Here is a 144,179-nt window from a genome sequence, read left to right on the forward strand (position 1 = left end):
GGGTTTATTCTAGACAGCCACAAAGCAGAAAAAAGAAAGGTGTAGAAGGTTGGACGGATTGTTTTAGTGGAGGTAGGATGGCAGAAGGCATGTGGAGCATAACACAGCCATTGATCATTTTAACAAAAACCTGTTTGTGTCAAACTCAATATGATGCAGAAGAAATCTAATCCCAACATTAAAAATTACTCCAATTACAAAATTCAAAGGCTCATTTGTGTGTTACTGTTTGAATAGACCTGGTATAAATAGAATTTAAGCAGGAAACAACTTAGGAGTGAGATACTGAAACCACCAAAGCAGTTAAAAAAATGCAAGCTACAATAGCTGGCCCATAGAAAGGCTTAAGCAAGATTCTAAGAAAATTACTATGCACTCATTTGTGAGGACCAAAGTATATTTATTCATTTTAATTCATCAGAATAACAATGCAGTGATTATAATTTGAAGACTACTACATTTATGGAAGATATTTTCCTAAAGACAACACTTTCCCAATCCAGACTGGCATCTTGAGGTTTTCATAATATTATACAATATATCCATTGAATAGTTTAGAAGTTGTGCGATAAAGTGACTTTACTTCTGAGCTGGGATAAGATCATCGATAGCCTGACGCTTTTCAAGGCGTTTCTCCATTTCAATTAGCAGCTTCACACCATCGACTACCATTTGAACCAATTCGACCTCAGAGAAACCCAAACGATCAGCATTGGAAATATCAAAAATACCACCAACTGCAGCAGTATCAACACCACCTAACAATGAGAAAGCAATAAATATCACTAAGTTAGAGTTGTAATGAAATACTAAAATCCAATTGACCCAAAAAGACAAAGCAGTTTCCCTTTCAAGTAAATTTAAAGTCATTAAGATACATTGTCTGTTTTAGGATGTGAATATTCCAGACAGGCAGGCAACAAAAAGTGGGATTTAATTAACAATTGCAATAAAAAAAAGTTTTAAATTACACCAAGTTCCTTTTAAAAGATAAATTGCACAGGCAAATTGCAAAAGCAACACATCCACAAAAGCCTTTCAACAGTTTTTTTGAAACTGATCCATAAAATAAACAAGCTTAGCTGTGTCATGGAAAAATAGAATGTAGAAAGGAAATGAAAAAGACTAAAAAAAAACTTTTACTTCAGTATTTTTCCAATATTGTAATGTAGTCTGAAGTGAATCATGCTTTAATCTTGGGACAGTGCTTAAAATTACAAAATAAAAATAGCAACTACATACACTAGATCTGCGGGGGGGGGGGGGAAAGAATGTCAAATCAAGTGATAATCCAAAGACTGGTTTAAGTTTATTCACAGAATCCAAATTAGGCCCAATAGATAAACCTGATCTCTCTCAAAAGGATGACACGAACAACCAACGTACAAGTAGTTTCCAACACCAATGCAGAAAATAATGGTCTTTCTTTGTAAAATTGGCTTTGTTCTAAACTACTGTCAATCCCATCTCAAAGGTATGAGCTTTGATTCTTCATATATTTGTTCTTTTCCTTGAGCATTTTATTTGTAGATCCCCCCCACCCCCATCTGTTTGCTAGCAAGCTAGGCAATTGTTTAAGACATTAAAGTGCTTTTGAAAGCAGTAAATCTAAGCTGCATTGTAGGGATGGACTTCATCCTCTCCCACCAGAAGTGTTAAAGGCATATGCATACAATTCAGCAGCTAGCTTTTCTAGCATCTACCAGCTTTTCTGACATCAGAAAGGTGTTGGGTAGTTTGTCTGCTCAAGGGCCTATTAAAGCCTTCAAAATGCCTCAGATGATCACACAGGATTCATCCCATCACCTACATTTTGCCTGTCAAGAAAGACCACTGCCATGTGGTGGCCCAGCAGGTGAGCAGAATGTATATTCTTTCGGTTCCCCAGAGGCACTCTCCTTCTAGAAGGGGACTTTTGCCCCATTAATGTCCTTAACCCTCTGTCTGGCCTCTTGAACCCAGCTCTCAATCCCAAGTAATGGGTAACTCGTGGTCAGAGCAGTGACCACTGCTCTCAGCTGACAGTGCTGGCACAGATGCCTGGTAGCTTGCAAATCAGACTTCCTCCAAAAGGAAGGGCTAGTCTCACGTGCCTGGATAGACTCGGTTCCAAACCTTTAGTCAGGACAACCATGGAGAACATAACAGGAAAAACAGCAACCTAAACCTCATGCATTCTGTCTTACTTTGTAAAGTTCAGCTTCTTTTATATGTACTTTAAAGATGGATACAGAACCCCATCCTGGACTTGCCATTTAATAAAAGAAAAAATTTGAGTTCTCATCACTTATCTTAACCAGCTTCCATAAAAGAGGTGGAGGCACCTCAATTCTTAAATAATCAGGTGGCAATCTGAATTCTAGGAATGAGTGACTGTTATATCCACTTTATCTGAAATGGTTCTCTGGTTTGTGCTTGAAGGATCAATCACTAATTATGCAGACCAAAAATTTACAAGAGTGCTCAATTCATACTTTGACAGTCTCAAAGTGTTCTGCAACAATTGCAGAATCTTGAAAAATAATTGTTTTCACCATTTTGCCAAATGCATGTTGTAGATTCAGTTGCCAATAAATTTAGAATCCATATTTGGCTAAAAAATTAATTTAGAAATGAATGGATGGTCAAGGATAGCCAGTATGATTCATTATTAATTTTGTGTCAAAGAGAAGATGCATGAAACACATGTATATGACTGCCAGTATGTTGCACAAGTGGCCTTTTCAGAAGGGCACCAGGAGGCAGCTTCCAGTTAGATTGGATGCTAACATTGAAGATGGCATCCTCATACCTAATTTTCCAAGTCTCACAAACTAATTTAGAAGAAGTTTATTCCACCACATCTTGTTGTTTCAAGATTAAAAAAAGGAGGTACTGGACTTGATTTCAGGCACAGGTATTGGTCACTGTTTAAAACATGTCAGAGACGCAGGATGTACTTGAACATCTATATGAGCTTCCAGCCAGAATGCAGGAAATGAGATCACAGATGCCAATATTCCAGAAAACAAAATTATTAATCTGCAGCATAGCTGGAGGGCAAAGTGAAGAGCAAGCTACAGCAGAAGGCTGATGGATTTTGCACAAAGTACTTGAGGTCTCAAGAAGCCTGCCAAATGGAATTGGGACAATGTCACGGAGCAAGGAGGAATCCAGAACCAACTTGGCACAGGACATTTTAAAAAGCTTGGAACCTGTCTGTTCCAGTCTTGGAGCAGTGGCCAACTCCATCAGCACATTTGTGAATTCCAATATAACTTTTCATTTATAGCCAACATCACAACTGCATTCCCATCACATTATAGCTACCTGGAATCTCTTGCTCTACTGCCTGCAATTAGGATGCATTGAAAAGATTTGCAGGTTGATGTTCAACTGGTTTGATTATGTCATGAATACATGTTCCTTGGCTATTAGGTCCTGGAGCAGATCTTGAACCCATGGCATCTAATTCAGATTAACTTGATTCAAGTCTGATCTTGCATGATAACAAAGTTGTGGCTAATATTGTTCAAAAAGGCTTGCAGGATCTTAACTGTAGAGCTAGTTGCTTCCTAAGATGGTAAGGATACTGCTCTGGACAAGTTACAGTGGACCATGACTCAAAAGCTAGTTGTCTTCTTGAAGGCATCTTTCATCTTCATACCACCACACGGTTGATGCCCATCCAAGATGGTGCACCTCTCAGGGCTTTCAGAGAGAGTTACTTGGTAATCTTTCAAGTTCATCTAGGAGTGTATATTTCTCATGGACTGTTAGCAGCCTTCCAAAATCCAAGATAAAGCCACTGAACATTGCTTAGATAATAATAGAGGAAGGTCACCAAAAAGAAATGTTGTAATGACTAGTGACAAACATAGGCAAGATGTCAGAATGTTGTTAAATGGAGATTAAGGATTACTGGTATCGAATTGAAGATTTCGTGGACAGCCTAACCATTTAAAAAAAAAAGGGGCTGGCTATATTCTAGCATCTCCAACAACCCATTTTTAGTGTGCTAATAGCAGTGTCCTTGTGTCACTGGGGTTTTGTACAGCATGCAAACCACCAGCAGTCTTGACATGCACCACAGAAATCCCCTCGAGTGGAGGTTTCAGCACTGAAAGCATTACTTCAGCATGTCAATGCTCTAATCTGATTAGATCTTATTTCCTAATTTTATGTATTGTGCATGTAAATGTTGATTGTGGCTGATTGTCAATGTGCACATTGACAGCAGTTTGCCTTCATTATAGCTACCCTATCTCATTATAGTGGCTTAATGATAGCTGGAACAGCAGACTAGAAACACAATGAATGCTTGCCAGGAAACCAGGAAGTGCTGATGAACAACAAATTGGAGAAACTCCACAGGTCAGTGACACAGACACATCAGTGAACCAGTAAATATTGCAAATAACACTAGCATGGTAGAGTCAGAATCATAGAATTTGTTGCCACACAGTCTCCTTCACAACTGTTGGTAAATGTAAAGGAGTTTACAGCTTTCCTGGAGTTTCTTAGCCACAAGAAATTCTAAAGCAAAACTTCTACCAATATGATTGATTGTAAGAGTTACTTGTTTGAAGAAGAAATTCTATTGTGCCAAATTCTTACATTTGGTCAGTTCACCTTGGATTATCTGTCTAGCACTTTATTGCTAGAATGTACTGTATAATATTCAGGGCTTTGCAACAATGTACTTTCTAGGCAAGATCAACCTACCTGTACCACGTTTCTGCAGTCGCAGCTTTTTCAGAATTTCACCAAAGTTTTCATTTTTGCTGAGATTAGGAAGCTTCACATGGACGCCAGCACGGAGACCTGTTCCCAGGTTAGAGGGGCATGTCAGGATGTAGCCAAGGTGCTCATTCCACATAAATGCACGACTATTGTTTTTGAAGACATTTTCGATCTAGAATTTTGAAAAGACAAAAATGTATTCAAAAAAAAAAACCACCACAGGCTTTTGGCTTTTACCAACCCAATGGTACAGATCTGTACCTTTGTTAGCCCTGTACAGAAACGGGTGAAGACTTCTTTCATATTTCCACCTTTCTGCATGGAAATGACTCGAAGATGATCTTCTTCATTTACCCAAACTAAGAAAGTCTTATTGTCATTGTGCCTAAAAAAAGAGAAAACTGATTAATTTGTAACCAATCAGTAATTTTCAATTTATTAAAGTCAGTGCTAGTGTATACAGTCACAACTAAATATTGTGCATTCGACAAAAACTCAATTAAAATAATTACATTTGACTTGTCACATTCATGTGAGCTCCAGGCTAGTCCCATTTATCTGTCCTTTCCCTGTAGCCCTGCTAATTTCACTTCACAATTGTCCAATTTCCTCTAGAAAGCCACAATTAAATTTCTACCCACCATCTCCATAGTGTATTTCAGATCCTAGCCACTTGCAGCTTAAAGACAAAACAAAAACTCATGTCTGGCTCTTATGTCAATCAGGTTAAAAACTGACACTAGTTTTCAACCCTTCAGCCAATTGAATCATTTCTGCCCATCTACTGACCAACCTCCATAATTTTGAATACTGCAATTCAAGTTGCCTTTCAGCATGCTCATCTAATGAAAGCATCCACAGCTTCTCCAATTTAATTGTGCAACTGATATTGCTCATTCCAGAATCTCAAATATTTCCAGTTCCCTCTCCAATGCACTTATGTCCTTCAGGTAGTGATGAGTGATGTCACTGGACAAATAATCTGGAATCCCTGAGTAATGCCTAGGGACATGGATTCAAACTGCACCAGGATAGTTGGAAGAGATTTAATTGTCACATTAAAAAAAACACATAGGGAATGAAAGCTACTCACAACAATGACCACAAAACTACTTAATTGCTGTAAAAACCCATCTGGTTCTCAAATATATCTTAGAGGGAAGGAAATCTGCATCATTATCTAGTCTTGCCTAGCTACACATGACCCAGAACCACAATGCAGTTGCTTTGGATACTCTTGAAGGGATATTGATGGACAAGAAATGCTGATCTCATCAGCCATGCTCACATCCCACAACTTGTGTATACCTAAACGTGTACACAAATATTCCAATGAGACCAAACCAGTGTTTTTTTTAGATACACATTTGTCATAATTTCCTTACTTTTGCAAGCAAAGGAACTGGCTTTAAATTGTGGATTTATATTTACTCCCTTAGAGTGCACTTCTCTGGTCTTCTAGCACTTGCTCATATTCAGGCAATGTTGGAAGATTACAGCCAACACTTAAAGAAAAGTAAGAATGGAAGTTCTGCATGTGTTGGTTTGGATCTCAAGTCCTGGTGTCTTATCAGGCAGAAGTTGGTTTGTCCAATCTATTGTTAGCAGAAGTTATATATTTGTTTTAAAGAATCAAACCAATATATTCTGTAACAAATTCAAAGACACCACCTTCTTTGAGAGTGTTATGTTGCATTGCGTGAAGACAGTCTGCACTTGTGTTTGCAACATCGGTTGGGGGGAGGGAAGAAGAGGAAGGCAAGCAGTAGCACCTGCTAGTATTCAAAATTTGTAAAATGCCTAAACTCACTTTTACACAATCCACCATAAACACTTGCAAGGTTATTATATAGGAACTGGTATTGGTTTAATTACCAATACAAAGTTCTTTCCAACTAAACTACGGAAATAAATTAAACCATGTTGGTGACCAAAAGGAGGAAACAGACTACATTGCGGAAACACCGACTTCTGCATAATAAACCTAACAATGAGTAATGGCTATACAGTGCATGTACATGCAAGCCAATTGAAAAGTAAGCTTCTAAAATAAAAGTCCAAACAGCAACCCCTTCCAGACCATCTTTGCAGAAAGCTGAACTTTCTCCCAAACTGTCCTCCACTTCAATATGGCTTGTATAACTTTCTAACTGCACAGTTATTTGCTAGTAGAGACAGAAAAACTACTAGCTGCTGGTTAATTTTAAAAAAAAAAGCACTTTAGGCTAACTTTACTTCGGAAATTGATAAACCCACCCTGCATTCAGTACATTAACTATTAATACAGTGCTTCAGCAACCAGCATTCAAAAGAGATGAAATAGTTTCAAATAAGCAAGCATTTCATTAGTTCTCGATTCCCACCAAGAACTGACCAGATGCCTCTGCCATCAGGCCAATCACGTGCCATCCCAGAAGCCAACAGCAGTGGAGACACAGGCTTGTCAAACAGGAAGTGGTCATCAATTAGATTCTGCTGCTCCTGGTCAGTCATGTTCTTCAGGGCGTAGTATTTTCCAGTAAACTCACCATCCAGACTTCCCAAAGCTAGTGAATAAATTATTATTATTATTATTATTATTATTAATAATAATAAAAAAATTACTTAAATTAGACTAGAGAATTTCCAAATTTAACAGTTTGGCTTGATTACATTGTTAAGTCAAAACCTCAAATGAGAAAAAGGAAAATTAAGCAAAATATCAAGGTTATTTAAGACATGGCAAATAAAAGATTAAATGACTGCCATTAACTCTTATTCAGAAGACTAAATATTGGGCTTGGAGAGGCTACATTTTAATCAAATGAAAACATGTGCAGCTGTCAATTAAACAAACACAGATTACAGGGACCAAATGATGCAAATTTTGAAAGCTTGGGCAAGCAGGTTTCCCCTAAAGTTCATTAATTTGGGCAGAATTGGTCTTGAGTCATGAGAGATGTTTCAGTAAAAACCTGATGATAGTCAACAGCAGGGATACCTCCAGAGACTGCAGGGCAACAGAAAGGTTGCTTTACTCTCAAAAGTGAAATCTAATGTATCTAGGCCCATGGTTCTTAATCTTTGGTCTCCTTGGGGACTCCTGCACAGACCTTTCAAGAATTCTACAATAGAGGATCAACACACAGGTGTATGATTGTATAGGATGCCATGTTTGAGGATAAGCAAGCCAGCAAAGGCTTGCTTTGTTCTCCATGCTCACTATAGTATACTTCCCAGTTATTCACTACCGTCCCCTTACACTTTTACTGTTCTGCTGTTCCTAGGCTGAAGTCCTCTCAGGATCTTGCTGTGGATAAAGTGACTCTGCAATGAAAAGTGAGCATTTTTTTCACTCCAATGTAATGTAGTTGCCCTTTTTCCTTAAAAGTGAAGGCATTGTATCCAAGGGGGTTCACAAGTTTATAATATTTAATTTAGAGGAGAGTCTGAGTACTTCCAGTTAGTTGTACAGCGCAGAAACAGGCCCTTTAGTCCAAATCATCATGCTGACTAAATACCCTAAAATCAATCTAGTCCCATTTGCAAACATTTGGCCCATATCCCCCTAAACCTTTTCTATTCATATACCCATCCAGATGTCTTAAATGCTGTAATTGTACTAGCCTCCACCAATCCTTCTGGCAGCTCATTCCATACATGTACCAACTTCAGAAAAAGTTGCCAACAAATCAGTTTAAAATTTTTCTCCTCTCACCTTAAACCTATGCTCTCTCGTTCTGGACTTCCCTATGCTGGCAGGGGAAAAAAAAAAAAGGAGACCTTGGCTATTCACCCTATCCATAGCTCTTTATTTTCTAAGCCTCCAAGGTCACCCATCAACCTCTGATGCTCCAGGGGAAATAGACCCAACCTATTCAGTCTCTCTTTTTGCTCAAATCATCCAGCCCTGGCTTTTCAGGTTTAACAGCATCTTTCCTATAGCAGGGAGACTAGAATTGAATGCAGAATTCCAAAAGTGGCCTATCCAATGACTGTACAGTCACAATATGATTTCCCAACTTCTATACTCAATGCACTGACCTATAAAGGCAGTATACCAAATGCTTTTTTTTCATTACTGTGTCAACCTGCAACTCCACTTTCAAGGAACTATGAACCTGCACCCAGTGGTCTGTTTGGTGACACTTCCCAGGGTTCGATCATTAATCCTGCATTGATTTGTCTTATCAAAAATGCAACATCTCACATTTGTCCAAATTAAACTCCATCTGCCACTTCTTGGCACAATAGCGCATCTGACCAAGGTCCCATTCTGCTGAAATAACCTTCTTCACTGTCCACTACATCACCCATTTGGGGTCACCCACAAACTTACTAACCATTCCTCCTATATTCATAGGAAAAAAGCAGTTGTCCCAACATTGCCACAAGGATCAAAATCACTGATCATAGGCCTCCAATCTGACCAGCTCTCTACCACCACCCTCTGTCTACTACCATCAAGCCAATTTTGTCCAAATGACTAGCTCTCACTGGATTCCATGTGATCTAACTTTGATGACCAGTCTACCATGCAGAACTTGAAGGTCTTGCTGAAGTCCAGAAAAAGCCTCCAGTCTTTCAACATCTCACCCATGGCTATTGATAAAAAAATCTCTCAGCAAGGGGGCCAGCAATCTCTTCACTTGCTTCCCACAAAGTTCTAGAAGTGTGTCCTGGAGATTTATCCATCTTTATGCACTAAGACGACAAGCATCTCCTCGACTGTAATAAGGATACTTAAGATATCACTATAAAATTTCTCCAAGTTCTCTAGCTTCCTTATCCACAGTAAGTATTGACAAAATACTCATTTAGTATCTTATCCATCTCCAGTAGTTCTACACAGATGGTCTTGATTATCTTCAAGGTGCCCTATTTTCTCTCTACTCTTTTGCCCTTAATGTATTTGTAGAAAATTGCTGGATTGTCCTTAACCCAATTTGTCAAAAAAGAATCTAGCAACTACAGAAAAAAAGTTAGAAAATCACTGATCTGAATTTTTGACAATTGCAGAATCTTTCAATGCAACTCAGTTGTTTCAATAACTTGCTTAAAATTAATGGAGAGAAAGTCACACTTACGGAGATGACCCCCAAGGTGAGCCACATTTATATCACCTGACAAAAGCAGCCATGCCCAATATTGATAAGCATAGTTTCCCAAGCTTTGCCAGGTTCTGCGATGGCCAGAATTGAAAGAAAGCAATGCTAGGAAGCCCCACTTTATCCTAAATGTCAGTGTTGATGATGATTGAGCTTCAGGTAGGTGTAGTTCCCACCCACACAGGTTATCTGCAGCCTGATGTGCTGTATGTGTGTACTCCAGCCTAATTATAAGCCACTCCAGGATAGTATGTGAAGGGTAGTGTAAACAGTTCAGGCTGTATGTTTCCATTTTTAAACAAAATTGCAAACCTGCCACTTAATTAAATTACCGTCACTCTTGCTGAAAGAAATTGTCTCAATGCTGGTGTTGAGAACTAGAAGGAATCCACATCCCTCTTTAGCATATGAGCAGCGATTTGAAAAAAATGGAAGAGCTGGAAACAAACTGAGGATACCAGCTTGCTAACCTTCATTTGTAGCAAGAGGTTACCTCACCTGAATATAAAAGGGTACAATGTAATTTTTCCTCAATTCGTCAGTTCTATTTTGAATAATTCAGTCAAAGTTGAAGCCAAAAAGAGATTCCTGCAATTATGCAAGTCATAAAATAATTTCATCAAAAAAAAGCAATTTTAAGAAATTGCAGAAGACTGATAAAACATTCCTTTTTTCATTTTCTGAGCTATGTCGTGGGATTATAGTGTAAAGTAAATATTCAGGGCTTTTCAGATTTCATTTAAACTTTGTAGGCTATAAACTGAAACACATGATTCCTAGAGCTTTGGCAATAAGTCAGTTACATTATTGCTTTCAGGGAGTGTCAGCAGCACCAAGAACTTGTTATTCACCCATTCATGCTATATTTGTACTTCAGCCCATGACCTTTATATTACTCACTTGTACCAGATAGGAGGAAATAATTATCTGGTGACAGCTCAAATTTTACTGGGTTTTCAAGCAATTGAAGTAGACACATTTAAACATCTTTCTTTATAGGAAAGAATGACTTTTTTTTACATATAGAGGAATATTCTCCTCTTTTGGTTTTAAGGCACACAGTTAACATTACATTCATATACATTAATTCTTGGAATGAAACAGCCAATGTGTTTAAAATCCACATTGTTTGAAACAAGAGGTCACAAGCACAGAGTACACAGTCATTCTCTTCCATAAATGGATAAGTATGTGGGTTACAGTTTCAGATGTAGTATTTACAGTTAAGTGGAGCATTAGATTTGCCAGAAGCTGCTCTTAGCTTGAAAAAAAAAGTGTTTAAGGAAGTATACTGAAAAAGGAGAGATTATTCCAGTTCCCATTTCATGCAAGACTCATGTTCTGACTGAATTCAACTAGTAGGAGCTTTAACTTTTGGGCAGAAGGTAATGTAGAATTTTTGAAAAAAAAACACACCAGCATTGGAACTTGAAAACAATAGAGAAACACCAGGGTAGGGGCAAATGAATATTAAAAGACAATAAAGATAATTTAAAAACTAGAGTAAATTTAATTATAGACTGTACTATCAAATAATTGAGCTCAATGCTGGTTTTAGATGATATTTGTGAAGTATAACATTTTCCAATGCCTTTGATGGTTCAGATTAAATATTAAAGATAAAATTAAGCAATTCAGTGACATCATCCATTTGACTTTACCTTCCTCTGAGAGTTTCTCAATAGCACGACGCTCCCCTCTACTGCAGTGAGGGGGAAGGCAGAAGCCACATATACTGCGACCTGTGCGGACTCTGCTGCTCAGCACATAATTGGAATCTAGGTCATCACCACCCTTAAAACAAACACAATCATATTTATTTCTTCCTTTGTGGGTTGTTAATCTATTAAAAATGGAATAATAGATGCAAGTGACCTCAATATTAACCAGACTTAATTACAATCCACCAAAAAGGGAATGCAATGCCAGCTTGGCTAGGCTTTTTGCTCACTTTCCAACTTATAACCTTATTTGGCAGCAGTTATATTGAATCATGTAGAAAAGCAATACAATTTCACATCTAGCATTAAAATTGGCAAGTAGCCAAATGGGCTTAAGTATTCCTAAAAACAGCAGTATGACAGAATACAAACTCACTTGCAATGTCAGTTCATTCAATAAATAACTCCAAGTAAGTAGATCAAGTTTAAAAACTAAATTGCTCAAGGCGTTCAGATGAAAAGGTGCAATACATAAATACCTTTAACTGGATACTGTCTGTAATCTCAGTTAAATATAAAAAAAAAAGTGGTGAAAATGACCAAATAAAATCAAAGTTTAATTTCCACACAGAGCAATAGGAGGAGGCAGAAAAAGGGTTTTCCTTGAATATAAAGTTTGCAAAAAACAACAATCCTAATTTGATTATTGTCCTACAATGCATTGATGTACATCTCATTTTATGCATGAATACTTCTTTGCATTCTCCTTCAGTAGAAACAGGCTGACACCAATGCAGCAGAGGGAATGCTGCATTGTTAGAGCTGTCCTCTTTCAGAAAAGAAAGACATTCAACTTTCTAAGCCTTTCTGTTATCACATTGAAACAAAGACCCCTGGACCCTCTTGTGAAAGGAGAGAGAGAGAAAATTGTCCCTTGTATTTGAGTGGGTTAAAAAAAAACACTCTGATCATAGTCATGCTGCCATTGGCAAACTCTTGCCACGTGCAAATTGGCTGTTTTATTTCTACACTACAGGATGTCAAGTGTACCTAGTTTGCTATAAACGAACATTTCTGGTATGGTCGGCGGTCATGTATGGTACGATATCAAGACAAGTATTTTTAGTTCCATTTAATACTAGCTAATCACAGCTAGTGTTGAGCTGTAGTATTGTTGGACATTTTATCAAAATCTTTGTAACTTGTACTACTCAAGTGTATTAAATGAAAATGTCAAAAGAAAAAGGAAAACATTTTATATTGAATGGGAAGTACATGCTGGCTGGTTAAGAAGTTAGCAAAGGCATTGCTGTTGAGAATGCACCAGTTAGGTGACTGACAGTTAACTGCCAAGTTTTTTTTAAAAAATTGGTCAAAGCAATACTCCAAGAATGGTATCAGAATGGGTGTAAGCTATTTCACTAAGTTGAAACAGGCAGTGTATATACATTCTCCATGGCAGCAGTTCTACTAATCATCCACAGAATACTCTAATGGTCTCACTTGACTATAGAAAATGCTGAAAAAGGTGAACAAATGAATTCAAGAGGGCAATTTAAATGTTTAATTTCCGTGTAAAACAATGGCGGAGATAGAGAAAGTTTTCCTTTAAAATAATTTTTTTTTGCAATGAACACTTTTACATTGGTATTCTTTCACATGGGGTTGGACCGAAGGGTCTGATTCCATGCTGTACATCTCTATGACGGTATGTCCTGATGAGCATAATAAAAAGATTCAACAAAAATACCTCTCAGTAATACTATCATTTGTTAAAACTAGCATAGGGAGATCACAAGTCAAGCCTTGCCAGTCCCATTAAAGGCATCATAGCAAGTTACAAAAATTCCTCCAGGCAGCGATTCTCGATGTTAAAAAAGTAGCATCAAAACTGAAATCAATAGATTCTTCACAAGGTTGCACAACATTAAAATAATGTTAGCAAATGCTCTGACAATCATTTAGCCTAGTAGAAGTATCTATGTAATGCCAGTTAAAATCCTTCCAGGTCAGAAAGTGTATAGTAGCAATTTTACATTCATTTACTCTTAAAATGTTAAAAACAATCCATTGTATTACTTGCACAGGTGCTCAACCCACAGGAGATTCAAGGTGGCAGTTCACCACAACCTTAAGGAGCAACTAGGGATGAACAATAAATGCTGGCCAGCTAACGACATCCACATCCCACAAATGAATTTTTAAAAATTCAATTAGGAAGAGATCCCTCACCTTGAGATTCTCATGGTTAAGATCAGTTTTATGCTTATCAGTAGGTTTGTAGCCACCGTGACGATCCCGAATGACTGGATCAAAGAGGTCCTTAAAAACCACATACGATTCTTCATCACCAGCTACACAACCTACTGTCATAATAAATGGGTGACCTGTACAGAAAAAAAGCACTTTAATGAATTTTAAAAGTAATCTGTAGCATCAGAAATATGTTGCTTTTAGCTTTTCTGATTGAGAACAACTTTTTCCAATCTTAGAACTGGATTGCAATACTGACCATCAAGTCTTCCAAAATACTTGCTTACTTCAATTGAGGTATACACGTTGATATAGAAACCATCGAGACGGTCGTGCAATATACAAGGATTGGTCTTACGTTCCTTGACAATAGCGAATTTATAAGCAGACAAGAAAAAAAAAATCACTCAAGACTAGAGTGGTGCTGGAAAAGCACAGCAGGTCACGCAGCATCCGCCAAAAATGATCACCCGGGCCACTAAGACAATCGAGTGGAACTCGATTAGTGAAGGAACTGGCCACTCATTCAGCCGATTGAAAAGTTTTACCGGGGTAATCAATCTCTGTAAATCATCGAGAGTAAAGCCAATGGGATTGGACTTGAGTTTCAATGTCCAGCATTTTGGCCATGTGGTTGTTGCGTTTGCTCAGATCAGAGCATTCTTCTGGGTATAATCTCTTCATCTTGAACGCGGTCATTTAGAGGTGCAGGGGGAAAATCACAACTACATTGAAATGAAAGCATAAGACGGATCATATCCCGGGTACCATCTACTATCTCTTCACAGAAGGTCGCTGCCGCGCAGGTATAATCCAATTCAATAATGCTTAACAACCTAGAGGCTAAAAATCAGAAGCATACTTTAAATAGTGTTTCGATTTTAAATTAATGATCCAAATCAATTATGTAATGGGTCGTCAGGGCAGGCTTTAAACACAACCAATATAAGGTCGGGGTTAGTATACATTTCCCAATTAATTTCTTAATGTTTTTTTGTAGAGCAACGCTTCTGTACGGAGGAAAGCAGATGGCTCACAGTACGGGTTTACCTGGGTTGTCAATCCCAGTCTGAATGACATCGTCAAGGGTAAATCCGCTGGAGGTTTGCTTATCTCTCAGCTTGCTATACATCTCCAGGGTCAGGACTTTAGCCATGTGGTTGTTATGTTGGCTCAAATCCGGGAATTCTTCTTTCCCGGAATATTTCATCTTCAGAAGGTTGTGACTATTGCTGAATGGCATGGTAACCACTTTACTGCGAACACAAACAAGAGTTTTAGAAATCACATTTTAAAAGACGGACTTTGAATAGTTTTGGTCCCAGCACTTCAAATATAATGGAGTCCCATTTGCGGCTATTAAAAAAACACGCTATTCAGCTAGAAAGCTGCTTTATAAACCGTTAATTCGAGAACAAGTTAACCGAAATTTGTATAGTGCTTGAAACAAATGATGTTAGTAAACTTCTGGACGATAACAGCAAAGTCTCTAGCATCTTTCAGACACTTTTCTTTCATTTCTAGGTCTCGGTCTCCGAAAATAATTTACGATTTCGTGATTTTATTTATTTGAAAAAAATAGATTTTTGACATTGAGCTTTTAATACTTTTGCCCTTCCGACATTGTGGATTAGTGAACAATAATCTCTTGATTATTTCAGAATTCTTCCGTATTGCTGAAGACACTATTGGATTCTCAAATAACCTTCCGATTACGTAAATTCCTCGTCCTTCATGACCCTTTCCCGTTGTATTCTATGTAAATTTGAGGACAACTCAAGTACAGCAGCTATCTACGTGTTAAAATCCAGATGTTACAGATTAAAACCAATGGATTAGCACAAATACCGTTCTTGATCCTTTCAGGCTTGCTGGATTCTCTCTTAGATGCACAAAAATTAAATTTGAATGAAGTTTCCAATATTAAAAGCATTTTACTTCCTAGGAAACTTTCATCAAGATAGAGACAATCCATGAACTCTAATAAAATTCCTTCAATCCTGCTTTATCAGTCAGTCAATGCTCAGGAGAACGCTCGGAGCCAAATTGCATCCGAGTGAATTATTTTAGAGGTAGGGAACGAGGAGTATAAATGTACAACTACAGTTGACTGTTTCGTTTCATTTCAAAATTATTTTAATTCACCTTTTCGAATGCTTTGCAATTTATTATATTTGCACTGATGCATCTTGCTAGAGTTTGCATTGAGAGTAAATACATAATAGCTTTGAAGCAAAAGATTGCAAATTATAGGATAGCGTTTAAACTGTTTTTTTTTAAATAACCTTACCTGAATGATGAGGATTTTTTTTGTTTTAAGAAACCAGTTTAATTCTCAGCCTGCTCTTCCCTCCTCAGCCTATCTCCACGCTACCCTGATTGGTGTCCAAGCGTTCCACACGTCCCCATTGGATTATATAGCGCGGCGAGAGTGCACTGCTATTGGCTGCTACTTTTAACCCCATTCACACCACGAACTGTCAATCAAAGTGGAACCGATTACGTCATCATCACTGGCCCAAGGGCATGTCGTGTGACATCATCAGTGTGCGGTCGGAGTCCACTTGTGGTGTGGGGGTTGGTGAGTTTCTCCTTTTTTTGTTATCACGTGTGTTCGTATAAGTTCTTGAAGAAAGAAGCGTTAAAGGTAAAACCTGTAACGGTTTGCCGAAGCATTCATTAAGATTGCTGGCGTTCAGAGGTTATGTGTGTGCTCCTGCGTAGGACGTTCCTACTAATGCAGGTGGTTTTGCGAGTGTGTTATTACCAACACTCGGTTTGCCCCACACTACCTTAGGTTTGTTTTACACACTGAATTTCAATTTAGCTTAGGTCTGGGCACCTATGAGGCGGCTTCTGGGCCACCATCATCAGAATTGTATTCAATAACAATATGTAAATTCATTGCCGTGTACATCTCTCAGCCTACCATGTCACCAAACCAGAGAATTGATCAGCTGAGAACATATGCCGCAGCACCATATATTCCTTAGAATGAGTTGGTGTCACACTCATCACAGGCATGTACCCTAAATAGCATATGTGATGGACAGAACAAAGTATTCTGCAATCAGTGGATCAGGTCAAAACTCTGCAGTCCTGCTATGTTTAGTCATATACAGTATAGCAGAAGAAAATTAAACCAATCAGTAAAGGAGACTGTGTGAAAGTCACTATCCTCATTGATTGGAGCCTGCATGTCGGTGCAAATGAAACTTAAAGCATTTCAACTATCTTTAGCCAGTAGAGTGAAGAGGATGGTGCATCTCAGTCTTTCCTGAGGTCCCAAACATCACATACTAAACTTTTTTTTTAGGGAAGACAATTTATTATCCTTACCCTGACTGACCTGTGGCTCAACATTTCAACTCCCCCTCCCACTCCACCAAGGACATGCAGGTCCTTGGACTCCTCCATCGCCAGACCATAGCAACATGATGGCTGGAGGAAGAGTGCCTCATCTTCCGCCTCGGAACCCTCCAACCACAAGGGATGAACTCAGACTTTTCCAGTTTCCTCATCCTCCACCCCACCCCACCTTGTCTCAGTCCCAACCCTTGAACTCAGCACCACCTTCCTAACCTGCAATCTTCTTCTTGCCCACCCCATCACCCCCACCTTATCACCCTCACCTTAACCTCCTTACACCTATTGCATTTCCAATGCCCCTCCTCCCTACCTTTTATCTTAGCCTGCTTGGCACACTTTCCTCATTGCTGAAGAAGGGCTCATGCCCGAAACGTCGATTCTCTGGCTCTTTGGATGCTGCCTGACCTGCTGTGCTTTTCCAGCAACACATTTTCAGCTCTGATCTCCAACATCTGCAGTCCTCACTTTCTCCAGGCTTACATGTGACCCACAGCAATGTGGCTGACTCCTAACTGTCCTCTGTGGAGGCCTAAAAAGTGACTCAATTCAAGGAAAATTGATGAGTAACAAATCCTGATCTTGCCAATGATGCCCACACTCTTATGAAATTAAAAAAAATGCCAGTTTTAATCTATTACAGACCACTGCATGTGATATAATGGCTAAAGATTATGAATAAAACTATAAGCATTGACAGCAATCTGGTGTTAGTTCTGAAGATGTCATCCAGAATTAGCCATGCCCCTTGCTAAGATGTTTCAGTGAAACTACAACATTGGCATTACCTGCCCTCCAAATCATTCACCATTTTTGTCTTCTCTCCAAAAACCGATCAAATCTAATTTGGCTAATTACCACTCCATCAGTGTATTCTCAATCCAATGTAATGTCAGGAATTGCATCATTGAGTGTGCCTTCAATTGGCACTTAACTCTGTAATAACCAGTCTGTCAGTGGTTTGTTTGAGTTCCACCAAGGTTATGAACCTCTGACCTATTTACAGCTTTGATCTGAACATATTTAATAGAGTGGAAATCAACAAATGAGGTGAGAGTACTGGTCCTGAATCAGAGAGTACTTGTTGGATGTAGATTCAAAGACTAAGTCAATGCAATCTTGGAACATTCTTCGTTGGTTGGAATCAACCAATTAGGAAATTGGTTGTTGTAGTTTGAGGCATTTCATCTGAAATTCAGAACACTAGGAGTTTCTCAGAGTAGTTTCCTAGGCCTGACCATTTTCAATGTTTTTCTTTATCATAGTGTCACAATTAGGGATATTGCCAAATGATTTCACAATAATCATCATTTGCAATTCCTCAGATACTGAAGCAGTCCATACCACCATATTACCAGCTTAGGCTAGTAAATGGCAAGTAATGTTTGTGCCATTCAGGTGTCAGGTAGTTAGTATTTCTAACAAGGCAAGATCTATCCATCTTTCCTTGACATTCAACTATATTACAGTTGTGAAATTCCCTATCATTGATATCCTCAGGTTACATTTACAAGAAACTTAGTTGAACCAGCTATATAAATACTTAAGCTCCAAGATCAGAACAGATGTTAGATGTTTTGCAGTGAGTCATTAAGCTCCAGACTCCCAAATGCATATTCACATTTGTGAGGTGCCTTGGAAGAGTGATAGAATACTCTTCACTTGGGCAAAAGTGAGGACTGCAGATGCTGGAAACCGGAGTTTAGATCAGTGTGGTGCTGGAAAAGCACAGCAGGTCAGGCAGCATCCAAGGAGCAGGAAAATCGACGTTTTGGAAGGACGTTTGCCCGAAATGTCAATTTTCCTGCTTCTCTGATGCTGCCTGACCTGCTGTGCTTTTCCAGCACCATTCTGATCTATACTCTTCACTTGCCTAATGAGGGTAGCTCAAACAATATTCAAGAATCTAAATGCCATTCAAGACAAAGCCCTTGATTGGCACCCCCATCCACCACCTTAAGCATTCCTTCCCTCCATCCCACCACCACAGCATTTTGGCAGCAGTATATCCTGTTTACAAAACACACTGCAACAACCCACAGCTGGTAGAACTAAAGGCTGCAGACCTGTGGATAGCTATTTAACTTTAGTTACATTTGAAGCAGACTGTCCATCAGTTTAGAATTTATTGGTAAACTCTGAATTCAATCTGATATTGTGAATTTATGTGGTGTTCAAAGAAGTTCTGTAGCGTAGAATTCTTTGGTTTAGTGTCAGAAAGTGCCTAGTCAGATGTATTACATGGCCAAGAGCAGAATAATGTACCCTGTGCTTTGGAATCTAAACCACAAAGCCTCCTTGTATTTGCTTTTGAGTAGGAAAGTCATTTTCTTTTGCAATTTAGTGCCAAATTAAGGTAGTTTTGTTTTGAGAAACTGCTTAAGCTCAGTTTGCCTAAGAACCTTGCCAAACAGTGTGGGATTGTTTATCCATTCAGTTGTGAATGGGATTTGATCTTGTAGGTGAATAGTTTAGAAATTCAGGGGATGTATGACCTAGTTCCCAATGACAGATAATTTTTAAAGCATAATCACTTCAGTAATATTGCACTTAAACTTAGATGCCAGTGACTGCAGCATGAGTAACATTGCATATTAGTAACCCTATTTGCACATTTATTGAGAGTTGGAACTAATGAAAGGTTATCTGTGTATATTCTGAGCTGTGATTCTAGTAGCAGTGTTAAGGGGTTTATTGTGCTAACTTGCAATGAGCAACATATAAAGTCCACATGAAACAATTGTTTCTGCTACTGTATTCTTGATACAAGTTTCATTACATCCAATAAATTAAAGTTGGATGCCTTGGCAGTCTAACTTTAACAGAATTAAAGCACTTGAACAACTAACAGAAGGGGAGCTAAGCACATTAGTGCAACAGACAAGGCTGAAGCAACAGCATTTATCCTCAACCAGAAGTAATGAGTGCATGATCCATCTTAACATTCTCCTGAGCTCCCCCATTGATCTAATCTCAATCATCAGCGAAATGGTGAATGAGGTTGTTGATGATATTTTCAAATGGTACTTGCAAACGAATGAACTGCTCACTGATGTTCAGTTTAAGTTCTGTAAAGAACACTGATATCCTGACCTCTTCCCAGCTTTGGTCTAAATATGGACTAAAGAACTGAACTCCAGAGGTGAGGTGAAAATGACTGCCCTTGACATCAAGGCAGCATTTGACCAAATATGGCATCAAAGAGCCCTTGCAAAACTGGAGTCATTGTGTGGGGTGGGGTGAGGTGGGGAAATCCCTCCACTGGAAAGGACAAAGGAAGGAGACTAAGGATTGGAGGTCAGTCATCTTAGCCCAAGTTCTGAATCAGTGGTGCTGGAAGAGCACAGCAATTCAGGCAGCATCTGACGAGCAGCAAAATCGGCGTCTCGGGCAAAAGCCCTTCATCAGGAATAAAGGCAGAGAGCCTGAAGCGTGGGGGAGAGATAAGCTAGAGGAGGGTGGGGGTGGGGAGAAAGTAGCATAGAGTAGGAAATGACCTGGGAGTTGCAGTGGGAGAGGGACTCCCTGAGATTCTTGTAGAGAGAAGAGGAAAACTTCTTCAAGGCAGGACCCAAGAACATCCCTGCAAAAATTCCTCATGTTAGTTTCCTAGGCTCAGTGACCCTCCTAAGGGTGCAATGCATGCACAATTTTCAATACTATTCATGACTCTTCAGATACTGAAGCAGTCTGTGTTCAAATGCAGAAAGAAGTGGACAATATCTGTGACACTTACTCTCTTCATTATTAACACAATGGCAGCAGTTGTGCATCCACAAGATGCACTGCAGTAACTCGCTAAAGCTCCTCTGACAGCACCTTACAAATTCACAATCTCTACCAATTGAGGGACAAGGGCAGCAGCTGCAATGAAACACCTACACCAACATGATCCCCTGCAAGCCACGTACCATTCTGACTTGGAACTGTTTTGTAATTCCTTCACTATCATTGGGTGAGAATTCTGGAACACCCTTCCTAACAGCACTATCAGTGTACATACACCCCAAGGAATGAAGTGGTTCTAGAGGTCGTTCACCAACACTTTCTCCAGGGCAGTTAGGGATGAGCAATAAACATATTGTGAAACTTCAAAGAGTTAAGAGAAGACTTTTAAGGATTTGAGCTATAGGGAGAGGCTGAACTGGCTGGGGCTGTTTTCCCTGGAGCGTCTGAGGCTGAGAGGTGACGTTATAGAGGTTTATAAAATCATGTGGGTTATGGATGGGATAAATAGACAAAGTCTTTTCCCTGGGGTGGGGGAGTCCACAACTAGACAGCATAGGTTTAACGTGAGAGGGGAAAGATATAAAAGAGACCTAAGGGGCAACCTTTTCATGCAGAGGGTGGTACGTGTATGGAATGAGCTGCCAGAGGAAGTGGTGGAGGCGAGTACAAATTGCAACATTTAAAAGGCATTTGGATGGGTATATGAATAGGAAGAGTTTGGAGAGATATGGACCGGGTGCTGGCAGGTGGGACTCGATTGGGTTGGAATATCTGGTTGGCATGGACGGGTTTGACCGAAGGGTCTGTTTCCATGCTGTACATCTCTATGACACCTTTATCCAGGGTAAATGCTGCCAGAATCATTATGCTGCAAATGTGGGCCTTTGGCCATCGAGTTCATGCCAGTACTCAGTCGAACAATCTAGGTCAGTTACATTTGCACTCTAACCCAGGAGAACTTCAAATGCCCAACTAGTTTTAGTTTATTTTTGAAATCTTGTCTCCACTTCTAAATCCTTTCAACAAGTTTCAATCCATTCTCACACATTGTGTTTTAAAAAAAGCTCACCTCACATCCCCTTCCATTTCTCTTGTTGCTTTAAATCTGTGATCTGCTCCAGTCTTTGTACCATGAGCTGCTGGAGCAGCTTTACTTTGTTTGCCTTATCCTGCTAGACCTGTTGTTTTTGTGTAACACAGTGATTTCTAAAACAGTAGGTCTTAAGACATGGGTATTATTGACAATTCCTACTTACTCTTGGGATAGTGGACTTTGTTCAAGTGTTGTGGTGAAATTGCTCCCATGATATTGATGGATGGGAAGTTCCAGAATTTTGACACCATGGTAATGATATAATGAGATTAGATGCTTAAGTTAGGATAGTGTGTGATTTTGAGGTTATGGTGTTCCCTTGTACCCACCTTCTAGGTATTGGAGTTTGCCAATTTGAAAAGTGATACTGAGGAAGCCTTGATAAGTTGCTGCAGTGTGCCCAGTGAATAATATACTATACATCTGGCATATGCCAATGATGGTGAAGAGAGTATTTAAACTATTGTATGGGGTAATAAAAAGAAGGACTGCTTTTTTTTGGCCAATGTTGTACTCTAGGAGCTGCAGCCATTCAGGCATTAACAATTATGGTTCACATTCTTTGCCTGTACCTTGTAGGCTTAGAGAGACTTCAGGGAGCCAGGAAGCAAATCACTCATCAGAGAATACCCAGCCTCTTGCTAGTGTTCAAGTTACTTCACTTGCATTCAATTAATGTTTTGAGTGTATTTAAACATAGTTGTGAAAAATATTGATCAAGGATAAATAAATAATTGCTTTATTGGTTTCAGGCATTTAAAATTGGAGTTTTATTGGACAGAATGGACACTGACCACTGTCTGAATTACTTCCTAATTAATGTAAGCTTTTTGTAATGTGTTATTAAGCAAAGACCAAGCAATAATAAATGTGAATCTGTTTATGTTATAGCACTCTGAGAAGAAATATTTGTCAAATGAGCCTTAAATAGCAATTACTCTTGATAAGGTTTGTGTGACTTTCAGCTTAGTCTATGTACATTCAAGTTTCTTGAGGTGAAAAATAAATTATCAGTTCAATTGATGCACAGCTGTATTAAAGGTGGGACTGCTAGAAAAATGAGAGGTAACTTCAGGCGGTTTAATGTAGCACAGAAATAACTTTATAATGATCAAACTGGCATTCATTTTGAAACACTGAAGTTGAACGGGTATAAGGAATATCTCCTTTTGTATTACAAGTGTTATGGATCTAAAAATGTTTTCTAATTTATTACATTCCTGATATAAGAAAGTAGTATACACAACTAGCTAGCCTCTAGACAAATTCATGTAATGTGCAAAACATACATTGTATAGTAGGCATGTGGAATATTGATCCCAACAAGATATTTTCTTTCATGCTGAAAGACTGCTGGAACTGTTCCCAGCAACAAAATGCACTGAGGATTTAGAGTTTTAAAAATAGATAACATCACTTACAGTATAACCCATATATTGTAGTTATCAAGTACCCAGCTCAGTTAACCTTGCAACATTGACAAATCTTTACAAGCAGCAAATGTTTTGTTTTGAGTGCGTTTTGTGTACTAAATTATGCTAAGATCAGTTGCTATATATTTATTTGGCATTTATATCAATGCACTTGAGATTACCTTGGCACATTATTATTACAAAAAATGTTTTCAGAATATTCAATTGCAGTGTTATAAAAATGCTTGGTGGTATCACTTTGTATTTTTGTACAATCAACATAAAATCAGTTAGTTTTGTGTAGAGACGCTTATTTCTCAACTTGACATTAGCTTCCCTGTGTGTGTATATTATGATTGAGTTTGTAATTTTAAGGAGTATTTGATAAGATGACCTCAGACTATTATTTAGTCTTGTATCTTTTTAATTTTGAACATGTGTTCAGGAAAGCATCAAACTAGCTGTATAATACTTAGCTTCCAGCAAAAGATAAATATTGTACAGTATAGGCTGGTAATTCACCTAAAGCTGGTATTTCAGTATATGTAAACCAAATGGCCCATTGAATATCTATCAACAGTGCATACACAAATACTACTTTTATCATGCCAGCTTTGATATCAACCCTTCTTAATTGATGAATAACTCAAAAGACTCAATGAGGGGCAATATGTTGAATTTAGATGAACAATTTGTAAAACTAGAGAAGGGGCTATTTATATTTTATCAATTAGTTTCCTGTAATATATTTGTTATTTGGAACATTTTCATAGCTAATAGTTGAGAACTAAGTCTTGTCTGAAGATGTGCTTGAATATTGCTGCACTGCCTAAGGTTAAAAAAGCTGCTAACACAGATCAGCATCCTGCCTTCAATATAAGGCTTTAAGTTAAAGTTCTATCTTGGTGCAAAATTTGTTGAACCTTAAATCTCAGCAATTCCTTACGCTCCATTTCATACTGCAGAGCATTATGGAATACTGATAAATCATATGCTTTTTGGAATCTTATTAGTTGAGAGAGGAGACATGATGGTTGGGAAAATATTTAATCGCAGGAACAATCAAAACTGTCATTTTACATCACAGTCTATCTACTAATGTGTTAATGAATGTTCTGTACACTTAATGCTGGAATAGAACTTATCAAGTTGATTAAAATACGTCAGTCAGCTCTGATTTCCAATTAATCCAAAAATGAATAGAATGTTGTTTGGTGAACATGTTAATAAACTAATCATTATGGCAAAAGTGTCTGTGATGTATCTTTACAAAATATCATTTTTATATTTGTACAAAATGACTGCCTGTCTGAAAAATAAGACACTAACTTACACATTTTTCTTTTCTCATGTTGTTCACTGAATCTGCCTGGAATGATTTCAGTGGATAAATAAAATGCTTTTTTAAAGTCCCATCAATCTGAAAGATCCATTGTTTTTGTCTAAGTAGAGCAATTACTTTATATTATAAAATAGGACGTGCTAGGAAAATTCAAACTATCAGAATCTGTGGAGAGAATTAACATTTTGTGTCTGAAGAGTTCTGAAGAACAGTCTTATCGGACTCAACCCAATACCTCTGTTTCTTTCTCCACACATGCTACCAGACCTGTTAAGTTTTTTTTCAGCGCTTTTTTTTTTGTTTAGATTTCCAGCATCCGCCATATTTTGGTTTTATTCGAGTCCTTTTGATGTGTGGGAGTTTCCCAGAATGAGCATCTGCTTTTCCAGTTTGTACAGTGAGTGGTTGAGTTGTACAGATTACGAAGGCCATAAATTCATGTTCTTATCTGTCCTGAGTTATTTTATGTCAGAGGAAGAAAGATACCATTATTAGGTTTGTTTTATTTTGTTCTAGTTTTGTGAATGAAAGCCAATAATTTCTTGTGATTGCTATCCATGACCTCTTACTGGAAGCATGGTTGGGTCAATGTTGGCACCAATATGACTGAGTTCACTTGTAATAATTCTGCTCTTTATTCTTCCACCACTGCTTCTGCCTCCCAATCCTTGAATAATTGAAAAGCCAGCTAAAATGAAATTTATTTTTAAGACTGTCTTGAGTAAAGCTTTGGAGGTGCCTGGGATCTTGGGAGCTATACCCCAGCAAGGGAGAACAGCACCTTAATTAGAAACAACCCTAAATAGGTCAAGGATATGTGAGAACTTCTGTAATTATGTTTAGCTGCATTATTCAGTGTATCTGCTCGTGACTTACACTTTTTAAAAAAATTTAGAATTGCCAGATTGGTACTTTAAAACGTTTTCCCATATTTTCTGATGAATATTGATGCATAAATTATACAGCTTGATATTTTAGCTCTTTATATTTTAAAAAAAGTAGTTCTTTTATGTATTTCTGTTATCACCCTAACCTCTGACCAAGGATGGGAATGAATTTTCAGATTCTTTTGGATTGGGTTCCACAAAGTTCTTTTTCTTTCTTCATCCATGTAATGCTAATGTTGTTGGTTGACCCGAATTGTTTGCTCATTCCTAATTGTCCTTGACCTTAATGCCTTGCTGGACCATTTCAGAGGGGAGTTCAGAATCAACCTCTGAGGCCACTTGTGTTACATGAGCTAAGTCACATTCAGAAAATGAATTCATAATGTAGGATAGACTCACTATTTGTTGCTAGCTGCCTGTGTGTACAGTGCTCTATGCTTGGCTGCCTAATTCTTTGATCTTATGTCTCAAATCATCAATGAGATATTAATGAAAGGGCAGGACATCAGCTTCAAGTGAAAACACTATAGTGAAACTAAAGTGTTGTCTTTTTGCAGATGTCTTGGTTGCTTTGTTTTGACATGCTTCTGCTCCAGAGACTACTCTCATATACCTACTTTCAGCCCCTACTTGATTTACTGATATTTCTGGAAATAGTTATCAGTAATCCCAGTGCCAGAATACTTATGAATCACTTGTGAATCATTTGCATATTCACAATTAAGTCTTTGAAACCATTTTGAAATCCATTGATTTTAAATATATTTGTGATTTTTTTTAACGTGTTGTGCAACACCTTTATTGTGCCTTTGATATTTTTAAAAAAACCTACCAACTGAGTCACATACCTATCTCTTTTGCTCTCCCTAAGCCCTTGGACCTGTTAGATACTAATTTTACTCACTTCTGTAGCTCCAGCATTGTTGTTTTTTGTGCTCAGGTAAGGGTACAAGAAATACATCAAAACTTGGTGGAGGAAATACAGTACCTCTGACAAAGCAACATTCTGTGTGCACTGATCTGGAATGTCAGTTGCCTTAAGTTTATTGGCTCAAGTTGTGGCATATTTCTTGAGTACGCAGCACAAATTTTAGTTGTAACCATTCTCTCTCCTCACCATCAGAAGGTCAGATCTAAGTCCATTCCAGAGACCTGAGCATATAATATGGGCTGATATTTACAAAAGCACTGAAGGAGTGATGCATTGTTTGAGCTGACCATTTTTGAATGAGACATTAAGCCAAGTTCCTTCTGTCTGCCTGAGATGGATTCAAGAATTTAGGGAATGAATGCATCAGTATTGGTTGACAAAATATTTGAATCCACTGCTACATAGAAAGTTTTGAAAAACATGAGCTAGAATATTTTCGTACAATATTGTGAAGCCAAAGAATATTAGTGAACCATACTGGGTTTTAATGGCAATGAATACAATATTTTGTTATACAATGTTTTGTATGTTAATTCTTTGGTAAATCTGTCTCCAAATTATTTTTGAGATGTATTGTTTGATATTTCGTTACACAGTTAATTAAACATTTCCACTTTTGGATAATTTAATAAATATATATTTGCAAATATTTACTTTCTGCAACTTCTAACCCAACTAAAACCAATTTACCCTATTACAAATATGTTTCATTTTTCTGCTTATACAGTGAGGTTTCCTAACAATCCTTTCTTCGTGTCCAATTCATTCTGGGTGTCACTGGTGCAGGAGAGTAGCATTGTTTCAGCTGTTGTCCATTTACTTTCATCCTTAAGCTGCCTGAGCTTTGGTCTTTGGAGGGTCGGTGTGGACTTGTTGGGCTGAAGGGCCTGTTTCCACACTGTAAGTAATCTAATCTAATCTAAATCTAATCTACTCTGCTAAACTGATGTCTAGTCTTTATCCAACAATTTCGTCTAGTGAGCTGTTTTCATCACGAACCATTAATTTTCTGAACCCAAAAGAAACTGTCATTTGGTCATGGGTCAAATCTATCCAGTGCCTTAACCAAATTGCTCTATCCGTTCTCTATCCAAAAAAAAAGTCAGTGGTTTCTTTGTCTGTGTATCCACTGTGCCTCAAATGTTTTGGTATGGAAAATATTGTGCTGTAAATATTGACAACCTCCCTGGGAAATATGGCCCTCCTAATCTAATACTGGAAATAAATAGACAGCAGAAATAACGTGCTCCTATGTTACTGAAAGGGAAAATGGTAGAGACCATAACATTCTCTGAGACTGCACTGTGTTGGTGTGTAGAACACAGGAAACAGACATTACCTCAGTTTAGAAAACCTTTGACTGATCTTGGTAACTTGTTGTAAAACTGTATCAGTGTTGGGATAACAATTTTAACCAATGTTACACTCTGCCTTTCATATTGTAAATCAGCTCACTACCCCTTTCTGAAGGGTCAATAAATTCTGGCCAAGCCAGTGAGGCTCGTGTCCTATGAATGATTTTATTTTAAGAAAGTATTAATCATTTGACTTAGACTATTTTGGAAGAATTCTGAAAACTAAGCATTCACATTTTTATTTTATAGACTCAGAGTTAAACAGCACAGAAACAGACCTTTAGGTCCCACTCATCAACGCCTACCAGCTATTCGAAAGTGCCATTTGCCAGTATTTGGCCCATATCCCTCTAAACCCTTTCCTATTCACAAAACCATGCAGATGCCTCTTAAACATTGTCCACCACTTCCTCTGGCACCACCTTCTGTGTGAGAAAGTTGTTCTTCAGGTTCTTTTTTAAATCTATTCCCTCTCAACCTTAAACCTATGTGCTGTAGTTTTGGACTGCCCTACCCTGGGAAAAAGACCTTGCCTATTCTCTCTATTTATGCCCCTCATGATTTTATAAACTCCTATAAGGCCATTCTATAATTTCTGTAACCTCAATTTTCTGAGAGTCATCTCTGGGAGAGGTTGGCTAATTGCTAGTTCCATTGATACATTGGTGCCACTGAATAGAACATGCAGTGGCTGCATCAGTCTGTACAACTACCAAAAGACTCACCCTGACAGTGAAAGAGAGTCATCCTTGTCTGCAAGGGACCGCCGATGGTGATGGTGGTGCTAACACCATTTTGTTTCAGATAACCATTATTCATGTATGAGTCGTGCCATCTGGTATTGGAAGGTAATTAACTATGCAAATGAGAGGATTGTAGAATTAGGCATATGAATCCAATTCTCATTATTAAAATTGAATGGCGACCTTTCTTCCGTGTGTTTACTCACTGTCCTATTTTTAAGAATCTATTCCAACATTGATAGATTTGTTAAAACATTAGAGCATTGGTCCTATTCTTCTTTTAAGATTCATTTGTGCAAGTTGTCTGGAACAGGTTTTTTTTTGATTAGATTACTTACAGTGTGGAAACAGGCCCTTTGGCCCAACAAGTCCACACTGACCCGCCAAAGTGCAACCCACCCAGACCAATCCCCCTACATTTACCCCATCACCTAACACTACGGGTAATTTAGCATGGCCAGTTCACCTAACCTGCACATTTTTGGACTGTAGGAGGAAACTGGAACACCCGGAGGAAACCCACGCAGACACGGGGAGAATGTGCAAACTCCACACAGTCAGTCGCCTGAGGCAGGAATTGAATCCGGGTCTCTGGCACTGTGAGGCAGCAGTGCTAACCATTTACTTCCAGAGTACTTAAGTATTATTACACACTATTTGAGGAGATTTTCCATTACTCTTCCTGAAATTCTGACATGGTAAACTGTCTGTCTCGTTTCTAAATAAAGATAATGTGACTTAGATAATTAACAATCTTGCCTTGTCTCTGGATATCATGGTTAAATGGATCAATACTTTGCTTTTACTCTCTCTTTGCTTTTTCCAAATATTTTTGTCTTTTGATTTTTTTCTTTACCCCTCTTTCATACCAGAGGTCCTCACTTAAAGTTGTGGTTGTGTGTCTGAAAATAACAACTTTAAATGAATGAAGCAAAAACTGAAGTTTCTGGAAAGAACTCAGCAGATGTGGCAGCATCCGTGATTAGAAAGCAGAGTTAACATTTCAGGTCCAGTGACCTTCCTTCAGTACTGATTGTAGCTGGGAAACAGTTAGTATATATGTCGAAGATGGGGTTGGGAGAGGGAGGAGAGTAAACGGTAGGGAGATTTGGAATGCAGAGAGAGAGAGAATAGCAGTTGGGCAGTCAAAACAATAGGTAAAGGTCAGCCTAGTATAATCCATGTTTTCTCATTGGGACCTCAGTGGTTGACAATGTGTTGTTTGTGGTAGCAGCACATTTGAAGACAAGGCCTGGTGTTTGGGTTTGAGGTAAGGACATAAGAGAATATGGATTAGTGGTGCTGGAAGAGCACAGCAGTTCAGGCAGCATCCAAGGAGCTCCTCGGATGCTGCCTGAACTGCTGTGCTCTTCCAGCACCACTAATTCAGAATCTGGTTTCCAGAATCTGCAGTCATTGTTTTTACCTCATAAAAGAATATGCTCAGGCCCTAAAATTTATTGAACTTGATTTGAATCCTGAAGGCTGCAAGGTCCCCAAGCTGGAAGAACAACATCTCATTTTCTGCTTTTGCTGAGCTTCACTCGAGTATTGAAGCAAGCCTGAGAAAGAGATTTTGGTCAGGGAACGTGATGGTGTGTTGAAGTGGCTCTGAACAATATCTGTGTCTCAGGGTTGCTGCAGTGCTCCAGTGAAGCTCAGCACAAGCTGGAAGAACAGCATCACATTTTCTGCTTGGGCAATCTTTGGCCTCCGAACTCAATATTGAGCTCAATTTTTTTTTTTTATGGCCTAAGCACCTTCTCCCATGTCCTTATCTAACATGCACACACCAGATATTGTCATCACATGGGCTGCTACCACAAACAACCACTAATTAGTCAGCCACTAATGGTCCCCCTTAGCAGCTATTGATTCTCCCAAGACTGACTTTTAGCCATTTCTTTATCCGACTCTTGTTCTCTGTATTTGGGCTCTATCTCCACATATCGTTTACTCCCCCACCAGCCCCCTCTCGGATAATCTTCAGCAGATAACCTTGGTTATCCAAACAAGATCGCAAGGTTAATTCAACATCTCAATTGAATTAGGAAAATTCTGTTCCTCATCCACTCAATGCATCATTTTGTAAATTTTGAACAGGAATATAGATGCAAGTATGCTTTAATAAATAATTAACTTCAAATATATACTCAAGATGTGACGTTAGGGTTAAGCCTTACAATTTTCATAAAAGGCTGTCCGTTACTCTCTTCCTCCTCGCCACCCCCACAATCTTCAGCAATTTTCATTTGTTTCTGATTTCTAGTACCCATAGGTTTTTGGGGTTTTTTTGCTGAGCTTTATATGAAACATTGATTTTCCCCTAGGAATAAATGATAAACTGAATTCAAGTTCCAGTGGACCTTCCTTAGCAGACAAAAACTAAAACATTAAAGCCACAGCCTATAAATTGAAAACTGTAGTTTAAATAGCTAAATTCAGACATTGACAGATGAAATATGTTTAAAATACATTTTTCTTGTATATTTTTAAATTTAACATGCTACTGTTTTTGCATAATTGCCTGTAGTGAAGCAGTCAAGAGTGGAACAGGCGCACTGGTGACCAGTGATTGTGTGAAGGGCCTATACTTATTGGTTCCTGGCTGCTACTTGGGTCATTGCTTACTCCTGATATCATCCTACCATTATTTGGTGTTCTTTTCCTCTCAGGTTTTATCGGGCTGTGCTGTAGTAAAGAGTGTCCATTCTTCTAAATTTGTATGTAACCTTTAGCTGTGAATTTCTAAATGTCCTACTATAGTGGAATAATAAGAGCAAATATTGAATATATAAAATAACAAATCTGATATTTTTGTTGCTTTTTTCAGAATTTGGCTATCGTTGCATTCCATTCTCAGAAATGAGTTTTGTGGAATATAGAGATGTCATTCAGAATGGTGACACTGCCATTATCTTCCTCGGTCATGACTCAATGTTTGCCATCAAAGTTCAGCAAGGTGGTTCAACACAGACAAAATATGGGGCTATCAAGCACTCTGCTGACCTAATTGGGAAAAAATATGGGTCAAAAGTTACATGTAGCAAAGGAGGGTGGGTGTATATACTGCACCCTACTCCAGAACTCTGGACTGTGACTCTACCTCATCGGACCCAGATTCTGTATTCCACTGATATTTCTATGATCATTATGATGCTCGAATTGAAACCAGGATCGATTGTCTGTGAGTCAGGTAGGTTGTTTCAGTGATGTAAAAATTTGCAATCTTGGATTAGAAGGGATATTCATGCATATTGCAAAGTTATTTATAATTTCAAATTTTCCAAAGCATGTTCGTTCATCTTGGATGTGGAGCTTCAATTGCTCACTTCTTATGTTTAATTTTTGAGCATGACCATTTTCATATCTTCTCAATGAATTACAGTAGAAACTGAATGCTGCATTTCTTGTTTAGGACTATGAAAAGTTTTACAGAAATAACTTATTCATCTTGCATGGCACACTTGCTGGACATAATTATATATTATTATACTCTGAACTCTGCATCTTTAATGGAAATGTTAGAGTTTTTTCTATATGGTTAAATAGTTATTTAAAATCTCGTGGATTTGTAGGGTAAGATCGCTTCCTCCCTCAAACCAGTATCATTTAAATACTATATTTAAAAAAAACCTTCTGACTAGTGTTATGTTGTTGTGGAATATTGCTACTGCAAATGTCACTACTGCCAGGAAGATGGAGTACAAAAGTATAGGATTCTTGCTACAATTATATAGGGCATTAGTGAGATCTTGAATACTGGTCACACCTTTTACTTAAGCAAGGATACACTTGTATTCAAAGCAATTCAAAGAAGGTTGATTCCTTGGATGAAGGGGTTGCCTTGAGGAAAGGCTGAGGAGGTTGGGCCTATTCTTATCAGAGTTTGGACCAATTCTCATTGGAGTTTTGAAGAATGAGAGTGAGACTGGTTTAAATCAATGGCCTCCTATTTAAGATGGATTTGATGATTAACTTCTCATCATAGTATTGTTAATGACAGCAGTGGAGGCTAGGTCATTGAATATATTACAGTTAGACATTTTTTTGACAAGGGAATTGTGGGTTTTTTTTTTAAGGAGACTAGCAGAAAAGTGTAGGTAAGGCCACAAATCAGAGCAGTCATAATCTTATTGAATGGCAGAGCAGGCTGGAAGGGCCAATCAGCTCCTATTTCTTTTATGAATAGTTCTATTTGTTTGCACTCCAAAGGTAATTCACTTTGTTAAGTGCTTTGATGTGTTTTGTTACATAAATGCAAGTGTTTCCTTGGACCCTGCCTTATGGAGTTTATAACCCGTTACGTCTTATGAGACAATTCTGTTTTGCTTCTTTACTTTGTGGTATTAGTTGAGGCTGAACTGGATTTAACTTGTCTTAGTTGGCTGCCCTCAACCTGTCCCTCTTCCTTCCCGCCTACCTATTGCACACTCGGTTACTTCCGCCCCCATCCAGCCCCAGCTCCACCCCCCTCCCATTTATCTCTCCACCCCCTCGACTCGCAGCCCCATTCCTGATGAAGGGCTTTTGCCTGAAATATCGATTCTCCTGCTCCTCAGATGCTGCCTGACCTGCTATGCTTTTCCAGCACCACACTCTCGACTCTAATCTCCAGCATCTGCAGTGCACACTTTCACCTTGTTGCTTTTAATCTTTATTTTTCCATTTCAGTCTCAATTTAATGTGCTTTACTTTATTGAGAATATACTTTGAATACGAGGTTACTTAATTCATGAGGAAATATGTCATCAATTTTAAGATGACCTGAGGTGCTCAGACTTCTGTGTTGCAAGTTCAAAGTTTCATGGCAATCTGAAATGAATAGAGGAAATTTACTTAAAAAAATGAAAAGAAGATTAAAGGAAATGTCAACTTTTAGTCTTCCACAGCTGTCTTGAGCAGTGTTGTCAAATTACCAGAGTAATGTTTTATTCTTGTTTTGGGTGGGATATAATGTCTGATACAGGAGACCAATAGGATAGAAGAAAATAACTTATTGAAAGTAGAGACCAAGTGAATAGGTACTTTAGGTACAGTTGAAGCAATTATGGAAATTACAGGAGAAGGTAGCCAAAGTCCTTGCAAGTATTTACTTATGAACATAAGAGTCTTAAATCAGTAGTGTGTCCAAATTACATTCAATCTTGTTTTTACACTGTACCATACTCAGAGCAATTTTATTTTTCATTTCAGTCTTGTATTGATTACAAAACTGATCTAATAGTTCAATTTTTTTTAAACAAGGAAGACTTGCACAGCGCTTTTTGAAGAATCAGATTTCCCAACGTACTTTATGCCAATGGAGTACCTTTGTTATGTAGTCACTATCAAAAAATAAATTCTCAATACCTAATTTGTGTCTCTAGGACAAGATTGGATGTCTTGAAAAAGAAAGGAGAGTACTTAAATATAGCCTATTAAAATCTATTATAAAAATGGTGATGAGAGCTTGCTGTTATTTGCAAACTGAACAGAAATTTCCAGTGATGGCACCTGCAGAGTCAAACATTAAATTCTTGAAATTGCAGTGAGATACACAGCTTTTCCATGGCACTGTGAAAATGGCATATCATTGTCTGGTTAAATACTTAAAGAAACTTAGTAACATTACATTTATGTACTAGCTATGTTGATACAAGTCAAAAACACCAAAAAGGTTCATTCTCATCCCTTCCACTGACAGTACCTGGTTAATTGCATGATATCACAAAGATGGGCAGAGGGATATGTTGTGTCAAGAAAGGCTTCAGACTTAGGAGAGTGAGCAAAGAAGTGGCAGATCGAATGCACTGTGGAAAAGTATGAGGTTTTGCACTTTGGTGGGAGGAATCGAGGCATATATTATTTTCGCAAAAGGAAGGCTTTGGAAATCTGAAGCACAACGGGACTTGGGAGTCCTAGTTTCTGAAGCTCCGAAAGTTAACAAGCAAGTTCACTTGGCAGTTAGGAAGACAAACACAGTTTTAGCATTCATTTTGAGAGGGCCAGGATACCAGTGCCGTGATGTACTGTTGAGATGTATAAGACTCTGGTCAGATTGCATTTGGAATATTGCGAGCAGTTTTGTGCCCCAAATCTCAGTTGTTGGCCTTAGAGGAGCTTTGTAAGAATGATCCTGGGGATGAAGAGCTTGTCACATGAGGAGCAGTTAAGGAATCTTGGTCTGTATTTGATTAGAGTTTAGAGGATGAGAGGGAACTGATTGAAATTTGCAGAATACTGAGGGACCTGGATAAATTGGACATGGAGAAGATGTTTCCACTAGTAGAAGAGACTAGGCCCCAGGGCACAGCCTCTTTTAGAACTGAAATGAAGAAGAATTTCTTCAAGCAGAGTGTGATAAATATGTGGAACTCATTGTTGCAAAAGACTGTGGAAGCCAAGTCAGTGAGTGAGGCCAAGACCTTGATTAGTAGAGGATCAAGGGCTATGGGGAGAAGGCAAGAGAATGGGGTTGAGAATCTTATCAACCATGACTGAATGACAGAGCAGACTCAAATGGGCTAATGCAGCTCCTGTATCTATGATCTTACGTTTTAATTATTTCTAAACCTCCTCTGTGGCACTGGAATGCAATTTTAATAAGTTTATTGGTGATGCTAAACTTACTCCTTTGTCTCTATGTATGTGTGTAAGTCTTTTTGCTTGCTCGCTCGCTCACTCTGATTGCTTACTGCACCCCCTCCCCTCCATCCAATCTATCTTTCCCATTACTTATTTAGGTTTTCATAGATATTTGAATTCACTATTCCAATGTAAACCTCCCTGGATCAGATGCCAAAGTGCTCACTAGCATTTTGCAATTTTGTTTGTGAAGGCCTGTTCACAAAAATCCCAGATCCCTTTTAGAAGACAATACGTTATTTGGCTAATTGCAACTTACTGTGTTCAAACCTGAGGAGAATCTGTAGGTATGTTAAAGTTGAACAAATGGCTAGTGCTGTTTATTCACCACTCACAACAAAATCTGACCAAATAAGAATGAGCTCTCTAATTGAGTTCCTGGTCCATTTTATTTTACATAAAAAGAAATACACCAAATAAATTTAGATGTGAACAGTATCTAATACTTCACAAAAATAATAATGAAAATAAGACCCTTAAATAAATCTTTCTTCTTCATACATAACTCAAATGATGAAAATCTAGTTGACTTGTTTCCCTCCAGAAAGTTAGCAGAATGTACAATATGTATATTTTTCAAAAGAAAGTTTTGTATTATCACCAGAAATGCAGCGATGTCATTTTGAGCATTGTTTTATCTAATCTAATCTCAAATTCTAATGATCATGAACACTTTTTTTTTGCACATTGAAAAACTTCTTCAAAATTTAATAAATATGATCACTGTTTAACTTTCCTGCTGTGTATAGAGTTTCACTAAGTAGAACTAGAAAGAAAGTTACCCAAAGTAAGAGTTAAACTATTTCTCCTGCATGTGTGTAGGAGCGAAGATCCAAGTTGAGGATATGCAGGAAGCTATTCTTCTTCTAACAATAGTCTGTATGTGCTGCCAGATACCTGATACCTTGTCCAGAAAGAGCTTAAAAAATGTCCTTGAGAGTGAGATATTTGTTGTAGAAGGTCAGACCTTTCTATAGGTAGATTAGTTATTAAAAGAATGCAGCATAAAACTGAGTATTGCCGAAGGGAATTCATGTGACTTGTGCTCTGAACAAGGTGATACAATGCAATAACATTCGTTAAACAACAGTATTCACCTAAATGAAAATAATAGGCTAGATAAATATCCATACCAACTAGACTGACTTTACTTCAATCTCATTTATACATTTTTAAAAAAAATATTGTTCCTTTAGGGAGTGTAAAAGACTAAATTTGTTTTTTTTTCTCCATAATATATTCAAGAAAAGTTCATGGGTCAACCTATTTTTATATGGATGTAAATCTATTAGCCAAATTTAAATATGAGCTCTTATTTACCAATGATAATTTTGATTGAAAGAGTAAATGAGACTGATGAGTCTGTATGAGGTCTCTGCAAGAACAACTGTTAATCCCACTCTGCTAGTCCCAATCTCCTGCCTATTCCCATAGCCGAGTTTTTTATTTCTGTATTGCTGAAAAGTGACATGTTGCTGAAGGTTTTTGTCTTGCACTCCTTCTCAACAAATACTAGAATGCTAAATTTCAAATGTTCACAACAAACGTGAGGTGATGCATTTTGGAAGATCCAATTAATGACTGAACTATACGGTAAATGGAAAAGCCCTGGGAAAAATTGATATAGAGAGAGATCTGAATGTTCAGGTCCATTGTACCCTGAAGGGTACAATGCAAGTCGATAGAGTGGTCAAGAAGACATACAGAATGCTTTCTTTAGATGGGGTATTCAGTACAAGAGTTGGCAGGTCATGTTACAGTTGCATAGAACTTTGGCTCAGCTACATTTGGAATACTGCGTACAGTTCTGGTCACCACATTACCAAAAGGATGCTTTGGAGAGGGTGCAGAGGAGGTTCACCAGGATGTTGCCTGGTATGGAGGGTGCTAGCTATGAAGAGAGGTTAAGTAGATTAGGATTATCATCATTAGAAAGACTGAGGTTGAGAGGAGACCTGATTGAGGCCTACAAAATCATGAGAGAGGTAGTCAAGGTGAATAGCAAGGAGCCTTTTCCCATAGTGGGGGACTCAATTACTAGGGGTCACAGGTTCAAGGTGAGAGGGGAAAAGTTTAAGGGCAATATGCATGGAAAGTTCTTTATGCAGATGGTGGTGGGTGCCTGGAATATGATGCCAACAGAGGTGGTAGAGGCGGGCATGATAGCGTCATTTAAAATGTATCTAGACAGACATATGAATCGGCAGGGAGCAGAGGGATAAAGATCCTTAGAAAATAGGCAACAAGTTCGGATAGAGGATCTGGATCCTCGCAGGCTTGGAGGGCCGAAGGGCCTGTTCCTATGCTGTAAATTTCATTGTTCTTTGTAATTCTTCGACAAAAGGGTGCAGTTTGTTTGCAGGTTAATTCTGGCTGAGGCATTGCAGTGCAGAAAGTGCAGAGAACGGCAAGTTATTTGAGCTCCTGGGTGACTCAAAAGGAGTGCAAAGCTTGAACATACAGCAGGAATGGCCTGTGAATGACTGTTGCCACTTCCAACAAGTGTAAATGAACCACATTACGAACTTGACTGATGATCGAGTTACGTCGGACATTAGTTGTAAGATATGATTTGGTGGGTTTTGCTATGTTAAGTTCTGGGGCAGCTCTACCAATTTTTTTTCACTAACGCAGAGGTCGACACTGCAAGGTCAACCTGGCATGGTGTGTTTTTGTTGTTTGAGATCGATGCCAGGTAGTCAGTCCGGTTTTGTTGTTGTTTAATTTTTCTGTAGCACTTTGATACACCTGAATGGCTTGCTCTTTCAGAGGTTGCTTTAAGAGTTAACTACACTGATATCTCACATAACCCGACTGGTTAAGGAAACAGATTTTCTTCCCTGAAGGAGACAGCTGAGCCAGTCATTTTATGACATTCCAGCAGTTTCTTGTTCACCATTGAAATTAGTTTTATTCCAGATTTATTAATTAATTTGAATTTAAATTCCCTTAACTGACATTGTGAGATTTGAACTTTGTTTTGGAGCATTTTTCTGAGTCTGTGGATTTCAAGTGGACACGATTACTACGTTTTCATTCCGTCTGCATTATTTTGACTTCAAATTGAGAAAATAAATTGAGTTTGTTCTTTCCTGTAGTCTTGAAACCTTGCACAAATTCTGATTACTTTGCATCCTCCTAAAGATGGTACTTCCGTGAATATTTGGGAGAACAGGAATGGTTAGTATTGCTGTCAGCCTTTTATTGTTTTATGAAAAACTCCTGAAAGCTGTGGTCTCAGATGGTGGCTGGGTACTGAAATCTACAACTTGATGAGTCTCTTCACCTGGAAGAGATGGCCCTAGGATTGCCCACAAACAGTTTGAGCTTTACATAGCATTGAGAAAGCATTCTTTCTTTCGTAGGTATTCCAAACCTAGAAAACACTACTGTATAGATAGTTATTAACCGTTTCTTTATAAATGTGGTTATTAACTAAATTATGTTACCAACATTATGGCCAGAACTACGTAAACAGCTTAGCGAACGTGATAGTTGAGGGATTTCCAAACACAGATGAAAATTTTAGTTGGTTTGCTGCTGCTTTTCTACTTCTGTTTCCATGTTGTACAGCTCTATGGCTCCAGTCTTTAAAAAAAATTTGCAACGATGTCAATGTGGCCATATACTTCAGAACATCAGTCATATTGTGTACAAGTGAGGTATGGAATAAATGTGACTTAGTTCTGGATTTTTCAAGGTAAAATCACTGTAACATTAATCCTACACATTTTGAGGCTTTGATTTTACAAAATGGCAGGCCAAGTCATAATGGCATGGTGATACAATTTTTTTAATTACAATAAATTCATACTCCTTCATTGGCTAGGAATTGACAAGCAGTTAAATGATTTAGTATTTGTTTTTTTCTAGGCAGAATATTTTTATAAATAAAATTCTCTTTGCAGGACTGTTCCATGTATTTATTTGTCACATATTTGCTCAAGTACATTTCCTTCACCTTGACACTTGTGTAAATGCATCTGTTCAGAGTTGCATACTTTTAGGTTAAACACTTCTCAAATTTGTTGCCAACATACACCTTGTTATTTTTTTCACCTACAATAGACTTTAGTATTTTACCAGCAACTGACTAGTAACTTAGCAGTAATCGTCTCATTTTGAAGACGTTACATTTGACACTCTCCAGTCCCTTAGCACAGAATTTTGAAAAGTTAAACCTGGCCTCCATGATTTCTTACCCAATTTCTCTTTCAGGCCCCCCTATTTTAAGGATTTACATCTGTAAATCATAACAGTTCAATTAATTGGTTTACCTTTTGGCTGTGTGACTTATTTGTACTATTTCTTTTGAATAGTATTGGGTAATTGTTATAAAGTATTCTAATGAATCTGTCATCCCAAATTGCTATGAGAAAACAGAGACAACTGCTTTATTTGGAATTCTAGAATGGAATCCATTTGACCTGTTGTGTCCGTGCCAAATCCCTGCAAAAATAACTAACTTTTGCACTCCTTCACTTTGTAGAATTATCAAATATTGTATATTTGATTATGTGTTTTTCATCCCAAGCTTGCCTGCGTCATTTCTTGTCTTACAACTAATGTATATATTGAAAACCACTTATTGCATTTTCATTTTTCCTAATTGCTTTTACTTTCTCAGAATTTCTATCTTTCACACACTTCTCTTGACATTCATTTGTATTATTGTGCCTATATGTATTAACTAAGTTTAAGTTCCAAACTTCAAACTCCAAACTTTACATTCATTTTTTATCCTGCTGAATGGTAGTTAATTTGCAGCTTTTCTGTCTGCTTAATCAATTCTATTGTTGATGAATAGTATTATTTCATTTCAGTCTCGGCACGGTCTCTTGCCTTGCTGCTTTTCCTCCCAGTAAAATAAGTTTGTCTTCAACTCTTTAGCTTTTACACTGAAACTGTTGTGCTCAGGAATGTTGACAAAAGTGTACTGATTTCTTTTCTGATGCAGAAAATCTGAAAAGCACTCTAGGTTTGAAGTTAAATGCATTTCGATTTGTTTTCTCAGTTGTCATGGCTTGTCCAAGTTCCAAGTCTGCTTTCAATTTAACCCACTTGGGTTTGGTTTCTGTTCAGCAAAGCTTGATGCTTACCAGTTGTACTATTTACCTCCAGGTGCTGAGTCAATGTTATTCATTAGAACACCACTGGGATTATTTTTGAATTCTACTGAATATTTCCCTAGGCAATAGGCAAAGTTCCAGCTCCTGTTAATCAACAACTGCACTTTTACAGCATAATAATAATTTTATTAATGTGTTTTATTCATTCATGGGGTGAGGGTGTCACTGGCAGGCCAGCATTTATTGCGTAGAGTTCTGGTCGCCACATTACCAGAAGGATGTGGATGCTTTGGAGAGGGTGCAGAGGAGTTTCGCCAGGATATAGCCTGCTATGGAGGGTGCTAACTGTGAAGAGGTTGAGTAGATTAGGATTATTATCATTAGAAAGACTGAGGTTGAGAGGAGACCTGATTGAGGGCTACAAAAATCATGAGAGGTATAGACAGGGTGGATAGCAAGAAGCTTTTTCCCCAGAGTGGGGGATCAATTACAGGTCATAAGTTCAAGGTGGGAGGAGAAAAGTTTAAGGGAAATATGCATGGAAAATTCTTTATGCAGAGGGTGGTGGGTGCCTGGAACAAGTTGCCAGTGGAGATGGTAGAGGTGGGCACTGTAGCGTCATTAAAAAGATGTAAATAGACAGATACATGAATGGGAAAGGAGCAGAGGTATACAGATCCTTGGAAAATAGGAGGCAGGTTTAGATAGAGGATCTGGATCGGTGCAGGCTTGGAGAGCCAAAGGGCCTGTTCTTGTACTGTAATTTTCTTTATTTATCTCTAATTGCCCAGGTAAGAGTCAGCCATATGGCTGTGGATTTGGAGTCACGTAGACCAGATTGGGTGGTGATGGCAGTTTCCCTTCCTGAAGGATATTAATGATCCAGATGGGTTTTTCCATCAATCAGCAGTGGATTCATGATCATCTTTTGACTCTTCATGCCAGATTTTTATTGATTTCAAATTCCACCATCTGCTGTGACATGACTCAAACCTGGGTGCCCGGAATATTACTTGGGTCTCTGGATTAACAGTCCAGCGATATTACGTCTAGGCCATCTCCTCCCCCTAAAATATGAATCACATCAAGTTGGTAATTTTCTTTCCATAAGTCCTGCAATTTGATAGCGATGTAATAAAATTGAGTACTTGCCACAAGCAGGTCAATACTGATGAAAATCTCCCTTTTCTGACTACTGTGTCCAACACTGTTGACTTCATCTTCCCTCAACTTCGATATTTGCATAGGGTGATGATGGACAACTTTATGGTGTGAGAAATGAATCATAAAGGAAAATATGTAAAAATTCAGTACTTAAATCAGGAAGACCAGTTTTGTTATTATTGGTTTCTGTTTAGCACAGTCTTGGTAGGCTGACGGGTCTGTTCCTATGCTGTATTGTTCTTTGTCCTTTATAAAGCTGCACAACGCTTTAATTTCCTTCTCTACCACTATTGCTGCAAAGCTTTTGCCATTTTTCATGTGAAGATCTTTGCTGTGTTAAAGTGGCCTAACAGAAGGTTGCTTTTGTTGTTTGTTGTACTTCCATTACTTCACTCAAAATGTTTTAAAACTGATGCTTCATACTTTTTTAATAGGAGTTAGTATCCAATTGGAAAGTTTGCTAGCTAACCTCTACTGACGAATGATCCACAGTTTACTTCTGGTTTTATTACATGGAAATAGAGAAGTTCCACAAATTGTCTAGTGCAGAGTGCCATCTACTTTTAAGCAGTTCAAGGAACTAAAATACAAAGAGCTACTTTTTCTTCCTTCCTAGGCAAAAGATGTAATGGCTCAGTGAGGCCATATGTTAGCCCTGTGCATTGTGTCTTTAAAACCAAAGAGCTAACTGCAATAATAGGTCATTCACCCCATTGTGTTCAAGCTTGCCCTTTACTAAAGGAATCCATAACTAATGACGCTATCCCACTCTCTCCATAGAATACTGCAGTAATAAGTACCACAAGGTATAATTAATCCTCTTTTCTGTTAAATCTATGGGATGATAGTTCAACTAGTCATTACTTTTCTGCATGTGAAAATATGTCCAACTTATAAAGCTCTGGTACAGAATTTGGTCAGTTTTGAGCATCCACATGAAACAAGAAGTTGAAGTGAAAGGGTTTTCCTGGAGCAAGTAAATACTGAAAGAAGCAGTGATAAAGGTTCTTTGAGTAATGGGCTCTCAAGTAGATCTATTGTTTGACAGAAGTAGGATATAGTCAAAAAGAAAGCAATTATTTTAATTTGTCAGCAGTGCATGTCAAATTCAATTAGTGCAAAATTAAGAAAAATAGATTTTAAAAATCTAAATGTGCTGACAAGTGGATTCTATTTTAATTCAAGACTGCATTGCAGGTATTCAAAAATACCTCAATCATCACGGCTGTTGGTAAATTTCACCACAAGTTAGTCTGACTAGGTGCAGAGATGAAATATGTAAGCGTTTGACGGTTGTCCTTTCTTCAAGCAGCTGCTTAGTTCCATTGCAGAATTTACAGATTTGACAACAAAATCGTTTACACATCCAAGTGCCAAATCAGACTGAATGTCTGCCTGCAGAATAGGTTTTGTTTCACGACATTTGATAACATGGTTAGGAAGGAAAGACTTGTGCTTAAGGTTGGTTGATTATGTAAACATATGTAAGTGAGCATGATGTCAGAGTTTTTTTTTAAGCTTGATCATGTGATCCTACTGGAGATATGCTCAAGTGGTGCTCACAGATGGTGCTTTCAGAAGCAGCTGACTTAATATATGAATATAAACAAGGAGAAGCCCCTTGTGTATTGGATTGAGCTTTTGAGGAGATTTTGAAACAAGGCATGGTTTAGTATAAACTAGATTTTTTTTGATATTCTGTTTAGTATGGTATTTTACAGATGTTGAGTTTGCATGAACTACTTGATGTTTAACTGGCCAGGTTTTATTTTCATGTTCCCCCTAATTAACCCTATGTTATGTCATGGTCTAAAAGGGATATTTTAAAGAGCTAGAGAGATTTACAGAGGGAATTTCAGAGCTCAGGTCTGAACTGTTGATGGCAGACCTACCAATGCAGTGCAGATAAAACCAAGGACACTCGAGAATTAGATTTGGCATGGATCTCTTGGAGTGTTGTGGGAATGGAACACATTAGAGATAGGGTAAGCTAAAGCCACAGATGGGACTAAAATGTAGGCATTGTCTAGAGGCGGAGAAAGTGCAGACTGCAGATGCTTGAGATCAGAGTCAAGAGTGTGGTGCTGGAAAAGCACAGCAGGTCAGGCAGCATCTGAGGAGCAGGAGAATCGATGCTTCAGGCAAGAGCCCATCATCCTGATGAGACATTGACTCATTGTCTGGAGGTGAGCTAATGTAGATCATTAAATAGGAATGATGATGGTGAGTATGACTTGGTACAAGTAAGTTGGATAAATTTTGCCATAGGTACTACCATAACATAGGATCAAAGCATATGATGGAACATGGAACGTTACAGTACAGTACAGGCCCATCGGCCATCAATGTTGCGCCGACCTGTGAGATTAATCAGATGCCCATCTAACCTACACCATTCCATTATTATCCATATGTATGTCCAATGCCCATTTAAACACCCTTAACGTTGGCTTGTCTACTACTGTTGCAGGCAGTACTACTCTCGCCACTACTACTCTCTGAGTAAAGAAATTACCCCTGATATCTGATTTAAATCTATCAACCCAAAATTTAAATCTATGCCCCCTTGCATTAGCCTTCACCATCCAAGAAAAAAAAAGCAGTCACTGTCCACCCTATCTAATTTTCTGATTATCTTAAATATCTCGATCAAGTCACCTCTCAACCTTCTTCTCTCCAACAAAAACAATCTCAGTTCCCTCAGCCTTTCCTCATAAGACCTTGCTTCCATACCAGGCAACATCCTAGTAAGTCATCTCTGAACCCTTTGCAAAGCTTTCATATCCTTCCTATAATGCGGTGACCAGAACTGTACACAATACTCCAGATGTGGCCTTACCAGTGTCTTGTTCAGCTGAAGCATGACCTCATGGCTCCAAAACCCAATCCCCCTACCAATAAATGCATATGCCTTTTTAACAACACTCTCGACCTGGATGGTAACTTTCAGGGATTTATGCACCTGGATACCAAGATTTCTCTATTCATCTACACTGCCAAGAATTTTACCATTAGCCCAGTACTCTGCATTCCTGTTACTTCTCCTGAAGTGAAATGCCTCGCACTTTTCTGCATTAAACTCCATTTTCCACTTCTCAGCCCAGCTCTGCATCTTAGCTATGTCCGTCTGCAACTCACAACATCCTTTGGCACTATCCACAACTCTGCCTACCTTAGTGTCATCCACAAATTTACTAACCAATCCTTCTACACCCACATCCAGATCTTTTATAAAAATGACAAACAGCGGTGGCCCCAAAACAGATCCTTGTGGCACACCACTGGTAACTGAGCTCCAGGATGAACATTTCCCATCAACCACCACCCTCCGTCTTCTTTCAGCTAGCCAATTTCTGATCTAAACCGCTAAATCATCTTCAATCCCAAAACTCTGTATTTTGTGCAATAGCCTACCATACTACTTACTGAAGTCTATATATACCACATCAACCGCTTTACCTTCACCCACCTGTTTTGTCACTTTCTCGAAGAGCTCAATAATGTTTGTGAGGCACAATCTACCCTTCACAAAACTATGTTGACTATCCCTAATCGAATTATTCCTTTCCAGGTGATTATAAATCCTATCTCTTATCTGTTCCAACACCTTACCCACAACCGAAGTAAGGCTCACTGGCCTATAATTACCAGGATTGTCCTGACTCCTCTCCTTAAACACGGGAACATTTGATGTCCTCCAGACATCTGGCACTACTCCTGTCGACAATGATGACGTAAAGATCAAAGCCAAAGGCTCTGCAATCTCTTCCCTGGCTTTCCAGAGAATCTGAGGATAAATCCCATCTGGCCCGGGGTCTTATCTATTTTCAAACCTTCCAAAATTGCTAAAACCACCTCTTTGTCAACCTCAATCCCATCTAATCTTGTAGCCTGTATCTCTGTATTTTCACTAACATTGCCCTTTTCCAATGTGAAAACTGATGAAAAGTATTTGTTAAACGCTTCCCCATGTCCTCAGATTCCACACACAACTTCCCACTACTCTCTTTTATTGGCCCTAATCTTACTCTCATCATTCTTTTATTCCTGATATACCTATAGAAGGCCTTGGGATTTTCCTTGATCTTATCCGCCAACAACTTCTCGTGTTCCCTCCTGGCTCTTCATAGCCCTTTCTTTAGATCTTTTCTGGCTAACTTGTAACTCTCAAGTTCCCTAACTGAGCCTTCGTGCCTCATCCTCACATAAGCCTCCTTCTTTTTCTTGACAAGAGCTTCAATGTCTTCAGTAAACCATGACTCCCTCTTGACCACTTCCTCCCTGCCTGACAGGTACATATTTGTCAAGGACACACAGTAGCTGTTTTTTTTTAGATTAGATTACTTACAGTGTGGAAACAGGCCCTTCGGCCCAACAAGTCCACACCGACCCGCCGAAGCGTATACCATCCAGACCCATACTCCTACATTTACCCCTTCACCTAACACTGCAGACAATTTAGCATGGTCAATTCACCTAACCCGCACATTTTTGGATTGTGGGAGGAAACCGGAGCACCCGGAGGAAACCCACGCAGACACGGGGAGAATGTGCAAACTCCACACAGAGAGTCGCCTGAGGCGGGAATTGAACCCGGGTCTCTGGTGCTGTAAGGCAGCAGTGCTAACCACTGTGCCACCGTGCCGCCCACTGTTCCTTAAATAAGCTCCACATTTCAAATGTGTCCATCCCCTGCAATTTCCTTCCCCATCCTATCCATCCTAAATCTTGCCTAATTGCATCATAGATGCCTTTCCCCCAGTTATACCTCTTTCCCTGCAGTATATACCTATCCCTGCCCATTGCAATTGTAAACGTAACCAAATTGTGATCACTTTAGCCAAAGTGCTCACCTACCTCCAAATCTAATACCTGACTGGGTTCATTCCCCAGTACCAAATCCAATATGGCTTCGCCCCTTGTTGATCCATCTACATACTGTCAGAAAACCCTCCTGTACACATTTAACAAAAACTGACCCATCTAAACTACTTTAACTACAGGATTCCCAGTCAATATTGGGGAAGTTAAAATCCTTCATAACAAGTACCCTGTTACTCTTGCTCCTATCGAGAACCATCTTTGCTATCATTTCCTCTACATCCTTGGAACAATTTGGAAGACTATAGAAAACTCCCAACAGGGTGACCTTTCCTTTCCTGTTTCTAACCTCAGCCCAAACTACCTCAGTGGATGAGTCCTCAAGTGTTATCTCAGTTGCTGTAATACTAGTTTTGATTAATAATGCCCACCCCACCTCTCCAAACCGTACCATCTTCTCTGTTCTTACTGAAACATCGAAATCCCAGAATCTGCAAATGGATCCTCAGTTTCCTGACCCACATGCCGCAAACAGTGAAGATTGGGGACAATATTTCATCACCACTAACACTCAACTAGCCCTCTACTGTATTCACTGTATACCCATGACTGCATCGCCAAATACCAGACTAATGCCAGTTACAAGTTCGCTCATGACCCCACTATAGTTGGTTGAATCTCCAGATGGCCTCAAACCGATACAGGCGGGAGGTGGAAGACCTGGAAAAATGGTGCGCTGAGAACAACCTAGCTCTCAAAGCCAGCAAAACCAAGGAACTCATTATTTACTTTTGGCGGGATGTTACTCATGCCACCCTACATGTTAACAACACAGAGGTGAAATGAATGGGAGTGGTCATCCACAACAAGCTTTCTTGGACTCTTCATGTGGACACACTGGTCACAAAGGCCCAACAATATCTCTTCTTCCTCAGACAGCTGAGGAGATTTGGCATGATGGCGAACCCCTTTGCCAATTTTTATAGGTGCACCATTGAGAGCATTCTGTCTGGATGTGTCGCTACCTGGTATGGCAACTGTATCATTCAAGATCCGAGATGGTTACACAGAGTGGTGAACTTGACCCGGACAATTACAAAGGCCAACTTCCCATCTATAGAATCTATCTACCAGGCCCGCTGTCAAGGAAAGGCTGCCAGCATTCTCAAAGCTCTATCCCACCCTGGCAATGTTTTTCTACAACCTCTACCATCGGGGAGAAGGTACAGAAGCCGGAACACGCACCAGCTGGTTTCATAACAGTTTCTACCCTACTGTTGTTAGAATACTGAATGGACTCACAAACTCTTAACGTTCGTCTGTACCTGTGTTTTTGTTTTTGCCATGTTTTACCTATTATTTATTATCTATGCTACTTAACCCTGTGATCTGCTTGTATTGCTCGCAAGACAAAGCTTTTCACTGTGCCTTGGTACACATGACAATAAATTCAATTCCATTCAAACATTCCTGTCCCTCCTCTAGCCATGTCTCTAAAATGGCCACAACATTGAAATCCCAGGTACCTACCCATGCTGCAAGTTCACCCACCTTATTCCGGATGCTCCTGGCATTGAACTACACACGTTTCAAACCAACATCCTGATTGCTGGTCATTTATTTTTCTGTATCATTCATTTTTCTGCAGGGAGAAAATATGGGTTCTTTTTACGCTATTTACACTAATCCAGAATGCTAGTTGCTTGCAGTATTGCACAGAAATCCGTTTTATTTAAAACATTGTATATTTTTTACAAATTGCGTGTTTTATAATTTAACAGCAACACAAGTGTTTCAGATGCGCTGGAGTTCTAAACATTTTTAAGCTCGTTTGTTTTGAATGCAGTGTATCTGGACTGGTGAGGTAAGTATTATGTTCAGTTTAACTTCAAGAATAGTTGCACAGTTCAAATTACATTCTGAATGGATTATTTTTACTGAAACTTCAAACATCTGCAACAGTCTTGAACTTCATTCATGCACTGATTTCCATTTCAATAGTAGGCTTTGAATCAACGTTGTATTCTTGGCAGTACAGAGAACAAAGGGTCTTAACTTGAGGTTCACAAGATGCAACAAGTGAGCATTAAATGGAATTTCTGAGAGTTGTAACAATACTGGGAAAATGTGTGTTTTGCACCTGCTGCTACTTTATGATTAGTCTCCCAGTTTGAACAGCCTAAGCACAAACCCCCACCCACCCAACCCCTGTCTGCCATGTTCAAACTGCATTTGGTTTTAAATAGGATTGTTTTTGTGGCGTTAGGGCTCCTGATTTCTGATGCTTCATTGATAATAATCCCAAAGTAAATCTGGCAGGCTCACTAATACTGCCAGCCGTAAAGGCCCATTTTTACCGAGTTTCACCATATCTTGTTGTTAAAGGCTTTCCTTTACCCCGTACAGTCATGGTATTTACTACTTTGCCTGAAGAGTATTATCACATTTTTAAAAACTTCATTGCATCCCAAAATAACGCTATGAGAGATTTAAAGGGCAAAGAATGTCCATTAGTCACTAGCTATAGAGGTATTTAAAAGTTAAGCCAAGTACTTTAGAAGAATTGGTGGCTGAGGAGAGATGTCTATGAGCAGAAGAAACTGGAGGTGTAGACAGACAACTGAGAGCAAGTTAATGAACTTAATAAAATAAAAGCAGAATATTTACCAAATATGATGGATAATGTTGGTGTGGCAACATTAAAATATGAATGAGATGGTAAATAGCTAAGACAGTGAAAGCTCCTGTCCAAGTAAAATATTGAGAAGATTGAATAAATGTTAAAAGAGGTAGACAAATGAATCATAGGATTAGAACTAAATTGCTGAAAACCCAGTGAAAATGATAATTTCATACAAAGTAAAGGAGAGTCCGCTATCACATACAGAAACACCTTTCCCAGTCCAATTCTAAGCATCTGTATCCAATATGTTCACTTTTTACTTCTGCTGAGTTCAATATTTATCTGCGAATTTTCCTGTAAATAAACTAGGTTCAATCTGAAGTTATTGACGTTAATGTTCAGATCAGAGTGCTCAGAAAAACAAAAATGCCATTCTTGAAACTTGTTTTGAGTTCAATTAGTTACTGACTAATTTTTGCTACCCACATCTAATTGACTTGCAAAAGCACTGATTTAGGTATGCCCAGTTTAAGATGTTTAAACCCAACAATTGATTCCTTTTATTGATACAGGTGCAACTTATGTACTGAGAAACAGTCTTTCACCATGCCAGACAAGTTGCACATTCAAATATGTTATTAAAATGCAGTAGAGAAGCAGACCCAGAAGCCATTTTATCCATAACATCATGAATTATTTTTATGTACCTAGTCATATTGTTAAGACTTTACCCTACCTGGAATGGGGGATGGGAACATGCCCATGACCTGTCCCTTTCATCACTATCTTTTCCTTTGCATTGCTAGGAGTTCATTTTTCAATTCTGCAAAGTATTTTTGTTGCGTGGTGTAGTTTTCTTTTAGAAATAGGACCATTCTTTTTCATTATGTTGCAGGTACAGGAAGTGGTTCTCTTTCTCATGCTATCATTCGGACCATCGCACCAACAGGACAGCTATACACTGTCGAGTTTCACAAACAACGAGCAGAAAAAGCTGAAGAGGAATTTTGTGATCATAAAATAGATCATTTGGTCACAGTGAAAAACCAAGATGTTTGTAAGGAAGGTTTTGGAGTTGTCAATATTGCAGATGCTGTATTTCTGGACATCCCATCACCTTGGGAAGCTGTAAAATATGCAAAATCTGCTCTGAAAACTGAAGGTAAGAGAACAGGGAATCAAATAATTGTACAAATCTATTACTATTTAACAATTCGAATGCAGTTTTTTCCTTCATTTCCAAAATGTTTGTTTCCACTTCATTTAAATATTTATTTAAAATACATAAACGTAGGTCAGGCACACATTTTAATATTTAATACCATGGGTAACCTATAAATATGTCAATTGAATATCTTTCTCCTGATGGTCAGCTGTTTGTCAAGGAGGTTCCTTGTGGCTAATGAAAAGGATCCAGAAAATTAACCAGGTATTCAAATGGTTTTGCTGATGGGTCCAAAATCCATTCCAGATGTTTTTTCTCCCTCTTGTCCTATAATATTTGTTTTTAATATCAGTTTATAATATTTGTTGTTTCTTGCTCTCATGCACATTCTCCATTTCTTTGAGATGGTGGAGATGGCAATGTCACTGGGCCAGTCATCAGGAGGTTTGTACTGAGTTCACATCCTATCATGGCAATTCAATGAATAGATCATGAGTTCAAATCTAATGTCAGTAATGTCAACCATGAAAATAAAATAAACCATTCTATTCATTCATTACTTTTTAGAGAAGGAAGTCCTGACCCAGTCTGGACTACGTGTGATACCAGGCCCAAAGCAATGAGGTTGATTCTTAACTCCCCTTCTGAAATGGCAAAGCAAGGGTAATCACTTCAAGGCCAAATAGGGACATGCCACAAGTGCTGGCCTTGCCAGCAGCACTTATATCCTGCAGCACTTATAACATTAAGAAGCAGCAGAATGGAACAATTAGACTCTCCAGCAGAGTCTGCTTTGCATGTTCATTGGCATTTTGAGTAGTAAAATAGGTTCTACTGAGTGAGTTTGTTTCAACTTCTGAAAAGTTACTGTGCTTCTGTAGAAGAGTTAAATTCAAAATGGTGTCAGAATACAAATGTGCACTGCCACTGTGTTAAATGGGACAGACTTCAAACAGATCTAGCAGCTCAGAAGTAGATATTCATGAGACACTGGGCTATTACCAACAGTGCAATCGTATTGAACCACAATCTTTAAAAGGAACCCATCAAAATGAACATCAGCAAAATAACTGTAATGAAGAAAGCAATTACATTAATGAGTGACATCCCGCAGAATTCAATGGCCTTCATTAGCCAGGAAATCAAGAAACTTGACATGAACCAGGACAAAGCAGCCCACTTGATTGGCACCACATCCTCAAATTTACTTTTCAACCTTGATATAAAAAGGAATAGTTCTCTCTAGTCTTTATCAACCACTGAATGCAAGCAGTCCATTTGCCTTGATTTGAATAGTTTTTGGTTTGAATGCCCTTGTCCCTTTGTTTTAATACTGTATTTTTTTTTTTAAATCGTGAATACCTTTTGAGTTCCTCCTGGAGGTTGGGAGGGTCAAACAATCATTTTTCTAATATTTGTGGACAATCATTTGGCGGTTTACATGGTATGTCCGGGTAAGTGATTCAGGATGACTTAGTATTTATCAAATTAAGTTTTCCACCTATTCACTGTAAACTTGTAGACTATTTAGATCCTGATTTCAAGTCCTCGGAGTTTTGGGGGATTGGTGGATGTTCAAGGTACTGGTTTCCTACAGTTTTCTTTCAAATCTGAAAAGTGAGGTAAAACTTTTGGTGGCTGAATTCAGTGTGAACTTAGTCTGAATGCCATTTCCTATGTTTCCTTTCTCCTATATATTTTATAATCAACCTGTGCTAGAAATAGTTAAAAGTTATTTGAATCTGGCCTAATCGGTGCTACAATTACTATATACAGTACATCAAAGAAATTGTATCATTTAAAAATAGAATTCTGCATTGGTCGTAAATATCTGCCATTTGATAGAGCCTGTAATTTCCAGAATTGCCAGAACAGATTCTTTGATTATAGTCAGTGGGTTGAAGTACACTTGCTATTTTCAAATGTAATTTAGGGTGATTATAATGCAGTCTTTACTCAAGCAACTGATGACAGCAGGCAAATCTTATCTAAAGTCATTGTTGCTGCTAAATTCTGTTGAGCTGAACAAAATATGATTTTGGAATATTTGCCCTGCAGCAACACTGTTTCCAAAAGGAATAACTATTTTAACTTGCCAAAATGCCAACATTTTGCTACAATTTTCCTGCTTACTGATAATCAAGTTTAGTAAAATTACACTACTTTTGAATAAGTAATCCAAATGGGATATGTGTCTCTAGCTGAGGATTTTGTTTTACTGTCCTATATGATGATCCTTCATCTCATTTAGGATTGACTTTATAAGTAATCTCTCATATCAGTCACCCAAGGAATGACTTTGAACTCAGACAGACAAAACAAAATGTTTATTAAAGGAGATAGAACTTTTGAGAGTATTTCCTCGGATTAGCACCTTTCTTTCTCCATACTACTGCTTTAAAATATAAAATGTTAAATTTATTTAGTAGAAAGCATTAAATAAATATGCATTTCACTTAAAATGTTAACAGCCTGGGCAAAAATGTTATTTTAATTATGTTGTTGGATTGCTATATATAATGTATAACCTACATGGAAAACATAATGAGAAATTGGGCGGCACAGTGGCTCAGTGGTTACAACGCCAGGGTCCCAGGTTCATTTCCAGCTTTGGGCGACTGTGTGGAGTTTGCACATTCTCCCTGTGTCTGCATGGGTTTCCTCTGGGTGCTCCGGTTTCCTCCCACATTCCAAAGATGTGCAGGCCGGGTAAATTGGCCATGCTAAATTGTCCATAGTATTAGATGTATTAGTCAGAGGGGGGTGGGTTACTCTTCGGAGGGTCATTGTGGACTCGTTGGGCTAAAGGGCCTGTTTCCACAGTGTAGGGAATCTAATCTAAATACAAATGCAAAGAGGAATACGGAGTTGCTCAAACAAGATTACAGATTGTTTTTAGGATTTACAGTAAAATCAGTGTGTAGGAGGAGAAATATCCCAAAGGCCACGTTGATTGAGTTCACCAACGATGAATGGATTTCAGTGTATGGTGCTTGAGGTTATCCATTTGGATCTGAATGACAAATAGGAATAATCTCAATGGGGAGAGACTGAGAGTTGTGGAATAGCAAAGGCTCTGGATACCCATGGTACAGATACAAAAAAATAGCAAAAAGGTTATTGCCATCAAAGAGGTTATGATGTAAAGGTGGGTAAATGAGACTTAATTTGCTCACAGACCTTTGGTTTGATCCCAACTGGAGTAATACTTTCAGATTATGTCTAAATATTTTGTATTTTGCATTTTTTTAAGTGGCAATTTTTTTTTGAAAGATTAGATTAGCTTCCCTACAGTATGGAACCAGGCCGTTCGGCCTAACAAGTCCACACTGACCCTCCAATGAGTAACCCACCCAGACCCATTCCCTAAATTTACCCCTGACTAACACACCTAACACTATGGGCAATTCAGCATAGCCAGTTCACCTAACTTGCACATCTTTGGACTGAGAGAGGAAACCGAAGCAGACATGGGGAGAACATGCAAACTCCACACAGACAGTTGTCCAAGGCTGGAATCGAACCCAGGTCCCTGGCGCTGTGAGGCAGCAATACTAACCACTGAGCCACCATGCCAGCCCTCTTGGGCAAGTTTCTGTTTTTGCATTTTAGGAAGGTAAGTTGTCTCATTGTCCTTTTCAGTAGGACTTTGATTCAGCTCACTGTGAAAATAGTATTGACTGTGGGGGTGTAATATGCCAATACATTTTATTTTGGAGTGCAGTATGCCATGCAATCCTAATTGATAGTGAATGGATTTTGAAGTCAATTCTGATCTATTCCACTACTCCTGTTCAGGTCCCATCATATGGCTGTGTTCAAAATATGTGGCAGGGCACCATCAAATTTACAAAACAGTTTGAATTTTTCCAAGATTAATTTGCACTCTTGATTTTTAATTCATTCCACTACCCTAGAGTGTCAGAGGCTAAGGGGACGCTCTGACTGTACATCAGGTTGTCACCTGTACAAGAGGAGAGGACCTTGAGAGTGAGAGGAAGAAAAGAGTTGTGATCGTGGTCATGTAGAATTAAACATAATGATTGTAGTCAGTCAATATGAATTAAAGGTGAAGGTGCTGAAAAGATGAGAATGCAACGGGTGCTTTAAACCTGGTGGAAAGGACAAATGAGAAATAAATGAACGAAAGGAAAAAAAACAACACAAATGCTTTAAAACTAAAATAGAAAGGATTTTTTGTAGCGATGGATATGTGCAATGTTTTAACTTATTCTTTAAATATTTTTAATTCAGGTGGAAGGATCTGTTCTTTCTCTCCCTGTATTGAGCAAGTACAGCGCACCTGCCTAGCAATGACTGAGCAAGGCTTCATGGATATTCATACTTTTGAAATTCTTCTCCGTGTATATGATGTCAGGACTGTGAGTCTGCAGCTCCCTGACCTTGGTGTGGGAGACACAAATAACCAAGACACAGTGGCTGACAAGAACCAATCAAAGGAAGACAGCTGGAGTGATTTACAACCGGGAACTACCCAGTTTAAAAGTGGTGCACCTCTGAGAGAGATGGCAGGTCATACAGGATATTTGACCTTTGCTACAAAATATCTTTCATAAGCATCAAGTAATGCTATTTTGAACATTTTATTTTCTTCCAAAAAAGCTTGAACCTGGAATCCAATTCCACAGGGATTTGCATTTATCAAGAGCTGTTCCAATCAGTATTGGCAAACTCTTAACCTTTTTATTTTGTTTTTGCAAAAACTGTCAGAGAAACAGCAATGAATTGAATGTAAAATCAGAACATGGGCTGTAAATGGTATGAACCAGTGGGCTCTAAACCACTTATAAATTCCACGTGGGCAAGCTGCGCTGGCCTCCTTTCATCTGTCCTTTATTTCTTGATTTTTTTATTTAACTAATTTTCTAATAAACATTTTATAAGCAAGGATATTAAGTGACTTTTCTTTACATACTGGTATGATCTGATACTGGGACTGAAGCCATGTGCACTCATAACATTTAAAATTGAATAGAATTTATTGAAGATTGAATTTGGTGATGGACACATGGTGGTGTTTGTACTAGTCTATAAACAATGTGCAATACTGTAATACCTTTGTGAAAACCCTCAAACTTTCCATTTGTGTTGCAAGACCACATGATAGTGTTTGGAAATATTGACAGCTAGTAAATTCATTTAAGTTTATTCATGGCATATTTGAGTTAAGTGTTGCAAGGCAGTAAAGTTTTCCAGACGAGGATGATGAATTGGTTCATGTAACCAAACATCCATTTCGTAACATGTTTGAATGACTGGAGTTCTGGTCTCATATCCAGAAGACCTTCTGGGTAGCTGGTCTTATTGTGAAAAATATTCCTTGACGCATGAGCAATGTACTGAAAGAAACTAGCTGATCTATCAGGTTTGCCCCATTCACAATATCCCAAAGTACTCTTTATGCAAAAGAATTACCTTCTTAACATAGTAATTGTTATAATACAGAAACATGCCAGACAAATATCCCAAAACCAGTGATAATTTCAATTAACAGGATAATCAGTTGTTAGCTATGATGGAGGATAAATTTTAGCTAGATACCTGGAGAACTCCTTTCTCTTCTCAGGTGCTGACATCCACCTGTGAGTTGACAGGACTTAAGTTTAATCAGAAATGTGGCACTTTCAAAAGTGAAACATTTCATACTAATTTATGATTTTGAGTCTTTGAAGTTGAACTTAAACCTGACTCTAAAGATGGGAGTGCTGTCTCTAAGCCAAAACTGGCTATGTACTTGATACTTAATCCAAAGATTAGAACAATCCAAACAATTTAAAATATTGTAGATTTAAGTTCAATACTTGAGGCTGAAAAAGTTAATCTGCTAAAATCATAATGTAACATTTTAAAGGTGAAATTCCTAAAGCTAAATGCATTTTGTAATCTTTGCCTAATCTTTAATATTTTGGGACTACTTAAAGAAAATTGTATGAAATTTTAAAGGAATACAATATCCTTCAAAACCCAAAGTGCTTCAAGATGCTACATTGTTTCTAAATCACTGTTGTAAATTGGAAATGTAACAGCCAATTTGCACACAGCAAGCTGTAACAAACTGAAGTAAGACAATGACCAGATAATCTTGTTATTTGATGGCTAAATGTTTGCTAGAACAACATAGATAATTTCCCTGAAAATGTTATGGAATTCTTTAGATCCATCCAAATAAACAAATGGTGCCGAAATGTTAAAGGATTATAGGAAAGACAGAACTTCTAAGTGTGCAGCACACACTCACTATTGTGCTGGTGTGTTGGCCTACATTTTGTGCCTGAAAGTGTTAGCAACTAAGCTGTCACTAAAATATTAATGAGAAAATGTCACATTGCTGCCATGGGTCAAATACAGCAATTGTTTCATGAACTTGGGACACTGGGAAATGTTGACCCCTCAAGAAAAATACAGATGTGCCTTGATTATCCGGCCTTCGATTATCCAAATTTCGGATTATCCGGCAAGATCTCAAGGTTCCGATGCTCGGCTAAACTATGTTATCCCAAATTCGATTAATTGAACGAAATATTGAACGAATTGAGGTTCCTCTGTAGATCAATTTTTTTTCAATGTAACTACAGACTGCTGAAAAATACCTCTTTAAAAATTGGAATTTCAATAACTTTAAAGTGCTTATGTTGCCCCAAGATAAACCTAAGTACATTATGTTAATTCGATAATATTCTGAAGCTAAAGGCTTTCATGTAATAATTATCTCACCAATCAAACTGTAAATTAGTGTTTTTGAGAGAAACCATGTTTGATTACCAAATCTGATTGGAGATCCAGTTGAGAAAATAATTGAAGATTGATTTTAAGGTGCTCTGGAAGTTTTGAAAACCAAGCTCAGGTCAGCAAATTAGAGAATACTCAAGATTAATGCTATCTTGGTGCCTAAGCCTTTTTAAAAAAAAAATTGAGAATGAAGATAAGGCATATACAAGACATATCCTCAGGCTGTATCTTGTAGGAATTAACCAATGATAATTGTGCTGAATATCAGATCTACATGGAATGGCTCATGTACCCTAACTGAAAAGACTCCTGCCTGTCTTTATGTTGCTGGCCTTGGTAAGAATGCACGTCTAAGATGTCTATTCGGACAGGAGACCTGCTATATTGTATCTCACCACATGCACCTCCAGCTCAGAGTGGGCAAAAATAAAAACAGTAAATGCTGGAAATACTCAGTAGGTCTGGGATCATTTGTAGCGACAGAAATGTTTTCATAAAATGTAATAGATGCAATGCATTGTAAGCAAATGGAAAGTTTGTAGAAAACAAAATTTTGTGAAGGGGTGATAGACAGAAGAGGTTAACTGACAAAAGCATTGGTGATGCAAAGGCTGTTGCAGAACTCTTCTGATATTTAGTTTATCTTGGCTTTTACTCTAACATGAATTTCTCTCATTGTTCTTCTTTCCATTTATCTCCCTGCTCTACTTCAAACACTTCTTCCTGCTTAAAACCTATTACATTTCTAACTTTATCCAACTCTGATTAAAGGTCATCAACCTTTAATTTAAGACTGAGATAGACAGGTTCTTGATTGTCAAGGGGATCAAAGGTTACGGAGAGAAAGTGGGAGAATGGGGTGGAGAAACCTATCTGGCATTGTTGAATGGCAGATTGTCTTATTTTAGTTTTTATATTTAACTTTTCCATGAATGCTGCCTGACCTACTGTTTTTATTTTGGATTTTCAGCATTTGAAGTATTTTGTTTTTACATCAGTTGAACTACTTGATTGTGGAGCCAGTTTTTAAAAAGCTAGATATATCGATTGGAGTTCCAGACAATTTTATTTTTATTAACTAGACAGTGACAAATAATCCATGAAGTTGTATAATTTGTCTTGCATTCAAAATGGTCATAAAGTCAGTGGAGTGACTGTTCCTTTCCGGCCTAAGGTCAAAACTGATTTGTTTCAATGTTATTTTAATCCGAAGCTGCGAAATGGCACCTCATTGTAACTCAACAGTTGCAGGCAGGGCAGAAAATTGGCCTGCTTTTACGCTGAACTGACCAGCAGTTTGGGAGGTGGGATTTCCAGAAGGTGAGCCAGAGTTATTGGTTCTGTAGGAAAACATAACCTTGCCTTGGACTGACAAAACTGAAGGTTGGATGCTATGTTTTGAGTCATCTTCAGTGTTCCATTTAAGGATTGTCAGCCACATGATTCAATGCCGGGTTTTAAAAAAAAATCTGACAAATCTAAAATTAAGAATCGAGCATGTCTACAGCCCAAGATTCACTGGATAATATTTCTATTTTGAAAAGCACTCCCGGCAGATGAGAGAAACATAATTATACTTAGAAAGTTAAACAAAAGAAAAACGCAAGAGCTGTGGATGCTGGAAATCAGAAACAAAAGCAGGAATTGCTGGAAAAACTCAGCAGGTCTGTCAGCTTCTGTGGAGAGAAAGCAAATTTAATGTTTTGGGTCCAGTGACCCTTTCTCAGGTTAGATTTTAGCAAGGAAAAGTATATATGGTGAAGATAGGGTTGGGCATTGGTGTGGTTTGGGGCAAGTGGTGACGAGGACATAATAGGTGGTGATGAAGACAGAGAAAGAGAAAAATAAAACTAAAACAAGACAATCCGCCATTTAACAATGCCTGGTAGGTTTCTCCATCCCATTCTCCCATGTTCTCTCCGTTACCTTTGATCCCCATGACGATCAAGAACCTATCTATCTCAGTCTTAAATGCACTCTATGACCTGGCCTCCCCAGCCTTCCATGGCAATACATTCCATAGATTCACCACTCTCTGGTTGAAGAGGTTTCCCCTTAGCTCCATTCTACAAGGACTTCCCTTTACTCTAAGGCTGTGCCCTTGAGTCCTAGTCTCTCCTACCAATGGAAACATCTTTCCAACATCCACTCTGTCCAGGAAATTCAATATTCTGTAATTAGATCCCCCCTCATCCTTCTAAACTCCATTGAGTAAAGACCCGGAGTCGTCAAACATTCCTCATATGTTAAGCTTTTCATTCCTGGGACCATTCTTATGAACCTCCTCTGAACACAGTCCAGGGCCAGTACATCCTGACACATGGGGCCCAAAACTGGACACAATACTCCAAGTGTGGTCTGACCACAGCCTCAGAAGTACATCCCAGTTTTATATTCAAGTCCCCTCAAATGCCATTATTGCATTTGCATTCCTAACTACTAAATCAACCAGTCTTGAGAGAATCCTGGACTAGAACTCCCAAGTCTCTTTTGCACTTCAGACTTCTGAATTTTCTCCTCATTTAGAAAATAATCCATGCCTCTATTCTTCCCACCAAAGCACATGACCTCACACTTTCTCACATTGTACTCCATCTGCCACTTTGTCCACTCCCCTGTCCAAATCCTTCTGCAGCCTCCCTGCCTCTTCAATGCTACCATCCCTCTACCTATCTTTGTATCATCTGCAAACCTGGCTAGAATGTCCTCAGTACCTTCACCTAGATCGTTAATGTATAAAATGAAAAGTTGTGGTCCCAACACTGAGCCTTGTGGAGCACACTTGTCATCAGCTGCCATCCTTTTATCACCACTCTCTGCTTTCTGCCAGACAACGAGGCTTATATCCATGTTAGCACCTTGCCTTTAAAACCATGGGCCCTTATCTTACTCAGCAGCCTCTTGACAAAGTCGAGATAGATAACATCCATTGGCTCTCCTTGACCTAACATGCTCGTTACTTCCTCAGAGTTCTAGCAGATTTGTCAGACGTGACCCCCCCCCCCCCCTTGATGAAACCATGCTGACTTTGCTCTATTTTACCATACACTTCCAAGTATTCAGAAATCTCATCCTTCACAATGGATTCCAGTATCTTACATTTGTCTGAGGTTGGGCTAATCGGTCTGTAATTTTCCATCTTTTGCCTTTTTAAACAGGGATGTCACATTAGTGATTTTCTAGTCCTCTCGGACTCTCCTTGACTCTAGCGATTCCTGAAAGATCACCACTAGCGCTTCCATTATTTCTCCAGCTATCTCCCTTAGAACTCTGGGGTGTAGTCTATGTGATTTATCCACTTTTAGACCACTCAGCTTTTCTAGCACCTTCTCCTCAGCTCTGTTCCCTCACTCTTTGAGTTTTTGGAATACTATTCATATCCTCCACTGTGAAGACTGACACAAAGTAATTATTCAGTTTCTCAGCCGTTTCCTTATTCCCCACTACCACCTCTCCAGTGTCGTTTTCCAGCAGTCCAATGTTACTGGGAAAATCTCGGCAGGATGTGCCAGCATCTATGAAGACAAAGTAGAGGTAATGATTCAGATCCAGTGACTTTTGTTCAGAACTGCTTTAGGGTTATAGTGAGCTTGGTGATTATATATGCTGAAGGTAGGGTGGGGGAAGGAGTAAACAGTAGGTGGAGGTGAAGCCCAAAGAGAAAACAGTAGGTGGAGCACTGCAGTAAACTTGAGACCTGGAAGAGCAGCATCTCATTTTCTGCTTGAGACTCTTGTAGCCTTCAGGACTCAATATTGATTTCATTAACTTTAGGGCCCCAAGTACATTTTCCCATGCCCTTACCCCAACTCCCACATTCCAGATCTGATCATCACGGGTTGCTCCCACAAACAGCCACTAATTAGTCAGCCACTAATGGTCCCCATTTTAGCAGCTCTTGAATCTCCCAGGCTGTCCTTTACTCATTAACTTTGTATGTCCAACTGTTTTCTTCTCTTTCTCTGGGCTTCATCCCTTCCTATTGTTCAATCTCCCCACCCCCACCTCAATTTCCTAGTTCACATCAGGTCTGAACATTGGACCTAAAATGTTAACTGCTTTGTCACCACAGATGCTGCCAAACCTGCTGAGTTTTACTAGCAATTTGTGTTTGTTTATACTTTCAAAGTTATTCATTTGTTCTCTAAAATTTTTGGATTATAAATCAAATCAAGTTTGTACATTTTTTCATTTGTAGAAGAGAGCTCTTTGAAAAATATGTATTCCAGATAAGGTGACAACAAGCGGTGATTAGATCTTCAGTTCATGTACTTAAATGTACTTCAATTCAACCTCATCTGTTATCTCTGACAATGGAGCTTTTCCTCAATACTGCACTGAAGTAATCAGCCTGGATTATACAGTCAAGTTATGGTCTGGTGTTCAGAGGATATGGGCTGTATGCAACAGTTACTAGTGCCAGCTTCTTCTTATGCAGGAATATCTTTGAATGTAATTGGTTTATTTAGAATATTGCTATTGTACTGATTTTTTTTTTAAAAAGCGTGTATATAGTAGCTATTCTTTGTAATTACCTACATTGGCCAATGTGCTTATTCTATATTGGTCATTTTCTTTCTTTTAAATGGGCTCTGTTTGTAGAATATGCTGACAGTGCACTTTGCTGAAAAGATTCACAAATGTAGCACAGTCTATTGCTTTATCATAGTTTCCATGCTGACAGCTGAGGTACTAAAAAATCCCGAATTGTTACAGTGCAGAGAAGCTCTTCAAGTGAGAATCATTATCTAGTACCAATCTCCTGTTTCTCCCCTCAATATCCTTGCACACTATTTCTATCCAACTAATGCCTTTTTTAATGCCTCAATTGAATCTGCCTCCACCACAATTCTGGGCAATACATTCCATATCCTAACGACTCACTGTCACTTTTTCTCCCATCACTTTAAATCTATGATCTCTTTTGTTTTACAAGCCAGAACAGTTCCTCCCAATCTGCTCATGCTTTTGAAATTCTTAATCAAACATCTCCTTAAATAAAGAAAAGAACTACCGATAATGGAGTTCTGAAATGAGAATAGAAATTGCTGGTGGAACTCAGCAAGTCTGGCAGCATTTGTGGGGAGAAAGCAGAGTTAAGGTTTCTGGACTGTTCTTGTTATTCCTCCCAGCTGCCTTAGAGTCATAGAGTCACAGAGGTGTACTGTTGAGAACAGACCCTTCGGTCTAACTCGTCCATGCCATATCCTAACCTAATTAGATTATCTAAATTGTGGAAACAGGCCATTTAGCCCAGCAAGTCCACACCGACCCTCCGAAGAATAACCCACCCAAACCCATTTCCCTCTGACTAATGCACCTAACACTGTGGGCAATTTACCATGGCCAATTCACCTAACTTGCACATCTTTGGATTGTGGGAGGAATCCCACACAGATACGGGAAGAACGTGTAAACTCCACACAGATAGTCACCTGAGGTGGGAATCGAACCTGGGCCCCTTGCACTGTGAGGCAGCACTGCTAATCTAATCTACTTGCATTTGCCAGCACTTGGCCCATATCCCTCTAAACCCTTCCTATTCATATACCCACCCAGATACCTTTTAAATTGTACCAGCCTCCACCAATTCCTTTTGCAGCTCATTCCATACATGCACCACCCTCTGCATAGAAAGGTTGCGCCTTAGGTCTCTTTTATATCTTTCCATCTCAATGTGAACCTATGCCCTCTAGTTCGGGACTCCCTCACTGCAGGGAAAAGAACTTGTCTGTCTATCCTATCCATGCCCCTCATGATTTTAAAAACCTCTATAAGGTCACCCCTCAGCCATTGATGCTCCAGGGAAAACAGCCCCAGCCTATTCAGCCTCTCTCAATAACTCAAATCCTCCAATCCTGGCAACATCCTTGTAAATCTTTTCAAGTTCCACAACACCCTTCCAATAGGAAGTAAACCAGAATTGCATGCAATATTCCAAAAGTGGCCTAATCAATGTCCTGTACAGCTGCAACATGACTTCCTGTACTCAATACTCTGACCAATAAAAGAAAGCTACCAAACGCCTTCTTCACTATCCTATCTACCCACGACTCTACTTTCAAGGAACTATGAACCTGTACTCCAAGGTCGCTTTGTTCAGCAACACTCCCTAGGACCTTACCATTAAGTGTATAAGTCCTGCTAAGATTTGCTTTTCCAAAACCTCACATTTATCTAAATTAAACTCCACTTGGCACTCCTCAGCCCATTGGCCCATCTGATCAAGATACCATTGTAATCTGAGGTAACCTTATTCTCTGTCCACTACACCTCCAATGATGTTGTCATCTGCAAACTTACTAACTATACCTCCTATGTTCACATGCAAATCATTGCCCCTTAGGTCCCTTTTAAATCTTTCCCCCCTCATCATAAACTATGCCCTCTAATTCTGGATTTCCCCAGGGAAAAGACTTTGTCTATTTATCTTATCCATGCTGCTCATGATTTTATAAACTACTGTAAGGTCACCCCCCCCAGCCTCCGATATTCCAGGGAAAACAGCCCTAGCCTATTCAGCCTCTCCCTTTAGCTCAAACCCTCCAACCCTGGCAACATCCTTGTAAATCTTTTCTGAAACTTTTAAAATTTCACAACATCCTTCATATAGCAGGGAGACCAGAATTTCAAACACATTATTCCAAAAGTCTTGTATAGTTTTGTTTAGTTTTTTTTCTTACACTTATTTTGGTGAATCTTAAATATTCTTCAATTGATTTATAATTTGTTTAAAGGCAAAGTAGATTATTTACAAATGTAAGTTTACAACTATGGAAAATAGCCAACGTACATGGAACTCAAATATAGCCGATTCCAAAACTGCTGATTCTCTAAAGTCCAAGTGATGAAGCAGAATATATGAGACAAACTGAAGTTTATTATTTTAGATTTATGACCAGAATATCAACAATAAAGTGTATTTGTCCAGTTTGCTGGTATTTGGCTACTCAAGAGTCAAAAACATTGTAAAGAGTTCTATATTAATAATAATGTTAAAATTCGATTTTCAGCCTGTTACAAAACATAGAGTTATATTCTACACAAATAACACAGTAATGTATTTGGCACAATTTATATTCTGTGCTTGGTGAATCTTTAATTTGCCTGCAACTTCTAAAATTGCAGTATATTTTTAAAGGTCCTGCTTGTGCTGAATGCTCAGAAGTTACAAGTTGATAATTATACCAATTAATTGTCAAAATTAATGGTTGATAATTGTAAAAGAAATTATGGTTTCCTTGTTAATTTGTCAAAATTTATAATCTCTTGCTCATTCAAATAAACTCATAATACTGCTTATAATACATACATATTTGGTTACTTTGCTTTTGCCTTAGTTCATAAGCAAAAAGGATTAAAGTTGGATTATTTATAAATAGCAAAGCGTCTTGTAGTTTGTACTTTGCACCTTGTGGTATCATATCTTTTGTGCACTCTATAATTGTTAAGCTTTACTTTATGTAATCGCATGACACCTTACCTATAAATGGTAAATGACTTATTCAAATGTTGTCAAGCCCAAAATGCTTAGTTTACAAAAGAACTGTCATTGCCAGAAGTTCACCTTGTTTGGCAAGGTTAACATTTTATTTTACAATCCTTTTCTAAGCAAACAGTAATTAAGATTCTAAGAATGTAGTATCCTGGCTAGCTGTCAAGATAGCCTAAAATTTAGAAACCCATGTATCAGATGTTTATCTGAAACTTCCTTCCAAATTGCACCTTGCTGCTAAAAATTATAATTTCTATACTTTATCTGGAAAGTTTACTTATCCACACTTTATGACTATCATCAACTTCTTGTTTATTCACTCATGGGATGTGGGTATGACTGTCAAGGCCTACAATTATTGCTTGTTTTTGATTGGCTTGAGAATGTGGTGGAAAACTGCCTTAAGTCACTGCAGTCTTCATAGTGCTGTCATGTAGTGAGTTTCAGGATTTGGATCTAGCTACAAAGAAAGAAGAATGATATATTTCCTAGCTAGGCTGCTCTGCAACTTAGTTTCCATACATGTCTTACTCTTGCCTTTCCGGGCTATAAAGCTGATGGGTTTGAGAAGTACAATTGAAGAAGCCTGAATGAGTTGTTGCAATGCATCCTGGGTGGTACACACTGCAGTGTACAGCGTGCCATTGGTGAAGGGACTGAGTATACAAAGTGGTGAATGGTGCGCTGATCAACCAGGCTGCTTTGCCCTGAATTCTTGCTGATGATTGTCATTGCAATTGTTAAAATGCAAATGTTACTTCCCCATATAATTATGATGTTTATGTCTCACTGGAAATCGCTTCATTATCTGAAGGGTTGCAAATGGAACTAAAAGTCATGCAATTATCAGCAAACATTCCCACTTCTGGTCTTCTGATGGAGGGAAGATCATTTAGGAAGCAGCTAAAGGTATTTGGTACAGGACAATATCCTCAGGAGCTTCTTCAGTGATGTCCTGGGACTGAGACGCTTGGTTTGCTACTTCCTACCTCTATAATCCACTTGGAACCTCTCAGGTTTTTGATATGTTTGCACTTCTCTTAATCTGGTTTCCTGGTTTTAATCAATCCTCCATTGGTGACCATGTCTTTATTGTCTCGACACTATGCTGTGGAATACCACCTCCTACGTCTATCTACTTTGTTATATCGTAGTCCTCCTTTAAAGTGCTGATTAATATCTCTTTGACCAATCTTTAGTCATTCATCTAACATTTATTTTGTGACTCAATGTTACATTTTGTTTTATAATACCCATGTGAAACATCTTGGGATGTTTTAATAGATTAAAGGTGCAATGTAAATATATATTCAGTGTGCTCAGTCATTTCTTTATGTTAGGCAGAATGAATTTAATTGACTAAAGAAGAATCAACCATTTGGCACTTTTGGATGAAGATGATTGCCTTGTCTTTTGAAAAATTGTGAAGATCTAACTTGTTTCCACAGGAACCATGCAGTGGTCACTCTTCCCAATACTGTAATGGATAGATCCACTTTCAGCAAGTAACTTGTTGAGGATAAGGTCTCCCTTGCAATGGTTCTTTCACCACGTATTTCAGGGTCAGTTTACCTCCTATGCTTCAGGACTCTGATAGTAATGGTGCTGTCAACCCACTCGTGTTGATAGATACTGGAGTTCCCCAACCAAAGGTTGTTTGTAAAGCTCAGTGTTACTTTCAGGTATTCAGCATGGAAGAGTAACAAGGTGGATGAAGCAGAAAAGATGAATGTTGCCTATTTGTAATTTAAGAAAGACTTCAAGAAAGTACCACATTAAAAGGCAGGGTAACAAAGTTAATGCTAAAACAAAACCAGAATCAGAGGACGTGTCGATTTGCATTAAGGATTGGACTTAAGCACAGAAAGCATTGCATCGTGTTAAATAGTTGATTTTAAGACTGGAAGATAATACACTCTGGTGTTCCCCAAGGGTCAGTGCTGGGACCATTGCTTTTTTTCAAATGACTGATCATATAAATATTTGCAAGCAAAGTAAAATTTTATATTTGCTGACTATTCCAATTCTGGAGATGTGGCTGACAGTGAGGGTGATACCGATCAATTGCAACAATACATAGATATGCTAGTACAATCAGCAGACAAGTAGCAGATGGAATGTAATAGAGATGTTTGATGTAATGCATTTGGCAGAATGAATACACAGAACCAATATAGACTAAAAGACATAGTTTTAAAAGTGTAGGAACCAATGGACCTTGGTGGTTCATACACATTAATCTTTGGTCGCAGGATCTATTGAGAGAGTAGTTAGCAAAGCGTATGGGGCTTCATAGATAGAGGTATTAACTACAAAAGCAGGTCAGTTATTCTAAAATAAGAACAGAAAATCTGGAAATACTCAATAAGTCCCTTGGTACCAGTGGAGAGAAACAGTTAGAATTTGAGCTTATGATGACGCTTTAGCATTCTACTTCTGTTGCTTTATACAGACATAGACAGTTCAGTGATTGCACAGCCAACATTTTAGATCAAAGCTTTGAAGTAAAAATGCATCCATAGCTTTGCCTAACTCATGAATGCAACTCATTGAGGTTTCTTCAATAGTACCTTCCAAATTCATGACCTCACCCTTTTAACTTAGAACTATATATTTGACACCTCACTAAAATGGATTAGTCATAGAACTCTCCTCTTAACAACACTGTGGGTGTACCTGATTGTCCCCTCCCAACTCCCAGCCATGCACTGCAACTCACTCTTTTTTATTAGATTAGATTTTCTACAGTGTGGAAACAAGCCCTTCGGCCCAACAAGTCCACACTGACCCTCCAAAGAGTCGGAGACCCGTTTCCCTCTGATTAATGCACCTAGCACTATGGACAATTTTAGCATAGCCAATTCACCTGGCCTGCACATCTTTGAATTGTGAGAGGAAACCAGAGCAGCCCAAGGAAACCCACGCAGACACAGGGAGAAGGTGCAAACTCCACATAGGCAACCGCCCAAGGCTGGAATCAAACCTGGGACCCTGGTGCTGTGAGGCAGCAGTGCTAACCACTGAGCCACTGTGCCGCCCCATTCTCAAGGGTAATTGGAGATGGGGGAATAAATGCTAGCCTAACCAGCGAGGCCCACATTCCATGAATAGATGAAAAAGATGTGGCTTGCAATGCATTTATAATCATCTTTCTTTTATTAAGGTGCTGTGTTGGTTTGAAGCATAGATTTCAAAATAGTATTAAGGTTTTTTTTAATCAGTACTTCAAAAGCTAGCATAACAGGGGAATAAGTCACCTTGTAGTTAATAATTATTTGTATTTATATGTATGGCTAAAAGCTTGTGATGCTTTTTATCTTGAATAAGGGAATGTAAAATTTACCACAAGGTGACAGCCAATTCAGTTATTTCCTCTCAGCCTCGAGCAATTTATCAAATGAAGGGACATGATAGTGACGTGACATGTTGAAGTAATGTTGTACATATCATTGTGCTAAGATTATGTGTAATACAACTTCTGTAAAGTGTGTAGTCCCAATGAATTTCCTGATGATTGACTTATCCAAGTACATCCCAAAATATTTGGTGAGAATTTCCACAGAGGCTTCCCAAATCTACCAAGATTGGTCAATATCCTGAAGAAAAGGCCTGAACAGACAAGATTTGTGTGAAACTCTTGAGGTATGCATCAAGAAGCGAGGGAAGAGAAATAGATTATGTTGTAAGGTGGTAACTGGTGTCGATAGATACTGAGTACAGGAAGATCCAGGTAACAGAGGCAGAGAGAAACTAGGCACCAAGAAAATGTGAAAATATGCAATAAGGTCAACAATAAAATGAATGAAAGGTAAAACTTTGGAATTATGAAATCAACCAGACATTGTAAAGACAGTAGGGAAACTGAATCTAAGGATTAAAATTCACACAACACCAGGTTTATTTGGAAGCACTAGCTTTCGGAGTGCTGCTCCTTCATCAAATAAACCTGTTGGGCTATAACCTGGTGTCATGTGAATTTTAACTTTGTACATCCTAAACCAACATCGGCATCTCCAAATCATGAGTCATAAGAGTAAGTGTTTGAAGGTTATCTAAAACATAAGTGATCACTGAAAATGTTAATGTTCACAACATACTGGGTAAGTGAAGAGATAGGTGAATGTTAGGAGGTAGCTCTATGTTTTAGGGACAGCTGCCAGGTTAAAGTCTAAAAAATTAGCTGCTTCACAATGTTTTAGCCATTTCTTCTAGATCTCTTTATCCTGCAGTTCACTTATGTTTTGTTCTAGCAAATGGTGTATTTATTGAAAACTGATAACTAAGTTAACTAAACCATCTTTAATGATTTTTAACTGCAAAGACTTAAAGCTTGTCAATAAAAAGAACAAGTGTCTTTAAGGCAATGTGGCTACAAATGACATTCAGCAGGGGACATGTAAAGTGCTTGATATCTACTTTCAGATAATAGGTTTTGTAATAATTGAAATATCATTTTAATATATAGCTCAGCCATTTCTGAACAGGCTTTGAGGTTTTAATGAGTAAGGGTAACAATGCAGACTATATGTTCTCATAAACCTGACAATACCTGTCTCACCATTGTCATTGATATTAATTACATTGATCGTTAAGGTCAACTAGGTAAAAAGCAAGGTTCTCTTACTATTATATTGAGTCACAATGCTTCAGTATGCAAGAACAGGTGCATGCTATTCTGGAAATGCAGGCTATGTAATGTCAATTCTTGATGGAGTACTTTTCATTTTGTGTTAAGATTTAAGAGTAATGTCTGTTTTATAGTTTATTAATCTCTTAAAATAGACCTACATACAATTTTGCAACTACCCTTGTCATAAGTTGCACATATTCTAAAGTCACATGATTAAAGATTATCATCTAATTAGAATAAACATTGATAAATGTTGAACTTTAGATTTTACTGCCATTGTAAAACTACAAGGTATGCAACATATTGTTCTCCTTGTGCACGTAAATGTGTGGTATTCAGTATCAGTTGCCTTATTGTGTAAACTGGCTAAGATTTCATAATACTGTTTCTTGGTGACCTGTACTAAGTGATCAGCAGTAGATTTTATGGTAAGATTTTGATGGAGGGTAAGCCAACAAGATTGCTTAAGAACCAAAATGAGCAGCTTCCTCTGAATCGGAATTTGGTTGAGAGTCTTTGTGTTCCATATTAAAAACTTAGACATGGGTATATAGGACACTATTTCAAAATGTGCAGATGTCACAAAATTTACACTTATTGTAAACTATGAGGAAGATGGTGATAGAATTAAAGCATACTTATTCAGACTGGTGAAATGGATAGACACATAGCAGATGAAATTTAATGCAAAAAAGCATTACTTGAGTGATACAGAGATGTGATATATATTGGAAGGCAGAATGTGGAGAGACAATATAAACTAAAGGGTATAATCATAGAGAGGGCACAGGGACAGAGGGACCTGAGGTTATCAGAGCACAATCACTAAAGGTGGCAGAACAGGCTGAGGATATGTTTAAAAAGACATACAGGATTCTGGGCTTTATCACTGAACAATGAGTACGAAAGCACTAACGTTTTGATGAGTCTTTATAAAACATTGGTTCCATCTCAACTGGAGAATTATGTCCAGTTCTGGGCATTAAAATTTAGGAAAATTCTTAAAAATCCAAATGTATAAAATGAAAGTTAAGAAACATGGATTCCTCATTCTCATGGAATAAAATCTTTGTAAACATGCGTGAAGAGCTTAACTTTGAATAACAAACTATTTACAAAGGACATATGTGATTGAGGGTTGACCTCTTGATTTCTCAATAGCCAGGCAGCAGGGTTCATTTGATGGAGCTCCTTTTACTAACTTCTCATAATCATATGAATCAGACTATCTTGTCTCCCAAACATGAAGGAAGTTTTGTTCTCCTTGTAATCTTTTAGACACAGGGAAGCTCTCCAGGTGGTGCAGCATAGGTTTCCAATGGCTGTATGTTTTAATTCATTGACAGAATGTGGGCATCACTGGTTAGGCCAGTCTTTATTTTTCATTACTCATTGACCTTGACAAGATGGTGATGAGTTGTCTTCTTGAACTACTGCAGTCCTTGTATGGTCGCAATATTCACAATGCTGTTAGGGCGGGATCTTCAGGATTATGAAGGAACATTGATATTGTTCAAGGCAGAATGGTGTGTGGTTTGGAGGAAAACTTGCAGGTGGTGGTGTTCACATCTAATTGCTGTCTCTGTCCTTCTATGTAGCAGTGGTTATGGACTTTGAAGTTGCTGTCTATGGAGGATTGTTGAGTTTCTGTAGTGCATTTTGTAGATGGTACATGCTGCTGCTCATGTACGTCAGTGCTGGAAGAAGTAAATGTTGAAAGTGTTAGATGGGGTGCCATTCAAGTGGGCAACTTTGTCCTAGTTGGTGTTGAGCTTCAAGAGTGTTTTGTGGCACACTCTATTCAGGAATGTGGGAAGTATTCCATCAAACTCTTGATTTGTGCACTGTAGATGTGGACTGGTATTGGGGAGTCAGGAGGTGAGTTGCTTGGTGAAGTGTTCCAGGCTCTGACTATTCTTATAGCCACAGTATTTATATGGCAGGTCCAGTTCTATTTCCCATGCGTGGTAACCACTGAACGTTAATACTGGGAGTTTCAGCCATGGTACTGCCACTGAATGCCAAGAGGCAATAATTAGTTTCTTTCAGTTTGCAGACTGTCATGGCCTGGCAATTGTGTGGTATTACAATTACTTGTCACTTATCAGCTCAAGCCTGACACTCGTCAAAGGTTTGCTACATTTGGACATGAATGTCTTCAGTGTTTGAGGAGTGGCAAATGCTGCTGAACATTATGAAACCGTCATCAAGCATCCACACTTCTGACTTTAGGATAGAGGGAGAGTCATTGGTGAACCAGCTGAAGATGTCTGAGATGAGGACATGACCTAGTTCTGCACTGAGCCACAAGAGAAGACATCCTTTTCAAATCCACCTTATCAAGACTATTCAGGATCCTGTACACTTCAATCAAATCTCCTTTCACTTTTCTAAACACCAGATGAAACATGTCCAGCCGAGCCTATCCTTAGACAACCCACTAACTTCAGTCATCAGTCTACTAAACCTTCTTTTAGCTACCTCCAGTGCATTGACTTCCTACCAAAAATAAGGAAACCAAAATTTCACATAGTTTCAAGAAGCTTAACATCCTTACTCTTTTATTTTGTTACAAAAGGATTAGCCTTCTTGACTACATACTGTTTACAAACTTTTGGTGACTCATGCACTAGAACATCAAACTCTGTCTGCACCTTGGAATTCCACAGTCATTCTCAATAATGCACTGTTTTTTCTATTTTTCCTGCGAAAGCGAGCAACTTCTCACTTTCCCATATTATACTCCATCTGCTAGATTTTTGCCTATTCATCAATCTATTTATATCTGTCCACAATCTCTTTATGTCATTGTCAAAGCATACTTACCTAATGTTCTTGTAATCTGTGAATTTAGCTACCATGTCCTCATTCCACCTATCTAAGTCATTGATTTAAATTGCAAAGAGATGAGGCCCCTGCCCTGTGGGATTTCACTTGCCACATCCTGTCAACCAGACAAATTCCAGTTATGCATTCTCTCTGTCTTCTGCCAGCTAGCCAATCTTCTATTCATGCTAATATTTTACTACTTGTACTTAAGCTTTTATTTTACATAATAACCTTATCGAATTTCCTTTGGAAATCTTTCAAAAAAGTCCAATAAATTGGTTAAACATGATACCTCTTTGACAAAAGTATGCTAACTCTTCCTGATTACTTGAGTTTTTCTAAGTGTGGAACTACAATCTTTTCAATAATTGATTAAAAATTGACCTGCCCCAAGACAAGCCAGTTAGGCAATAAGTTTCCTGTTTTTCTGCCTATTTGCCTTGAATCCAGGAACTATATTTGTTATTTTTCAGTTTGAAAGAACATTTCCTGAATCAATGAAATATTGAAAAATTAACATTGATTCATGTTCAACTCATTAACCACCTCTTTTAAGACTCTGGAAAGAAGTCTGTTTGGATCCAAAGACCTGTCAGCTCACAGTTCGACCAGTTTGCTTAGTACCAATTTACTTATGACAGTACTTTCTCAAACTTCATTAACTTCATTCATTTCATTAACTTTCCTTGCACCTCCTGATTTACAACTATAACCAAAATTTTTTTGTATTCCCTATAATAAAGACAGAAAATAAATCCTTTTTCATTTTATCTGCCATTTCCTTACTATCTACTATTACTCCCCGTTCTCACTCTCAGGAGGATCAACTCTCACCTTAATCTTTTCATTTTAATTACATATAAAAACACTTGGTATTCATTTTCACAGTCATACCTAGCTCCAGCTCATTTTCTACTTTCTTTCTTCTGATTAACATTTTAGTTATTCTCTGCTATTCTTTATATTCTGACCAATCATGTGATCTGCCATTCACTTTTGCTTTTTCTTTAAGTTTGTTGCTTTCCCTAACTTCTTCAGTTCCCCACAAATAGTGAGTCTTCCCTTTAGAATTTTTCTTTATTGTAGGAATATACTTATTCTGAGTCTTCTGAAATATCCCCTTACATGTCTGTCACTGCATCTTTGCAGATCTATCCCCTAGTCCTAGTATACTGGATCATTTTAGTAAACTCTGCTTTCAAGCACACTTATTATTTAGATGTAAAATATTAAGCTTGGACAGTTCTTCTCTTTTCCAAACTAGATGTCAGTAGTCGGGACACAGGAAGGATGAGAAGGTCTTAAAGAATGTGGAGGGAAGACTTAAAAGAATGGTTGCAAAAATTGCTGAGCTGTAGAACACAACAAAGGAGTGGGACAAGCTGACTAATTCATGCAGAGAGCTGATGTGGATGTGATAGGCTCAATGGCTTCCTTCTGCGCTATAATCATGCCGTGATTCTATCAACAGTGGGTTGCACGTTTTATGGAAGTCACAGGCTGCCTCCAAAAGAAATCAAATGTATTTAGAAATAATTACACATTTATTCAGAACACTGTGATGTAGTACTCTTTTAAAACCCCTTCAATCTGTCTCCTACACTAGGTGTAACCACTGTCAAAATAATGCCAACCCGTATGTTCAATATCAATGCCAGCTAATTGCCAATCTGAACAAGAAATATGAAAACTCTTTCAACTTCCTATGTCTTGAAATGAAATGACTTGCAATTGTAGTTGAGATGCGGTTTTGTTCTTTGTATCTAAATTTCCACTCTCCTTTTCTCACTTGGTCTTGATTGTGCTGCTCTCTAACATTTGTTCCTCTCATACTGCCCTGGTTTCTCACTCACTCCCCTCTGTCAGTTATGTTGGTCTCATCCTTCACTCTTTTATTCTTTCCTCCACCTCTATTTCTCTTACTCTTTCTTTCCTTCTGCTTTTCCCCTCTTCTTCCACTGTTTTGCTGTTGTTCACCATTTTTCCCATACCTAAACTTCTACTTTTCATTCTTTTGCTCACTTCTGACTTTTCTCCACTTTTGTTTCTCACCTCCTTTCCCTTCATTTCTACTCCCTCACTATGGTTCCTCTGTCATCTCATTTGTGTATTATTATTCTCTCTCACATTTTTCATTATACTTTTCTCACCCTTTATTTTCCAACACTATTTTTCACTGACTCAGAATTCCACCATTCAAATCTATTACTGATCATTCCTGCCTTTACCAATGTCCATTGACTATTTTGTTCTTCAGCATCTCAACTACGAAATCCTAATTTTCATTTGCAAGTTGTTACACCATGGATCTGCAACACCTTTTAGTTTTGCATCTTCTGTTCTTCCTATTTTGGTCAGCTGGGTGATCTCTCCCTTTTCCCAGCCATCCTTCAGTACTGTCACTGGTGATTCAACTTTCAGTTACCTAACTTTATTGTCTAGAACTCACTGTGTCAGCAATTTCCTCCCTCGAGAAATTTTTAAAAGCCTGAAAACCTGAACTGACCATTTCTTTGCCCATTCCCTCCTCCAGGTTTGAAATGAACTGCAAACTTTTATGTTAATCTTGCTATGCAAATAGTTGACTTTATTTCAAAGAAAGGGAGACTGATAGGATAATTATCATGTTTGATTGTAAATGTGTCTACCATAAGATTTTACTGGCCAGCCTGGCTCTCAGGGTCACTTGTGCAGTTCCAGTTAAAATAACGTTGGAGTCCAAATCAGACCATGAATTTTAATTATTTGAGACCTCCCTGCATCAATTACCTGCCAGTAACAGGGAGCCTGATGTTGCTCAAAAGTTTAAGATGGTGGCAAACCTGAATGAGCAGAAATATACCATATAGCAGAAAGCACTGTCATTTTATAATGTTATACAGCCAGGATTTGCAGCAATAGTGTTTGAAAGTGTTGTGATGAATCTAATCAAAACATTTACAATATATGGATATAGGGTGTAGGTTTGCTCGCTGAGCTGTAAGTTTGATATCCAGACGTTTCATTACCTGGCTAGGTAACATCATCAGTGGCAACCTCCAAGTGAAGCAAAGCTGTTGTCTCCTGCTTTCTATTTATATGTTTGTCCTGGATGGAGTTCCTGGGGTTTGTGGTGATGTCATTTCCTGTTAGTTTTCTGAGGGCTTGATAGAAGGTAACTAATTCTATGTGTTTGTTTATGGCGTTGTGGTTGGAGTGCCAGGCCTCTAGGAATTCTCTGGCATGTCTTTGCCAGATGTCTTTGCCAAACCTTCACAAACCTTGCAAAAATATATGGATATAATATTAGTGTTCTGGTCACTATACCTCCTCCTTGGCAACTCCTGGACTATGTAAGTCATACATTGGATACTAGTTGAAAATAAAGTTGAAAACATCACTGTGGGAAGAGAAAGTAAGGACTGTGGATGCTGGAGATAAGAGTTGAGAGTGTGGTGCTGGAAAAGTACAGCAGATCAGGCAGCATTCGAGGAGCAGGAGAATCCACATTTCGGGCATAAGCCCTTCATTAGGAATGCCCGAAATGTCGATTCTCCTACTCCTTGGATGTTGCCTGACCTGGTGTGCTTTTCCAGCACCACACCTTCGACTGTGGGAAGAGTGCAACCCAGTGTTAGAATAAAAAGCCAGGACAAACAAGAAATGGTTTCTCTCTGTACTACTATGGAATGTTTAAGGAGCCCTCAGCACAATTCCTTGATGTCTTGTCAAATGCTATGCTGGAGTGGTAACAAGAGGACCTGATCAATTTTGAATATTTATTGAGAATATTAAACTAGAATAAGTACCTCCTAAATTCTACAGGGAGGCTCTACAAGTACAATGTAAGGTTAAATTATTGTCCATAAAATATGTTTGTAAATGTGGAAGTGAATACAAGTTGACTATTTAATTTCTGTTTTAGATAGATGAAAAATACTTTTGATTTTTGTTTTAAAAGTGTGAATGAAAGAAGTTGACTGAACTAAAGGTTTAGAACTGAATAATTAGCACCATAATAAAATTGGGCATATTTCCCCAGACTTGCTGCTGATCTGACATTTGCATAAACTTATACCCAGCTGGATTTGCTTCACAACAGTGAAATTTAGCAACCTATTTCTGCAATTATTGCTGCATGTATTTTTAAATGTTACATAAACACAATATATAGCACTAGGCAGTTTATATTTTTAAATCTTTTTCATAACTAGTAAAAGTTGTTTCGTTGGCAATGACAACCAGTGCTTTACATTGATCTTGTTTTGAAGCATTTTAAAGGTTTTTATTGTCATGCAAAACATATAATTACCTTAATAACAAGCAGTGGAACTGTCATGTTTTGTGCTGAATAACACCATACACTTTGTTTTACCTCAGATATTCAAGGTCAAACAAAGTCACAAATGTAATATAGAGGTGTAATACTCCAATAGGTTTACCTTCCCACACAAAGCCTCAACAGATTAATTAATACTAACAATGAATTGTTGATTATATTTCTGATTTACACTGTACATTGAAATCCAGGAAACAATTTACCTGACTGGAATATAATTATAATACAACCAACCAAAGTCTTCTGAAAGTGTTTATAATGTACTCCTAAGACTGAAGAACCAGAATGGGAAGGAACAACAAAATAAAATGACCTTTCCTGGTTATAGAAGAAAACAGTCCAAGGACTATTCAAAGTCAATGCAACAGAAACCCAATACAAAAGTAAAATGTGATGGATACATAAAATCTGAAATAAAATGTATGTAGGTATGCAATACTAATTATAGTGAGATTCTGAGTTAATTTTTTAGGTTGACACTGTTTGATTAAACTGAAAAAAACTGGAAATGTAAAGGGTCTGTCATCTGGATTGATGATGTCAGCTTGTTCTCCCAGTTGTGTAAGAGTTGAAGGGTCTGAAAGTGTTAATACTGAAGAGTGCTTTAAACACCAGCTGCTACAACGATGTCATATGGACTTCGTGGGAGAATAGCTTAGAACTTCAAACAAGTAAGACCTTCCATCTAGATCCTCTTGATAATCTTGGTAACAATGTCTGTCACATCAGTTTGACTACTACATGATTACTAACATACAATAAATAACGTCTGATTTAAGACAAGATTATTCACTTTAAGGTAGCAAGTGGTTTTCCTCTTCTACACCACATGAATTGGGCCCTGTAGATTCCTACTCTAAATGATAGCAGCATAATCCCATGGTGAACAATAGTGCAAATGGCCTCATCCAACATGGATTGCTTGTACAACAACTTCAACTCGAATTTCTCCCCTTGTTCAATCTCTTCCACTAATCTTTCAAAGCCCTCCACCACTTTCAAGTTTTCATGTCCTAGCAGTCTCCTTTTCAACATAGATATCCTGTCCCTCTAAATCTCCAGCCCCACTAGTATGACCCAATAACCCATCACTTAGTCAGAGAGTCATAGAGATATACAGCACAGAAACAGACCCTTCAGTCCTACCCATCCATGCTGACCAGATATCCCAACCCAATTTAATCCCACCTGCCAGCACCCGGCCCATATCCCTCCAAACCCTTCCTATTCATATACCAATCCAAATGCCTTTTTAAATGTTGCAATTGTACTAGCCTCCACCACTTCCTCTGGCAGCTCATTCCATACACATATCACCCTCTGTGTGAAACAGTTGTTCAAGGCTACCCGAGCTCCTCTTTGTCACCTCTGTTCCTGGTACAGGGATTACCAATCAGTACCACTAGCTGCTCTCGCCCAAAATTAGAAAATTTAGTCAATTTTGCTTCCAATCATATACATACAGACTCTTGTCTTCTCTTTCTCTACTCTGTTAGCTCCATTTCTGTAAGGAGTCTACGAGCCAACATCTAAAAACCCACTGACTTTCACAGCTACAGGCACAGATACTCTTTGCCATCCATTTACAATAATTACCCTATTCTGTTCTCCCAGTTTCTCCATCTCTTTTCCTGTTCTGAAAATCCTGCCTTCCCAATGAGTTGTTCTGCTAAGTCTTGCTTTTTCCTCAACTGTTAACAGGGCCCTGGATTCCAGCTATTCCATTTCCTGCATATCTGCTTCTGTTCCAACCTCTCCCTCCCACAAAAGTCATAGTATTTTCCTTGAACTCCACATTCTGTGCACCAGCATTGGGATTCAAATGGATATTTCTCTGCCACCTCCAGCCTGATGCCACCACCAAGTATATCTTCACAACCCTTTCAGCATTCTGAAGGATGTGCTCCTTCTGTGAACACCTTGCCCACTCTGTAATATACTGTAATAATCACCTATAATAGTTCTTCGCAATTGCATAGATCCTGCCAGTGTAAATACAGGAGATGCATCATTTGCTCTTTCACCTCCCCTATTCCCACCATACAAGGTCCCAAACACTTTTCTCAGGCGAATCAGTGATTTGCCATTACTTCTTTTAATTTGGTATGTTGTTTTGCTGTTCATGATAAGGTCTCCTTCACCGGGGAGACCCAACACATGAAGTAATTGCTTTGGCAAACCCCTGCTGTTCTACTGCCAAGCATGTCCCTGATGTTCCAGTTGCTTCTCATTTCAATTCTCTGTCCACTCTAACTTCAGTCTCTTAAATCATTCTAATAAATCTTAATAGGAAAGCAAGAAACAGTGACACATCTTTTGATCAAGCACTTTCCAGCCTTCCAGACTCAATTTTGAGTTAATTCATTTCAAATAAGTACTGCTTACATTTTGTTCAGACAGCAGTGGTTCATAAAGATTCTATGCGTAATTTTCATCTCTTTCAGACCCATTTTTAATTTTTTTTCCATTAGCAACCATTTTGCCTGGCTGTACCATCTGTGTTGTCATTTAATCATTCCTGTTCTCCTATTTCTTCCTTCTATGTCTCCCAAATCCAACATTTTCCCTTCTTCTCTATTTGTTTCCAATTTCTTCTAGTTGTCATAAAGTGATACTAAACTGAATTTCTAACTGTTTCTCGCTCCACAGTTGCTGCTACATTTAGTGAGTAACCTAATGTGTTGTCTGCACAATTTTTTTTCAAAAATTGATTATCCTAGCAATAGTTCTTCAAAGTTTGTCGCAGAGGTTTCCAAATGTCTCTGTGTAAAATTCATGCTTTGCTGATAGTGTATACCTATCGCCATCCAGGTCTGACAAATCCTGGACCTCCCTTTTTCATCAACAAATGGAATACCAACGTTTACAATATATCAATAAACATTTTCTTCTTAATGAGAAGCTGTCTATACTGGTTCAAGGCTGTGGATCAAATCTGTTGCCAAGGATTGTCAGAAAAAAGAAGGATATTGGACAAGTGCTGGCAAATAGGACCAGATTAATTTCGGATATCTAGTCAGTGTGGACGAGTTGGACCGAAGGGTCTGCTTCTGTGCTGTGCATCTCTATGATTCTATGGCTCTAAATAGAGACATGAAGAAGTTAATTCTCAACTTCTCAGCCAGAAATGCTAAAATTGAACTTTCAAGAACTGTTTATTTAGTTGCCATCATCCTAACTAGTTTCATCAATGTGACTCAACTGGGATAAGCTGGGAGCTTGCAATAGTACAGAACAAATGGTCTGTAATGTGTTAACTTACTGAGTTAATTTGATTTGATTCATTGTTGTCACATGTACCTAAGTACAATGAAAAGTTTTATTTTGCCTGCAGTACAGGCAGATCATGACATATAGGGTGATGAACAAAACGAGGCATACAAAGTTACAGCTGCACAGGAGGTGTACAAAAGCAAGATCAACATTAGATTTGAAATTTGAGAGGTCCATTCAGCAGTCTACTAACAGCAGGAAGAATTTGTTACTCAGAGTTACTACGACCCAGCACAAATAAAATTTACAACAAAGTTCATGTATCAGCTTTTAATATTGTACACAATATATAATTTTGTACAATATTCAGAATCGCAGTGGTTTCTTGTTTTCATCATATTTATTTAGGATAATACAGTAATGAATGACACTAACTGAATGAGTTTCTCATTTTCATTGCTTTTGCTGTACTTTGTGAATTTGCTAAGTTGTGAAATCTGGATTTAGCTTTCTGTCTAAGGCAATTTAATATTTCTACTTAATTTGTAAGCACTGAAAGAAATCCTTCGTCTTTCAAAACTGACAATGACAATTAGACCAAGTATAGACTAATCTGTTGGGCGTGACACACAGAACCTTCTGACAAATTGGAATTGTTTTATATGCTCTTTACTACGGGGTTTTGTTAGTGTGCATATTGTTGGTATCTTATGTAGTAATAAAAGGCACATAAATCAATATGACAGCACTTGAATACTAATTATCACAGTCTAATTTGTAACTTTTCTTGACCCAGTTCTGTGACAGTATCTAAAATTGGAAATCACAAAATTAGTACACAATCTATGCCTTCTATAGGGCACCTTCACAGTTGTCCTAATATCTGTTTATTTGTACATGCGTGCATTGCTGAACTACATTGGTAACACAAGTTGCTATAGTAACTAGCAAGATGACGATAGAGTTGAATATGTGCCAAATCTGCAGCCTGCTGCCTGCAAATTCATTCCAGCATGAAGCTGTCCTTGGGGTAATGTTCCGTCATGCAAAAATGACTTTGCTTATAACTTATAAAGTTTACATCATTTAAAAAATAATTTGTGCACAGACAACTTCATTTGACATCAGAAACACAAAGTAAATGCTTTTATTTCTATGAAATAACAATAGCTGTCATGTGCTGGTACCTGCTACAGGCCTCATAGATCTGTAGCTTGTGTTTCAATAAAAAACCATATTGAGAGAGGAAGTACAGCCATTAATGCAAAGCATTAAACAATTATAATTGCATTTTAGAAGTAAACTAGTTGAAGAATAAAAACACAATTTACATTAAATACAGTGGAATTAATTCACTATTAGAATTGATCATTCATCTGAATTAAAACAATAAATATTTCAAGGAACAGTAAGTGTCACTCATGTTCATACTTGATCACTTCCAGTTATGAAATAAAATGTGTCTTTTTAAGGCCACGACTATTTTTCTTTGAATTACAGTAATAGCACACCAAATGAAAGGAGCACTTTCTTCATAAGAAGTAATTGACAAAGCCTTTTTAAATTGGAAAGAGTCAAGTGTCCATGATGATTTCCCTGTAAGTGACACAAGGCATCTATTAGCAAAATTTGTTTCATCTGAAGCTAAGCAAACAAGAGATGTTCTGAATCTTTTTTCTTGAAATTTGTATGTGTTTAAAAATTAATCTAACAGCATTCTAAAGAATTTTACCTGTGATATTGTAGTGACCTACACTAGAAATCTGAATGTCATGCAGCTTGGCTGAAAATACTGATACGTGACTCTTAGCATGAGTTATTAAGAAGCTGTTTAAGTCCCCTCTAATCAAATGTTCACCAGTGGTCATGTGTCTGATATGTTTGCTCAGGAGTATGTAACCTGGTACTGGAATGTTTTTAGTGCAAGCAGACAACGTAACACCAGTGAAAGATGTCTGCTTCTATAGATTAATACATTGACATTGAAATAGATTCATATTCTTTTAAGAAAGGTCATGAAAGATTAAGCCAAAATGTCTTCATTGACTAATTGCATTGTAAATTTAGCACTTAATAGTTTTCCATATTTTTTCTTCAAAATTAAAATGCCTGATTTTGCTTTGGAGCTTAATTATAGTGTGCAATGTGAAATTTGATTGTAACTTTCAAGATGTTAAACGAGGCTAGAAACTAAAGTAAACAGGCCTGAATTTGTGGAGTACCCATTTTTTGGTTGAAAATACCAACATACTATCATAGGCTGGTAAAACTACAGTGATAGAAATAAGAATGAATAATAGTCTTGTTACATATAAAGTTTCTATATATCACTCCTGAGTTTTTTTTTAATGCCAGTTTTCTTCTGTTCCATGCTGCCTTGAAGACATTGAAGCCTCACTGGGGAATGTTTCCATGGATACTGGCTACCCTCTGCTGCGTCACCAATATCCATGTGTGGCTCATAATAATGATCACTGGCAGTGTGTTTAGCTACAGGAAACAATGCAATTGAACTAGTCCTGTCCTCACCCAATATCCCCACAGACATGTTTCCAACAGGGGTTTCTCAATAATGGTTATGTGTAGCATCAAAGCTGGTATTACATTCCCTAATGCATGAGTACAGAGGCAAATTGTAGCCTTTTGAGATCAGCTATTCAGCATAAACTATGAATTGGAATCTTCCTGTTCTATATGGCTCTGCTGTCAATGGATAATCTGGCTGGATCACAAGGTAGGCCTCACCTTCCAGATTTAACGTCAACTAATTTTTGCTTTATGATACAAATATTATTCTCGTCCTAGGATTTCTGACAATAAAAGGTCAAATAAATAATACAACAGATCCATAATAATGAGAAATGCAAAAGGTTGTTTGCATTGATCACTTCAAGCCTGGGCATAAGTTATTTTCTATTCTCTTTAATTACTTCAGTTCTATGCTTGGGTTTCTCAATGTGTGAATAGAAAAAGAATCACCCCAAGGCCTCTACCAATCTTTGTGTTCAGTAAATAACTGAGTTGCAAGAGTATCACAGATTGTTATTTTTGAAGATTTTATCTTCCTCCAGTAATGTTTGTCAGCTGGGTTGCTGTATTAAGTAGATTGGATAACAAATGGAACTCAAGCCATTGAAATCACCTCACAAAAAATAAATTGCAAAGATATGTGTAAATAGAAGGTGAAAATGAGAAATTGGCCTAATGTAATTTTTAAATTATTACTTCACTCGATGTGGACATTATGGCAAGACCATGCCTAATTGCCCTTGAACCGAGAGGCTTCAGAGGCCATTTCTGAGGGCATTTAAGAGTTTAAAACGTTGCCATTGCTCTGGAATCATATGTAGGCCCAACTACAAGTCAAGAATGGCAGATTTCCTTCCCTAAACAACATTAGTGAGCCAGATGTGTTTTTACAACATTCAATGATAATTTCATTGTCACCATTACTGAGACCATATTTAGATTAGATTAGATTAGATTAGATTACAGTGTGGAAACAGGCCCTTCGGCCCAACAAGTCCACACCGACCCGCCGAATCGAAACCCACCCATACCCCTACATTTACCCCTTACCTAACACTACAGGCAATTTAGTATGGCCAATTCACCTGACCCTGCACATCTTTGGATGGTGGGAGGAAACCGGAGCACCCCGAGGAAACCCACGCAGACACGGGGAGAACGTGCAAACTCCACACAGTCAGTCGCCTGAGACGGGAATTTATTTATTATTAAATATATTATTACATTTAAATTGCACTAGCTGCCAGATCCCCACCGCATTAGCTTGGATCTCTGGATTAGTGCTGCAGTGATATTACCACTATGTTACTATCTTACCCAATTTCTAGTGCAAGTGTCTAAGGTTGAACCAGATTGATCAAAATTTTCCAACCACATATCTACACAATTATTAGGACCACCTATCCATAACATCACTTGACTCCCTTCCTGTTTCAAATCATCCATATTGTTGTTACCTCGAGATTTAACTATTCCAATGCAGTTCAGGCCAGTCTCCCCCAATCTGTAAACTTGAAGTCTGTAAACCTATTGCTTTTATCCTAACTTGCATTAGGTTCCATTCACCTATCACCACGGTGCTTACAGGCCTACATTGTCTACTAGTTAAGTCACACCTCACTTTTTAAATAATTATTATCCTCATTTGAAACACATCCATGGCCTTGCTCTTGCCAATTTTCATAATCCCCTCCAGTGTCTTAACCTTGCAAGATATCTGCACTCCTCTAATTCTGGGCTCTTGGGCATCCCTAATTTCAATCACTCCATTATTGGTGGCTGCACCTAAATCTGCCAAGGCCTTAAATCCCCCTGGAATTCCCTTTCTGAACCTTTCCACACCTATACCTCTCAAGATGCTCCATGCAACCATTGATCAAGCTTTAGATCATCCGGCCTAATATCTATTCATATGGCTTGGTATCAGATTTTGATGTACAAATGCTGCTGTCAGGACAATTTAATTAATGCACATGAACATTATGTTTATGTTATCCTAATCTATGCATAAATTTGCATTAAAAGTGCTTTTGAATATGATAACAATATTTATTGTTCGCAATAAAATGTAATCTTTGAAACATTGGATCCAATTACCATTCTAATGATGATGCTTTTTCACCAAAACAGATAATGAAAGAATATAAGGTGTAAGATGGTTTTCCTTTATTCCTTTCCCTAGACAGGCAGTATCAGCAGAGTATTAACCTTGTTTGAAAAAAGTCACCTTGCTCTGTGTATTTGTTTATGCAAGTTAAGGAGACCTTTGACTGAGATTTGGAAGCAAGTCAACAGACTGGCACATGAAGCAGCTAAAATGAGGGAGCCAGGCCTAAGTCGATATCAGAGGCACTTTTTTCAAAAATGATAGTGGAAATCTTGTGGGCAAGAAATGCATTCATCTAACACGAAAGCACTTGCAACAAAAACCTGGAAAAAGGAGAAAGAAACTCACATTTACACAGACCATTGATGAAATAAATCAAACTAATGCACACTATAAAAAATATATCTTCTAGGAGAAAGTGAGGACGGCAGATGCTGGAGATGCTGCAAATCCTGAAGAAGGGCTCATGTCCGAAACGTTGATTCTCCTGCTCCTTGGATGCTGCCTGACCTGCTGCGCTTTTCCAGCAACACATTTTCAGCTATAAAAAATGTATGTTTAGTAAAGAGAACCAAAAACAGAAATAGTCGGAAAAACTCAACAGTCTGGCAGCATCTGTGGAGAGAAAGCAGAGTTAAGTTTGTGGGTCCAGCATCCGCAGTTCTGTTGTTTTGTTGTTTGGTACAGAGATTAGTCACTGTGATTTCCCGTTCCTTTATGTGTAATATTATTAAAATAAAAGTGATCAAATAGATTAAAACTGTCAAAACCTTGGATTTAGGTTTGCAGGTCTGGAGAACGGTCCCAAAATTGGATGAAGCTGCAAATAGACAAAGGGACCTCAATGCATAATTAAGCCCAGCTAGTTGAAACCAATGCAGGCAGTATGCTAACTTCCTGCCGCCTGGTCACTGAATTAATTGTAGCATGCAGCCAGCACTGAGTGTGCTGTTGAGTGGTTACATGCCTGAACGTGAGAAGCAAAATTATAAGAGGTTAGTTCAAGATAGTCTGTGCTATTTAAAACCAACCTACACCTCTTATAGGGTAGTTGCAATTTAACTGGAACAAATGATGAACGTCATTATAAAGGTGGCTTTATTTTTTTCTCCGAATGAATTCAATGCTCTCACCACTGTAGTATGGTTTTGATTCCCAATCAGAAAACAAGGGTTTTTATGATTCATGGTTGTGTCCCTACCTCTGGCCAGAAGGTCCAGCTTCAAGATCCAGGTGCCTCAGACACATGTCATAACATATCTGAACAGAGGTTGAATAAAAATAATCGCGAAGTCTAGAGTCTAGAACCAAGGATTACAGTCTTTGGATATGGGTAGGCCATTTAGAACTGAGATGAGGAAATATCTCTTCACTCCAAGGACAGTCTCGTGGAATTCTTTACCATCAAAGGCTTTGGAGGCTGAGTCACTGAAAACAATCAAAGAAGGGATAGATTTATTTTAGATATTAAAGGCATCAAGGATTTATGGAGAGAAAGTGGGAACACAGCATTGCGACAAGGGATAAGTCAGAAGCATATTGAATGGTAAAAAAGACTCAATGAGCTGAATGGTCTACCCATGCTCCTAGATTCTACCATTCTGTGTAAAAGTGAGTTTGACCTGGGAAAGACACAGAATGGCACAGCACGGTAGAAAATGGGGTTCAAAACTTTCTGATGCTACAGTGGAGGTTGTGGAATGCAATGGGCAGAGGAAGAGGCATGTTAGGTATTCACAAGAGATCACAAGACCATTCAGACAAGTATTGCAAAGGCACTTTAAACAGATGGTGGCATGGTCAATGCCAGGGATTAAGCCTCAAGTGTCTGGGCATAATAAACCAAGAAGTTTGATAACCTCATACAAGTGGTCAAGACCTGTAAATAAATCTCAAAATGCCATCTTTCATTATTTGCCCTGGGTGCTCACACACTGCTTGATTCACTACACCTTTATCACTCACATACCAATACCTTTTGCCAAATACAACACATACTAAGATCACAACTTCACCTCACTTTCACACAAATAGCACGGCTGCAAATGGGTGTCATGGTGGCTCAGTGGTTAGCACTGCTTCCTCATGGTGCCAGGGACCTGGATTCGAATCTCGCCTCAGGTGACTGTCTGTGTGGAGTTTGCATATTCTCCCCATGTCTGCATGGGTTTCCTTAGCGTGCTCTGGTTTCCTCCGACAATGTGCAGGTCAGCTGAATTGGCCATGCTAAAATTGTTCATAGTGTTAGGTGCATTAGTCAGGGGTAAATATAGGATAAGGGAAGGGGTCTGGATGGGTTACTCTTCTGAGGGTCAGTGTGGACTTGTTGGGCCATATGGCCTGTTTCCCTACTGTAGGGAATCTAATCTAATCTAACCATACATCTCACTGACTATTATTGACTATCACTTCACCTAAACACATCGCACCACATTCACTATCACAATTTTCTTTCTCCTGCAGGATAAGATGGTATATAACCTGGGACAGCAATACCTAAACAGCAAGCACAGGGATGACTAACTGCCCTTATGTATATGGTGAGGTTATGGTTAGCATTGTTAGCATTGCCATGTCTGAGATTGGACCCAACTGTGAAACATACTCCCAACTTCTACTGCAGTATCAGCTGGAGCAGTGTAATGTTAAAGTGTGCAGTGGTAGCTCAGATGTCTTTCATTCTAGCATTGTCTGCTGCCATGGAACTTCAGACTGCTGCCACAATGCTGTGGATATAGATAGTTCTTCTATAATGCAATGGTTGCGTTCTTGTGCAACCCTGTATTATAGAAGAATCGTACTTTAGAAACAGCGCTTAAAGTGCTGGCAATGTAATCGCGTTACAGCCAACACATGTCTTAAAAGTTCGTGCTTTAAAAACAGAGTCCTCAATTCATCAATTGCGTTACAGCGAATTTGTGTTGATGACATCCACGTTATAATAGAACAACCTGTACTAGTCAGGTCTTAAATAGTCTTGCAGTTGGTGCAGCTATTATAGTTCAACACCTTATTACAGTTGCTAAGGTGGATCTCTGGGAGACTGGCAACTGACTTGCTGTCCTCGGAACAGGATGACAATATACATCTTCCCATGTCTGCCACTTAGTTGCTGCTCTTGCTGCTGTTAGAAGCCCACTTATATTGGTTTGTCTATGCTAAGATGGTGCAGGTTGAAGCTGGATACTACAGGGCCAGAGCTACACAAGGTCAATATTGCAAAGCTATCTGAAATTCTCCCAGTGAAAATCACCAGTCTTCTCCAGCAAAGCTGTAGCTACTGTAACACTGCAGTAGAGCACTAGACCAGGCCAAGTACCAGAACAACAAGAACTGAGGAAATGTGCAAAGATCATAAACTAATCCTTATAGGAAATGTGACATGGTTTGATTTTAAAAATTGATTTAAAATGTTTATTGAGTTGATGCTTTTAATATTTGGGAATCTGGCAAAGTGGACAGGACTTAGAACAAGGAGATAAAAGCAAAATGCTGTGGATGCTGGAAATATGAAGCAAACACAGAAAATGCTGGAGACATCTGGCAAGACTGGCAGTGTCTGTGCAGTAAGAAACAGAGTTAACATTACGAGTCTGGTATGTCTACTCTTCAGAGCAGTGAGGGCTATATGAAGGACCAATAACTGGATCCTGGGCCTCCAGAGGGACCACTGTGCTCTGGTCAAAGTGGGGCAATTGTGTTCAGGTTGGGGATCAAGGGTGGGGCAGGGGGCTAGGGCCAGAAGTAGCACGAGGGCCTATGACTTTTGTCCTTGGCCCTACATTTGAATGCTGTGATGGTTAGTAACAGAGGAAAAGTAAGGTTGTTGGGGAGAAGGTTAAGAGGTGACTTAATAGAGACATACAAGATGATCAGATGGTTAGATAGCGTGGACAATGAGAACCTTTTTCCTCAGATGGTGATGGCTAGCACGAGGGGATATAGCTTTAAATTGAGGGGTGATAGATATAGGACAGTTGTCAGTGGTAGTTTATTTCTCAGTGAGTAGTAAGGGCATGGAATGCCCTGCCTGCAACAATAGGAGACTCGCCTACTTTAATGTCATTTAAAGGGTCGTTGGATAAACATATGGATGATAATGGAATAGTGTAGGTTAGATGAGCTTCAGATTGGTTTCACAGGCCAGCACAGCATCGAGGGCTGAAGGGCCTGTACTGCACTGTTATTTTCTATATTGAATGTAGTATTGAGTTTTCATACATTACTAGATGAGTTGATCATAGCCAGGCTTGCTGTGCAGGGTTATGGTGGTGGCCTCTTCCACCTCCTCAGGTGTTTGTCATATAAATGGCAGCGAGGGATTTGCCCTCATGATCATGAGTTTGTGCAGTGTGCTGTAGACAGCAACAAATTATGACATGTATTCTGCTGAGTGCAGCACAACTGAGTCCGGGCAATAGAAATATTGTTTAAGCTTTTTAATGATCTGCTATATCACAATCTGTCTGGCAGAATGGCTTTCATTGTGTACATATTCCTCAACGTGCATGGCTTACACTTTGGTATCAGAGCCATGTTATCAAAACCTTGTCACCCAAAAGTATACTGATGGTTTGTTGTGGTGTAAGTGGACCACTGAAGAAAGAAGTTGCCAAGATAGGTTAGGCCATTTTTGAATACTGTGTTCAATTCTGGTCCCCCCAGATATAGGAAAAATATTGTTAAGCTTGAAAGGGTTCAGAAAAGATTTACAAAGATGTTGCCAGGATTGGAAGGTTTGAGCTATACGGAGAGGTTGAATAGGCTATGTCAAAGGCTGGGAGGTTACCTTACTGAGGCTGAAAAAATCATGAGGGGTGTGGATAGGATGAATAGCCAAGGTTTTTTTCCCAGTGTAGGGGAGTCTAAAGCTCTAAGTCATAAGTTTAAGGTGAAAGGAAAAAGATTTAAAAGGGGTCCGAGGGGAAACATTTTCACGCAGAGGATGGTGCATGTATAGAATGAGCCGCCAGAGGAGTTGGTAGAGGATGGTACAATTACAACACTTAAAAGGCATCTGGATGGCTAAATGAATAGGAAGGGTTTAGAGGGATATGGGCCAAATGCTGACAAATGGGACTAAATTAGGATAGGATATCTAGTCAGCATGGATGAATTGGACTGAAGGGTCAGCTTCCATGCCGTACATCTCTATGATTCTGTGACTCTATATTGGGCATTGACTTATGTAAGATGTCACACATAGTCACACATCAGCCAGAGGTTAAAGAACCATAATCCTTTCAGTTGTGGTATGTCTCCAAATGGATGTTGAAAGGATGTTTCCTCTTGTGTGAGAATCAAGAACTATGGGCCATTTTACACCGAGATGACGAAACACTGTTTCTTTGGAATTCCCTTCCTCAAGAGGCAGTGCTTGCAGAATCTTTAATTATTTTTAAAACAGGGGTGGAAAGATTCTTGATTACCAAAATTAACATGGATTTGCAGGAATGTAGAGTTGAAGTTAAAATTGGATCAGTCATAAACTTAGTGAATGACATAACAGGCTTGAAGACTTGAGTGACCTGCTCTTGCCCCTTGATTGTTTGTTGAAATGCAATATCCAAAGGTGATGCAAATGTAGTCAACAGCACCGTGCACCACGGAGATTCCTCCAATCGTCACAAAGTTATGCCCCATCTCTACCTGCTGTTGTCTGGCAACATAGATCCATGCTTTCTGAGAATACATAATCTCAGTAACTGTTCTAATGCATTAATGGATGGCCAATTGGGGGTTATTGCAACCATTTTGTGTTCCAGTCTGAGAAGAGTCAGGCCTATAAAAGTTAATAAATACAGTCACAGGCAGTATCTGTCCTTTTCTTGTACTGAGGCTACAGTTGTGGCTACAGTAGTAACAGATGACAGTGATGACACACAGTGAAGGGGAAATGTCTAACACATTCCTCCTCCCTAAGATTCTAGAAGGAGAGTTGCTCCCTACAAAATCTGGACTGATATATTCTCTTGCTGAGGTACCTTTTCACTCTCTTTCCCCTTCCAGCAGCTTGTCCTGCTGTTTGCTGCCTCTGCTCATTCTTACTAACTATACTAAGGGAATCAACATATGTCTGGGAAGTGCAGAATCCTTGAAATCAGGAGATGTGTTACAAACTATAAATACTTGAAGCAACTTTGGAACCAAATACAGCAAAGCTAGTAAATAATTCAACAATTATCCTGTTGAGGATCCCCTTAACTAGAGCTGATTGGGAGAGATAATTGGGAAGGACTGCTATAAATGGCAGCAGTAATGTATTATTGGCAGACTGATGTCCCAACCTGCAAACATCTCCTGGACATTCACTGTGCATGCATATATTCTCATCAAATCCAATGAATGGTGTTGTTAGCCCTAAAAGCTAGCACAGGCATCATGGACATCACTTATGAGACAAACCAGCATTTGTATCTTCTATAAATCATTTGCCATGGAACCAAAGTCAAGTACATATATACTTAAATACAAGAAAAATCAATAAAACAAAAATAAAAGGAAATTTATAATATTCCTTAGTTTTTGAACATGTCTGAAAATGTGTTGCTGGAAAAGCACAGCAGGTCAGGCAGCATCCAAGGAGCAGGAGAATCGACGTTTCGGGCATGAGTCCTTCTTCAGGAGCCCTTCTTCTCCTGCTCCTTAGATGCTGCCTGACCTGCTGCGCTTTTCCAGCAACACATTTTCAGCTCTGATCTCCAGCATCTGCAGTCCTCACTTTCTCCTTTTTGAACATGTATCAATACAAGTGAGGTGAATATTTCTTATTGTTACAATGTACTTTTAGACTAAAGCAAACAAATGTTTAATTCTTTGCAAGGTAGGCAATCAATAAAGGTTGAGTTCTTGCTCAGAATTGTGGTTCCCTCTTTGTTTCCTTGCCTTTTATGTAGAGATTCATGCCAATTGTTTCTGATATGAGTTTAGGCACCACTTGATTTTGATTCAGACTGATGGCTGTGACCTTTTTCCTTGCAGCTACAGTGCAAAATATTTTCTGGATGGCTAGAGTTCATAGGCAAGAGTTCTCATTAAGAAGGCGTTTTCTGCATGGGAGAAACACTCGGAGCTCATTAGCAATTCTGTTTAAGGTTTTCAAACAGTTGGTGGTCTCAGCAGTAGACAGCCTCTACTATTTTACTAACAGCCAACTGTCTGTTCAAATCATATTTAAACACAAGTTTATTTAAAATCATTTTGTTCCATTCATCATTTTCTATGTAGTTAAGTCTAATCACTTGCTGACACATTGATAGTGTCTTCTGCTGGTAGAAAAAAAAGGACATTGTTTCTTTCCATCTTACATATTTTGTTAAATCTTAAGCTTTTGACATATATTGTTATTTTTTACCAGAACCTTAATAAACACATTAATTTTACTTCCATCTCTTTTGTTTATGTATTTAGTCAAGTTTTGCTTTTGTGTGGATATCCATTAATGAAACTGAAAGAGATAAGACATTTTTATTTATTCATGAGATGTGGATGTCACTGGCTAAGCCAGCATTTATTTCCCATTTCTAAATTGCTTTGAGAAGTTGGTGGTGAGTCCATTTGGTGTAAGTGCATTTATAGTAGTGTTAGGAAGGTTGTAGTTGCACTTACAGTAATAATAAGGAGGGAGTTCCAAGATTTTGACCCAGTGCCATTAAGGAATAGTGATATATTGACTTGAAATGGAAATTGCTGGTGGTGGTCATGTGTGTTTTCTGCCCTTGTCCTTCTAGATGGTGCTTCTTGTGAGTTTGGAAGGTGCTGTCCAAGATAGCAGTGTCATTATGGAGGAAGTGTTAGGATCCTGACCCCACATGCTCCAGGCCAACCCAATTCTTTTCTCTCTCTCTCTCTCTCTCTCACTATCTCATTTTCTGTAATTTTCCTTCTCTTTTATTTCATCTGACGTTGTAGGGAAGCCAGAGTGGTGTTGGACACTTGGCAGCAACAGCAATGGCATGTTGTAGACTTCGGTAGGTCGGGAACTCGGTTGGTCATCGGCTGCAGCAGAGCTTGGTGCCCTGAGTGTGGCTGCAATAGACCCACAACGGGAATTCAATGGGTCAAGGAGGCAAGGACCCATGCCATCTGGAGGTGAGGTAATGTGTGGTCTGAAGGTATGGACTGGAGCCAAGGCCTGGCACGGACTAGAGGTGTGGTCCCAATACGATCTGGATGCGAGGTGCGGTATGGTCTGGAGGTGAGGCGCAGTACGGTCTGGAGTTGAGGCGCGGTATGGTCTGGAGGCGAGGCGTGGTAAGGTCTGGATGAGAGGTTCGGTACGGTCTGGAGGTGAGGCGTGGTACGGTCTGGAGGTGAGGTGGGGCACGGTCTGGAGGTGAGGTGTGATAGGGTCTGGAGGCGAGGTGCGGTACGGTCTAGAGGCAAGGCGTGGTACAGTCTGGAGGCAAAGTGCGGTACGGTCTGGCGGTGAGGTGCGGTAAGGTCTGTAGGTGAGGAGCGGTACAGTCTCGAGGTGAGGTGTGATACGGTCAGGAGGTGAGGAGCGGTACGGTCTGGAGGCGAGGTGTGATACGGTCTGGAGGTGAGGTATCATACGGTCTGGAGGTGAGGAGCGGTACAGTCTGGAGGTGAGGCGTGGTACGGTCTGAAGGTGAGGTGTGATATGGTCTGGAGGTGAGGTGTGATATGGTCTAGAGGTGAAGTGGTATATGGTCTGGAGGCAGAGTGCGGTACGGTCTTGAGGTGAGGTCCGGTACGGTCTGGAGGCGAGGCATGGTACGGTCTGGAGGTGAGGTGTGATACAGTCTGGAGGCGAGGTGTGATACCGTCTGGAGGCGAGGTGTGATACGGTCTGGAGGTGAGGTGTGATACCGTCTGGAGGCGAGGTGTGATATGGTCTGGAGGCGAGGTGTGGTACTGTCTGGAGGTGAGGTGTGGTACGGTCTGGAGGTGAGGTGCGGTACGGTCTGGAGGTGAGGTGCAGTACGATCTTGAGGTGAGGTGCGGTACGGTGTGTAGGCAACGAACGGTACGGTCTGGAGGCGAGGCGCAGTACGGTCTGTAGGTGAGGAGAGGTTCGGTCTGGAGGTGAGGAGTGATACAATCTGGAGGTGAGGTGTGATATGGTTTGGAGGAGGAGTGGTATGGTCTGGAGGTGAGGTGTGATACGGTCTGGAGGTGAGGAGCGGTACAGTCTGGACGTGAGGTGTGATACAGTCTGTAGGTGAAGAGCGGTACGGTCTGTAGGTGAGGAGCGGTACGGTCTGTAGGCGAGGCGCAGTATGGTCTGCAGGTGAGGAGTGGTACGGTCTGTAGGCGAGGTGTGCTACAGTCTGTAAGTGAGGAGCAGTAGAGTCTGCAGGTGAGGCGCATTACGTTCTGGAGATGAGGTGTGATTCGGTCTGGAGGTGAGGAGTGGTACAGTCTGTAGGTGAGGAGCAGTACGGTCTGTAGATGAGGAGTGGAATGATCTGTAGGCGAGGTGCGATACGGTCTGTAGGCAAGGTGTGGTATGGTCTGTAGGCGAGGTGCGATACGGTCTGTAGGTGAGGAGTGGAATGATCTGTAGGCGAGGTGCGATTCGGTCTGTAGGCAAGGTGTAGTACGGTCTGTAGGCCAGGCGCGATACGGTCTGGAGGTGAGGAGGGATACAGTCTGGAGGTGAGGCGCAGTACGGTCTGGAGGGGAGGCACAGTACGGTCTGGTGGGGAGGCGCCGTACTGTCTTGAGGCGAGGTGTAGTACAGTCTGATGGGAAGACGCGGTACTGTCTGGTGGTGAGGTGCAGTATGGTCTGGTGGGGAGACATGGTACCATCTGGTGGGGAGGCCCTGTTTGGTCTGCTTGAAGGACTGTAATGCTGAAATTTTTATTTCTTTATTGTTTTAGTTTACTCCTAAGATCTTGAATTTAGGTACCTTTGTATCTAAGATGGTGCTGTAACTGATGATTTTGTAACTTTCCACTGTACTCATGTGAGTTCATGAGATAATAAACCTAATTTTAATTCTAATTCTAACATATTTCTATAGTTCATGGAGTTTATCTCGCCAATGATACAAACTGCTGCTACTGATGTGTTGCCAATCAGCAAGCTGCCTGTTCCGGACGATATCGAGAATATTAAATATTGTTGGAGCTTCCCTCACATTGGAAAGTGGGAAGCATTCCACTGCATTCTTGACATGTGCTTTCTAGATTGCGAACAGACTTTGGGATGTCAGGAAATAATTTACACATTGTGGGATTCCAAGCCTTTGAACAGCTCTTGTAACTACAGCCCTTCTATATGCTACTTCAGTTCAGACTCTGGTCAATGACCTCCTCAGGATATTAATAGTGGGGGTTTCCATGATGGCAATGCCATTGAATGTCAAACGGTGTTGGTTAGACTCTCTCTTATTGGAGATGGTCGTTGCTGGTACTTGCCTTTTGTGAGGCCAAGCCTCAATATTGTCCAGGTCTTCCTGCATTTGGTCATGAACTGCTTCAGTATCAGGCAATGCTGCTGACCATTGTGCAACTATCAGTGAACACCACCAGTCTTGAACCTATGATCAAGTAAAAGTCATTGTTGAGTGACAGAAGATGGTTGTGCCTAAACCACAACCCTGAGGTAGTGGTCAGTGACTTAAGGTCAGGAAACAGTAAAATTACATTTCATTCACAGTTGTTGAGTGAAATGACAAAATTCCTAATTCTAGAATATCATAAAGCTTACAATTGTACTGAAAATGATTTACTTTAAGTAATAAGTTATGGGATGTATCATTTTAATCAGAACTGGAAAAAAGTTAGAGATGTCGTACAGAGGTACAGAGGTCGGGAAAGAACACAGAAAGTTAATTTGATTTTTGCTCTTGAAGATGCTAGCTGGTCAGTTGGGTGGTTCCAGTTTTTTTGTTTTGTTTTTATTTTCTGGTATTAATTTTGTGATTATTAAATTGAATGAGTCAGCTACTAAGGAGGGAGCTTGTGGAATATTAGCCAAGATGTTGAATTTACTTGTGTACATTTTCCAATGGTTGGTAGTTCTCCTTCAGCCTCCTAGATAATTAAGCACCTTATGAAATTGGAAATCGGAGTGGTCCACACATACCTTTTAATATTGATTTTTACTGGATTTAACTCCTTCTCTGTAATGATCTTACTAGGACTGATAACCCGTCCACAGAAAAGTGTGTGTGTGTGTCTTCTGATTGAGAAACAAGTGAAACTGTACTGCAACTTCTGCTTATCTGAGATCATGCACTTTATAATTTTCAATTTTAAATCGTGTCTGCAAGTATAAATGTCTGACATACATTAGCAAAATGTCATGTGGTTTTCAATCATACCCCAGCTTGATGACTATTCCTCAAATCATGTAGTTTGCAGGAAATTGATATTAATAACTGTGCCAAAGCTTATTATGCAGCCAGCATCTTTTAACCCTGTGGTAGTACATCAGCTGTTGAAGGATGAATTTTCAGTGCTGATTTCCTGTATTCTTCCTAAGACTCCTGAGGAATCTAGCCAGGAAATTACTACAGATTATTCATTACTAATTTTCTGACTGCCAGGTCCAGCAACTTCTCTGGCATGTCTTTAGTTTCAAGAGCAGTCATTAGACTGCATGTAGGAGCTTAATGTAATAAATAAGAAATTCCCACCTGCAGTAAGGCATTAAATTTTAACTTAAAAAGTAAGCATTAAAGTTAAAACCAATTTAAAGGAGTAGTGCTTTCAGAGATAAGATCTCTCCATGAACCAGGGATGGATGGGTTAAATGCAGAAAATATTTGTGCTCAATTTGGTGAAAGTATGGAGTGTTTCTGTGAATGGGGAAGCAAGAGTAAGATGTTGTGGATTAAAGGCAGAAAGATGGCAATATTGCTGTAAAGAACAGAGTGGACTCCCTTTGAAGAGGTGGAATTTTAGATATCAGTCGCTCATCTGAATGCCTTTTAATTTTACAATTTTCAAGGTTATATCTACAAACTGAGAAATGAATACTTTTAGAATGAATTTGATGTCACAATGTTTATGAAAAAAAGTTCAAATGTTCCAAAGATGCATGCTCCTGGATTCACTTAAAAATGCACAAGGTGGCTTGGTGAAGGGTTGGGAATGGAATGGTATCTATACAAAAGAGTGTTTAGAATTCTAAACTTCCCACCTTGACTCCTGAGTGGTGATAAGCATGTTAGCGTCATCTGTACCTATGAATCTTCCTCCACTGAGCCTTTTACTAAAATTAAACCTTTGTTGTGACATTAATTGCAATTCTCACTGGTTGGAATTCTTCAAGTCCTGGTATCCAAGGTAACTAAATTTAAGGTGAATGTGTAATCCTGGAAACAAGCATAGAATAATTAAATATTGTGACGGTGTATCCTTAGTCCACAAAATAACTACAAAAGGCAACGACCATTTGCCTGAAGCACCCCATTTCATTAATCCTTGATTCCATCTAGGGTTTTTCACCTTTGGTGTGCTATGAGTGTCAACCACACTCTGTATGAAGTAAGCATTCTAGATACTTGAGGATATCTTTATCATCCATTCTCTGTGTCAAATTATGTATTTGCTGAATTGCTCATTTTGGAAATTGCTCTCTGAAATTGATGAATTGACACAACACAATCAGTTAAACAGATCCTCTGACATCTGCTTCTTATAAGTAGAACAAGGACTAACCAAGCTTGACATCATTGAATTACAATTTTCTGATGAATCCAGTTTTTTCTTTACTCTTTTTCCTTCTTTTTCCTTCTTGTCTTGCCCTAGCCTTTCATATTAAAATCTAGCAATTGGTGAAGTTAAGAAAAAGCACTTAGAACTAATAATAGTTAATGTAAAAAATTAACATTTTCTGAGGAACATGCCCCTAAACTCGCTGACCTGTCTATACTTTGTAGAAGTGCAGAGCTGTAACCATTAAGTTAGTAATATAACATCACTCGAGATATGGTTCCAGCTATGCTTTTCTCTTTGTGGGATATGTGCAATATTCCATGTTACGGTCCTAGTCAGACTCACACCCACAACTGTTTCTCTGATACATTGATGCTTCCTGCTCTTGTCCAAAATTGGAAAAGTTAATCCAAAATTGACATCCTTCTCCCACTTTTACTTGGTACACCTCCTGACTCTTCCCTTCCCTTCATTGACTTCACTGTTTAAATTTTCAAGGATAAGCTGTCCACTGATATCCATTACAAGCCCCCTGATGCTCACATTTACCTCAACGGCACCTCTTCACACTCTGCTTTTTGCAAGGATTTCATTCCATTCTCCCATTTTCTTTGACTCTGTTGCATCTATTCTGATGGTGCCACTTTCTGACATGACCTTTTTGCTCAACCAAGGTTACACCCATCCCCACCTCCATTGTGGTGGATAGGATCTTCAGCCATTTCTGATCCATCTCTCACACTTCTCCTCTTCACTCTTCTCCTCCTTCCCAAAACAATGATAGGATTCCTCTTACTTTGAACCCTACTCATCTCTGCATTCAAAGGATCATTCTTTGCCTTTTCCCTCCAGCAAGATGTCACCAACAAATGCATCTTCCTCTGCCCTTCACTGTCAGCATTCAGCAGAAAATGTGTCCCCTTTGACATCCTGGTCCACTCCTACATCATTCCTAACTTTCTCACTCCCCCATGGCATCTTCTCATGCAATTGCAGAAAGTGTAATATTTGCCCATTCACCTTATCCCTCCTCACAGTCCAAGGCCCCAAGTACACTTTCCAAATGAAGCAATATTTCACTTATACTTCTTTCAGACTAGCCTATTGCATTCACTGTTCACAATGTAATCTTCTTTACATTGGTGAGATCAAACTGAGACTGGGTGACCCACCTTATGGAAGACTTCTGTTCTTCCAAAGGAATGACCTCCCAAATTGCTTACCTTTTCAACTTTTCATTTCATCATACTCTCATGCTAATGTTTCTGACCTGGGCCTGCTGCAATATTCCAATGAAACACAACACATGCTTGTGGAACAGCTCATTTACTGCTTGGGCACTTTACATGCTAGAGGCCTCAATATTAAATTCAATACCTTCAGAAACTTGACCACATTATGTCTACTCTTCATTTTTTTTTTACATTCCCTGTCATTACACCACCATCCCGCAACAGCCTTGATGTATTTATGTCTTTTTGGCTTTACTCTTAGTAGAGAGGACCCATTCCCTCCCTTTCACATCTCGGCCTCTGTCAAATGTACAAAAAATTTCCCAAAACCTTTCAGTTCTGGAGAAGAGTCACAATGAATTCAAAACTCTGTTTCTATCTCCATAGATGCTGTCATACCTGCTGAGTTTCTCCAACACTTTCTATGTTTCTTTCAGATGTGAATTATAGAACCATACAATGATACAAAACAGAAGGCCGCCAATAGGCCTGGCATACCAAAAGAATGGTTTTAAATGCGTATCTTTATCTTTGCTGTCAATGGAAGTGTGATTTTCCACATCAAAACTAACATTAGGACAGAAACAAATAGACTTTTGTTTTTATATTATAATAACTAACCTCTGTTTGCTTTAAAGAATATCACGCTTGCTAGAATTCCTCCTTCTGAATAGCATGAAAATTTTGACTCTATATATTTAATAGTCCTTGGAAAAATTGATGTTGTTCTTCAACCACGAAGTACTTCATATAACAATCTAGTTAGGAGTTGATAAAGTTTAGCTATTGATTGTGATCAAACCAAGATTTCAAAAATCACTTTCTGCATTATGTCCTCATGTGCTCATAAACAACATTCCTTTTAAAGTATTGTGGTAATTAAACTAAATTTTGCATGGTAACATTTTTATCAGAGTTTCTTATGGATTTCTTCAGCTAATCCTTTTAGAAAGAGCAATATAAAGTCACTTAGGAATTGCAAACGTCAACAAATAAAAAAAAAACCAAACCTTAAGTCCCAACAATATTTATTTTATAAAGCATTATGCAAATCTTTACTGTTTTTGCATGTAGCCACATTTTCCAGAAGTATTTTTAGCAGTAGCGGAACTGACGAATATTTTGACAGTCAACAAATTTAAAACAGAAATTATCTTGAGAAAGAAATATAGAAAGAGAAACTTTAAAAAAATGCCAATTCTTTCGGGTGTCATGTTTCACCTGAACTGCAATATCTTTTGAAATATCCAACTAATCAGTAGAATTTAGGCAAACATTTACATTTAAGGCATAACATAAAATGAAACCACAGCAGAGATGAAAAACAGATGCTGGTGGATTGCCAATCAATGAGATGGAAATTGGATGGGTGTATAAGTTGTTATTCATCCACTTGCAGATGTTTTTCACATATTCCAAAGTAAAATTTCATCCCCATGCTTTGTAAAAAACGTCTTTAGCAGTAGAAATCTTTTCAAAGTATGTGGCAGTACACTTAGGAAGTATTGATGTAAAAAAGATCTTGTTGTGCAAGTCCATAGGTCCCAACACCGGTGGATAAGGTGATTTAAAAACATGTACAACATGCTTGCCTTCACTGGTTGGGACATTGAGTATAAACGTTGGCAAGTCACATTGTAGCTGATTAAAAAAAAGTATTTTTAATCACCCTGTTTAGAGTTGCTATCACACACCTCTGGAGCAGGTGAATCTTGAACCCAAGCCCCCTGCGCAGTGGTAGGAACACTACCATTGCATCATAAGAGGGCTTTAAATCCATAATCCTTTATTTTCTAATTAACCCATTCAGAACTGTTTTTACATACAGTGGGACTTGAACCTGGGTATCCTGGTTCAGAAGTAGAGATGCTACCACTTTGCCACAGGAAATACAAATATTGCAGGTATATAAAATTTTAGTTCGGCCATATTTGGAGTATTATGTGCAGTTCTGATCACTACACTATATAAAGTATGTGGAGTATTTAGAGAGGGTGCAAAAGAGGTTTACCAGGATGTTGCCTGGATTGGAGTATATCAGATATAAGGAGCGGTTGGACAAACTTGGATTGTTTTTGTTAGAGCACCAGAGGCTGAGGGACGACCTGATATGAATATATAAAATTATGAGAGGCACAGAAAGGTGGATAGTCTTTTTCCCTAGATTAAAATGTCAAATGCAAGCCAATTTTTTTTTATGAGGATAGTAGATGCCTGGAAAATACTGCCTCGGGGAAGTGATAGAAGCAGAGACCAAAGCAATGTTTAAGAGGCACTTAGTCAGACACATGAGCAGGCAGAGAATAGAGGGATATAGGCCATATGCAGACAAGTGGGATTATGGTTAGCACAGACATGATGGGCCATAGGGTCTGTTTTGTGCTATATTTAAGTTTAAGGTCAGGAGTAAGTGGTTTTGAAGAAATCTGAGATATCTTTCTGCCGGGATGGTAGAAATATGGGACATAGTCCCTGACAGGATGGTGGAGGCAGGTACACTCACAACATTTAAGGAGCATCAGGATGACCACTTAAAATGCCAGTGCATGGGAGGCTTTGGACCGAGTGTGGGGGTAAATGGGATTAGTGTAGTTTGGTGTTTGATGTTCAGCAGACATGATTGTTTGAAGGGTCTTTTTTTTATGCTGTATGATTCTGTGACTAAACTATTTGATTCTCTTGTGCCACCTCATTCCCCAGAACCAGATTATCATTGCCTCTTTCCTTATCCAGTGGAACAGTGACCCAGAAATATCCAGCAGCACAGCATTTTGGATTCATTGTTGTAGCCACAGAAATATCTGTCTGTTCTCCCAACTATAGAAATCCCCTATCATGATTCCTTTTCTGTAACTCTCCCTGCTTCCTTTGTAGCTGAGTTACATCTAGTGCCATAGGATTGGCTATGGGTTGCACTGAGCAGACTTCTTGACTGGTTGCCAGTCATCCATTCTGTCCCTGTGTAACATTAAGCTGCGAATCACATTAAGAATTGGGCTATCCACTTGGCTCTCAGCCTTGCAGATGTGGTCAGTGATGACAGCTGCTGGAGGAGTTGGATCTCCCAGTCTGAGCTGTATAGTTTGCAACATTTTCTGCCCATGTGATTGTCTGGAATGAAAGAAGCATCCTGGAATTTGCAAATGGAAAAAAACATGCAATCCAGAGGACTGTGGTTCCTTACCATGTTTCTATTTATTGGAATGTCTAAGCATAACAGAAATAAATCAGAGATTTGTTAAAACGTGTTAAAAATACTCATTTCTTTATCAATCATTAGTTTCCCATTCATTTATATCATTTTGGTCTTAAAGTCACCTGCCGTTCACTTAGTTTTCACTTGCTCTAAACATGCTTGTTCAATTATTCAGAGGCAGTGATACACTTTGTGATGTATCAGTACAATTATGGTAACATAATGCTTAAGTTTCTCACTTGTAATCCAGACTCTAGAACTAATGATCTGGAGAAACAGGACTGAATTTCGAGTGCCTGATTAGGCAGGCACAGAATTCCCTGTTCTTTGCCGTCACGTCAGTTCCCTGGCTTAATTTCACCATTTTCTTGGACAGAAAATGAGGAAGACAGGCTTATCCAACCACAAGTAGAGGATAGTTAATTGATCAGGACAATGGATTTTCCAGTCACTCTCCAAATCCCTGTGGGCAGCAGGAAATAGTTTGGTTGCTTGGAGAAAGCCTCCTAGCACCAGACCAGGAAGACCAGGCAGTTTTAGTTGCCCTGTTTGCTCACCTGGTGTCAACTGCAGGTCACCCTGTGGAGACACTCACTGCACCGCCACACCCCATCTCTTTCTCTCTCACACACACACCCACACACACACACACAATGGTGAGTAGCTGCAAAGGCTTTTGTAAAGGTTAGGGACAGCATCTTCACTTTCAGGTGTCCTATTTCTCACTTTTCTGTCAAACTGCAAAGCTTCCATCTGACCCTCCAACATTGGGATCCTGTCCACTATTCTTAACTTACCATTGGGGCGGCACGGTGGCTAGCACTGCTGCCTCACAGTGCCAGAGACCCGGGTTCAATTCCCGCCTCAGGCGACTGACTGTGTGGAGTTTGCACGTTCTCCCCGTGACTGCGTGGGTTTCCTCCGGGTGCTCCGGCTTCCTCCCACAGTCCAAAGATGTGCAGGTCAATTGAATTGGCCATACTAAATTGTCCGTAGTGGTAAGGGGTAAATGCCCGTAAGGGCTAAATGTAGGGATATGGGTGGGTTGCGCTTCGGCGGGTCGGTGTGGACTGGTTGGGCCGAAGGGCCTGTTTCCACACTGTAATGTAATCTAAAAATTAGTTCAGAGACAACCACAGCACAAGCCTCTGGTTCCCATTTGAACTGCAAACTGGTGCCTGGAGCCCTCCAGGAAGAATTCTGCCCATTAATTCAAATTCCATCACGGCACTGAGACTTTAAAACATTAAATAGCTGTTTGGTATTACAGAGCTTGAGTATTGCTGAAATAGGCATGTTTTGTTGAAGCTTTTCATCTTGCGTCTCGCACCAAACAAAATCTGTCTTTTTTCAGCAATACTTAAAATTAGTTAATTAAACAAAAAAAATCAGAAATGCTATTTTTGTAACAACTGAATTGTCATACGGTGGCATAGTGGTTAGCACTGCTGCCTCACAGTACCAAGGACCCAGGTTCAATTCCCGCCTCAGGCAACTGTCTGTGTGGAGTTTGCACATTCTCCCCGTATCTGCGTGGATTTCCTCCGGGTGCTCCAGTTTCCTCCCACAGTCCAAAAATGTGCAGGTTAGGTGAATTGGCCATGCTAAAATTGCCTGTAGTATTAGGTGAAGGGGTAAATGTAGGGGAATGGGTCTGGGTGGGTTGCTGTTTGAGGGTGAGTGTGGACTTGTTGGGCCAAAGGACCTGTTTCCACACTGTAAGTAATCTAATCTAATCTATAAAACCTATCTGGTTTACATTTTTGGGGAAAGAAATTACACATTTTTACTCAGTCTAGCCCACAACTGATTCTGGACCTACTACAATGTGGTTCACTCTTCATCGCCCTCAGAAATAACTTAGTTAACCATTCAGTTTTATGAACTACTGCACAAAATTATAATAATAAAAATTGACAAACCACCTGGCATAATGTTTGCATATTCTCCCCATGTCTGCATGGGTTTCCTCCGAGTGCTCCGGTTTCCTCCCACAGTTCAAAGATGTGCAGGTCAGGTGAATTGGCCATGCTAAATTGCCCATACTGTTAGGTGCATTAGTGAGAGAGAAATGGGTCTGGGTGGGTTACTCTTTGGAGGGTTGGTGTGGACTGGTTGGGCCGAAGGGCCTGTTTCCACACTGTAGGGAATCTAATCTAATCTAATCTAATCCACTCCAATCTAATCTAATCTAAACAACAGATTGGAATGCAATAAAGGGCACATCCTTCTCAGTTGACCATGCAGTGCTTCCTTGTTAATATCTGGGGATTTTTGCCAAATTTGGGAGAGGCATTCTTTAAGCTCTAAAAGAAAACCCTGGCATATTATTTCTATCATAGTCTAGAAGATATAAAAATGTGATTATGTCCCAGAAACATCTGGGAGTCATTCAGTATTGACTTCAGACCCCATAAAGTTTCATTGCATCAGGTCACACAACATCATTCACACTAAGCAAGGGTTCAGAAAAGATTTACAAGGGTGTTGCCAGGGTTGGAGGATTTGAGCTATCAGGTGAGGCTGAATAGGCTAGGGCTGTTTTCCCTGGAGCGTTGGAGGTTTATAAGGCTTATAGAGGTTTATAGAATCATGAGGGGTATGGATAGGATAAATAGACAAGGTCTTTTCCCTGGGATGGGGCGTCCAGAACTAGAAGGTAGAGGTTTAGGGTATGAGGGGAAAGATATAAAAGGGACCTAAGGGATAAATTTTTCACACGGAATGAGATGCCAGAGGAAATGGTGGAGGCTGGTACAACTACACCATTTAAAAGGCATTTGGATAGGTATGTGAATAGGAAGGGTTTAGAGGGATATGGGCCAAGTGCTTGCAAATGAGACTAGATTAGATTAGGATATCTGGTCAGCATGGATGGGTTGGACCAAAGGGTCTGTTTCCGTGCTATACATCTCTATGACTCTAAGTGCTAAACAATGACACTGTTTAGCAAGCACGAATCTAACTAACCCACTCTAATGCGAGGGCGTCAGCAATATCTGCATTAGCAGCACTCTTGTTTCAGTGTCACAAGGTTTCAGGTTTGAATCCCACTTCACAGCCTGAGTACTATAATCAAACCTGATACTCCAATAAAATATGAAGGAAGATCCACACTGTGAGAGATGCCATCTTTTGGATCAAATGTTCAACCTAAGTCTCGCTTGCTTACTCATGTGGACGCAAATATCCTGTTTATGGAAGTTTTGCGATGCACATATTAGCTACCCCATGTCCTACATTAGAATAGTGAATATATTTAAAAAAGTACGTCAAGCACTTTGGAAAATTTGGTGGCTTTATAATAGCGAGGTGCTTTTCATTGCCATTATTTTTATTGCCATCAGTGGATTCCCCATCATCATTATTCTGGACTTTTCCATTGACTGGAATCTTAACTGAATCAGTCACATTAATACTGCATAACACCTACAGACACAAGTCAGAAGTGTAATGTAATACTCTCCACTTGTCTGGATCAGTGCAGCATCAACAACATTCAAGAAGGGCAACAGCATCCAGAACAACAGTTCTCTCGCTTAGTATCCCATCCACCACCACCATAAATATTCATCCCACCATGACTTGTGCGCCTTGCCTGTAGTATATGCCAGGTTTAAGATGCACAATTCACCAGGGCTTCTTTGACAATCAAACTCATTTTGCATGAGAACACCACAATATTGATCTCCAAATCTCACGCCATCTTGACTTGAAAATATCCTGCAGTCTTTTTCATCATTGTTGAGTTAAAACCCTGAAACTCCATGGCTAACACCACTATGGGAGAGTACCTTTTCCATAAGGATTGCACTGGTTCCAGATTTTGGCTCATCACCATTTTCTAAGGGACTGTTGGAGATAAGCAATTAATACTATATTGTCCATAAATCGGAAGTGAATTTTAACAAGTTATTTTATTTTGTAGGAGGAATTTTACCCTACAGGGATTTTTAACTTTATGATGTGTTATTTAAAATTTGTTTTCTGCCTGTGGGCAAGGCTGCATTTGTCTATCCTTCGTTAAACTAAAAAGGTGATTGTTAGCATCAATGTTTGCCATTCCAACTGAATGGTGCACTGGTTGTTTTCGAGGACATTAAGGCAACCATGTAGTGCAGAGCTGGAGTCACATGTAAATCAATCGCATAAATTTGGTAAGATTTCTCTCTCTCAAGAACATTAGTGAACCAATTAAAAGCAAAATGCTGCAAATGCTGGAAATATGAAAGAAACACAAAAAGAAACCTAGAGAAACTCAAAAGATCTTGCAGCATCTATGGAGGGAGAAACAGATTTTGGGTCCAGTATGACACTTCTTCAAAACAGGAGAAAGTGAGGACTGCAGATGTTGGAGATCAGAGCTGAATATGTGTTGCTGGAAAAGCGCAGCAGGTCAGGCAGCATCCAAGGAGCAGGAGAATCGACGTTCCGGGCATAAGCCCTTCTTCAGCTCCTGTTCCTTGGATGCTGCCTGACCTGCTGCGCTTTTCCAGCAACACATTTTTCAGCTCTTCTTCAGAACCAGTCTGGTTTTCATGACAGTTAACAATTTGTTCAGGTATTTAAGCAAATAGCTCTTCCTTCATGTGGTTTACATCCAGTAATGCATAAAAATAAGTTAGATTCTCAATAACAAATAAGAGAAACCCGAAAAACTGAATACTGTTTTAGGATTAATAAAGTAATTCCATTTGAAATATGAACTGAGATTATTTGGAGTAGACAAAAGCAGTTAAGGCTGAATGATCTTGTTTTATGATTATATTTGTATATTGAAACTGAACAGTGTTTAGGTTTCTGGCATGTTATAATAAAGCCTTTTGAACGTTAGTGGACTTTGTTCACTTGAAATTGAATTTAGTATGATGATAACATATAACTAAGTACACCAGTATAAATGTTAACGTGATATGAATCATATACTTCAGTTAAACATTTTTCTTAGCTCAGTCAAACATTAAAGGTCCTCATACTTAGTATCTATAGGATATTGTTTTTTTCCTGCACCAAGCAATTATTGAACTTCGTGAAAGCTAAGAATCCTGCAGTATTTTATCACTTAAGTGAATAATGCTATGGAAGTCAGTTTCTGCAGAGTCACTCCTTTTCCTTACTGAATTGTTCATGTTGCTATGGAGATACTTGGTGTAATGGCTTTTACCAATAGGAACTGGAAATAAGCTGGGGAAAGCTGATGTCATGCTAACATTTCAATGACACTGTGCCCTCTGCTACTGAGAGATGGATTCCATTGCAGTTCTGAGAATTTTAATCATTGTGTTCTTTTTTCAATAGGCAACAGTTAAACTGAATATTAACCCAGAACAGATACAAATCTGTGTTGAAACATCCTTAATTATTTTTGAGTAAAAGTAGGTCTATTAACCAATACACAGCCTGCACTCGAGTTAAAGAAATGCAAGGCTATTTAAGTTCTTAATCATCAGTTCATCAAACTATCCCCTTGAGATTCCTTAGTCAACAATCACCCACTGACCACTCCACCACCCCATCCCACTTATTTTTGAGGAGAGAAGCTAAGACAGGAAAACGCAAGTTATAAAATTCTCCTTAGCCTTGAATAAAATCCATAACTCAGCCTCTGCTCCAAAATGAGTGCTGTTGTCTATATCTGTCCATGTCATACCCTCCAGAACCAGGCCTTGGAAGCTTGAATGACCTCCTGATATTTTAAACCTCCATCTATATTTCAATTACAAGCACCTCAATAGTCTTTCTTTCTAAAAATATCACTTGCTTATGAAAATTAATAACAGCTCTCACAAGATAGATTAGATCTTCCCATGTTTACAAGTAATTGCTCATATTCAATAGATAAGTTTGTAAAGAAACAAATCCTCAATATCTTTTTTTAGTGTTTGTAGTAAAAATATATTAAGACCAAGGATCAGTGGTTCGCACTGCTACCTCACAGCACCAGGGTCCCAGGTTTGATTCCAGCCTTGGGCGACTGTGTGGAGTTTGCACATTCTCCCTGTATCTGCGTGGGTTTCCTCTGGGTGCTCCGGTTTCCTCCCACAGTCCAAAGATGTGCAGGTCAGGTGAATTGGCCATGCCAAATTGCCCATAGTGTTCAGTGCATTCGTCAGAGGGAAATGGGTCTGGGTGGGTTACTCTTCGGAGGGTCAGTGCGGACTTGTTGGGCCGAAAAGCCTGTTTCCACACTGTAGGGAATCTAATCTAATCAAAGACTTAGGAGTGGAAGTAAGGCCATTTGGCCCATCAAGTCCACTCCGTCATTTAATCATTGCTGATGGGCATTTCAACTCCATTTACCCATACTCTACCCTTAGCCCTTAACTCCTTGCGAGATTAAGAATTTATCAATCTCTGCCTTGAAAGTATTTAATGTCCCAGCCTCTGCTGTGCTCCATTGCAATGAATTCCACTGACCCACCACTCTCGGGCTGAAGAAATGTCTCCTCATTACCATTCTAAATTGATCCTTTCTAATTCTAAGGCTGTGCCCACGGATTCTAGTCTCCTCACCTAACTTCCCAGCGTCCACCCTTTCTAAGCCATGCATTATCTAGTAAGTTTCTATTAGATTTCCCCTCAACCTTCTAAACTCTAATGAATACAATCCCAGGATCCTCAGCCATTCATCGTATGTTAGGCCTACAATTCCAGGGATTATTTGCGTGAATCTCCGCTGGACACGCTCCAGTGCCGGTACGTCCTTCCTGAGGTGTGGGGCCCAGATTTGGACACAATATTCCAAATGGGACCTAACTAGAGCTTTATAAAGTCTCAGAAGCACATCAATGCTTTTATATTCCAACCCTCTTGAGATAAATGACAACATTACATTTGCTTTCTTAATCATGGACTCAACATGCAAGTCAACCTTTAGAGAATCCTGGACCAGCGCTCCCAGATCCCTTTGTACTTTGGCTTTATGAATTATTTTCACCATTTAGAAAATAGTCCATGCCTGTATTCTTTTTTTCCAAAGTGTAAGTGCTCACATTGAATTTCATCACCATTTCCTGGACCACTCTCCTAAACTGTCTAAATCTTCCTGCAGCCTCCCCACCTCCTCAGTACTACCTGCCTGTCCACCTAATTTCGTATCATCGGCAAACTTCACCAGAATGTCCCCAGTCCCTTCATCCAGATCATTAATATATAAAGTGAACAGCTGCAACCCCAACACTTAACCCTTCGGGACACCACTTGTTACTGGCTGCCATTCCAAAAAAGAACCTTTTATCCCAACTCTCTGCCTTCTGTCAGACAGCCAATCCTAAATCCATGCCAGTAGCTCACCTCGAATACCATGGGCCCTCACCTTACTCAGCAGCATCCCATGAGGTACTTTATCAAGACCTTTTGGAAGTCTAGGTAGATAACATCAAATGGGCTTCCCTGATCTAACCTACTTGTTACCCCTTCAAAGAATTCTGACAGGCTTGTCAGGCACAACCTCCCCTTACTAAATCCATGCTGACTTGTTCTAATCCGACCCTGCACTTCCAAGAATTTAGAAATCTCATCCTGAAAGATGGATTCTAGAATTTTACCTACAACCAAGGTTAGGATAATCTGCTTATAATTTTCCATCTTTTGTCTTGATTCTTTCCTGAACAAGGGGATTACAACAGCGATTTTCTAATCACCTGGGACTTTCCCTGACTCCAGTGACTTTTGAAAGACCAATGCCTCTGCTATTTTCTCAGCCACCTCCCTCAGACCCCTAGGATGTTGCCCATTGGGGCTAGGAGATTTATCAATTTTTAGACCTTTTAGCTTTTTTAGCACTTTCTCTTTTTTTATTGGCTACCATACTCAACTCTGCCTCCTGACTCTCCCTATTGTTGGGGATATTACTCATTCTTCCACTGTGAAGACTGACACAAAGTACTTATTAACTTCTTCAGCTATTTCCTTATTTCCCATCACTAGCCTTCCTACATCAATTTGGAGCGGCCCAATGTCTACTTTTGCCTCTCGCTTGTTTTTATGCATTGAAAGAAACTTTTAATATAATTTCTAATATTACTGGCTATCCTATCTTCATATCCATTCCTCTCCTTCCTTATTTCTCTCTTTGTTATCCTCTGTTTGTTTTTGTAGCCTTCCCAACCTTCTGATTTCCCAGTGCTCTTGGCCACTTTATAGGCTCTCTCTTTTTCTTTCTGACTTCCTTTGTCAGTCATGGCTGTCTAACTCCCCCACCACCCCACTCAGATAATCTTTCTTTTCTTTGGGATGAACCTTGTTCTGTGTCCTCTACTACACCCAGAAACTCCTGCCGTTGTTGCTCTACTGCCTTACCCACCAGACTCTGCTTCCAGTCGATTTTCATCATTTCCTCTCTCATGCCCCTGTAATTGCCTTTATTTAACTGTAACACCGTTACATCTGATTTTGCCATCTCTCTTTCAAACTGCAGACTGAACTCTACCATATTATGATCGCTGCCTCCTTAGTGATCCCTTATTTTAAGACCTTTTATGAAGTCTGGCTCATTACATAGCACTAAGTCCAGAATAGCCTGCTCCCTTGTGGGCTCCATCACAAGCTGTTCCAAAAAGCCATCCAGTAAGTATTCCATGAATTCCCTTTCTTTGGATCCTCCAGCAACATTTTTCACCCAGTCCATTTGCATATTGAAGTCCCCCATGATCGCTGTGACCTTGCCTTTCTGACATGCCTTATCTATTTCCCAGTACAACTTGCGCCCCTGGTCCTGACCACTGCTGGGGGTTCTGTACATAACTCCCATTATGGTTTTTTGCCTTTGTGGTTGCTTGACTCCATCCACACAGACTCCACATCATCTGAACCTATGTCATTCTGTGCCATAGATTTAAATTCATTCTTAGCTAACAGGGCAACTCCACCCCCTCTGCCCCCCTCCCTGTCTTTTTGATAAGTTGTAAATCCTTGAATGTTTAACTGCCAGTCCTGAACCACGTCTCTGTGATGCCTACCACATCATAATCATTCATGATGATTTGTGCCGTTAATTCATCTACTTTGTTACAATTACCCAGAGCGTTCAGGTAAAGTGCCTTAATGCTAACTTTCTTATCATTATTAGAGATATTGGAAATCGTAAGATGTCCTAAGTTATCTTTCGTTTTTGCTGCATTCCTAGTCTGCCTTGAGCTTAAGCCCACCTGCACACATGCTAGCCAGCTGCTTATCTTTCCATTTAACACCATACTCCCTGTCACTTTATCTTGCCCTTACCTCCCCGACTCAGAAATTTAAAGTCCTACTGACCTCCCTATATATCCTTTTCTCTAGAACACTGCTTCCAGATCGGTTCAGGTTGGACTGTATTTAACTTTTTAATTAAAAGAAGCAGGCTCTGGAAGCTCAGAGTGACTTGATTTGCAAAATAAATTACTGATTGTGTGATTGCCACAATTTTTGCGACACAATTATGAATGTTTCAAGTGTATTTTACAACATAATGCATCCATGTTGATGAACAATGGAATAGTAGAGGATTAATAAACATAATTAGTGAAAATATTTCCCTCGGTCCCACCAATCATTTATGTTATGATACAGTTAGCTTATTCTTAACTGTTTTCTGTAATTATTTATGATCTACAAGTAAAAATAATTATACTTATATCATTGTTATAATGAAGTGAATAGGCACCAAATGGCTCCCCTCTTCTCATGGCAGAGGCAGGGAGTAGCCTATATGTTTCCTTTTGGGTATTTCTTTTGGGTATTTCTTTCATTTCTGCTTCTGTCCTTAGTCCTGTCTTTATATACTAAGATGGCGCCGGAGAATGGTGACTTTGTACGTTTTTCACTGTACTCCTGTATTCCTGTACTCGAGTACATGTAACAATAAAATATAAAAATTCTAAAATCTGAAAGATGGCTTCTGGCTGAATTTGGTGGTCTTTCAATTTAAAGAAATGCAAATAGATGATTCGGTTGTTCTCCTGCAGATAGAAAGTGGGATTGACTTCTTTCAGTTAGTTTCAATCAGATCCTTGCGTGGTCATCGTTAGCAAACAGGGTCAGCTTATTTGGGAGGAAAGAGGGAACTCACGTGGGTCTTCTTTCAATGGCATCTCAGCTACTTGGTGTCTACTGAGAAAGTGGAAGTTTAAACACACAATGGTTGGACATATCACATGACCTTCACCCAATGATTCATAACTGGTCATTGCTCGTGTATTCCCCTTTACAACTTAATCATTCCTGAAGAAGGGCTTATGCCCGAAAAGTCGATTCTCCTGCTCCTTTGATGCTGCCTGACCTGCTGCGCTTTTCCAGCAACACATTTTTCAGCTCTGATCTCGCATCTGCAGTCCTCACTTTCTCCTCTCTCACAGCCAGGGTTCCATGTTCGACTGATTATGCTGAAGGGTTTCCAATTGTAATATAATCATATCACTCCTGAACAGGGTTCTGTTATCCAAGTAATTAGGTTCGATGGCTCGTCTTCACCAGCTGAAAATTCAGGTGATTACCATGATGCCCTGCTAATGGACATATGATTGTAATTCTGTCATTTCCCTTGATAATTATCCTTGGTGGTTCTTTACAAACATGGTGTCACCAGTTCAATGGATTGGAACGTGGAAGGTACAGTCATCCAAATTGTGAAGTCACTTTGTTAAACCTCGCCTTTAGTCTCATAAAATGTTTTTTCATGACATAATGTTTTTGGTATAATACAATATTATAAAGTGCTTCAAATGAACATTATAAAACTGGCATACCACCAACCCAATCATGACAACATGGCAGTTAAAATTGGGATATGCAAAAGGCCAGATTTAGATAATCACTGAAATCCCGGTGGGTTGTGGAGCTGAAGAAGATTACAAAAGCAAGACCACAGAGGGGTTTGACAACAAGAGAATTTTAAATTCAATACATTGTATGATCTGGAGCCAAAGTGAGCCAAAACTCACAGCTGTAATAGGTAAGTTGGACTTTAAATGAGTTAAGACATGGGCAATAGGATTTTGGATAACTTCAAGTTTATGGATGTTAGAATGTGGGAGCTCAGTCAGGACATTGGAATTGTCAAAGGTGATGCCAGTGTCCATTTTCTATAATGGCTTCACTGGATAGCTGCCTCCTGATCTGCTTCTCCTTCTGGTGTAGTTTGCTACTGGCATTGCAGCCCCTGTTATTCACTGGCAAAAGCCTATGTTTGTTCCATTCTCTCTTGCTCCTAAGTTTCCAGGAATATTTGGTTTAAGAAACCTAAAGATAATCCATTAATTGAACTGCACGAAGAAAGAGGGAGAGTGTCCATGAATTTCATCCATAGAACTGAGGAGCAGTGAAATTTACAACTATTTCCACTATCCAAAGGTCCACACATCACTGGGCATCCACAACTTCAATTTCAAATCCTGGCACTGTGAATACTTCTGGAGAAGTTGCAAAAATGCTCATTGCAACATTTCTGACAGAACCCCTTGCCCACCACTGTCCTCCTATCCCCTTCAAACATCTATCCTGCCACCACCACACTCAGGTTGCTAGGCCTTTTTCTTCTCCACTTCCCAGTGTCTCCGATCACACTTCCCACTAATCTCCATCCATTATTCCTTATTTACCTTTACTACTTACAAACCTCCATACAATTTTCTATTCTTCTTCTCTACTCTTTTTCCCAGAGTTAGGGAAAGAAAACTGCAGGTCTGTAAGTACAAACCTATCATATGTTGCTGTGAGGCATGACATGTCACAAACACAATATTGAGTGAATTTTGGCAACTGAACCTATCATTAAGAATTCAAAATTTCAACTCCTGCCTACTTCAGTCAACACACATTTAATGTGTGTTACAGGCTTCATGCCATCTCACAGAGCTTCAGTTGTCTGGTATTTATTAGGAGGAAATTTCTACTTGTCTAGTGCCAGCTGTTAGATAAGCATTTTGCTGCAATTTTGCTTATAAAATGAAAATATGTCAAAACTAAAACATTTACAATGTCTTTAATTAACATAATAACTTCCTTAAAAGGGAAGTCTTTACTGCTAACCTAATTATTGAGTGATGATATAAGACTACTTGAAACATTACGTTTCTACATGTCTTGTGTGGCATTATTCATATATGGACCTCACTGACCGGTTTGTAAAACATTTCTTACCACCAGTAGTATAGTTTGTAACAGTTTGCAAATTGATTACAGTTTTACAGTGCAAATAGGCAGAGCATACATCATGTAAACTATTCTCAGCAGTACCAGACAATTGAGGTGCTTATCTAGCTCTGGAGACAACTCAGAATAAAGTACATTCTCAATAGACCTTCACAATGTCCCACAACCTCCCACACCCATCAAGTCTGAAGCAACCATTCACCATGCCTGTTTTGGACCAAAGAAGAAAATTCTCCTTGAGTTTATAAAGTGCTGCTTTGCTTAGCACAAACAAGTCATTGGAAATGTAATAATGAATGATCTTAACAGAGAGGATTATAATCAACTTGGTATCAACAGGGGGTTGTCTGGGAAAAGGTCATTAAGTAAGATTTAAATTTGTATGTACAGTCTGACAACAAAGGATTTATGATTAAAGATTAATGCTTCATCCACAGAAATGCATTTGTGGAGACTCTTTGTTCAGGATCTCTTAATTATTTCAGAGATTCAAGGAATAGTTATGTTATGCATGCTTTTAAAGTCTGTCAAAAATAATTTTATATTTATACAAATATTCTCAATTGTTTTTTGATGGCTCTTTATTAACATTTACTACAACACTTCGTTCTTTTCAGGCAGGGTTCCCACAACGTTCAATTACACAGATCGAGGCACCACATAATGACTTTTTGTTTTCACAACTTACCAGCAACTGCAAAGATTTCAAGGGGGCATTGATTGCCATGTCACTTTGTTAAAAGGAGACTAGGGAAAGTGGGACAGAAGCCATATGTGACGGTTGCCATGGAGCTTCCACCCATTACGTTTCGTGAGAAGAATAGCTATAGAAGGCCATTTGGTGCATTGGAGACCAAGTAAATTGAAGTTTAGCCAGTGTTGCTGTGAGACCATTAGAATGTATTCAGATGAAAGAGTATGAGTGATAGCTCTGTCTCATAGAAAATAGGCAGTCCTCAGCACAGTCTATGACAAAAGAGTCAGGGGTGTATTTTTAAAATCTTGATCTTAGCAACACTACTTGCAAAGTAATAAAAGAATTCATTAGTGATACTTGTGTTCTGTGAGGCTTAAAATTATAATGCATTACCTTTTATTTTGTCATTGAAGTGCCAACAAAAAAGCCTTGCAGTACACACAGGAATTAAGTTCAGAACTAAATGGATTCCTGTTGTTAGTCATTTTAGTTTAAAATCCCTTGTAGCCATTTATAACTATTCTTCTGAAATTAAATTTAACATTTTAAGGACAATAACATAATGTCACTAGATTACATTTTTAAAATAAGGATAATGGCCTAAAATTGGCTAAAATCCACTAAAATTGACAGCAACCTCAGATATTCAGACATGTGCACAATAACATGAAAATCTCAAAGCTGCTATCTGTATATGTATGTTTTGTCACATGGAGCAATGTAGAGGTTCCCACAAAGTGCAATTTCCATTGCAATCATGGTGAAATCCTCAACTGCTTCACTTAACGATATTGAAAATGTTACATTTTGTTAAATAAAATGTATTTGGGTTTTTAACAGCATACTAATTTGGAAAAATAGTATTTTATATTTGTGGAGAATCAAATTTCTCCAAAAGATTGAAAATCCCCACATGATTTTGATTTTATTTTGCTTTCATTAACAATCTATTTTTTTTTCTTGTTTCTATCTAAATACAGTCATATTTAGTTTGCAACATGAAATTTTAAAATAAAAGTTAAGAAAACTTTAATTAGTGGAAGCCTCTGGTTTTCTGTGTGTGAACACTTCAATGTCATTGGTTGTCTCCTTCCTTGCTGATGTGTGCTGTTGCTGCATGCCAAAACATCCCCTTGACAGCTCCAGAATCAAATATCTGTCAAGAAAGAGGAAATTCTTGCTATAAGGTCACTAGGTAGTTGTGCACAGTTTTCTTTGATGTCAGCAATGATTATGTTTGTTTCAAATTGACTATGAAATCTATGTCAATTTTACTGTGCTACCAAATCATAAGTCAATGGTTCATAACCATCATTGGCTTCATGGTGACATCCCTAATTTAATCACACTCTGTGGGAAGATAGTGCATTCAAATTAATTATTTTCCCATGGAGAATGTCATTCAACGTCAGTCCAGTCTGTAATGATCTCATATACTCAAAGCACCTACTCTTCCACTCAGATTGGTAGAGTTATAAGAAATTCCACATATTTAGTTAATATGAATGGAGAAAATGCTTTTTTAAGCTTTTCCGTTTTCTCTAATTGATGACCCATGTACTAAGTCATACTTTCAAAAAAAATTGTTTTAATTTTGCTTAGTGTATGATTAGAGAGTAAAACAAGAATTCTACTGTTTTGATCAAAAGAGAAATACGTCCATTTTTGAATGTTGAACTTTGTAAAAGAAATAAATGTTTCAGTGCTTCTCCTTTCATGACTTATGTCAACATGACTTAAAAATCCCACATCGTGATTTATCCATGTGTATTTTAAATAAATTCTAATATGATATTTATATGACCAGCTAAATGTTCTACTCATCAAAGGATAAATCATTGAAACTTATTTTAGAAAGATCCCTTAAAAAGGAGCGTAACTTGACAATTTTTGCATCAAAGTAAACAGAGTACGATCAAAAATTTACATAATAATTGGAGATAAATATCAAATATTGTCCTTATATTTTTCATTTGGATGAGCTTATTGAATATGTTTAGAATAACACAAATGCAAAGAATACTTGACAAGTGAATTATTAGATAGGAGTGGTCTGATTAAGGGGTGCAGATTACATTGTAAACCACAAAGGTTAATCTTGATTATGTTATACCAGCTATCTGCCACTTCATATTTACCACAACCCCATCCCACACCTCCCATCATCAACCCCTATTCTTTTCAAAGTCTTTTGAAGTCCTGTTCTAGGGTAACTTCATGTATCAGCCATCATCAACGCACTAAGTAATTTGAATTATTAATCATTACTGACCTTCCCATTGGAGCAATAACGGTTATAAGAGGGCACCTTCATATTGAAGCACACTTTACTGCAGCTTGGTCTTCTTCTCAAGCTGCAAGTCCTCAGATTACATCCTTAACTGGACAGAGAATCTGCCTCTGTGCTCACTAAATGTAATTGTTACCAATTACTTGAAAAATAAACAAAACCGTTTGGGAATTCCAATCCAGGGCAACCAATAGGCAATTATAGATTTAAAATCATTTATGAAATTAATAAAGACATAAAGTAGACTGAAGTTTTGTTTTAGGTTGTGGAAATAAGAGTTGGAACTGTTTGGGGCTGCAGAACCTGCCCCAGGAGGAAACAATGACCCATTTGAATTTTCATCCATCTCCTCCTTTCTGCAACCCCCCAACACCACCCTCCCATCCCAACTCCCACTTAATGAGCACAGAGGCAGCTTCTCTGTCCAATTAAGGGCTTGCAGCATGAGAAGAAGACCAGGCTGGGTTAAAGTGTACTTCAATATGAAGGTGCCCTCTTACAAATTTAAAAATGTAAATAAAGGGCCCTCTTGTGGCGTTGGGGCCCTACCCCTCGACCAGGAGGCTCAGGTTCAAGGCTCTCCTGCTCCAGCTGTATGTCATAGCATCTCTGAACAAGTTGATTAGAAACATAGTTTACTTTTTTTTAATTATAAGGGTAAATTAAAAGAAACAGAAAACACAATGAGATTACCACTGTCAGGTTTGAGGGGTTTGTTCTAATGCAATGTGGATGGCATTTTTTTTGCCCATCCCTAATTGCCCATACACATAGTAGTTTGTTAGGCTATTTTAGGGGGTTGGTAAGGGCCAATTACATTGCAATAGATCAGGAGTCACATATAGGCCAGATAAGATAAAGATCCTAAAATACATTAGTGAACCTGGCGGGTTTTTCCAATCAATGACAATTTCATGGTTGCCATTACTGAACCCAGCTTTCATTTCCGCATCTGGAGAAACATAGGGAGGTTGGGAGTAGGGAGAGGGTGATGAAATTCCTTCAAATGATGACATTCAGTTGTAGCAGCACCAGAGAAGCAAAGACTTGTACACCTGCCTGGAGTATTGATGGCTTGGTCTGCAACTGGGTACCACCTCCAGGCAAACTGCTCTCCCTCGCATTAGAAAATTGGAGGCTGACTGGGAAATCCCAGTTAGACTCATTTCAGTGCTCTTAATAAAGCCAGTTCCAAACTTACCTTGGCCAAACTGACCAGGAAGGAACTTGGAAAACCAGCATACTGAGAAGCATCACTGTTTTCAGGCTCTGTCCACAATGTGAATTTGTGGGGTCACAAATTTTGTCCAGTGCCTTTTGTTCCCCTTGCTTTACAGCTTTTGAAATGCAGTTGCTAATGTACTGTAGGAAAATATGCAGCCAGTTAGGTAATGGATCATAATGGATCAATTACTCTGAGTTTTAATTATTTAAGGCAATTTAGTATCACTAAGATAGGCAGTGTGTATAATTCAAAAAGTACTGTATTCCTTTTCATTGCCATCATTGTAGCATTTGGTTTAAGAATGACTGGTAGGTTTTGCAGCTGTGTAAATGGTTTAAACATTTGCCCAGTGACTGATCTGGAAACAATAAAAAACTTGAATATTTAAGAAATTCAATACTTTAATATTTATATTCATATTCCCTATTATTTGTCATAATACATCTTGTGACTATTCACAATGTATAAAAATATATGGTACAAAAATAATTTTAAATAATTACTAATTAAATTCATTAAAAGTACATCAGCAGATTGAAGTGATGAGTCTCGTGTGTTGGGTGAAAAGAGTAAGCATGGGAATTTCAATGCAAGAGTGGAGACACAGTATGAGGTATGGCTTTCCTACCTCAGACATCCTGTCTGAGAATGAACAGAGACTATTTGAGTCTTGCTTCTAGAATGAGTTTAGTGTAAATAACTCTTTTTTCTCAGAACAAACCATGCCAGAAGGCATACTCAATATATCCAACATCAGGGTATTGGCATTAGTTGGATTTGATCATTACCAGATGCGACTGCATGAATAGTATGCTCAATGCTTGGAAATGCTGGTGTTGGACTGGGGTTTACAAAGTTAAAAATCACACAATACCAGGTTATAGTCCAACAGTTTTATTTGGAAGCACTAGCTTTCATCAGCCTGTCCTGATGAAGGGCTTAAGCCCAAAACATCGATTCTTCTGTTCCTCGGATGCTGCCTGACTGGCTGTGCTTTTCCAGCACCACACCAACATTCTTTGGCATATTCTTACCTTTGCTGGTCACATATATCTTCAGACCAGCAACATAAGATATCTACTTACCTATCCGAACTGATCCCCTGAGATATATGATAATGATGCATGAAGGCATCAAAAGGATGCTCTGGTTTGACTATCATCATCAGGAAGACAAATATCATGATGCAGGATGTTGCCATATGCAGTTCAGCATTGACATGTGACACTGGAAATTGTTGACAACTTCATCTATTTGGGCATTACAATCAATAGTGATGGGTCACTTGATGCTGAAATCAACTCAAACACATTGCAATTATTATGTACAAACTCAGCAAGAGAATGGAAAACATCAGCAATCTGACTGAGACACTAAACTAAGACTACAAAGCCTGAACCCTTAGTGTGGTCCATAATAGTGATGAGACGTGGATAACATATGTTGTGCAGGAGAAAAATATGTATCCCCAACATCTCTTGGCAGGACAGGACCACCAACTGCCAACAGAGTATTTTTCTTATTTATTCATTCATTCGCGGGATGTAGATGTCACTGACTAGGCCAGTATCTATTGCTTATAACTAATTACCCAGATGGCAGTTGAGAGTCAACCACATTGCTGTGAATCTGGAGTCACATGCAGACCAGACAAGGTAAGGATAGCAGTTTCCTTCCCTCAAGAATATTAGTGAATCAAGTGGATTTTTCTAACAATTAGAAATGGTTTCATGGTCATCACTGGACTCTTAATCCCAGATTTTTAAAATTGAATTTAATAATTCAATTGGGTCCCCAGAACATTACTTAGGTCTCTGGATTAATAGCCTAGTGATTATACCACTGGGCCATTGTCACCCCCAGCCATGGTTCTGCACACCATATATCATGGTTATTGAGCATCTGTGTTGGGGAAGGGATACCTTTTGACAGCTGCATCCATGACTTAGCAGCCCTCTTCAGAATACTGTCTTCATACTGGATGGGGAGAAATTGAGAAAAGGTGCTCTGAAAATGGACTGTCCCATCATTCCCCTGTCTAAAAACCACACCCAGTGGCATTATAAATCCCATGGTTATAATGAAATAAAGCTAATCTTGGAACTGGGAATGTGAGAACACTTGATAACCCAAAGACCTGGAAAGACAAAATCATGGCCCAGAAGCTAGCAAGGCGCAACATTGACATCAATAATTTTAGCGAAGAGGAGACAACCTCTGGGTGGGATACTTGCGTGAGGCCAATGGAGGGCACACCTTCTGGAAAAGGAAGTCATACAGTGACACCCCCATCACAGAGTTGGAACTGGATCTGCACTTCATTCTCTGAACCACCATTGGGACTCAATGAGAGGCTGATTAAATCTACACCTACATCTCGGCCATAACCAACATGCCAATCCACTGTCATCAGCGCACACACACCAACTTTAGGTTCCAATCATGAAGTGGAGAAAAGGGTCCACTTCAATCTTGACGGAATCCTTGCTTCCATCCTCAGGGACAACAAGATCACTCTACTCAGTGACTTTAACACCTGAATTAAACATGATTACAAAATTTGGAAAGGAACTAGTGGCACAAATGGTGCTGAGAAGACCAATAGCATCCTGTTCTTGACCATATGTGCCCAACGTGGTCTGTCGTGATGAACATGATCTTCCACGAGAAGAACCAGTTCAAGACTACACGGAGGCACCTGAGATCCAATCATTGGAATCTTCTGGTCAACATCATTATCCAAGGCAGAGGCCTGAGAAGTGTGCTTGTCACAAGAGCTTTGGAGAGTTCTGAATTTTGCTTGATGGAGCACTGAGTTATGATAATTAAGTGCCCAGACAGTGGAAGACTGAAAGCACTGGTCAGAGAAAGCTGAAAGATCTGAAACACCAGGATGAGTACCAAAGCATAGTTGCACAGTGCACTGGATCAAGTGTCCGTCACTGATGCCATCTATATCCAGGCAAATGGAGAGCAACTTATGTTTGCTGCCCTAGACACCTTCATTCATAAAGGCATGGTTTGCTCCATGTCAGAACCAGACTTGGTTTAATGCCAATTACATCCAGATCCACATTCTCAAATGGAAGTGAGCAGCCTTCTGGGACTTAGCAAAGATACCCATGTAACCAAATTATGGCAATGTATCACAACTCCATCAGCTCACCTTTCATCTCTGGGTCAAAGGGAATTTTAGAATATGACTATGTACAACCAGGGTGTAAAGCTGATTATGGAAACTACAGAAAATTTTCCCTCCTATCCATCATTGGTAAGATCTTGGCCTGCATCATCCATAACCATCCTGTCACTGAGAAGCCCCTTCCAGAAACCCATTGTGGCTTCCAAGCATCCCAGGAAGCTAAGCACATAGTCTTCTGGGCTGGGCAGATTCAGAAGAAAAATCTAGAATTGTTCCAAATCATTTCATTCTGTTTGGTTGCCCATTGAAATTTGTCACCACCCTGAGACTCCTGCATGACCACTACTGTCCTGAGTGGACGATCTGAAATTGACATATTTTCTTCAAAGCATGGTCAAACAAGGTTGTGCAATTACCCCCACCTTCTTCATCATCTACTTGATTGTCATCATTCTCCTCATCAAAGATGACCAAATGCCCAATGTCAGTAACCAATATTCTGTGGACAGGAAGCTTTGCACCCTTGATCACTTCCATATATTCATGACCTTCAGTTTGCAGACAACAGTGTTAGTGCATTCCATGCAAAACATGCAAAGGATACTGATCTTTTCAACACCTTGTGCTTAAAAGTCACCAAAAGAAAGCCTTCCACCAACATTCTCAGGCTAATTGAGCCTCCTATGGTAGATGCTTGGCTCTGGAGTTTCTGCAGCCTTTCCTCTTTCCTAGCAGCCAGCTTTACCATATGAACAGGAGTAGGCCATTCAGCCCCTCAAGCCTATTCTGTCATTCACGAGATCATGGCAAATCTGTGTTCTAACTCCATATACCTTCCTTTAACCAATATCCCTTAATATTTTCGTTTAACAAAAATGTATTTATCTGAGTTTTAAAATTAACAACTTATTTAGCACCAACTGCCATTTGAGGTGAATTTCAAATCTCCACCACCTTCTGTGTGTAGAAGTACTTCCTAACATCGCTCCTGAATGGTCTGGTCCTAATTTGTAGGCTAGGCCCACAGTTCTGGAATCAGTGGAACAAGTGCTATAAAAGGCCTTAGTAAGGCCTGATACCTTATTTCACTAACTTCACCAGCATTAATATATAAATCTTACATGCTTATGTAGACTTTATATGCCCCCTTGAGGACGATTTAGTTTTGCCTTAAAATGCTTTCATTTCAAGAGAATAAGAGAACTAGATCTGCTAATATGAAAACTGATTATCAAAGCAGAGATTTGAGTGTGTCAGTCTAACTGAAAATTATGTTATTTCTGCCTGTGATACAGTAAGCAGTTGCATATAATTTTACATAATGTAACAATTTTAAAGAATACATATAAAATTTTACATATTGCAATTGATTTCATACGTAGTATGAAAATACAATTTCTGATACATAATGCACCAAAGCTGATGGATTTTCTTGTCTTTTTTTGGAGCAGCTTTCTGCTAGACTATGCTGCAATGCAGTGACACATCAAACATATTTCAACAGTGTCTCCTTCACCACGACCTCTACCATCCAGAAGGACAAGAGCAGCAATATTATCAGAATGCCATCACTATCAAGTTCCTCTCAGAGTCACAGATAATGCCTATTTGGTCATAAATTGGTTTCCTTGACCATTGCTGACTAAAAATCCTGAAAATCTTCATTTAATTAATTGTGGGATTTTTTTCATCATGAGGATTGCATCAGTTCAAGGTGAAAACAAACTAGGGAAACTAGTCAATAAGATCATAAGATGTTAGAGCAGAAGTAGGCCATTCAGCCCATTGAGTCTGTTCCACCATTCATTGAGATCATGGCTGATCTGATAATCCTCAATTCCATTTTTCTGTTTATCTCCATAACTCTTGATTCCCTTACTGATTATAAATCTGGATATCTCGGTCTTGAATCTGCTTAATGACCAAGCCTTGACAGATGATGGCAGTAAAGAATTCCAGATTCACTACCCTCAGACAGGAGAAATTCCTTCTCATCTTTGTCGTAAATGGGTGGTTTCTCATTCTGGGATTATTGTCCTCTGATTATGCCAAGACTCTCCCACAAGGGGAAATAACCTCCCCATATCTACCTGGTCAAGCCCTCTAAGAATCTTGTATGTTTCAATACTATACTCTCATACTTGTTAATTTCAATGAGCTTAAATCACTCAACTGCATAAGAAAATCCCTTCATACCCGAAATAAACCAAATGAACTTTGGACTGTCTCCAACTCCAGTTTATCTTTCCTTAGATAATTGAACCAAAGGTATTCACATTGTTCCAGGTGTGGTCTGACCAGTGTCTTTATAATTTAACAAGACTTAACAATTGTTATACTCCACACCCCTTGAAAGGAAAGGCCAATAGTCCATTTGCTTTCCACATTACCTACTGAATTTGCAGTTATTCTTTTATTCTTCTGGCCAGATGTTTATTTAGTGGTAGGTGAGCACTTTGGAGAGTGACCGTAATTCAGTTACATTTAGTTTAGTGATGGAAAGAGATAGGTACGTGCCACAGAGCAAGAGTTATTGATGGGAGAAAGGCAATTATAATGTGATTAGACAAGACTTAGGTTACATATAATGTGGTAGCAAAATGGAGGGGATAGGGACAATCGAAATGTGGAGCTGGTTTAGATTAGATTACATTAGTTTCCCTACAGTGTGGAAACAGGCTCTTTGGCCCAACAAGTCCACACCGACCCTCTGAAGAGTAACTCACCCAGACCCATTTCCCTCTGACCAATGCACCTAACACTATGGGCAATTTAGCATAGCCAATTCACCTAATCTGCACATCTTTGAACTGTGGGAGGAAGCCCACACAGACACGGGGAGAACGTGCAAATTCCACACAGACAGTCACCCTAGGCTGGAATTGAACCCGGGTCCCTGGAGTTGTGAGGCAGCAGTGCTAAACACTGAGCCGCCCCCAAAACTAACCACCAGGCCCCAGCGAGGATTGAACTCGCGACCCCTGGTTTACAAAAACCAGTGCTCTAACCACTGAGCTATGGAGCCAGTTGCAAAGCTATACTTATGTCAGTATATGAGAATGTGTATCAGTAGATCTATACTTTTCATTCCTACTGTTAAGGCCTGTTTGTTGACTTAGATAATTTCGCAAACAGCTCTTTCAGGTTTTGCTGCCTCACCTCTCCCAAATTATGCCACTCTAAGTGTGTACCTAGTTTGATTCATAGAATCCCATTCAGCCCAACTGGTTCACACCAACCCTCTCAAGAGTAACCCACCCAGGCCCAACAATTCCCTGGACACTATGGGCAACTTAGCAGGCCAATTCACCTAACCTGCACATCTTTGGACTGTGGGAGGAAACCCACACAGACACGGGGAGAATATGCAAACAGTCACCTGAGGCTGGAATTGAACCTGGGTCCCTGGTTCTGTGAGGCAGCAGTGCTAACCATTGAGCCACCATGCCGCCCTCAAGGAACAAATATTGCGTGTCAGGCAGGGAAGAAGTGATAAGGTAAGGTAACCGTGGTTTACTATAAAAAATGCATCTCTTGTTAAGCAGAAGAAGGAGGTTTATGTGACAATGAGTCGAGATAGTTCAGATGAGGCGATGGAGAGTTACAGATCAGCTAGGAAGGATTTGAAGAGAGACTTAAGAAGAGCAAAGAGAAGACATGAGCAGTCTTTAGCAAATAGAATAAAGAATAATCCTAAAGCTTTCTATAGGTATGTGAGTTATAAAAGGACGACTAGGGTAGGAATAGGGCCAGTCAAAGACAGAAGTGAGAAGTTGTGTGTGGACCCTGTCGAGATCGGAGAGGTGCTAAACAAATATTTCTCATTAGTTTTCACTCAGGAAAGGAGAATATTATAGAGGAGAAAAATGAGATACGATATATTAGACTAGAAAGGATCAATTAAAGAAAAGGTGTTATCAATTCTAAAAGGAGTGAAAGTAGGCAAGTCCTCTGGGCCAGATAGGATTTATCTGAGGATTTTCTGGTAAGCTAGGGAAGAAGTGTTGGAGCCTTTGGCTTTGATCTTTGAGTCATCATTGTCTACAGGTTTAGTACTGGAGGACAGGAGGATTACAAATGTTGTGCCCTTGTTCAGGAAGGGCAGTAGAGATGACCGAGGTAACTATAGACCAGTGATTCTTATGTCTGTTGTAGGAAAAGTTTTGGAAAGGATTATAAGAGATAGGATTTATAATCATCTAGCAAGCAACAATTTGATGTCACATAGTCAACATGGTTTCGTCAAGGGCAGGTTGTGTCTCACAAACCTCACTGAGTTTTTGAGAAGGTGACCAAGCATGTGGATGAGGGAAGGGCAGTTAACGTGGTGTACATGGACTTCAGTAAAGCATTTGATAAGGTTCTACATGGTAGGCTGTTGGAGAAAATGCAGAGGTGTGGGATTGAGGATGATTTAGCAGTTTGGATTAGAAACTGGCTTTCTGTAAGAAGACAGCAAGTGGTGGTTGATGGAAAATATTCAGCCTGGAGTCCGGTTACTAGTAGTGTACCACAAGGATCTGTTTTGGGACCACTGCTGTTTGTCATTTTTATAAATGACTTAGACGCAGAAGTAGGTGGATGGGTTAGTAAGTTTGCAGATGATACTAAAGTCGGTGGAGTAGTGGACAGTGTGGAAGAATGTTGCAGGTTGCAGGGGGACTTGGAAAAACTGCAGAATTGGGCTGAGAGGTGGCAAATGGAGTTCAATGCAGATAAATGTGAGGTGATGCACTTTGGGAAGAATAACAGGAAGGCAGAATACTGGGTCAATGGAAAACTTCTTGGCAGTGTGGATGTGCTGAGGGATCTTGAGGTATACAGATCCTTGAAAGTTGCCACCCAAGTTGATAGTACTGTTAAGAAGGCATACGATGTGTTAGGTTTTATTGTTTTTGAGTTCCGGAGCCGTAATGTTATGCTGCAAATATACAAAACATTAGTGCGGCCACACTTAGAATATTGTGTACAGTTCTGGTTGCCCCATTACAGGAAGGATGTGGAAGCATCGGAAAAAGTGTAGAGGAGATTTACCAGGATGTTGCCTGGTCTGGAGGGAAGGTCTTATGAGGAAAGGCTGAGAGACTTGGGTCTGTTCTCACTGGAAAGAAGAAGGCCAAGAGGGGATTTGATAGAGACAAAAAGATGATCAGAGGATTAGATAGGGTAGACAGTGGATGTCTTTTTCCTAGGATGATGACGTCAGCTTGTACGTGGGGGTATAGCTACAAATTGAGGGGTGATAGATTTAAGACAGTTGTCAGGGCGTGGAATGCCCTGCCTGCTAATGTAGTTAACTCAGCCACAGTAGGGACACTTAGACAATCCTTGGATAAGCACATGGATGATGATGGGATAGTGTAGGGGGATGGGCTTAGATTAGTTCACAGGTCGGCGCAACATCGAGGACCGAAGGGCCTGTTCTACACTGTATTGTTCTCTGTTCTATAAAGGAGCAGCACTCCGAAATCTAGGGCTTCCAAATAAACCTGTTGGACTATAACCTGGTGTTGTGTGATTTTTAAATTTGTCCAACCCAGTTCAACACAGGCACCTCCAAGTCATGGCTACCAAATGAAATTAACACAGATGGAATTTGGGACGGAAGGGGGAGTACACTTTTAGGGACTGAGAATGGATTAATTGTCACAAAAGCAGAGACTAGGAGTAAACAGATCATTCTCTGGATATTGAGCTATAACTAATAGGGTACCGCAAGGATCAGTAATAGGACCAGAACTGTTTGTATTCTATATAAGTGATTTAGATGTGGAAATCAATCAGTGCTTCCAGATTTGTTGATGACACCCAACTAAGTGAGAATATAAATTGTGAGGAAGATATAAGGCTTCAAGATGACTTGGACAGGCTAATTAAATGGGCTAGAACGTGGCACACGGAATAAATGGAGGTCTGGACTGATTGACCATTGGTTATGCTGCAATTTGTGACAGAATTAGACAAGAAGTCCAGCAAGGCTGATTTGATGTCATAAGCATTTCCCTTGATCTTTTATGCTTTTCACAAGCTTTATGGCAAGTTTCTCGCTCTGCAGCGATGAGTTGCCAATTAAGAGGGATTCTTACTTGTTAAACACCTTGTTGATTGCCCAACTTGCCTCATCAGTATTCAGTTTTCTGTCTTACCAAACTCATCAAACTGTCTCATCTGTCACCAGACCAGATACCTGTTGAATTCAGCTTACCACTGGCCCCAAATGACTTCTATCTTGGACAATGCACAAAAATATCTCAGGGCAGATTTCATGGGCAGCAGTCACTGGCACCCAATATCTGCAGACATTGGCATCTGATATGTATCAACCTTTAAGGACCCTCATGGCACATTTCTGATTCAGTTACAGCATTCTTTGGCACTTCAATGCTACCCTTTAGGTTGAACTTATCTGCAACTACTGTTGCAACTATCACTGTCATATTGCAGCAAGGACACTGCACTCAGGAACATGAGACCAGCTCATGGATTGATCCCGACTACAACTCTGGGCTGTTCACTCGTTGTCATAGCGCTTACTCATTCTAAATCTACTTGGATGCACACAGCAGCCCTATCTTGCATTTCCTTGCCTTGCCTATTTGTGCTTTTTCCCCATCAGGCAGAATAATGGTTTATATTATTTCTGTCTTCCTGTCTCAGACACAAAGGAAGGAAGCTTGTCATGGTTGATAGCATTCCTGTTCAAGGGAGATAGCCTTCGTTCAGGACATCCTGTTAAATAAGTTAAAGGAAGCCTTCAATATCAGTCCATGGTATTGGAAATGGTCAGTCTGCCATTCAGGATGGTCAGAGTCAGGATGTTCTCTATATAACGGGTGAGGAGATGAATATTGAGTAACCTACCAACTATCTTACGTTTTTTTCTGCCTTAATGAGGGCTGCGTTCAGCCTGGAATGAAAGAGAGGCAGATATTCAAGGAATTGAAACTGGGTGGTGCATCTTTTACTTTTAGTGCAGGTGGGGAGGTGACCTGAGAGAGTGAGTAGGTAGCAGAGGGGCATTTAAGGTTAGTGATATCAGGGTTGAGTGTGTAACAGTGAGTGAGGGAAAATGATTTGTGAGAGTAGTAGATCATGAGTCTTGGTGAGACATGGATACATGAGGAAAGACAGAGTGAGTGCAAAGTATTGTAGAGAATATGGTAGGATTTACACCAGTGGAGTGGAGAAGATAATTGATTTCCTTCCAACAGTGCTGTGCATTCTTTCAAGCAGTTGTTACTGTACTGACCCGGGTGGCGATCTTGGACTGGTGTTGTGGCTTCCATTGCCAGTTCTGAAGGAAAAGAACAAACTCCCTCTGCACCATTCTATTCACCAGGGCCTCCAGGGCACCAATTTCCCCCTGTCTGCCATTAACGGAGAAAAATCAGGAACCATGCAGGGTAGGGCTGGACTGACAGTACTGGTCCGGGTGCACAATAGCTTTTAAAGATGAAGTGGTCACAAGGGATGCCTGTGAATTCTAGAAAATCCAAAGAGTGGCAAGTTGTTCTGGGAACAGCATGTTGTATGATGGGACTGGAATTAAATGTGAAGGATGCCATTGGAGTAGTTAATGAGGCTAAACAAAAACAGAAATTGCTAGAGAAATTCAGCAAGTCTGGCAGCATCTGTGGAGAGAAAAGCAGAGCTAACTTTTTGAGTTTGATAAGGTACAGCAAGAAAACTTGCTTGGTCCTACGTTGGAAATCCATCCATAAAACTTAATGCAACTTGAACCTATCCAAAAAAAATAAGATTCAACTCAAATGAAATAAGTGTGATGTTATTCACTTCTGGTAGAAAAAAGAATGGAATGGCAGAGTATTTCTTAAATGATGAGAGGTTGGGAAATGCAAAAGGATCTGTGTGGTCTTGTCTATGAGTCAATAAAAACTAACATGGAGATCCAGCAAGCAATTAACATGACAATCAATATGTTAGCCTTCATTTCAAGGGGAGTTGAGCACGTGAGTAAAGAAGTCTTCTTGCATTTGCATAGAGTCTCGGTGAGACTTTACCTGGAATATTGTGTGCAGATTTAGTTTCCATATCTAAGGAAGGATGTATCTGTCAGAGAGGAGGTGTTATGGAGTTTTGCCAGATTAATTCCTGGGATTGCAAGATTGTCTAATTGATGAAACTGGATTTGTATTCTCTGCAGTTTCAAACAATGAGAGATGATCTCAGTGAAATTTACAACATCCTTATAGAGAAAGACAGGGTGAGTATAGGCAGGATGTTTACCCTAGCTGGTGCCTTTAGAACCAGAAGACATATCTCGGGATAAGAGGCAGGCCTCAGTTTAAGACTGAGGTGAAAAGGAATTTCTTCACTCAGAGGGGTGTGAATCTTTAAAATTCTCCACCCCTAGAATTGTGGAAGCTCAATCATTGAGGCGGTTCAAGACATAATCTATTGATTTCTGGAGTCTAATGACATCAAAATGGCAATGAGGGATATTTCTGTCATGATCTGGAATGGTGGGGTTGGCTCCATTGGCTAAATGGCCTACTTCTGTCCCTATGTATCCACGTCTAGGTTATATATAAAAAGAGAAGTGGTCCTAATATTGACTGAACAAAATATCAAAATTCAAATTGCTTCTAGATGCAAAAATATGAAAATGTAGCTGGGGAAGGAAGCTGGGATTTTTTGACAGATTATACTGGAATCAGAAATTTAAAAGTAGTTACAGATGCATTGTGATTCTTTGAAAGCTAACAAAAATTGAAAATCTTTATTTTCTTGCAATTTAAATGCCTTGCAAGATGTACTCGGGGAAGTTCAGGTTCATACTCACTATTACAACTGCGTACAAATCCCAAACTACATGTGAGTAATGCCAAAGAAAAGCTTTCAGAGTATTTTTGAATGAATGTAATTAAATCTTTTGGTACATAAATGATTATTCTGACTGTGGAATCACAAGCAATAGGATAAATAGAAATCTTAGGCAACAATGGCAGGATCTAGTCATATTTAAATATGCTTATCCACTCTGTGTATTCTACAAAATAAAAACTGAAAGAACTGTGGATGCTGTAAATCAAAGACAAAAACAGAAATTGTTGGAAAAGCTCAGCAGATCAGGCAGCTTCTGTGAAGAGAAATCAGAGTTAACATTTTCGGTCCAGTGATCTATCCTCAGAACCCAGCTTTGCTGGAGCATTACAGAAAACCTGAGAGAAAGGTGTTGGCCAGGGAACATGGTGGAATGTTAAAGTGGCAGGTAATTGGAAGCTCAGGGTATATTTTTCAGAAAAGAAAATAGGTGTTCTGCAAAACAGTCGCCCAGTCTGCACCTCATCTCCCTAGTATAAAACAGATTACATTATAAGCAGTGAATACAGATTCAGTAAAGTGAAGGTAAATTGCTGTTTCATCTGGAAGATGTCTGGAGCCTTGGATAGTGAGGAGGGAGGAAGTAAATGGGCAGATGCCACACCTTCTGTGATTGTATGGAAAGTGCTGTAGTTATGTGGGGAGGTGTTGGGAGTGTTGGAGGAACGGTCACTATGGAAGGCTGACAAGGGAGGGGCAGGGGATATATGTCTGGTGGTGGCATTCCATTGATGGTGGTTGAAATGTCAGCTAATGATCCTTTGAATGTGGATGCTGGTGCGTGCTAATTGAGGAACCCTATCACTGTTGTGGAAGGGAGAGCAGTGTTGACGGCCAAAGTGTTGGAGATGGGTTAAAACATGAAATCTTTGTGGACTGTTTTCAAAATGTCTGTGGCAAGAGTAATCTCTTTGCTACCAACTGTAAAATTCAGACCAATATTATTTTTCCTCATCTGTTGTTCGCATTTGATCCAAGCAATAGAAATCATCCTGAAATAATTCATCAATACTTTATTCAATATTGAATAGTAAGGGAGATTTGTAGCCTTCCATTGTGAATAATGAGATGAGATGAGAGATTTTAATCAAACTCCTAGTTAAGTTGAGTTGTGGGTTGGAGTCATGTGTAGGCTAGACTAGAAAAAGATGGCAGACTTCCTTCCCTAAAGGAAGGCCAGATGTCTTTTTAAAGATATTCAGCATAATTCCAGGTTCCACTGAATTCACCATCTGCTATGGTAGTACGCAAACCCATGTCTCACAACATTGGCCTGATGTTGTGGACTGGTAATCCAGTGATACTGTATACTCAATTGCTTGGTGAGAGCATCTGAGAAGTATCACTTAGTTGTTCTTATCGGAGCAAATTGCTGCAGATGCTGGAATCTGTACTGAAAACAAGAAATACAGGAGATCACAGCAGGTCAGACAGCATCCATGGAGGGAAAGCAAGCTAGCGTTTCAAGTCTGGATGACTTCATTAGAGCTGAAGAGAAGTGTGGAGGGGCAGCATTTATGCTAAAGTTGGGGGTGTTGGTGTGGAGGTGATGAGTGTAGAGTTCTGATGGAGAAAAGATGTTCATAGTTCAGATTAAGTGATTGGAATGTGAGAATGGCGGAACTATGGTGTGTTTCCTGCCAGACTTGAAAGAGCAGGCATTCCCACTAGGGTGGAGGGAAGAGGAAAGAGGACATGGTGACAGAGAATGTAACAAGTAAAGGTGAAAGGGAAGAAATGGCAGAATGTAACAAGTAACTCCAAACACAGTGAAGACTTGGGAATTGGTTTACAATTTGAAGGTGTTGAATTCAATATTAAGTTCTGAAGAATGTAAGGTCTGACGATGAGATGTTATTCCTTCAGTTTGTGCTGTCATTCACTGGAGTACTGCAGCATGCCAAGGACAGACAAGCGAGCAGACAAGCACAATTCTGTGTTAAAATGACTGGCTATGAAAGTCGGGGTCATGTTTGTGCACAGACCAGAAGTGTTCCACAAAGCAGTCACCTAGTGTGCATTTGGTTTCTCCAATGTAGAATAGGCCACAGTGGGTGCAGTGAATATAATACACAAGATTGGAGGACGCACAGATTCACTTGGAAAGACTGTTTAGGTCCTTGGATGGTGAGCAGCGAAGAGGTGAAGTTACATGGTATGTTGCTATGAGAAGAGGGTGTGGTGTTGGTGGTCATGGAATGGACTAAGGTGCCTCGAAGGGGACAACTCCTGCAAAATGCAGAAAAGAGGAGAGTGGGGAAGGTGTGTTTAGTGGTGGCATTCTTCTGGCATTGTCTGAAAAGGCAGAAAATAATCCTTTGAATGCAAAGGCTGTTGAGATAAAAAATGAGGACAAGAGAACCTGATCATGCTGTTGTGAGTGATGAGAAGAGGCACGGGCAGGAGCACGGGTCATAGGTCAGATGCAGTTGAGGGCCCTGTCAACCACAATGGATGGGAAACCACGGTTATGGAAGAAGCAAGCCATGACAACAGCACTGTTTTGGAAGGAGGCATCATCCGAACAGATGTGACATAAGCAAAGGAACTGGGAAAATGGGATGGAATTCTTGCTGGACATGAGGTGTGAAGAACTGTAGTGAAGGTAATTATAAGTGTCAGTGGCTTTGTAGTGATTGGCAGTAACAGTTTATTCCCTGAAATGGAGACAGACGGTTCAAGGAAAGAAAGGGAAGTGTCGGAAATGGACGATGTGAAAGTTGTAGAGGGGTGGAAATTTGAGGCACAGTGAACAAATTTTTTCAAAGTGCTGGTGGAAGCATGAAGCAGCATCAAAGCAGTTGTCAGTGTACTGAGAAAGGATTGTGGGAGGGAGCCAGTGTACGACTGGAACAAGAATTGTCTGCATATCTCATAAAGAGGCAGGCATAACTGAGACCCTAGCAGGTGCCCATAGCCATTCCTTTGATTTGGCAGAGGTGAGATGCATAAAAGGAGGAATTATTCAGTGAGAGAACAAGTTCAGCCAGGCGAAGGAGAATGGTGGTGGATGGAGAGTGTTCAGGCCTCTGGTCAAGCAAAAAGCTGAGAGCTTCTATGTTGTGTAGCAATGAAATTACCAAAATACAGATTTTTGCAAAATTTCAAGAAATCTTCTGTAAGCAATCCAAAAATCATTATAGGAAGATGCCTTTGACATAAATAGAGTAAATTTAATGCTAATTTGCTCATGGCAAATACCAGAGAAGTGATACAGCAATTCTTTCTTATCAAAATCAATAAGCGAATCTAAAATTATTTGGCAGTTACCCTACATGAATTTTGAGCCAGTTACCTTTCTAATCAATTATAATTCAGAATGAAATATAAAAGAAAGGCATGTTGTAAAGTCAAACATTTAAATAAAGGATTTAGACACTGGAAAATCCAAATCAATCAAATGCAACCCCTAACTTTTGACTGCTTCTTAAAGTACTTCTCCTTCATATCAATTTTAACACCATTGAAAGTGGTCACAATGTGACAATATTATAAAATAAGCATTAAATGAATTATTCATGAAGTTCCATTGTACATCCAGATTGTTGTTTCCAAAGTTAACACACAGCCACTTAGTCTACTTTAATTACTATCTGATATGATCCCCAAGGACATCAACAAATCAAAGAACCAAATTCACAGAAGGACCCCACCATTTTTATAACTTTTACTTTTTAAAATAACTTTTACTTTAACAATCAAACCAAAATCAATATATATTAAGTGTGAATGAACAGGTGAATCACTACCATTATAAATTTATACATTCAGTAACAGGTACAACAAATATAGTTCTCACAGATTTATTAAGTAGTCCACTCAGCATATATGACATCAATTTCAGCCACAATGTCTCACAAGACTCTGATGTTCCTCAAGTAGAATTCTAATTCCTTTTCTTCATGGATTTAGCCACCAATTTCCATCTGACAGCAGTTACCACTCAACCTGAATTCCAGGAGTACAATCTTTAGCAAAATGTTGTACTTTTCAAGATGCTTCCCAGCTCTGCTCTTATTGGTACTTGTCAAGTGAATACACCAGAATCATTATTTGAAGTGTTAGCAACTACCTTGTGAACTGCGTTGGATCAATCAAGTACTTTAAAGTAATGAAACTACAGCTGAAACCATATATTTTTACTTCATACTTTCCTTTCCAATCACGCTGAGGTGCTTTTCTCCAATGTAAAACTTAGTCACAATTTGTTTGAAGAAGTAATGAGGAGGATTAATGAGGACACTGCGATGGATATGTCTATATAGACTTCAGTGAGGCATTCAAGAAGGTTTCTCATGATAGACTGGTTAGCAAGGTTAGATTACATAGAATACAAAGAGAACTAGTCATACAAAACTGGCTCAAAGATTGAAGACTGAGGGTGGTGTTGGAGGGTCGCTTTTCAGATTGGAGGCCTGTGACCAGCAGCGTGTGACAAGGATCAGTGCTGGGCCCACTGCTTTTCATCAGTTATATAAATGATATGACATAGGAGGTATAGGTAGTAAGTATGCAGATGACACCAATATTGGAGATGTAGTAGACAGCAAAGAAGTTTATCTCAGAGTACAACAGGATCTTGATCAATTGGACCAATGGGCTGAGGAATGACAGAGTTTAGTTTAGGTAAATGTGAGGTGCTGCATTTTGGAAAGGCAAATCAGGGCAAGACTTATACACTTAATGGTAAGGTACTGTAGAGTGTTTCTGAACAGAGATCTTGGAGTGCAGGTTCATAGGTCCTTGAAAGTGGAATGTCAGGTCAATAGGATAGTGAAGAAGGCATTTGGTATGCTTGTCTTTATTGGTCAGTGCATGAAATATACGAGTTGTGGCTGTCCAGGACATTTGGAATACTGCATGCAATTCTGGGGTCCCTGCTATAGGAAGAATGTTGTGAAACTTGAAAGAGTTCAGAATAGATTTACAACGATATTGCCAGAGTTGGAGGTTTTGAGCTATAGGGAAAGGCTGAATAGGCTGGGCTTATTTTCTCCAGAGTGCCGGAGGCTGTGGGGTGACCTAATAGAGATTTATAAGATCATGAAGGGTATGGATAGGGTAAATAGACAAGGTATTTTCGTCAGGTTGGGACAGTCCATCACTAGAGGACATAAGCTTAGGGTGAGAGGGGAAAGATTTAAAAGGGACCTGAGATGCAACATTTTCATGCAGAAGGTGGTGCATGTATGAAATGAGCTGCCAGAGGAAGTGGTGGAGTTTAGTACAAATACAACATTTAAAAGGATGGGTAGATGAATAGGAAGGGTTTAGAGGGACATGGGCCATATGCTGGCAAATTGGACTAGATGACTTTCAGATATCTGGTTGGCATGGATAAGTTGGACCAAAGGGCCTGTTTCCATGCTGTACATCTCTATGACTCTATGACATAGGCTCATGTTTACACTATACCTCAAGGTCATGGGTTCAAAAATTTTCACACCCTTTCCACTGTATTACACCAGACACCGCACTGCACCAAACCACATCAGATCACACCTTGCCAACTGGACTCTCACTGGGAGAAGAGTTATTTAGGCATGTGGCCTGGTAGACACTTGGAATCATATGGCATGACTATGCCCAGTGACCCAGTCATGGTGATCTTGAAGGGGACAAACATCTGAAGGAGCAGCCCATGTAATCTCTCCTTATCTCTGCTGCATTCCTCAGTGGCTACAAACTTGTAAACCAGAGATTCCATCACATATTGTAAATCTTATTTCTGATAATTTCTCTTCTCTAAGAAATAAAAATCTCTCATGTGATATAAAAGTCCAATTATGTCTCCTATTATGTGAAAGTATGTTTACATGGTATACAATAAGAACTGGTTCTGATGAACAGTCACCAGACTCAAAATGATATCTGTTTTCTTACCACAGATGCTGTCAGGCCTGCTAAGTCTCTCCAGCAAATTCTGTTTTTGTTCCTGATCTCCAGCATCCACAGTTCTTGTTTTATTTTAGCACAATACATTCATACAGTTGCAAACAGTTGAATCAACAGGATACAAAATACTGTTTAAGAAAAGGACCAGGTTTATGTAATTTAAACAAACAGAGTGTAAAATAACAAATTACGTTTTTTCTTGCATCTTTATTTGCTATTAAATATACTGGACTATTTAGGATAACCATCATCACAAAATTGCAGCAATCAAGATGGCTTCCCATCATTACACAGAAACATTTGACCTTGCCAGCATTTCTCAGAATCCCAAGAACAAATTTAAATAGCATACATACAAGATAAATGTTTCACTACGTAAAGAATGTTATCTACTTAAAATTCAACTTCCCTCCTGCACAATGTGAGTGCCCTCAAGTGGCCATCTTCATAGTGCACCTTGTGAATTGTAACTTAATTTTACCCTCAGTCATTTCATCCCATTGAAGGGAAAACTTAGTTGTGGTCTTGATAAAAGCAAGATAAAGCAGTTCATTATCAACTTGATAAAAACTTGATCAAAATTAATAACGATGTTTCAAGTCCTCAAGAGGAGATGGAGCAGAAAGAATGTAATTTTTGCTTTTATTCAAAAGAATTTGAACTAAATGATTTCTCTACTTTGCATTCAATAGTACTGGCATGAACAAATAATTGCGGTCCCGATGTAGGAGGCAGCTTCTCCTAATGTTGAATGTAAAATCTCAGAAAGCAGCAATTTATGTAAGTGCAGGTATGTCAACTGGCTGTTATGTTTATGCAGAAAGTGTAGCAATAGAAGATTATCTTCAAACAAAAACAGAGATTATTTAAAAGACTGAGCAGGTCTGATGAAGAATCACTGGATTTGAAATGTTATGTCTGTTTTTCTCTCGATAGATGCTACCAGACCTTCAGAGTTTCTCAAGTACTTTTGTTTCAAATTTCCAGCATCTGCAATTCTTTGTTTTTATTTGAGGGTTGTCTTGAGTTGTCTTGCTCAAAGGTACTCAAAGTAAATTGGAAGCACAATCTACATTGATACTGGTTGCAGTGTGAACGAATGTACTCTGCAGGATACTGTGGAAATGGAAAAAATGAGGAAAGCAGACAAAGTGTTAAGTCTAGGCTCTACATTTTACATAGGCATCCCATATTCATCTTCTGCACCTTTCAGAAGACATGGAGCAGTTGATAGATCAACTTTGTCACACTAAATCCTATTGACTTATCACCCTCTCCCTTTTGGCCTACATTGGTATCTGACATAAAATTTGAAATTCCCTTTATTAGATCCCTCCACATCCCACAGTAGTGATAACAATCCATCAACCATCCCCGAACCCACCACAGTACCCCATGTATTCCCATACACAAGTAGCTTCCCCATACCTCTTATATATTGAATATTTCCCCTTTACCTTCCCTACACCCTCCACTTTCCAGTTTGCTGTCTCCAATCCTCAGGGTTAACTCCCCACACCTTCCCACCATAATTGTGCCCCAGATACCCACCCATTCCATTAATTCTGCTGAGCCCAGGAATGACTACGTTTCACACCCCGAACCAAATTGGGTGAACAGTGCTGAATGATGACGAACTGACCTCCATACACCTTGGCCGATTGAAATTTGCTAATCCTGTCAATGGTTACAGAGGATCTGCAGGACCAACTGCTCTGGACTGAAGTTAGATGTATCCCTTGCCCCAGAATGCTCCAAGTGAATGTCTGACTGTGTCCAAGCCATTGGACCAATCACAAATGTTACTGCTGACTTATTATACTGGGACCACCTGACTAATGGGAGTCCCCTTGGCTTGACTGAGCAGTACTCCCATTTGACTTTGAGACATGGTGATTTGATACACATGCAGTGTGTTTGTCACTGGCACATGCTGTAGGTAGAAATTGTCATAGCACTGTGCCATGCAGAAACATGTCTACCCCCTTGAGCTGCCCGGAGATTCAGCCTGGTCTAATTCATGAGCTGGTACCTGTCCCTGCACGCAAAGTATCCTTGCAGCAGCATTCCAATAATAGTGGTTGATGTGCCTAAAGTGCAGCATTAGAATATGTAAGTGGATTGGAGCTATGCCATGACTGTGCAGAGACCCTGACATGTATTAGACTGCAGCTTCTGTGAACATGGGATGCACGTGGCCGCTGTCCTAGAGCGTGCCCTCAGATTTTTCAAACAATGTGGAGGCAGGTTTAATTGAGGTATTCAAGGAGGCTTTGGATGATTATTTGGATAGAAATGATGTGCACAGATATGAGGGGAGAAAAGCAGGAGATTTGGAGTGGTAATAATGCTCAGTTGAAGACACAGTGCAGACATGATGGGTTGAATGGCCGTCTTCTGCACTTAGGTGATTCTGCAATGCATCCAATTTGCTGGGAATATAAAAATAGATGGGTGGGCATTTTGTGATGAGACCTTAAGAAGTAGAAGTGAATACAGACAGATTGAATGAATGGGTAAAAACTTGGCAGATGGAGTTTAATATAGGAAGGTGTGAAGTTATTCACTTGAAAAGAATCAAAAGGCAGACAATTATTTAAATTGAGAGATTCCATGTACAACACAGAGGGATCTGTGTCTCCTTGAGGATGAAACAGAAAAAAGTTACCATTGAATGTAAGGGCAGGCTTGATGGACTAAATAGCCAACTCCTACTCTATTTTTTCTGTTCTTATGTTAGTGGTGGTGTCCAAATGGAGGTGCAGAGAAAAAAGTGGAAATCTGGAGTTACCAGATACCCATTTTGACATTTATGTCAGAAAATCTCAGAGTCCAGTTTCTATCTGGCAGGTAGTAGATGGACCATAAGATATACGAGCAGAGGTATAGCTCATCGATCTGGTCTGCTATTTGATGAGATCGTGGCTGATCAAACAACCCACAACACCACTTCCTTGTTTTCTCCTAAAAACCCTTCATTACCTTATTGATTAAAATGTCTATCTCAGTCTTGAATATACTCAATAATACAACCTTGACAGCCCTCTGTGGTAAAGAACTCCACATATTCACTACCCTTTGACAGAAGAAATTCACCCTCATCTCTGTCTTAAATGTGCGACCCTTATTCTTAGCTGAAAATGTGTTGCTGGAAAAGCGCAGCAGGTCAGGCAGCATCCAGGGAACAGTCGGCGATTGTCTTCATGGCGATCGTGGAGGCGGTTGTCTGGGCAGCGATCGCGGAGGCGGTTATCTGGGCGGCGATCGCGGAGGCTGCGAGGTCGGTGGGGGCAGAAGTGACGTCATTGTCGGCGGCAGCTATTGCCGCAGGCGATGTAGCGGCCGCGTGTGTAATGGCGCCAGACTGATTTCGGAGGCCGATGGAAGATTCTGGAACAGTTGAGGAATCCGGAGTGTGGGGGTAAGTACATGAAAGTTTTTGGTACTTACTGTCTTTAATTTCCGATATGGCTAGGAAGAACTGTTTGTTTAGTTTATGGATCCTTCTGTGGATGAAGAACAGTAGAGGTCCTTTGCAGGTCTGTGAGAGTGTTGTCCTGAGCTGGGGTAGGTCGAGTTGCAGGGAATGTAGGTAGCGGCGCATGGCTGCAAGCGTGGAGCGAAGGATCCAGAGGGAGGTCTGTTGCTGGAGGCTTCGGATTTGTTGTAGGTACTGGTTGTCCTGGTTGGGTCCAAGTTTGGTTGGTCGGAACGTAGTCCGGAGTCCGTGCGGGATAAGTCGGTTCCGTAGGCAGGTGCTGAGGAAGGAGATATGGCTGTGGTAGCGAGTTTCAAAAGATCACTTCTCATTATTCTAAATTTGAATGAGTCCAAACACATTCTACTCAACCTCTTCTCATAAAACAGTCCCTCCATATCTGAAATCAGATTAGCAAACCTCCTCTGAACTATCTCCAATGTTAGTATATCTAGAGCTATAAGAGGACCAAAACAGTCCACAGTGTTCCAGTTTCTTGTATAGTTTTATCAAAACCTCACTAATTTTGTAGTTCATTCCTTTTGAAATAAAGGCCAACATTCCATTTAGCCCCCCCCCTGATTCCTGCTGAACTTGGCAGCTAGCTTTTTTGCGATGCATGTGCAAGGTCTTCCAAATCCCTCTGTGTTGTAGCTTTCTGGTATTTTTCTCCATTTAAAAAATATTCAGTTCCTGAGTTCTTCCTCCCAAAGTGCATAACCTCATTTTTCCGCATTATATTCCATATGCCAAACTTTTGCCCACATGCTTAACCCTCTGTCTCCCACTGCAGACTCCTGTGCCATCCTCACCACTTGCCTTTCCATCTAATTTGTGTCATATGCAAACTTGGCTATAATACATTCACTTTCCTGATCCAAGTCATTAATATACAATCAGTTCTGCGATAACGCATGTTTCTTCTACGTGAACTGGCTTTAACACGTTTGTAAAATTTAGACTGTTATTTGCAGAACATGAACTCTCTTAACCTGTATTAGCTATAATGTGATTCTGGCCTGATAGTTCAAATGACACAGCTATTGCACAATTTTCTTAGAATGCAAGATCGCATGAGAACCGAACTTTAATGTTATGTCAGGACCGACTGTATTGGAAATAATAATTAGACAATGCAAATTGATGAGACAAGAAATTGTGAACAATAATCCCCATTAATAGATGTCTTGCTGCTCAATAGTGAGAATCTCGTTCCAATGTCCAGAACTTAGTTGAGAAATCTGACATGTTGCTCCTGTTATTGGAAAAGGCTTGACTCAACATCTCACCTGATTTTCACAAATATCTTGCCACAGCCTATGTCATTCAGGGACTGGGAAAATTCTGTCTATTGTCTTTCCATGATTGTCTGAGAGAAGTGAAACTATCTCAAAAGATCAAATTTGATGAAGTATTTCAAAATTTAATACACACTTAACTATTGGAAGGAATAAAACTACTGGGAGAAAATTAAAAAATACAAGAAGTGGAAAATTTAAAGATACCTGTAGAACTTTTATGAATAATAAATTGGTACAGCCAACTTCATAGTTCAAATCAATTAGCATCCTTCCCAAAGAAATTGGGTAAGCAATGCAAGTTTAATGACTTGCCCTGTACCTTTCAAGTAATTTTTTTATTAATTCATGAGAATTATTGACTGGGCCAGCATATATTGTTCATCCCTAGTTGTCAAGAATCCAGCAAACAAAAAACATTTTAAATTTCCTAGGCTCAATTTTTTTTGAAAATTGTGATCAAAATGAGGGACACTAATGATGGAGGAATGAAATTTCTCAATTTCTGGCACCCAATATCAGTACTGACATTTTCAGATCAGGCCCAGCACATTAATACAAAAGCAGAAGATTGTGGATGTTAGAAATGTGAAATACAAACAGTAAGTGCTGGAGAAACCCAGGACAATAAACACTCTCTGTTGGGAAGGAAACAGATAAATGGTTTAAGTTCAATATGATTTATGGACGAATACATGAATAGGAAGGGCATAGAGGGATATGGATCCTGCAAGTGAAGACAGTTTTAGTAATGGAAGGGCAAGATATATCGGTGCAGGCTTGGAGGGCTGAAGGGCCTGTTCCTGTGATGTATTGCTTTTTCTTCTATGATTCTGTTGGAACTGAAGAAAAAGGGGCAAAACTGCTAGATTTTATATTGTGGTAAAAGATAGGGAGGAGCAAGTGGGAAGAATAAGGGATGATGGGAATGTTAGAAAGTGAGGGAAATTAGCGATCATAGGTATTATAGAACAAAGACCAAGGAAGTGGGAAGGCTTATAAATGAGAGAGAGGTCCAGAGCAGTTGTTTTTAGTAGAATATAAGTCAGCTCTGCTGAAAGCAAAACTAAGAAAACCAGACACTAGGTTGGGGGAAGGTAGGTGAAACAAAACAGAAGATAGAATTTATGGTCTTAAGTTGAACTCCATGTGAGTCCAGCCGGTTATAAAGTGCCTAAACAGAAAATGAGGTGCTTTTCTTCCAGTTGGCTTTAGGCTTCATTGAAACACTGCGGCAGACCGAGGGCAGAAATATGTGCACGGGAACATGATGGTGTATTGAAATGGTAAACAACTGGAAGGTCAGGGTTGTGCTTGTAGATTAAGCAGATGTGTTCCGCAGAGCAGTCACCCATCTTCACTGGTTTATCTATATATTTTGGAATTTATTCTATGTCTCTCTTCATAATGCATTCTCCTCTTTGGGGAGATTAGACACAGACTGGGTGAAGCTTTAATGGCCTATTTACACATTTAGAAATAACAAATGTTAGAGTGCACAGCATAGATTCACCAGAATGGTTGGTAAAACTTCAGATGTATGGAGAGACATGAGATCGTGAACTATTTCCACTGCAGCAGAGGTCAAGACAAAATAAAGATTTGTAAAATAATTTTTAAAATTGGGGAAAGACAAGTTCCTTTGATTCAGAATCCCTGTTATGCAGATAGAGGCCATTTAGTCCTTCAAGTCTGCACCTGTAACCCTACATTTATCATGACTAACCCACCTAGCCTGCACATCCCCATTCACTGCGGGGCAATTTAGCATGAGCTGAAAATGTGTTGCTGGAAAAGCGCAGCAGGTCAGGCAGCATCCAAGGAACAGGAGAATCGACGTTTCGGGCATAAGCCCTTCAGCATGGCCAATCCACCTAACCTGCATATCTTTGGACTGTGGAAGGAAACTGGAGCATCCAGAGGAAACCCTTGCGGACACAGGGAGAACATGCAATCTCCACGCAGACAGTTGCCTAGGACTGGAATCAAACCTGGTGTCTTGAGATAGCAGTTCTGTAAAGTTACTGTTGTGCAGACATTAAATGATTTATTGTTATTAATTTAAAATTGTCAATAAATAGCAAAGGGGACTAAAAACAAATCTACACAAAGAAGGGCTGCTGAAGCACAGAATTTGTTTGCACATTGAATGGTTAAGGCAGAGTCTATTCCACTTAATAAAGGCATTATCAGTAAAAATTTGAAGTCAAAAAAGATATGGGGAAAGTGACCACAGTTGTTACACTTGAGAGGATGCAGAAAAGATTTAGAAGGATGTTGGTGGGAATGGAGGGTTTGAGTTATAGGGAAAGCCTGAATGGTTGGGGCTAATTGATAGTCCACCGCATAATGTGTCTGCTGTGTGTAGAGTCTGAGTTCAGCCAGCTCTGTGTTAATTGCTTCCAGAGCTTAAGAGGTACTGTTGCCTAGGGTAGTCAGGCCATGTGCAAGATAATTTCAGTTTTGAGCGCTGACGATCCCTGCTGCGCCCGCCCCCCCCCCCCCCCCCCCAAAGATAGAGATCCCAAGAATCCATGTTCCAGTGATGACCCCAAAGTGGTGGGGACCTGCCAGTCAGCACAGAACTCCTGACTGATGGCGCAGGTCACTAACCTTCTCCAAATATGTCCCCCACTGGGGCATGGTACAGTAAGGGGCGCAATTGTCCCTACCGCAAACAGGTTTGGGAGGTCTGGGATATCTATCGCGTAAGTCCCCTTAAATAGGAAAACAAATCCCGTCGTTGCTCGGTAACAGACATTGTCCTGTCCTTCTGTTTGTCTGTCCACCCATGTCATCCCCGATCCCCCAATTGCCCCACCACCAACTGGTAAGTATTGTACGGGTATTTCCATGTGGCACAGCTGAAAGGGTGCCATTGCACTGATCACATATGAACTGTCTACCCGCAGTGACATTCAAGCATGCCTGCTCGCTGCAGGTAAACTGTCCCCTAGTGACTGTACAGCACTGATAAGTGCACTAAGTCTGGATGCATGAATCGTTTTTGGATTCATAAACGCATCCCCACCCCTGCCCTGTGAAACAAAGTGGGTAATTACTGGATTTTAAATGGGTCTTTCCTTCTCTTGGCTGAGAGACCCAGCCCCATGGGCCGGTGGTCCTGCCCAGCTGCACACATCTACCCTGGAGTCCCTGTTTGTATTTTCCTATCTGCCCCTTAAATGGCACTCCCAAGGTGTCTACTGTATACAGGTCATGAGGGGTCCACCCTGGGATGACCATAAAAAATGAGTCCACTGATTGCGCCGGTGGATAGCAGATAGTTCAGTTCCCATGCAATCTTAGGTGGGTTTTATCCTCAAAACCTGGCATGTTCCCAACAGTTGTGACACTTAAATACAGTGAAATACAGATAGGTATATACATGTTGCAGTTAAAATAGCGTTAACAGTTAAAGTATTTGTTCCCGTTAGGAGGTGCAGTCGTGCCTTGTTCTGTTATGTTTTCGATAGTCTCCCCGGGATGACTGTCTTGTCTGCCTTTGCTGCTTGCATCTGGGGAGTGGTCAATGACATGAGTTTGACAGGAGTCTTTAAACAGTTTTAGTTGGGTCCAGTGCTTCCATGTGCCTTTTCCTTTAATATCGATGCAGGCGCAGGTGTCCCCGCTTATTACCACGTTATATGGCCCATTCCATTTTGGGACAAAGCCTGGTTTGTCGGGCAGTGCTCACACCAGGACGTGGCTTCCTGCTGCTGGGACCTCAGGAAAGACTTTGAGGTCCCCTGCCCTGGCTTTTTGTCCTGTTTGTCAATTACAGATTTCTGCATTCCTGTCAATCAGGCACTTAATTCTATGACATATCGCCGAATTTTGTCTTTTAGTGCACCCACTCCGGTGCCACCTGTGATTATTGTCTCTGGCAATTGCATTGCTTGCCCCATCATTAATTCAGATGGGGTTAGCCCGGTTGCCTGATTCGTGGTGGCTCTTAATCTCATTAGTATGGATGGCAGCACTTCAGCCCATGTTCTGGCTGATGCCTGCATAGCCTTGGTAAAGTATTTTTGAGCGTTCTATTCATTCTCTCTACCATCCCTGAGCTCTGGGAGTGATAGGGGATGTGGAATTTTTGTCTAATGCCGAGTAATTGGCATACAGTCTTCATGGCTCTTCCTGTAAAATGTGTCCCTTGGTTAGGGTTGATCTGGAGGGGCACCTCCCCCACCTAGG

At 39.4% G+C, this 144,179-nt stretch overlaps 2 protein-coding genes, 1 long non-coding RNA gene and 1 other non-coding gene across 6 annotated transcripts; 1 reads left to right on the forward strand and 3 right to left on the reverse strand.

The window, feature by feature from the left end:
• Positions 1-379: 379 nt before the first annotated feature.
• On the reverse strand, positions 380-16,165 carry LOC122553543 (creatine kinase B-type). Its single transcript, XM_043697503.2, has 8 exons — positions 16,014-16,165; positions 14,774-14,979; positions 13,703-13,857; positions 11,471-11,603; positions 7,097-7,268; positions 4,984-5,107; positions 4,705-4,894; positions 380-758 (listed from the first exon to the last, which is right to left on the reverse strand). Exons 2-8 carry the CDS (start codon positions 14,964-14,966, stop codon positions 580-582), a joined length of 1,146 nt encoding a protein of 381 aa, XP_043553438.1. The 5' UTR covers positions 14,967-14,979; positions 16,014-16,165; the 3' UTR covers positions 380-579.
• A 104-nt stretch (positions 16,166-16,269) lies between these two features.
• Positions 16,270-54,961, forward strand: trmt61a (tRNA methyltransferase 61A). Of its 3 annotated transcripts, none has more exons than XM_043697504.2 (4): positions 16,270-16,304; positions 31,415-31,777; positions 49,781-50,047; positions 54,305-54,961. In XM_043697504.2, exons 2-4 carry the CDS (start codon positions 31,447-31,449, stop codon positions 54,625-54,627), a joined length of 921 nt encoding a protein of 306 aa, XP_043553439.2. In that variant the 5' UTR covers positions 16,270-16,304; positions 31,415-31,446; the 3' UTR covers positions 54,628-54,961. The 3 variants fall into 3 exon arrangements, with proteins under 3 accessions (XP_043553439.2, XP_043553440.1, XP_087845927.1); XM_043697505.2 differs by lacking the exon at positions 16,270-16,304 and adding an exon at positions 27,247-27,383; XM_087989801.1 differs by lacking the exon at positions 16,270-16,304 and adding an exon at positions 29,571-29,588.
• Positions 54,962-79,958: 24,997 nt separating this feature from the next.
• Positions 79,959-96,166, reverse strand: LOC148149391 (uncharacterized). The gene is made up of 3 exons (XR_015757895.1): positions 96,039-96,166; positions 94,310-94,431; positions 79,959-80,881 (listed from the first exon to the last, which is right to left on the reverse strand). It is a non-coding gene; the product is annotated as an uncharacterized LOC148149391 (long non-coding RNA).
• Positions 96,167-123,418: 27,252 nt separating this feature from the next.
• On the reverse strand, positions 123,419-123,492 carry trnat-ugu (transfer RNA threonine (anticodon UGU)). Its single transcript has one exon. It is a non-coding gene; the product is annotated as a tRNA-Thr (tRNA).
• Between the last annotated feature and the right edge of the window lie 20,687 nt (positions 123,493-144,179).

Source organism: Chiloscyllium plagiosum, unplaced genomic scaffold (genome assembly GCF_037043375.1).
Source record: "Chiloscyllium plagiosum isolate Xiang-an unplaced genomic scaffold, Cpla_swu_hap1 HiC_scaffold_8, whole genome shotgun sequence".
Lineage (NCBI taxonomy): Eukaryota > Metazoa > Chordata > Chondrichthyes > Orectolobiformes > Hemiscylliidae > Chiloscyllium > Chiloscyllium plagiosum.

Bases quoted from the DNA above. Each gene is read 5' to 3' on its own strand.
- LOC122553543 (XM_043697503.2), bottom strand. From the start codon at position 14,966: ATGCCATTCAGCAATAGTCACAACCTTCTGAAGATGAAATATTCCGGG. The intron at 5,108-7,096 runs GTCAGTTCTTGG...CTCTTTTTTTAG, and splicing joins CCTGATGGCAGAGGCATCTG to GCACAATGACAATAAGACTT. The intron at 4,895-4,983 runs GTACAGATCTGT...TCAAAATTCTAG, and splicing joins TCTGTACAGGGCTAACAAAG to ATCGAAAATGTCTTCAAAAA.
- trmt61a (XM_043697504.2), top strand. From the start codon at position 31,447: ATGAGTTTTGTGGAATATAGAGATGTCATTCAGAATGGTGACACTGCC. The intron at 31,778-49,780 runs GTAGGTTGTTTC...ATTATGTTGCAG, and splicing joins ATCGATTGTCTGTGAGTCAG to GTACAGGAAGTGGTTCTCTT. The intron at 50,048-54,304 runs GTAAGAGAACAG...TTTTTAATTCAG, and splicing joins ATCTGCTCTGAAAACTGAAG to GTGGAAGGATCTGTTCTTTC.